Source organism: Mustela erminea, chromosome 6, assembly GCF_009829155.1.
Source record: "Mustela erminea isolate mMusErm1 chromosome 6, mMusErm1.Pri, whole genome shotgun sequence".
Classification (NCBI taxonomy): Eukaryota; Metazoa; Chordata; class Mammalia; order Carnivora; family Mustelidae; genus Mustela; species Mustela erminea.
The window spans coordinates 101,263,185-101,405,028 of NC_045619.1; the positions used below are offsets into that span (position 1 = coordinate 101,263,185).

Below are 141,844 nucleotides of genomic sequence, written 5' to 3' on the forward strand. Positions count from 1 at the left end.
ATTCTGAGATTGGGGATGGCATTTTCCCCCGATTCAATTATTTCTTTTCTTTTCCTTTCTTTGAAATATAAGTCTATCATGAATAACTGGAGTGACCAGACAACAAGGAAAGGTTTGCTTTCCCATATGAGTGCCCAAGAAAACTAAAAGATGTTGAGTAAAGAACTCAAGACGACTTCAGTATCCCAAGGAAACCCCAGCCTTTTGATTCAGAAGTAGCATGTGCTATATATTTTTACAGAAAAGAAATAAGTAAATTGAATAAAACCTGCAAGAAGAAACTTTGGAGATTCCAGGTCTAAACTCCTTTCAAAGGTATTATTAAAAACTGAAAGATAGTTTATTGAAAACCTTCTTGTTGGGATCCTAAGATCTTAAAACCCAAAAATAGAAGTTATGAGGGCAAAATAAATTTAAGAATTAAATTTTAATACAAGTTCCCTTGGATTAAAGAAACTGGTGTGTGAATTTCAGATATACAAGATTTCTATATATATTTCTCCAGGTTTTTCCACAGTATAAAATAAAACAGCAAATGTAGCATTATAGCTTGGTAAGACTTTGGATTTTTCTTTCTAAAAGGCTAGATTAAATGAAACCTACTAAATTATATACACTTGCTTTAGAGACATAGTTGCTACCTTTGTCATTATTTAACAGCATGTAAATGTATATATATGCGCAAATGGGTGTTTACATAATTTTATGTAATTAATATTTAAATTTAATAATTGAGGTAATTAGTATCTTTATAAAAGGGTTTTCTTAATCTTAGTCATGAGCACAAATTATGTAGACTGCAAAGTTACCTTACATCCACAATCTGAGTAAAATTTTAGGCTGCCACATTTCTCTGATAAATTCAGATTATTGACAGTAATTATATTGTTCATTGAAGCTAGCTTCTCTATAATTCCTAAAATCCCAAAATGACTTTAGAACTTTGGAATAATACAATATGGTAATAATTTGTTGAGTCTATATTTATGTAAAGATTTCTCAAGTCATTGAATTCAATACCTATTCATGTCTTTTAAATGTAACATTCACAATTTTTTTAAAAAATCTCTTAGCAAATGAGGAAGCTTCTGTAAACTGATAAATTTTTTACTAAAAAGATTACAGCCAATCATGCTTACTTGTGAAAAATAGGAAGCATTGAATGTACAAGCAAGAACAAACACTTTTTTTTTCAATGACACTTTTCCTCGCTTCAATATTTTTTGTCTTTTTCTGTTTTTGAAATGAGCTCTCCATGACAAAATATCAACCCACACTTAAAAAAAGCCAGCCACTGGCCCACTATGGAGAAGCTCACAAGTAAGGACAGATCACAGCAGCAGGTAGCAGGAGGAGGGAGGTGAGCCAAGCAGTGGTTACAAATATTGACACGAAGCTGAAACTATCCAAAAAGTTGTGCCTTAATGTTAGCACAGGTTAGACTCGTCACTACCTTGGTGGGCGGCCTCAGCGCTTTTGTGTTCAGATTCCACACAGCAATACAATTTCTGCCAGTTAAGAATTCTTGGCTTGCACCAATCACAGGGCGGGCAGAGGGCCATAGACTAGTCTATTGATTTTTCAAAATGCTGTCCTAGACCTTGTAAATGTACTGAGGAACCCCAGGAGCTCGACTTCTGCGACAGCGTATAATTTGGGTTTCCTGGCTGAATACTTAAGTAGCTCAGCCAAAAACCAAACACCCTTAGTGAGCTTCAGGGATTGGTTGGGCATGTCCTGCCCTTCCACATTCCTCTCAGCAATAGTATAAGCACTGATGTTTTGCAATTTGCTGGAAACAGTGCCATTATTTAAATGACATTTCTTAATCTGAAACTGAAGTTCATTTTTATCGTGAATATCCTTCCAGGTGGCAAGGAAGACCGGGCGATCCATTTTGCCATCTTCTACAAAAAGCGCATCGAATGGGATGAGGCAGCCTAAGCAGAAGATCTCAGTGTTGTTTTCACAGCCAGCCGCAGGTTATTCAGAGGTTCCATTTTCATGACTGGGCTCAAGGTGTTGAAAGGCAGGGAGACATCAGTGCTGTGGCTTGGCATCAGCAGTGGACGGATGGTCGGGGGAGAGCTGAGTGTGACACCAAAGCTATTCTTGTTAAACTGGACTAAGAGCCTGTCCTGTGCTGCAGAGCTTTGTAGGTGAAGTTTGCTTTGTTTTGTGAAGTCCATTTAGTTTGTTTTGTGAAGTTCATTTCCATCAATATGCACCCTTGGCAGTGAGTAAATGTTCGGGAAATCTCCAAGCCTTTAGCTTTTACTCAGGCAGCCAGACAGCCTTAGGAGGGCATATCCACCAGGTGCCATGCCTATTCCTGGGGAGAGTTCAAACAGGTCGTTGGGACCCCTGCTGACTACAGCAGGAACAGGTGATCCTTCACCTGATGCGGGGATGAAGGATTGTCCCACCAGACTGTCTAGGTCTCCCCCCAAGACTTTTTTTTAAGATTTTATTTTTTAAAGATTTTATATGTTTATTTGAGCGAGGGTGCATAAGCAGTGGAGGAGGGGCGGTGGAGCGGGGCAGAGGGAGAAGGAGAAGCAGACTCCCTGATGAGCAGGGAGCCAGGTAGACTCAGGTCTCAGTCCCAGGACCCTGGGATCATGACCTGAGCTGAAGGCAGACACTTAACTAACTGAATCACTCAGGTGCCTCTTTAAGATTTTATTTTTAAGTAATTGCTAACCCAATATGGGGCTTGAACTTAGAACCCCAAAATTAAGAGTCACATGTTCTACTGACTGAGCCAGCCAGATGCTCCAAGAACAAACTCTTCTTTAAAATTCTACTGTAGGGGCGCATGGGTGGCTCAGTGAGTTAAGCCTCTGCCTTCAGCTCAGGTCATGATCTCAGGGTCCTGGGATCGAGCCCCACATGGGGCTCTCTGCTCAGCAGGGAGAATGCTTCCCCCTCTCTCTCTGCCTGCCTCCCTACCTGTGATCTCTCTCTCTGTGAAATAAATAAATAATCTTTAAAAATAAAATAAATAAAAAATAAAGTTCTACTGGAGGTTCTAGGTAGTACAGTATGATAAGAAAATAATTAAAAGGAAGAGGAAGAAACAAAAAGGTCATTGATTTTATATGATTGTCTATGATCTAAAAGAATATAATGTCAGATTAAGTAAATATAATGTCAGATTCACAAGAGAATTTGGCAACTAGATATAAGTTAATTATGCAAAAAATAAAAAATTGGGGTTCCTAGGTGGCTCAGTCATTTAGCGTCTGTCTTTGGCTCCAGTTGTGATTCCAGGGTCCTGGGATCGAGCCCCACATCGAGCCCCACATCAGGCTCTTTGCTCAGCAGGAGGCCTGCTTCTCCCTCTCCCATTCCTCCTGCTTGTGTTCCCTCTCTCGCTCTCTCTGTCAAATAAATAATAAAAAAAAAAAACTGCATTTTCATACACCAGAAATAAACAATTTTAACACACAATTTAATAAAGACAATAGTAACAATAACCATAAAAATCGCAAGTACCTAGAAACAAATCTAACAATTCTAAAATGTTACATTAAAACAATAACAAAAATCAAAAAAATTAAAAATAAAAAAATTTTAAAAAAAAAAACAATAACAGGGGCGCCTGGGTGGCTCAGATGGTTAAGCCTCTGCCTTAAGCTCTGGTCATGGTCTCAGGGGTCTGGGCTCTCTGCTCAGCAGGGAACCTGCTTCTCCCTCCCTCTCTGCCTGCCTCTTTGCCTACTTGTGATCTTTCTCTCTGTATCAAATTAGTAAATAAATAAAATCCTTAAAAAAAGAAAAAACAAAGATCTAAGTAAAACTGAAAGTTTTAGTTCTGTAAGTTTCACAAAAAAATCATTGTAAAGATATCAGTTTTCCTAAAATTGACCTACAACTTACATAAAATCCTGATTAAAGTCTCAATAGGCTTTTGTGGAACTTTCTTAAACTCTTCATATATACATTATATAATAGATATACATATAACATATATGATATATAAATAAATATGTAATAAATATATACAATATATATATAAGCAAAGTCTCAAGAATTTGTGTTTAAAAACTTAAAATGAATAAACTGAGAGAAGAGACTTTCTCTGAAATAAACAAAGACTATGACAAAGTTAGATGATGAAGGCAAGCAGTCTTGGCATAGAGATAAATAAAAAATGAATGAAACCGAATAGAAAGGCAGATATAGATCCACATGTATATGGCTCTGAAGAGATGACTAGAGGAAGCATTGTAAATCACTAGAAAAAAGAAGTTCTTCAATGTATGGTTCTGGAGTGCTGGGGTAATTAATTATCCAAATAGGAAAAAATTAATTGGGTCTTTACCTCACACTATATGTGAAAAAATCAATTTGAGATGGGTTAAAGTTTCAAATGTGAAAATCAAAGCATTAGCATTTACAGAATAATATATAGGGTATTTCTAAATCTTGTTATTTACACACAGAAAACTCTACTCATTTTTCTAAAAGAGTGAGAAATTCAACGACATTAAAGTTAAAAACTTCTGTTAATCAAAAAATACTAGAATGTGAGTAAAAAGACAAGCCACAGACCATGAGAAGTTTTTTGTAATACATATGGATTAGTCTCCAAAATATATAAAGATCTTCCTTAAAATCAGAAATAAAAAGATAGCCCCATGGGAAAATGTGCAATAAAAATAAATTGTGCAATTCACAGAATGGGAAATACAAATGGCCAATAAACATGGAAGCATACTCGATCTCTCTGTTAATCAGAGAAATACAAATTAAAATCACAATGCAAGACCACTTTGAAATCACTGTAATGTAAAAATTAATGTCTAACAATACCAAGTTAGAGAACAAGGTATCCACAATCCAAGGTATGGAAATGATATAGATCAACAGGAATTCTTATACACACTGACAGGTGTATATATGGAATGGAAATTGGCACACTCACTCTTGAAATAATTCAGCATTACCTTATAAACATTCATAATTCTACTCCTTCGTATATACCCAAAATCGCTGGCATATGTGCACGAGGAGACAGTTAAAAGAATACTTCAGCAATGATTTGTTCATTATAGCCAGAAGTAGAAACAATCGAAGTGTTAATCAACAAAAGAATGAAATAATTTGTGGTATATTTGTAAACTGCAGCTGTATATTGAAATATGAATGAGTCTGATATACAATGTTAAATGAATAAAAGCAGAACCCAGGAAACTACAATAGAATGATACCATTTTTAGAAAACTCGAATATACATGCACTATTGTTTAGGGAAGCATACATGTGTGATAAGAAGTATTTTTGGAAAAGGGATAGTAGTTACTTCTGAAGAAAAGTCAAGGAGAGAAAACAGAGGAGAAGCACAGAGTTTCAACATTACTGATAACATTCTGGTTGTGACCCTTGAAGGGAATGAATTTCATTACTGTGCTTTGTAAATTACATGTTAAATGTGTTCTTTGTATCAAATGTTATATAATAAATTATTTTAAACAATGAACAAGAAAGGTTCAGTTACAACTTAGTACGGGATGGGATGTGGGAGTGAGGAGGAGTCGGGAACAAAGGTTTCCAGAAGGTTTCCAGTCTGGGGAACTGAACGGAGGTGAAAGTTTTCATAATAATAATTGTGTTGGTCAGGAAAAGCTAACTGTTGAAAATAAAATCCCATTAGATCATTTGGGTCAGGACTTTCATTCACATCCCAGTATACCAACCGAGGTCATAACAGCACTTAAATCCCCTGAAAATCTGGGTATTCTCCTTTCCCTTGTATACAATTACTCTGGTATATGGCCATCGGTCCCTTTAGAGAAGATTTGGAGTCTATTTATTGAATATACTTGTGGTGGCATTGCAAGTTTCCTTTTTAAAGGGAACTATGCTCTCTTTCAATTGATAACTGACACAGATCTGGAACCTGGGGGAAGGATCATGATTTTCCACTGTAGAGGCTAACAAGAGTCCTCCGCAATACTTTCTTTTTTTTTTTTTTTAATGGTGCAAAAAAGTTAATTAATTTATTTATTTTTAAATTTATTTTTTATTTATTTTCAGCATAACAATATTCATTATTTTTTTAATTTTTTTAAATTTATTTTTTATTTATTTTCAGCATAACAGTATTCATTGGCTACCCACCTCTTACTCTTAGGAACACTATATGCTATTAACTTTCACCATAGTTTCCTAGGGCTTAGAGTCCCCTGATTCCCACCCAACCTTACCATCTATATGGTAATTATGCCCACCTTCCTCTCTCATGCTTAAGTGCTTCCCTACAGCTTCTGCTGTTCTAGAATCCTATCATTCTACTGACTCAAGGGAACCGAGTCTCATATGGGACTCAGTATAGCTTTTCAATCAAGTCTCGAGCCCAGGGATATTTTCTATTATTCATTTATTTGATTGAATTTATTCTTCTTTTGGAAATTGTCTAAATTCCGTATATTAGATTTCCTTGATGGGTCCTAATCCTGTCTTTCCCTCATTTTCATTCCTATGGGGGTTTTTTTAATTTTTTTATTTTTATTTCTATGTTTCTATAGGTAGCTATGATTTTTATGTTTAGTTTTCAGTGGTGATCATCTTCTGTTTCTGTTTCCATATTGCATTTTTACTTAGAAAATCATGTCTAATGGTCCTAGGAAGTCCTTTTGTACTCTATTGGCATTTTCTTAAGAATTCCCGTGTGTGTGTGTTATGTGTGTGTGTGTGCTGTTTGCTGAGATTCTCTTCTGATTATCTTATCATTCGTTCAGCCACGAGCTGTGGTTGAGTTCTACCCCAATACTTTCCTCGTCCGCACCCTGTGTAAATGAAAGCAGGACTGTCACAAGCGCAGCACCCCAGGCACCAGAAAGCAGTTCATCCACATCCAGTGGCCTTTGCCATGCCACTGCTGATCAAGGCAATCACTGCTCAGTTATAGTGCGGTTCCCTGCCAGAGCCACTGTCGCGCTGGGGATGCACTCTGCTGACACAAAGCTTACTCAGAAGAGCTGTTGCCAAGCTGCAGCTTGCAACAAGCTCTTTCGCACACCACACGACTGCGGACACCGAGCCCTGGCACTGAAGGGCCTCTGTGCAGGACATAGACCCCATCCCTGCACAGGTCCCTCTCCACAAGCTGTGTTCTCCCTTCCATAACAAAATGAGCTGGACAAGGTCTCTAGCTCCCTCACTCTACGGTTTTGTTCTGAAAGACAGTATACCCTTAAGAACATCTCCTTAAGTGGCGTCTGGGTGTCTCAGTCAGCTGAGTGTCCAACTCTTGATTTCAGCTCAGGTCACGATCTCAGTCAGGGTCGTGAGATCAAACTCCACATTGGGCTCGTCATTGGGCTCCGTGCTGGGCATGGAGTCTGCTTGGGATTCTCTCTCCCTCTTTCTCTCTCTCTCTCCCCCTCTGCCCTTCCCATCCCCACTATCACTGACTGACTGACTGAATAAATAGAAAGTACATTTGTTTCAGTGATGAGGGTTTGCTAACAAATGAAAAGAAGACACACACACAAACATGAAGCTATCACAGCAATCCAAGAGACATGATATGCCCCTAAACAAAAGTAACAGTAACAATAAAAAGACCAGAGGACCCTTGGGAGCTAGATTGAGGAGGGAGATCCTGTGGGACTGGGTGACTGAAGAAGTATCACAGGACCATAAGGAGTCATCCAGATCCATTCATTGTTTTCTCTTGTGATGTTGCCAAGAGTATACAACATGAGGAGCAATTTTTAGAAGGGAATTCCTGTTCTGAATATGTTGAGTTTAAGGTAGCTGGGGGACATCCAAATGGAGGAGACAGAATGTAAGTGTGCAACATGTGTAAGGCCCAGGGTGAGATCTATGGTAAATTATCATCAACATTTAAATGGTAGGTACAGGGGCGCCTGAGTGGCTCAGTGGGTTAAAGCCTCTGCCTTCGGCTCAGGTCATGATCCCAGGGTCCTGGGATCTAGCCCCACATCAGGCTCTCTGCTCTGCAGGGAGCCTGCTTCCTCCTCTCTCTCTCTCTCTCTCTCTCTGCCTGCCTCTCTGCCTACTTGTGATCTCTGTCAAATAAATAAATAAAATCTTTTAAAATAAATAAATAAATGAATGAATGAATGAATAAATAAATAAATAAATAAATAAATAAATAAATAAATGGTAGGTACAGCCACAGGGTAGATGAAGCCAACAAAGAATCCTGGAAAGCAGGTAAAGAGAATTTAAGGAATAGATAGAGAGACACAAAAAGGAGACTAAAAAGAAGAGAAAAAAGGAAGAGAGACACGGAAGAGACTTTAAAAGAAATCATCATCAATGCAGGCCAGTGAGTACAGCCATATAGATTGCACACAGCACAGCCCTGGCTAGCATCATTCACATGGACCACGTTAATGGCGCCCCCAAGATATGCAGTGTACCCTCTGCCCAACCAGGTATGGCAGAGCTGCTTAGGATCAAATGTCAGAGTTAGGTCAAGCAAGATCAGAAATGTGCATTGGCTTTGACAATGAATGGAAGTCATTGGTAACCTGAGCAAAGCAGTTTCGGTGGTGTAATTAGGGCAGCAAAGAGTACAGAGAACAACTCCGTGAAGAAGCTTGGCTGTGAGGAAGAAGGAAGACACTGGTGGGGGTAGATTGGTGGCTAAGAAAGGATTATTTGGGGTGCGCCTGGGTGGCTCAGTGGGTTAAAGCCTCTGCCTTCGGCTCAGGTCATGATCTCAGGGTCCTGGGATTGAGCCCCACATCGGGATCTCTGCTCAGCAGGGAACCTGCTTCCCTCTTTCTCTCTGCCTGCCTCTCTGCCTACTTGTGATCTCTGTTAAATAAATAAATAAAATCTTTTAAAAAAAAAAAAAGAAATGATTATTTTGTTTGATTGATCTAATGGTGGATCAGTTAGATTTTTATTTGGTTAAGGATGGGAAATAGTTGAGCATGATTACTTAATGAAGAGAAAGGGCCAGTAGGGATGGAGGAATTAAAGGTAAAGGCTAGATGAGCAATTCTGCCAAGACTGAAACTTGAAAGCCTGAATAAGGGATTATCCTTGAAGAGGAAGATGGTAGTTGTTCCCCTGAAATGCAGCAGGGAAGGAGGAATGACCCAACGGACACAAGTGGAGATAAACTTGTAGGGGGCAGATGAGAACATTTATACAGTGTTTTCCTGATGACCTTGCAGGATCTCTGCTGCGAGAAAAAAGGGAGTTGCCAAGTAGAAACCTGGGGTTTTAAAGAAAGTATGTAGGAGAACACGGCTGGCTCAGTCAGTAGAGCGTGCAACTCTTGATTTTGGGGTTGTGAGTTCGGGTGCCACACTGGTTATCGAGATCACTTAGAAATAAAAAAGTCTAAAAAGAAAAGTGTCTCAAGATACAATCATTAGGAAGAGAGACTGTAATCAAGAAAGCAGAGAGTACACCTCATCCAAGAAGATACACAGGTGGCAAATAAGCCCTACAAAAAGGTGTTACACATCATCTGTCATTGGGGAAATGCCAGTGAAAATGATGACATACCACCACACACCTATTACAACTGCCAAAGTTCAAGACACTGACAACACCAAATGTGTGAGGGTGTGGAGCCACAGGAACTCTCACCCACTGCTAGTGGGAATGAAAAATAGTACAGTCACTCTGGAAGCCAGTCTGGAAGTTCCTTACAAAAAGGAGCCTGGAGGGCTCAGTGGGCTCAGATCATGATCCCAGGGTTCTGGGATGGAGACCCACATCAGGTTCCCTATTCATCAGGGAGCCTGCTTCTCCTTCTCCCTCTCCCTCTGCCCATCCCCGTTTGTGCTCACTGGCTCGCTCTCTGTCTTTCCATCAAATAAATAAATAAAATCTCTGAAAAAAGAGGGGTGCCTGGGTAGCTCAGTCATTAAGTGTCTACCTTCTGCTCAGGGCATGATCCCAGAGTCCTGGGGTTGAGCCCCACATTGGGCTCCCTCTTCAGCGGGAAGCCTGCTTCTCCCTCTCCCGCCCCCCCCCCCCACTTGTGTTCCCTCTCTCACTCTCTCTCTCTGTGTCAAATAATAAACAAAATCTTTAAAAGGAAGAAAGGAAAGAAACATACTCTTATCATACAATTCAGCAATCACGCTACTTGGTTTTTACCCAAAGGATACGAAAACTTTTGTCTAAACAAATATTTATAGCAGCTTTATTTGTAATTGCCAAAACCTGGGAAAAACCAAGATGCCCTTCAGTAGTGAATGTATAAACAAAGATATATCCAGACAATGGAATATTATTCAGCGCTTATTTAAAAAAAAAAAAAAAAAGCTCTATCAAGCCATGAAAAGACATGGAGGAACCTTAAATGCATATTGCTAAGTGAAATAAGCACATCTGAAAAGCTGCATATGGTAAGATTCCAACTCTATGACATTCTGGAAAAGGTAAAATCATGGAGACCACTAAACGGTCAGACTTGGGGTGGGGGAGACACAAATGAACAGAGCACAGAGGACTTTGAGGGCAGCAAAAATACGCTGTGTGATACAACAATGATGGATATAGTCATTATGTGTTTATCCAAACCTATGTGATGCATAACACCAAGAGTAAACCTTAAAATAAACTATGGACTTTGGATGATTACAGTGTATCAACAGAGGTTCATACTTGGTTAAAAAAAAAGAAAGTCCCACTCTGGTGGGTGACATTGTTAATGGGACAGGCCATGCCTGTGGGGAAGCAGAGGGCATGAGGGAAATTTTTGCACCTTTCTTTCAATTTTGTTGTAAACCTAAAACTGCTCTAATTTTTTTTAATTTAAAGTAAAAATTAGAAGAATATTTTAAATTAAAAAAAGAAAATAAAGAGGAGCTCAAGGAGGCCCTCAGGACTTTGTGCAAGCTCCAGTTAGAGAAGAGGGTGTCTGGCGTGCTTCCCTGCCTCCTTCCCGCCCCCCTTGGTTACAGGATAGTGGGGTCAGCCCATTGGCAACAAGGTGCGGAGGCCATTAACCCAAATTCCCACACTTGCCAAGAAGGCCTTTTGTCCTTCAACTCCCATCAGTTTACCTACAGAGGGAGAATGCCCAGAGGGAGAGGGTCTTACTGAAATGAACACACAGATCATCTGCTGGTTACACTTCTTCCTGGAAAAAGAAAAACTTGGATTAAAAGTTAAATTGTTTCTTTAAAGTTGCAGACCTCCAAGTCATTTTTTTAAAGATTTTATTTATTTATTTGATAGAGAGAGATCAGTAGGCAGAGAGACAGGCAGAGAGAGATGGAGAAGCAGGCTCCTTGCTTGCGGAGCAGAGAGCCCGATGCAGGGCTTGATCCCAGGACCCTGAGATCATGACCTTAGCCAAAGGCAGAGGCTTAACCCACTCAGCCACCCTGGTGCCACCTCTAAGTCATTCTTTGTTTTTGTGTTTTAACAAGGTCACCCTTAACAGATTTGTATCCTACAGAACAAACAGCTGCTTCAAGCCATTCTGCCTGCCTGGTAATCAGTGCTTCTTGGTAAGCCAACCACCACCACCACCACCACCACCCCACTCTTACTTACATTCTCCCAAACCTTCCCAGTCCCAGGGCTTTAAATGCAGTCTCTATAAACAGGACTCTCAAATTTAAGCATCTAGCCCTGACTTCTCCCCGAGATTTATATACCCACTTTATCTACTTGACATCTATTTTTGGAGAGATCTTGACCTTTGATCTAATGTGTTCAGTATAGAGCTTTATATTTGCCTTACCAAACCTGCTCCGCCCACCATTTCCCCTTCTCTGTTAAAGGCATCACCATTCTTGCAATTGCTCAGGCCAAAAATCTAGGAGTCATCCTTCATCTCTTACCCTAGCCCTCTACATCTACCCAATCCAGCGGCAAATCCTACAGTTGTACCTACAAAATTTATGCTGAATTTGTGCAACTTCCTCATCTGTGTGTCATCCATCCATTCCTCCCCTGCCCTCCATCTCCACCCTAGACTAAGCCACCAATATCTTTCAGTGGGCTGACTGCCTAACTGGTCCTCCTGCTTCAGCTCCAACCCACCACAGCCTCATGCATCCATTCTTTATCCTGTGGCCAGAATGGTCTTTTAACATGTAATCACATCACATCACATTTGTTTAACCTCTCCAGTGATTCCCTGGAACTTAGAATAAAACTCAGATTCTTCTCCATAATCATGGCTCCTGACCACTCCTTTCTACCCTCTGTCCTGCCACTGTCCTCTCCTCTACATTGCAGGCTCCTTCCTGTTAGTGTGCACAGAGAGCCCTTTTACCTTCAGATCCCAGCCTTCACATTTGCCCCCTGGGACCTGGGCCCTCCCAGACACTCAGCTCACCTCATGAGAAAGGCCTTTCCTGACCACAGTGTTGCCCGCAAGCCATCCCCTTTACTCTCTAGTGCAATGGGCCATTGTGATTTCTTCATAGTACGTAAAACAGGCATTTTCTTTTTAACTTGTATATTCTCTCAGTCAACTCATATGTAAGCCATGAGAACAGAGCCCTTGGGAATGGTATCCCTGGTGCCAGAACAGCACCTGGCACGTGATAGGGGCCCAATTACCACCAGATGGATCTGACTTGGGATCAAGAGCTGCCTCGCCCTGGCCATGCAAGAAAAGCATCCTCTTGACCACCTTCATGCCATCAAAGGCAGGCAAAGTAGGTAAACCTGGAGACTTCAGTGAAACCAGGCATTAGCTCACCTCTCACACCAGGAGTTTCTCCTTTTATCTACACATGATAGAAATTGCTGCATCAGTTTGTTGCTTTGCCTGCCTGCCATTCAGAGGCCAGGACACAGCTGTCCCAAGATCACCCAGGTAACAACAACAGATGCCTCTCCCTTCCCCCCAAAGGTGTATTGTTGGGTTTTTCTATGGAAGTATTACCCATGCACTAAGAAAAATTGAAAGTTACAGAGAAGTATGACAAAGCAGGAGAAAAATCACTCATAATCACAGTTTTAGCATAATGGAATATTTCCCTCGTCTCTTTTCAATGCATGCTTTTCTTGAGATAACCTATAGTTTGCCAACCTTTTCTTTCCCATCATGTGTTTTATGTTAGCATTTATTGTCATTGGAAATAACTAAATAGTTCACTATCTGGATAATTTACTGAACCAATTCCTTTTAGACATTTTTTTTTAAAGATTTTATTCATTTATTTGACAGACAGAAATCACAAGTAGGCAGAGAAGCAGGCAGAAAGAGAGAAGAGAGGAAGCAGGCTCCCTGCTGAGCAGAGAGCCCGATGCGGGGCTCGATCCCAGGACCCTGGAATCATGACCTGAGCCGAAGGCAGAGGCCTTAACCCACTGAGCCACCCAGGTGCCCTGGACATTTTTTTATTCAATTCTAACATGGCCATGGACGTTTATTTCCAAATATAAATATTCTTTGTTTTAAAAATTTTTCCCAGGATAGGGACAGCCAGTGGCTCAGTGGGCTAAGCATCTGACTCTTGATTTGACTCAGGTCATGATCTCAGGATTGTGAGATCGAGCCCCACATCAGGTCCTATGCTGAGCATTCAGTCTGCTTGATTCTCTCTCCCTCTGCCCCTCCCTATTGCTTGCACACTCTCTCTCTTAAAAAAAAAAAAAAAAACTTCCCTAGGATCAATACCCATCTTTATATGGCTCTTGATACAGTTTCTAATAAAACCAGGGAGAGCCAGATGAAAACCTTTAGAAAGCATAAGTATTGGCAAAACTACCATAATCCTCCCATGTAATTCAGAATGAAAATAATACCAATTATATCATATTTCCCTTTATACCATATTTCCCTTTATAGTACTATCACAAGTATGAAAAATGCATGATTGTTAACCAGTGGTCTCTCTTGCTAAACTTTAAGTTCCATGAACATAGGGACCTTGTCCATGTTATTCACAGTACTCAATATTAGGTACTCAATATTATTGGATAGATGGATGGGTAATCAATACACCAAGGAGAATTTGAGAGACAAAGAAAGAGGAAGAACACTGTTAAATACCTGTCCTTCAGACACCAACCCACCTCCACACCCCAACTTCATACCTGGCAGAACTCACACCCAGATCAGCTCCATTTATTCTTCATACAAATTTTATTCATACAGTTTTATTTTTAAATCATTTACACATATTCATACAAAGAAAAATAAATTTCAGGATGGAACTTTGGGACCATGGTAGTTTAAAAAAAAAAATCTCTCTGATCATTAGCTACTGAAGACAAGGCAAAAGGCTTAGCAGTCATTTCTGGGGGTTAGTGTATCTCCCCATACAGGGGACAGTTGAGAAGAGTCCAACCTGCTCCCTCAGTCTTCAGCTTGTGGAGGTAATAAGGGGGGAGGGGTTTTTTCACTGCTTTCCCCTAGAAACATTTCAAGAAGTACAACAAAAGGCTTATGGTAACACTGAACTGCCTCTTTGCTAGGAATTTGGCAAGACTATTTCTGAACCAACTTTCTAGAAGAGTTAGCTCAAGGCCTACTCACAGGCCTTTCTGAGAGGAGGGCTGGCTGCACTCACCACACCCCCAGGCCACCTGCTCTTCCTCCCACCAGCGCCCTTGATCTGACCCCATCTGGTCCCTCCTAGGCTCATTCCACAAATACGCCATCCTCCTACCCTACATACAAACACTCTCTGTACAACTGACCCCAGCAACTCCTATGGACCCCTCAATAATGATGCCAGCAGCACCACATGCAGCACTGTACCCAGAGAATCTGAACTACAGCCAGGAGAGGTCCAGGAGCAGGAGAACTATGAGCAGCCCTATCAAACTCAGCTCTGCTGAGCAAAAGCAACATTTCAACCCAACAGGCCAACTCCTAACATCCTGTCCCAGGTGGAGTCATCTCAGAGATGGATGGTAGAAGAACCTGCTGCACACCATTGACCAAGAAAGCTGTACTATTATCAGTTCCCAGTAAGTAGGGGAAAGGACAGACATTACGAATGTGGTAGACCCTATCAGAAATGGCAGCTGATGACAACAGTTACCCTAGATCTTCGGGTCCTACCCAAAAAGCAGCACCAAGAAAGGGCATGATGAGCAGAGAGATCTGGAGCTCAAGGTACATCCCTTGAATTACCAAGGGACTCAGAGATAACACAGCTCATTTCCTACAGTGATGTAGGAAGAACATGGACTACCCCCACCCACTACGTTGAGGCAGCTCCTGAGGGGCCACACCGCTTGTGGTCATCAGCCCACCCCCTTAGTAGCCCATTTGGGGAGAGAGAGTCACATCCAGAGCAGGGACCCCTCCAAGCTGACACTCACAGGGCAGCCCATCCCACTGTCACTGGGGCAGGCCAAACATAGCTAGGAGGGTGGGCAGATCCCGGGCATCGGCTGCCCCATAGGCATCGCTCTGGCCTAACATGGACAACGCCAAACGCAGGGTGCTCCAGATATTCTCTGACATGGCACCCCCTTCGCCCCGAGGACCCCGGCTTTTCCTCTGCATGTTCAGGGCCTCCAAAAAGTGTTCCACAGCCTCCCTGTGGGGAAGAAGAAGGAGAGCTGGTGAGCAGAACATTACTGGAAGGAGGCAGATCAGCTGGCATGGGGAGAAAGCTGGGGCTGTTTAGTCAAACAGAGGACTGGAGAATGAGGAGCTACGGCCAAAGGCAGGGAGAGAGTTCATTCACTAATTACTCCATAGATGCTCTCACCGGTGAGCTCCAAGGTTGATGCAGCTGATGCCCAAGTTATAGCGGGACCGTATATAGCCAGGCTGTAGCTCAAGGGCCCGACGGTACGCAGCTACTGCTTCCTCACTCTGGTTTCCGTTGGCCAGGGTGGCCCCTAGCTTATTCCACAGCAAATAGTCCTGGAACAGAGATGGGAAAGGAATAGCGACAACAGCTAGGCTCAGATCCAACTCTGCCCGTCCTCCCCGGGTCACTGTTCTGTTTAGCTAATACATGTTACTCCCCCTTCCTTTCTTCTCAAATGTTCCCAGCCTTCTCTGCCCAATTCTCCCAAGGCAATCAGTATATGGAACGGAAGCTCCCGTGACTTCGAAGGTCCCAACAAATGACCCTTCAGTAAGATGCAGTCATGTGCTATTTCCATTCCTCCCCTGAGGCTCACATTGGGACGAACACTGAGGGCAGCTGTGAAGCAGTCCACCGCTTTGTCATACTCCCCACTCAGGTTGAAAAGGACTCCTAAGCCACACTGCACATCCGGGTCAATGGATGTAGGGTCCAGGCGCACAGCAGCCAAGAAGAGCTCTTTCACTTCAAGAAAGAGGGAGCTAGATCAATAGGAAAGAAAAAGGAAAAAAAATGCAAAAATAGGTGGATGGATGTGTCTGGATTCTTACCCTTCCAAAATAATTCCTTAATTCGTCACTCATATCCCCAAGATTCATCAATCTATCAGTCATCCTCCTACTCTCATATTTCATTTTAGAAACGGGTTTTTCTGTTTCATCCCAGCACTGCACCACACAATGCAGACCTCCTTCAAGTGCATCCCAGGCTTCCTATCCCACTCTGAGGTCCTTGAGTATCAATCCAGGCAGGCTTCCAAAACCAAGGCCCTCCTTCTACTGGGGCTCAGGTTATCATCTGTCATCCCAGGAATCCTTCACTCACTCGGACAACAGAGACCCGAGGATGCGCTTGCTGGGGCCCTGTCCTGACCCCCCAGCCCCTTCTTCACCACGCACGACCAGATGGGCATAGGCCGGCGTGTAGCGCAGCCAGTCTCGCAGGGTTTCACAGGCCTGTCGCTGCAGGGACTCGTTGGTGAAGCTCACGGCCAGCGCCATGAGTGCTGTCCGGTTATCGGGCTTTAGCTCCAGACACCTGTTCAGACAGAGTGGGCAGAATTGGTATCCGCAGTGATGCTGGAATATAGTCCTAGAACACAGAGTCACAATGGCCTCACCTGCCAACTCCCTCAGATTAAAGACACAGAGGACTCCTCTACAGGGGTGTTATTGAAAAAAATTACAGATACAAGAAGGAGAAGGTTTTAGCAGCCAAGGAACCAGTGAGGGTCCTACATACAAAATTAAAGCTGATGAAGGAATGGAGCAAGATATCTCCAATTCACTCCAAACCTTAAGAGTCTCACCACAAGAAAACACTCTTGCTAGTGACCAAAAAAAAAAGACAAGGATCTGGGTCTGGAATCCTATCATTCCAATGGCTATTTACAGAGCCCAGGAACCACCTCACCCCACCGTTCATGTACTCACTTCCGCAGCGCACTGATGGCTAAGAGTTCCTGTTCATTCTCTGCCTGGGTGGTACCCAGATACTGCCAAGCCTAGAGAGAAGGTGTCAGATTCTATCACTGCATTCACCTTTCCAACCTCTCTTCCTCTGGCTCCCCCACTCACCCTCTCACTCCTACTACCCCATCCCAGGCCATCACCCAGGCCCTAATCCACCTGCACTACTCTGTGGGGTTTCCCTCAAAACTGATGGAAGCGGGCTCTCATATGAAGTCAGAGTAGTGCGGCACTTACTTCCATGTGCTTAGGATCGTGCTGCACGGCCGCCTCAAAAAGCAGCACAGCGTTGGGCAGGTCCCCCTCCTGAAGTCGCCGGAGCCCCTCCTCAAAAGGCTGGGGGTGGTCACGCAGGGGGTTCTCCTCCTCAAACTGGTACCCCTAGAGGGAAAGGAAGCAAGTGAAAACCTAAGAAAGAGCTATCACAGTCAAAGCACCGGGATGGCAGATGACAACCAGGACAGAGGTGGAGAACTTAAAGGCCTCCAAAAAGGTATCTGAATTAAATACGGGCAAATTTTCCCTATTAGAAAGGAGATCATCTAGGACCGCAGTAAATCCATTCAGTATCACGCTCATGCTGCTATCTCCTGAAAAGCTAATAGTCTACAAACTCTGACCCACGCTGGAAGTAAGCCAATTTTAGGAAGTCCTTATAGGCCTGTATTTCCACATCCTTGATTCTCACCCCTGGACAGAACACATTTCTTACAGGATCTGCTTAAGATAAGCAGATCTTATGAGATCTTACCTTATGAGATAAGCTCTCCTTAGCTATTCAAAGGGCACTTCCTATTTTCCTGCAACAGTATGAAAACGAATAATGGAAATACAATTTGGAATGAGAGGCTGCACCACTCAGATGACACTCTTAGCCAGCTCACAGAATCACAGCTCACAGCTCATAGCTCACTGTGCGTGTGACTGGATAACATGTGTTCAAGCACTCTGAAAATTTTAGTTGTTCACTAATTTCACTCTTAGAAGCTACTAATATTAATCTCTATCTGATAGTAAATGAAAGCTAGATCCCCAAATCCTGATGGCAGAAAATGCTTCAGAAAGACAACATTTTCTCACTGAGGATTTCTAATTTGAGGAAAGAATGATGCTACGTGCAAAGCTCTGTCTACTGGTATTTCATGTCAGGCAAAGAGTAGTAATAATAAGATAAAATGGGAGTCATGAGTAAGCCCCATGGGACAAGCAGATAAAATGTTCTTTTGGGGGAGTTCTTTTGGGGAGTTACCAACACAAACAACACACCAGAATGAAAAGAAGATGCAAACTACCAGGCAGAGCCCTTCTAAATGCAGCTAAGGACACGTAAGAATGAAACCATACATAATACAGACAAGAGCGAGGCCCCTTTTCACTATTACCATGGAACTGTTAAAAAAAATTGGCAACACTTAAACCTTATCAGCCAAGTTCTAAACCATGATAAGCGATCAGATGTAAATTATCTGTGACGAACCGAAATTACATAATTACTATGGAAGTCTAAAAAACAAGACATATTATAGGAGCTGGATTAAAAATAAACATATTTAAAGTCTATTCATGTTGAGAATAGGTAATGTGCCTGGTAAATCTCTGTACAATATGAAAACTTAGAAGGTAGATAATGACCCCAGACCAGGAATCAGCAAGTCTTTTCTGTAAAATGCCACAAAGTAAGCAAATAAATATTTTGTCCCAACTACTCAACTCCACCTTTGGAGAGAGAAAGGAGCCACAGATAGGTAAGCAAGTAAGTATGACGGTGTTGCAATAAAACCTTATTTATAGACAGCAAAACTTGTATTTTGTATAATTTGCACATGTCACAAAATAGTACTTTTCAATTTTTTTCAACCATTTAAAGCCACTATCAGCTCACAGGCCAGGCAAACACAGGTGACAGGCCAGACTTACTGCAGGCCATAGTTTGCTAACCCCTACTACAAACTACCAGTTTACCACATTCAACCTCAATTCCTATCTATCAGTGATCCACGCCTTAAGCCACCCTGTAGGAAACAGAGATCACTGTCATCTGTAACACAATTTCATAATGAAATTAATTCCTGCCTCTCAGAGCTATTGAGCACATCGAATAAGAATATTCACCCAAGTCATATTATCAAAAAGCATAAAATAGGGTGCCTGGGTGGCTCAGTGGGTTAAGACTCTGCCTCCGGCTCAGGTCATGATCCCAGGGCCCTGGGATCGAGTCCCGCATCCAGCTCTCTGCTCGGCAGAGAGTCTGTTTCCCTCTCTCTCTCTGCCTGCCTCTCTGCCTACTTGTGATCTCTCTGTGTATGTCAAATAAATAAATAAAATCTTCCAAAAAAAAAAAAAAAGGGCATAAAATACTATTTATAAAATAGGTATTATCCTGAAAAGACAATGTAACACATCAAGGCCATCAGATTGCAACCACAGGGTTCCCTAAGTGCTCCCTCATCTGTGCTGTCTAGCCTCCTTGCCATTTTATCAACTGCTGATCAGAGAGGAATTGTTCACAATTAGAATACGTGCACAATGGGAAGAAGAATATGCTGGAGGAAGCTTCAACAGCCCGCCAAAGAATGCAGCATGAGTTTATGATCACTGCTGCAACCTAAAATGTCTAACCTGAGCTAATCATTAAGTCTGATCCATTGTCTACTCTGAAATCTCAAAGGATCACACAGCTTCTGCTCTTCTACTAAGAGTCTGTCCCATCACAGAAACTTCTCTTTATGCTAAAAGAATACACTATCTGCTTGAGGTACACATGTTAAGTTGTCTTGAAAATTTAAGGACCACCCAGTAAAAAATAGTATTTTTCAGAGACCCATGAATTTATAGAACAATCAGGGTCAGAGTCACATTTAAAAGCAAAAAAAGCACTACTGACATATAATTCAGTAATAGTTAGAATAAAGCCAGATAAAATCTGAATCATTCATTATTAGTGAGTAACAAAGTAGAGCACATTTCTGTGGAACATTAATGCAAATATTTCTAGTCCTGGGGCACCTGGGTGGCTCAGTGGGTTAAAGCCTCTGCCTTCAGCTCAGGTCATGATCCCGGGGTCCAGGGATCGAGCCCCGCATCGGGCTCTCTGCTCAGCAGGGAGCCTGCTTCCTTTCCTCTCTCTCTCTGCCTCTCTGCCTCCCTGTGATTTCTGTCTGTCAAAATAAATAAAATCTTTAAAAATATATATATATATTTCTAGTCCTACATCTGCAATATCTCAAGGTATCAATAATATCAAATAGGGTTCAAAAATCTAAAAACATAAGTTCTGAATTTAAAACTCTATTAAAAAAATTATATTCCACTTAGCAAGTCATTAACATGAGAGTAAAAAATGCTGCTCATACAAAATCAGTGCTATATCTGTATTTATCAAAGCACAGAAATTTTCACCTAAAATTTATAATTTGCCATTTGTAAGCTAAGAGAACCTATGCAACTTACCAAATTGCTAATACAAATTAATAAATGTATTATCTCCAGGTATTACCAGGTATTATACTAGGTGTTACCTTGAGTTCTTCCTCCTCAGAATTCTATAGAAGAAACTCATTTTGGCAAAACACAAAGCAGGATCCAAGAAGTAAGCTGTTTTCTACTAACAGGATAGCTCATAAAAAATCAGACTGCAATAGTAAACAAAACCCCAATTTTCCCAGTACTAAGTTTTTCATTGGCTTTCAAATGCTAACCCTTTTAAAGTTATCTTGAACTTAACTCTTCTTTATCTTTGTACACACAGCTCCCTGATGTCAAGATCTACCCAGCATCCAGCTCCACATCTCAGGCCTTGGTTTTAGTGCCAGAATCCTTTCCCAACCAGATCTGAGCTGGGAAGAGGCATCGCTACTCACCTCCTCAGTTCCTGTTTTGCTTCTTTCAAAACCCAGTAATTCTCTCTCTTCCCTCTCATGCTTCAACTTAGCAGTTCGATTATTAACTACATCCCTAAATACCCTACAACCTCAAAGTACATTTTTTTCTACAGTAATACCTCTGAAATAGCATACGCTTCAAAGTCTAAGTCTATGCTGTGTACGAAACTAGATTATCTTTGACTAGCTGGGAAATTTTCCTAACATCTTATTTAATCTAATTCTTTGCAAACACCCTAAATTGGCACACATGGTCAGTACTTAGAGAAACAGATCCATTTTTTATAATAATTTTTTTTTAATTTTAACATAAATTTTTAAAATAAATTTGTGAGTTAAAAAAAGTAAATAGATACTAAGATGTAGCAACAGAGACATAGTCTACCAATTACTACTCTCTACCAAAGGAATGACACCGATCCCCCAATCAACCTCCAAAGCAGAGCTCCTTCATCTGTTTTCTGAATGCATCACATGCAAATCTCTGTCACAGGTATTACATCACTGTCTTATCATGATTTGACAAGGACAGTCTATTATTATTAATCTGTATGTTCTAAGAATAAAGCATACCTTCAATTTCTAAAGAGGAGTGGGACAAGGGAATGATTCAGATTTCCTTTCACAGAAAGGGGCTCAAGGAAGTAATTACTTGCAAGGAAGTACCCTTCATTCAGGATGAGAGGAGAAACAACATAACAAAGAAACCCTGTGATCTGAGAACGGAGTTCCTACCTTATCGTAGGAAGCAGATGTGAGGTCATCATAGTCAGAAAGCCAGGGGTGAGCCTCAGCATCCCGTTTTGCCATCTCCTCCAACTCTGCCTGCAACTTGTCCCAGAAATCGACATCAGACTGTAAGGAAGGGAAGGCAGGTAGAAAAAAGGAGATCCATCATGACCACCCCACTCCACCCTCAGCGCCTCTAGGATGGCTTCCCTACGACAGTAAATCCTAAATGTCAAAGCGTCCAAAAGCCTCTGGATCCTACCCCCAGATTCCAATCCTGCAGTGGAAGGTGATGACCTGGGACTGGCATTTTTGACAGTCACCCACCCTAGCCCCGGCAGTTCTGACACAGAGCGTCCAGGAACACTACAGCATACAACGTTCATCATTGGTGATGCTCACATGACACTGTCCAATGGAGTGTGTTCCCTTAGGCGTCTGCTCCTGTGCTACCTGCTCTCACCTCTATAGCTGACTTGGCTCGTTCAAACTCCATATCAAGGGCAGCTGTGTTTACTGGTCTTGTGAACTGGTCAACCCAGGCCTCTGATGTACCCTGTGACAAAGAAGGATGGTCATACCACCACCAACTTTCTACCCACTGAACACCAGCAACCTGGACGCTTCTGAGGACATTCTCAGACTCTCTTTCCCACCCGCTCAGGACCTGGATGCTACCAAGACACGTTGGCAATAAAATCGCTTCCCCGTCTGGGACCCCTGAACACTGAACCCGAGGCCTGGGGCACCAGCTGGCTCTGAAGTGGGACTGGGAAGTGACAATGTCCTACCTGCTGCTGTATAAACTCTGCTGCCCACTGTTCTGCCTGAGCTCGGCCCGACCCTGCACCGGACTCCAGGGACACCTGCCCCTCGCCAATCTGCCGCACGAATTTCAGGAACTGGGGCACAGAGACACACAGAGGCCACTTGGGAGAGGACTTCCAGGTGTGCACTCTCAACCATGCCCAAGAGACGCCTGCACTTCCCCCTCCCCCTGACCATCTCTAGCTGCAGATAAGACTTGCTAAAGACCCTGAAAAATGTCAAGAGCAAAAAGAAAGGGATTTCTGGCCTTAAAGATTTGAGAAGACACAGAAAAGTGAAAGGGTTAGTATGCAAGGAAATGAGAGAAAGGATGTTGGAAGGAAGAAGAAGGATCCTAAGTCTCTGTTCTCCAGAAAGAAGGAATGGACTTCAGATCTTATTTCCTTCTCTTTAAACTGGGGTAAGAGAAGCTAGACTCTTGACTTCCAAGATCAGCTCTGCTGGGCAAAGCAGCAGTGGGATGTGGCTCACCTCGGAGTTAGCCAATTTCGGGTCATCCACCTTGGCCACAAAGTCACTGGCTGTGTGCTGCAGGTCCTCCTCGGGATGATATTCATCATACCTAGAACAGGCAAGGACAAACCAGTTCCACACACTAGTCTGACACCACCTTCCCCACACTACTGCCTACTCCCAGCCCATGGCAATCACAGTTCCTGGGTCCCGGGGCAGGGGTGGGGGCTCGGGAGGGGGCGGGGGTTCTACTCTCTCATTAAGGACCTACAAATTCCAAGTTACATTAAAAAAGGACACCTGGCCAGAAGTGGCAAAGCACTAGCTACATTCTTTTATCCTTCCCTTTCCCTAATACCCATTTATAGAGAGAAGGAATACAGCAGTAGCCTCTAAAGTAAAAAGGGAACAGGGTGCATAAGCTAAAGTTATGAAATTCTAGTTAAGACACTTAGAATTCTTGACTCAACTGGATGTGAGACAAACTTCTAGGGTAATAATACAAGTGGGAACCTTAACACAGAAAATGAGGGGACTGCAAGTCGGTTTGAGAATGTGGATGGAGGAGGTGAGGGAGGCTGGGAAAACCATCTAGTACTCCTTTCACAGGGATCCATCCAGAAAGAAGTAGCTGGACTCACCAGCGATCTGTGGAAGCTGTTCCCTCAGGCTCTCCCAGCCACAGCTTCTCCTCTGACTGTTCCAGATACTCCTCAGCCCAGCGGGCAGGGGAAACAGACAAAGGATCTACAAGGAACAGACATGGAGAAATCACACAGGGCTCAGGGAGGGATAAGGGAAAGGGAGAGTACGACACGTACTCAACTGACCCTCTTACCCAAGTCAAAGCAGATGAGATCCTACTGAATACCTCAGATTCCTGGCCAAAAGAAAACACTAATGAATTCTCAATACACAACCTACTTCCAAGGGGCCTAGGGTAGAAGTTTATAAAGCTGGAAACAAGAGAACAAATTAGGAGACTCAGGAAAGGAAGACAGACCAAACCTTTTTGCTTGAACTATCAGAGACTTCAGTAAGAAATAGCGGGTGCTGAGGGCCTCCACCTTCCTCAAAGGTACTGCGGCCAGCTGGTAAGGAGCTACGGGAGAAGAGAAGAGCCCCTGCTCCTTAACCAAAGCTCTGGTGTGTTCCAATTAACAGAGTTCACGCTCTCCCAAGAAAACAAGCCTCATGTTTCATCTTATACCTAGAGACTCTGAGAAGCAGAACGCAAGGCTAGAATTTAAAGATACATTGGTCCACTCTTCCCATTTGATGTCTGTTCCATTTTTTTAGCTGAGATGGAACATGCAAGCATGAAAGTACATACAATGCCCCAAACATAAGCGTGCTGCCTGATGAACTCTGACGTGAGTGCACTCGGATCACCGCCACCCAGATCAAGATGCAGGAGGTTTACTGCTCTCTCACAGGCTCCCGCAGACCACCCCTCCCCCAGGAAAAAACACTAGTCTGACTTTTGATTCATTCTGTGGGCTATGTTTTTAAGTGTAATTCTGGAAACTGTCTCAGAAACTCTAGTGACAAAGGGCGTCACTGCAACATCATAATAAACACACCAAGGTGACAGATCAGATCAAACTAGGGCACTAAACTCTTTCTCAACCTCCAGGACTTTGTCCTGATCTATTCCAGGGCCAGAAAAAAAAAAACCCAAACTAAAACAAAATGAAAGCATTAAGACATAGTTCAAAGGTGCCCTAAAGAACAAGTAAACACCCAGAAGTCAGGAGCCTCGGTATCCTTTCCATCTGCTCTGCATCCATACCTTTCCACATCAACACTGAAGTGCTCGTCCTATCTTTGTCCCCAATTTAAAGATCTGCCATTGCTTTTAACACTGAGAAGGCAGATTCATCCCCTCAGTATTAAGTATGTTAACAGAACAGTCTATTCTATTTACCGAGACTTTGCCTGAACAATTTCAACAAAGTAAACCCAACATCTGAGAAAGTAATGTCAAAATCTGAAAAAAAAGCGGGGGGGATCCAAACCCTCAAAATACACTTAATTATAAATAATAAGTATTACTAATATAACAAAAGTTGTGGTTGGTGATTTTTTTTTTAATCAACCTCTTAACTTCAAGGACTCTCAACATTTTTATCCAGATTCCCTCACCGTTCTCTTTCCTTTGCCCCAACTAGACTGTTGGCTCAAGAGTGGAGACTTAGTAAGGAGATACCTTAACACTTAAGTAGACATTACAACGCCTCCTGGTCCCTTTGTCCCATTCTGTTGAAAACTAGTCACTCCTTCCTCTCAACTAGAGGATTTTGCGAACCTGACTCTGGCCACAAGTACTCCTCAAATTATAGAGAATACTGTTTCTGTGAAATGCTCCTTTCAAGGACAAGAAGCAATGGAAAAAATACAAACCACCTGGACTTTAAAAGGGACATGAGGCAGATTAGAAAAAAATCCCAGAGGTGAGAAAAGTCATCTTCAAACAGCCATGATCTGGTATTTTACCATATTAGCCACAAGCCTCAGAATTTCCTGGCACTGGAAACCTGCTCCAAAAAAGGAGTCAAAATGAAATGACCAAAAGAATTCTATTTGGCCTTCACACTATTATTCAATAAATTCTTACAGAAAATGAGATCCTCTTGGATACCTGAGATTGAAACAATTAAGACCTATAGACAGGAAAGGACTATACCAGGTCACATAAATTAGCAGAGTTAGAATCAACAACCTAGATACCAAATATCCAACTCAGAATGTCGTCTTAGTTTCTCATTGGGTGCTCCTTGGCACATCCAGCCCAAGCTCCAAAGTCAAAAACTCCAAACTTCCCACCCTTATCTGTAAAGGTTTCTGAGTTTACTAAAGAGCCCGATCAATGGGAAAGAATGTAGGTTCCAAATCAGCCTAATGGACACTCAAATCCCAACACCACCACTTACTCACTGTGCAAGGTACTTAACCCTTAAGTTTCCCTTTCCTTATCTATAAAATAGAGAAAATAATAGCAACTACATAGGAATTGTTGTAAAGACCAAGTGAGCTAATGCACACATCAAGCACAGAGTAACAAATGTTAGTTATTATTATCATGACTGTCTGCTCACAGCAAACCCATACCGAAAGTAGAAAACATCACAGTGAGATTGTTACTCCTTTTCATCCACGGTCTCTTCGGCTGCTGTCGGGGGAGACGGATTGCCACTCACCACCTGCTACTGCTGTCTACTGCCCTTCCTAGGAAAGTTCAAGTTTCTCTCTCATGATTACCGCAGGAACCTCACACACCATGTTAGCTGAAGCTGTCTAAATTCAAAATCCCTTAAAGACGTATTTCATCCCTACAGCTGAGTCATAAGATGGAGCATTATTTGACCCAGGAGATTTAAGGGCATGGGTGGAGGCTGGATTGCATCAAGAAATATGGCAGACTCAAAAATGAGCTTCATGTGGTGATGGATTAATTCTGTAACTTGATTGTGGTGGTAGTTACACAAATCTGCACACATGACAAAATGGCACAAAACCATAAACACACACAAAGACCTATAAAACTGGTGTGATTTAATAAACTCTATGGATCATAACAATGGCAACTGCCTGACTTTGATACTGTATATAACTAACAGTTATGCAAAATATTACCACTGGGGAAAACAGAGTAAAGGATACACAGAACTCTCCTCTACATTTTTTTGGCAACTTCCAGTGAAACTATATTTCCAAATAAAACACTAATACAAGAAAAAAAATGAACTGTCAAGCCTCCTTTTTTTTGTTTGTTTGTTTGTTTATTTGACAGACAGAGATTACAAGTAGACAGAGAGGCTCTCTGCTGAGCAGAGAGCCCGATGCGGGACTCGATCCCAGGACTCTGGGATCATGACCTGAGCCGAAGGCAGCGGCTTAACCCACTGAGCCACCCAGGCACCCCAAGCCTCCTTTTAAACTTGAGTCTAAAATCTTAACAACAGAGACTTGAAGATAAAAAGGATTTAAATATAACCTCCTTTCATCTTGAAGTCTACTTATCCATAAAGCAATTGTTAACCTATATCATCAATATAATATCAGCCACAAACGTTATGATAAAAAAAATGAATTACCAGAAAATTAATTTCCTTTAGCTTTCTCCCAGATCTCAATTCATTTGTTCAATAAATACTGAAGGTCCAGTACCTACAAAGCAATATACTGCTGCAATTGGCATTTTTATGAAGACAGGCCCCCAAAAGCTCAATTTCCCTTTCCAGCTCTCCATCGTCTTGCCTCCATGAAGCAGGCACAGTCCCAAAAGAATGTGTAAAACAGAAGAAATCTCCCAAAGAGGACTTAACAAGTTAAGAGAGGTCCAACTCATTTTTCTAAAGTTGTTTTTCACTTACAGGTTAAGGAAGCTTTCACTGATTACAAGCAATTTTGATCATAATAACAAAAATCTCATCAATCTCAATGCTCATAGTAGTACTGACTTTTTATTTTTCTGAGTTACCAAAAATGACAGATGCCCACACATTACAAAAGAAGTCCCTCTACGATAAAGAGGTCGCATTTAAGTCTAAGGTTTGTATGAAAAACTGAGTTTGTTTGGTGGAAGGTGTTTGTTACAACTCAGATTTTCACTTGAGGCAGTTCCACTGAAGAGGAGTCTCAAAGATAGAGTAATGGTTTTAAGTATGGAGTGTAGAGAATGTTCCTCAGTGACTCTGAACAAAGTAGTTAACCTTTCCAAATCTCAGTTTCCTTATCTATAAAATGGGGAAGGAATACCTACCAGCTAAGTGTAACCATGAAGACCAAATGATTATTATCAAGTGCAAAGTACCACTAATGAAACCAAGAATATCTATTGTTCTACCTTAAACTTCCAACTTAAGAGTGGGAAAGGGAGTCATTATAAAAGAAATCAATAGCTTTTACTAAAGATGAGCTTTAGTTGTTAGATTTGGGATTTTTTTCCTAGAGAGAGAAAGCCCTATTTTTAGAGAATAAAAACGATGGCGGGAAAAAAACAAAGAGCTGCCATTAATGATCTCGAGAATGTTCAAGAACTAGGACGATGAATGCCCTGAGAGTCTAGAATCTTTGTAACTTTTTCCATTTGTATCTCTTGTTATTCTTAATTTCTTAACTTGGAAAAAAAGCTAGCAAGTGCTTCTCTTTGAAAGCAATGAGGAAGAGGAAAGTTGAAGAGACAGAGTGCCTTTTCCCCATGCCCCTAATCAGACAGGCTTGGGGAAGAAGAATCAATTCCAAAGGATAGGATGAGCATGGATCCTCTCAAAGACAGAGAACGGAAATGAGGCTGGGAATCTGAAGAGCTCCAGGTGCAGGTCTGGCAGTAGAGCACCATGGTTCAGCCAACCAGGTCTGGAATTGTTCAAACCCAGAGCTAAATCCCAACTCCACCACTTACAAAACTGTATCACCTTAGGCAAATCACTTAATCTCAAAGCCTGTTTTCTTATCTATATGCTAAGAACAGAAACAGTGGCTACCTCAAGAATTCTCATAGGGATTAAACAGATAATACATTGAAAGCACTTAATACAAAGCCTAGAAGATGGTAAATACACACTGGTGATTATTATGAGTATTTATTATTATCATCAGGATATGGTCTTTGCCCTCTAAGACCTCATACTTCAAGCCTTTGAACACAATTCCATTTTCTAAGGCCCCAACTCTCTTCAAGAGGACTTTTTATTTTTTAAGATTTTATGTATTTGTCAGAGAAACAGTGCATACACACAAGCAGGGGGAGCAGCAGGCAGAGGGAGAAGCAGGCTCTCTGCTGGCAAGGAGCGATGCGGGACTTGATCCTGGGACCCTGGGATCATAACCTGAGCCTAAGGCATATGTTAAACCAACTGAGCCACCCCAGGCGTCCCTGTTCAAGATGACTTAATGCCAGAATCCCACTGGCTATGCCTAGCACTTCTTCGTGGGCCACATTGCCATCCATCCAATCTGTGGATCCACACCACCAAACTACAGTAATAACGTCCCAGATAACAAAGAAGTACCTAACTCCACATGTTTCTCTTCGTCCTCTCTCCCATTCTCTTTATATAGAGGCATATAAAGAGATACATAGATATAATTTCCAAAATCTCTTACCCAGTTCAAACCCAATCCCTTCTTTCATGTAAGTTTCAATAACTCCCTACTACCACCTAGGGGAAATCAGGTTCAGTGCCCTAGAGAAATGAGTCAAAAGTCCAGAAAAGTCACAGAAGCTGAAATCGCTCTATACCCTAAGAACTGGGGTCACAGAATCAAACTTTGTCCCATATGAGCCACTTACCCACGATAAGCCTCACCTGTAACTTCAGAGATGAATTCTTGGGACCAGTCTGTCTCATTATAATCCTGAGTTACATCCACAGCATCTCCAGCTGCAAGAAACTCCTGGGCCCAGTTCTCAGACAAGGCCAAGTCTGCCACACCAGGAGCTTAAAAAAGAGAAAATTAAGAAGAAGAAGAAGAAGAAGAAAGAAATGCGTATCATTCTATCATGCCTCAGGAACCCTAGGGACATGAAAGCACTTTCCATTTTATCTCCTTCTGCATCTCAGTTCCCTAATGCCAGCGGCATCCAAATATGGAATCCCCTTGGTCCCATCTGCACAGAAAATGGTGATGTGCCCTCTCACCAGACTCTGGACCCACCTCTCTGGGGTGCCTGGCGGAAGTTTGACTGTTCAATCTCCTGCATCTCTGCCAGCAGGTCATCCATTTTGAAGGTCTGAGGGGCACGGGACACAAGTGGTGCATTCTGGTCCTGGAGAAATTCAGCCACCAGCTGCCAGGAGAAAGACGATGACATGAACTCAGCAAGAGATAGGGCCCCATGAACGGGAGGCAGTTACATCAAATACAAGGAAAGGGAAACACAGAAACTACAGATGTCAAAATACTCAGTACACCTTTAATACCAAGCAGGAGAAGAAATAAGGCAAATCTCTTTTGGTCAGGAAGCTCCAAAGAATGAAATATAAATGAGCCATGTTTAAAGTAAAAACACAAAGGGCAAAAGAAAAATGGAGCAGAAGAGACTGGTATGTTTACCTCATCTTCAGAGGCTACTCCCAAAGGCTTAGAGACCTAAGACAGAAAAAAAAGGGAAGCAATATGATACAGTAATGAAGTCCACATACCCAACTCAGTTAACAGGAGTTAAGATTCCAGCTCTAGCATTTAGAGTGACCTTGGGCAAGTCACAAAACTTCTCTGAGCCCCAGTTTCTTCATCTACAGAATGACTGCTTTCATCTGTATAAGGATGTACAATGCTTAGTACAGTGTTAAGTAAACACTCATTAAGTGATAACTACTATTATCTGCAACACAATAGAGAAAGCAGTTATCCCAACGTGTTCATCTGGCCCCTCTATCCCAGGTCACCCTTTCTGAGTTTTCTGCCTCAAGAACACTCACCGCCTCTGTGGCCGGGGCTCCTGGGGGCCAAGGGCCAGGCCTCAACCCCTCCTGCCGAAGGGCCTTGTCCTGGGTGAAGTGCCCAGCCAGCTTCATGAGTGGGTTAGCACCCCCGCATTCGGCCTCCACCAGCTCCCGCATTGCCATGGTGACCGCCAGCCCCACTGCTGGGCAGAGAAGGTTTGGAACTGAGGTCCGGCTGCCAGATCCTTCCTCAACCCACACTCAGCCCATGTCTGGGCGGAGGCGGGCGAACGTCCGTCTCAGGTTGTTAGCCACTCACCACCCTCCACCCCTGTGCCCTTTGCTATGGCCCCCACCTCTGCCAGGAGTCCGAGAGGGGGCCGGTGCCCTCGTGCCGCCCCCCTCAAAGGCCACCGCTTTCAGCCTGGCCCTCTCCAGCGGCCTCCGCGACTGCGGTCCCAGGCAGCGACACCGGCCGGCGGTCGTCCCCCACAGAGGGGCCGAAACCCCAGGGGTCTAAGGGGACAATTCCGCAGTTGGGCTGTACCCGGGCATTGGAGAGGCAATGAAGAGGGGGAACGCCGCCAGAGCGTAAGCCCGGTCCCCCAAACCTCTCATGTCCGGCGAGCTCCGCGGGGACCCATTCCTTCCCCCTAAGTCACCTGGGCCCCTCCCCCCATTCGGTGGGTGCCGGCCCACCCCACCAGCGCTCCGGACCACCCATTACCCCCGCCCCAGTCGCAACTCCAGCTCCGCTCCCGGGACCCGCGAGGAACAGGCCCGGACAGGGGAAGACCGGGAACACGTCCCCGCGCCCCCTCCAGGCCCGGCGCTCACCGTCGCGCGCCGCGCCGCTCGACCCGCCCGGGCACCTGGTGCGGGCTAAAGGGGGTGGGGAGGGGAGGGGGCAGGAAGCAAGGGGCGGGGCTCGAGCTTAAAGGGGCCGTGGCGGCCGCGCAGCCGTCACTGCCCAGTGGAAAGCTGTTTGTAGGGGCGGGGCCTTAAGGCTGCGACGCAGCGTGACGGAGGGAGCCGTGAATCTTAAAGGGGAAGAACGCCTTAAAGGGGAAGTCTTGGAGCAGCGACGCTGAGAGCATTCAAAAGGATCCTCGGCACTAGGACAGGTTTGATGGGAAGCTCAAATAAGAATGGAGCTAGGAGGGGCACATTGCGCCCCAAGGGGATTCCCTGCCCTTTCTGGCCTCAGTTTCCCCTTCTGAAAAGGGGCTGGCTAGTCTTCCTAAGCCCCAAAGTAGGTAGGAGAAAGGCCCTCACACGGGAATTGCAAGGGTCAAATCCGAGAATTGCAAGGGTCAAATCCGAGGCGTTCTTCAGCTCTCTAAGGTTGTCCACTTCCAAACTGCCCCTAGTGGGACATCGTCACAGTCTCCTTGGAGACAGAGGCCTGCCCCCAATCCCTCTGCCACTGCGTAGTGGGGAAAATAGCACTGGATGATGACAAATTCCGGAGACTAAAATAAGGTCCAACGCATCCGCAGTCCTCAAACTGGTAACATACAGGGAAGGTGCACAGTGAATCACTCTTTTCCCCTTGTTCGTCCTTCACCCATGGTCAAGGTCACCATGGTGGCCCTATTCCCACTGCTCCAGACTGGGAAAGCCAGACATGATCCAAGAAATGATTTTTAATCACGGGATAAGCCTCAGGCCCCACCATCTGCCATAGCATTGGCTCTGATGTCAAACTTCAAGGTCTCCAGGAAAGAAACCCTTATCTCTCACCTAGCTCCTTATATCTCACCTCCCAAGGCCAAGGGAGTCCTGGTGCCCCAAAGAAGAGCAGAAGGGGCTTGGGGCTGCTGGTCATTGAGCAAGGACAGGTTAATACCAGAGGGAAAAGAAGCACCATCCCGTCCCAGGGTGCAGGAGGGGAAACAGGTATACAGCAGGTGGCGCCCTGTGCCACACTTGTTTCCTGGTTGTCCTGCAGATTTCAAAGGTTCAGTCCCTGGCTCTGTAAACTCCTCCCTGGGAAAATAAAGAAGCTGCTCTGACACCTCAGGGGAACAGAATGGCAGGGCAAACCTGGAGATTGTGCAGAATTTCTCCTTTTCCTTACCTTTTCACCATCCTTCAGAACTCCCACCCCCCCCCCCCCGCCCCTTTTCCCTGGAGAACACAAATCCCAGCCCTTGCATGTTCACTCTTCTCAGGCTGCCACTGTAAAGAAAATAACTAGTACCTAGTAAACTAAGCCATGCCAAGGAGAAAGGGACACTCTAGCATGTAAAGGATCCCTGCAGAGGGGAATATTTAACTGAAAGCACATGATATAGTAGAATTTTAGAAAATCAAGGCAACCAGAAAGGATTTCCTGGTACCACTCAAACCATACCACACACATAGGCACCTGCTCTGCTAGGAGTTTAGTAACTGATTATCAATAATTCATTAGGTGCTCACCTCCTAGGAGATGATAATAATGATAACAACTGGTGTTTATCTGATGCTTACTAAAACCCAGGCATTGCACTAAACACTTTATGGGCTGTGGTGCTTTTAATCTTCATAATACCCCCTATGAAATAGGTATTTCCGACCCCACTTTGCAGATGACACCCAAAATCACCAGCTAGGAAGTCAAAATTCAATCCAGACATAACTCCAAATACCTACCTGTATGAAACACTGCCTCCCAGTCTCAAGGAAGCCCTATTTATAAGTCCCGAAGAGCTTTGTCTCCCAGGCCATAGAATTCTGCACAGAACCTGGCTTACAAGTCCAAGAGGGACTCAAGGCCAAGAAAGGACTAATAAAACTAGTTGGGTGTTTAACATTCAATTTATTGAAGTTCTAGATTTAAAATACTAAGTTCAACTTCAAACTTTTATTCTATTCATAAAAGTAATTTTTTTAAGATTTTATCCATTTATTTGACAGAGAGAGAGAGAGACCACAAGCAAGCAGAGAGGCAGATATGGGGAGGGGGGAAGCAGATTCCCTGCTGAGCAGAGAGCCAGACCTGGGGCTCAATCCCAGGACCCTGAGATCATGACCTGAGCCGAAGGCAGAGACTCAACCCACAGAGCCACCCAGGCACCCCCTAATAAGTTTTATAAAATGAAAATTTCATTTAATATTTTAATTCTACTTATTCCTTTCTTTAAAGATCTTATTTATTTATTTGAGAGAGAGGGCGCATAAGTGAAGAGAGGAGCAGGGGGAGAGGGAGAAGCAGACTCCCCGCTGAGCAGGGAGCCAGACATGGGGCTCCATCCAAGGACTCTGAGATCATGACCTGAGCAGAAGGCAGACGCTTAACCAACTGAGCCACCCAGGTGCCCCAAATTCTTCTTATTGTTTTAACTAATGATTGATTAACTCAAGTTTAACAGGTTAAAGTTCTCCAATTTTTAGATATAGACTATATTTACTGTGTGCCAGGCATTGTTCTAAGCATTTTTCAATTATCAATTTATTTCATCCTCACAAAAACTCCATAAAGATTCTATTTATTTATTTGTCAGAGAAAGAGAGAGAGAGAGAGAGAGAGAGAGCACGCACAAGCAGGGGGAGAGCAGGCAGAGGGAGAAGCAGGCTCCCTACTGAGCAAGGAGACTGATGGGGGACTTGATCCCAGGACGCTGGGATCATGACCTGAGCTGAAAGCAGATTCTTAACCAACTGAGCCATCCAGGTGTCCCTCAAAATAACTTCATAATAGCAACTATAATTCTACCCATTTTGCAGAAGAGAAAATCAAGGCACAGAGAGGTTAAATGATTGGCCCAACCTCATACTAATAAGTAGCTAGGGTGTGTTTGGAACCTACACCAGGATCACCCAGCTTTATCTGTAAAGAGCCAAACAGTAAATACTATCTTTTCAGGTCACACAGTCTTTGTCACAACCACTTAGCTCTGCTCTTATAGCATAAAGCAGCCAAAGATAATATACAAATGAACAAGCATGGTCATAGTCCGATAACATTTTTTATGGACACTGAAATTTGAATTTTATATAATTTTCACACATCACAAAAGTATTCTTTTGATCTTTTTTAACCATTTAAAAATGTCAAAACTACCCTTAGCTGGCAGATTGTATAGAAACAGGCAACAGGCCGTAGTTTAATGACCCTTGACCTACATAATCTGGTTTCAGGGGCCATGCTCTTAAACATGACACTAGACTTCCCCTTTTTAAAAATAAAAATTAGATTTCTTTAAATATTTTTAACTACATGGCATTTAATATACATACATTTTAAGTATTTTGAATGCCAAGGCCAACAACCCTATCAGGCAGAACCTTTCTAAATTAACCCAACCCTGTACATCTAAAAAATCAAACTTATAAATATTTTTCCAATTCCCTTAGTCCTCTTAAATTCTCAAGCCTAAAATTTTACTTCCCAAATTGAAGGCTAATACATCAGATTCTCTTAAATATCAAATATTGTAATTCATAAAGTCACTTACTTATACCTCTGGAAAGTAAATTTACTGGCTTAGGTAGGTCAAGGTTACTAGGCTAAATTTGGCCATAGTAAAAGATCCTTAAAAGTCAGAGATTTGAGACCAAGGCACAAGACTTAGGCGCTACATATTTCCAAGTCAGTGCTGTCTGAATAACAAGCAAACACTCTCAGCCCAATCTTAGAGATGAGTTCTTTCTGCTGTATCATAGTCCCTAAGGCCATGTCCTTCAACTAATATGATACCTGACTCATAGGTTTCAATTTTACCCAGTTTTTATTGTCCCATTTAGGTGCAACTAATTTCTTTACTCAACTTCACTGGAGCAAACAAATTATTGTAGAAGTGTTGACTTCTATATTTCTTTTTTGGTGGGGGGTAGAGTTGGAAATAGGGAACTATCTTAACTGGTTTGGTTCTTTAATTTTTAATGACATGAGCATTATGGAACTGTCCATGCTCTGGAAATTGCATATCAAGGTACTGTCTTTCTACCCGTACATTTGGCAGGACTTGTGGATTATGATTTCCGCAGCCTTTCAGCCTCAGTACCATCACTGGCAGGGATAACTCAGTAGAGAAAGAAAGCTGTATGTGTAGTGAAACGCATCAAATCCCAAACCTGCCCCATCTAAATATACCTGGACAAAAATCTCAGTTTGCTTTAAGTGTTCAGAATCATGAGATCTACTCACCCATAGGTGGAATTTAAGAAACAAAACAGAGGATCATAGGGGAAGAGAAGGAGAAATAAAACAAGACAAATCAGAGAGGGAGACAAACCTTAAGAGACTCTCATCATTGGAAACAAACTGAGAGTTGCAGGAGGGGAGGGGTTGGGGGGTTAGGTAACTGGGTGATGGACATTAAGGAGGGCATATGATTTAACGAGCACTGGGTATGTTAAAAGACTGATGAATCACTGAACTCTACATCTGAAACTAATAATTCATTATATGTTAACTAATTGAATTTAAATTAAAAAAATAAAAAGAAGAGTGAGATCTAGATATACCTAAGTGTAGGTATATCTAGATATAGATATGTAGGTGTAGCCCACACTACCAACCTAGCTTTAGGTGCAAAGTACTCCATTTCCTGGACACAAAGCAGGGAATTTCCCCAGATAGCAATAAGGACTATGGTACACATTCCCTCTACCCCTGCTTATAGCAGAATTTTCCACCTTTAGAAATCCAGAGAAGTTTCAGAATATGTCCCTCTTACCAAATCCAGTTGGGAAAGTTTTGATCCTCTCTCCCTCAAAGAATGGAAGGAAGAAAAAAAAAGAAGCCAAGGTTTTTTATTTGGGAGTCTTTCCCGAAATGAGTTTTGCTCTTCTTCAGGATTTTTCACCAAATATCCATAGCTTCCATAGATAAGCAATGTATTTGTTTTCAGGAAACCTCCTGCTCTCGGAATAATGGAGAAGACATATTTTCTCTATTCCTCCCCCTTAAGTACAGCTAAAAATCCTGGACATTGTATGTAAAATAAATATAAGGAGATTCCAAAAGGTGGAAAAAAGAAAGCAGACTAGCTAGGGACCTCGATACCCAAGAAACAACATGGTAGTGAGTTTTATGAATTTTCTTTTTGCCTCTTATATCCCAGACTGAGCACTGGAAAGGTCAGCAACCTATTAACACCAACATTAACAGACAAAAAAAAAAAAGAGCTCCAGTAAAAGCCCTGCTCTCTCTAGCCAAAAGACAGGAAAGGGTTAGCCTGCAAAGACAGAATCTTCTAGACAACAATTCTGCTCCAGCAAAACACTAAATAAAAACCATGGCCCTACTCACACTCACACCAGCAAAGGCCAAGAGGTGGAGCCAAGATCTCCACCCTCATGAGGCTATATCAAGATACCTACAAGATACCCTAATACCTACTGTGGGATGAAATCAAAGAAGGCCAGGTAGGGAGCCCATTCCCACAGGCCAGTAATGAGGCTCTCCTCCATCTCCTACAGTGTCAGTGGACACAAAGTGGGGAGTTGGAATTAATACCCCTACCCAGCCCTTCAGTTAAGAGTGGTCTCAACCTCTCCATGTCAGTGGAGGCCAAATGGAAAACCTGGGCAGATTCCTCCTCAGAAACCAAGAAGCCCAGAAAGAGGCAGCACAATGTTTTTCAAGTGTTCAAAGAAAAGAGCTATCAACCCAGAATCCTATATTATTAGAATATATTAACCTTAGTTTTCTATTGTTGCTATAACAAATCATCACACACTTGGTGACTTTAAACAACACATATTTATTATTTTACAATTTTGAAGATCAGAAGTCTTGAAGTTGGTCTCATCAGGCTAAAACTGAGGTGGTCAACAGAACTATATTCCTTCTGGAAGCTCTAGGGGAAAAATCTGTTTCCTTGTCTTTCCAGATTCTAGAGTCTATTCATGTTCCTTGGCTCATGGCCTCCTTCCTCCATCTTTAGCCAGCAAGGTCGGGCCAAGTTCTGGTCACCCTGCCTGCCATTCCTCTGGTTCTCTCACTTCTGCCTCCTTCTTCTAAAGGTTCTCATAAGGACCTGTGATTATATTGAGCTCCCTCAGATTACCTTAAATTCAGCTGACAAGCACGCTTAATTTGTCTACAACCATTTTTCCTAAAACAATCACAGGTTCTGGGCATTATAACATGGACATCTTCTGAGGGACATTGTTCTGTACCATATCCAGTGAAAATATCCTTCGGAAATGGGAAAATTAAGACATTCTCAATGGAGGAAAATGAAGAGAATTTGTCATCAGCAGACTCACCTTAAATGAATGCTAAAGGAAGTTCTTTGAGCAGGAGGGAAACAATAAAACTTTAAAAAAAAAAACTGCAACATCATGAAAAAAGAAATAATACATTAAGCAACATTATGGACAAATATAGTGTGCTTGAGTTTTCTAAAATATGTTTGATAGCTGAAGCAATGTTATACCACTGTTTGTTTTTTGGAATAAGCATTAGGTAAAGGCATGAAACCTGGGATTTGAATCACCAGTCTCTCCCACTAGTTAGTTATATTCACCATCTATGAGTTGCAGTAACTTTGGCCCGAAACCTCATTTTCTCATTTATGACCAGGGACGGGATAGGATTCATCAGATCTCTAAAAGGCTTCCATCTCTAAAATCTGTGACTCTCATGCAGTGAGTAGTATCAAATATCCAGTAGAAGAGACAGACAATTAATTCACTAAGTCAGCAAGTATGTACTGAGCTCAAATCCCTATGCTAATTCCTTAATTCCTTATTATTGACACTGGTACTGGGCATTTACCATGATACTTACATTACTTTTAAATCCCCTCCCAGGGTTCAAACTTACCTAGCCCTCTTTCACCACCACACACAAACACTTTCTGCCCTTAGGAAATTCCATCCCACCCATCTTCCCAACCCAACTTCCACTGAGACCTCTTCTACATTTATTGATTCTAAAAAGTATTGATTCACGGAAGTTAGAAGACCAGCCACAGACTAGGAGAAAATATTTGGAAAACACATGCCTGATTTAAAAAAAAAAAAAGTGGTAGCAAAATTTTACCAAGAGCTCTTAAAACTCAATAAGAAGATAAACAGCCCCAATTAAAGAATAGGCAAAAGATCTGAAGAGACGTATTTACCAAAGAAGACATACAGATGGCAAGTGAGCACATGAAAAGATGGTCAACATTTTATGTCCTTAGGGAAATGCAAATTAAAATAACAAAGAGATACCACTATACACCTACTGGAATAGCCCAAATCCAAAACTCTGACAACACCAAATGCTGACAAGGATGTGTGGCAACAGGAACTCTCATTTATTGCTGGTGGGAATGCAAAATGGTACAGCCATTTGGAAGACAGTTTAGAAGTTCCTTACAAAACTAAACATACTCTTCCCATACAATCCAGCAATAGTGATCCTTGGTATTTGACCAAATGAATTGAAATTTTTTGTCCACACAAAACCGTTTATGTGAATGTTTACAACGGCTTTATGCATAATTGCCAAAACTTGGAAGCAACCAAGATTCCTTCTGTCGGTGAATAGATAAACTGTGATGCATTCATACAATGGAGTATTATTCAGTGACAAAAAGAAATGTGCTAAAGCTTAAAAAGAGAAAGAAATGAGGGGTGCCTGGGTGGCTCAGTCAGTTAGGCATCTGACTCTTGATTTGGGCTCAGGCCATGATCTCAGGATTGTGAGATGGATCGAGCCCCACGCTGGGCTCTGTGCTGAGTGTGGAGCCTACTTGGGATTCTCTCTTTCCCTCTCCCTCTGCCCCTCCCCCTTGCTTTCATGCACAGTCGCACTTCCTTTCTCTCTCTCTCTCTCTCTCTCTCTCTCAAAAAAAAAAAAAAAAAAAAAAGAGCTATTAAACCATAAAAAAGAAATGGAGGAACCCTAAGTGAAAGAAGTCAACTGAAAAGGCTATGTACTCTATGATTCCAACTATGTAATATTCTGAAAAAGACAAAACTACAGAGAAGGTAAAAAGATCAAAAGATCAGTGCTTTCCAGCAGGGACAGGAAGAGGAAGAGAAGGCTAGATGGAGAACAAGGTGAAACTATTCTACATGATACTATAATGGCAAGTACGTGACATTGCGCATTTGTCAAAACCCATAATATGGGGGCTCCTGGGTGGCTCGGTTGCTGGGTGTCTGCCTTTGGCTGGGGTCATGATCCCATGGTCCTGGGATCAAGCCCCCCATTAGGCTCCCCACTCGGTGGGAAGCCTGTTTCTCCTTCTCCCACATCCCTGCTTGTGTTCCCTCTATCTCTGTGTCTCTCTCTGTCAAATAAATAAATAAAATCTTTAGGAAAAAAAACATAAAATGTACAACACAAAGAGTGAACTCCGATGTAAACTATGGACTTTAGTTGATAATAATATATCAGTATTGATTCATCAACTATACCGAACATAATCGCACTAAAGCATAATAGAGGGAAGAGGGTATGAGAAGGTATATGTAAACTCTGTATTTCTTGCTCATTTTTCTGTAAAACTTGAAATTGTTTTTCTGTAAACTTAAAACTTCACTAAAAATTAAAGTCTATTAATTTTCTTAAATTAATAAATCACAAAACAAATATATAAAAAAAATATGGTTCTGGGGTCAGCTGGGTGGCTCAGTTGGTTAAGGAACTGCCTTTGGCTCAGGTCATGATCCCGGAGTCCTGGGATCAAGTCCCACATTTGGCTTCCAGCTCCATGGGGAGTCTGCTTCTCCCTCTGACCTCCCTTCTCATTCTCTCTCTCATTCTCTCTCTCTCTCAAATAAATAAAATCTTTCAAACAATATGGTTCTGGGCACCTGGTTGGGTCAGTCGATAAGCCTCTGCCTTTGGCTCAAGTCATGATCCCAGGGTCCTAGGATCGAGTCCCGCATCAGGCTCCCTGCTCAGCGGAAGCCTGCTTCTCCCTCTCCCACTCTCGCTGCTTGTGTTCTCTCTCTCGCTATGTCTCTCTGTCATATAAGTAAATATTTTAAAGATAGATAGATAGATAGATAGATGGTTCTTCAAAAAGTTAAGAAAATACATAAACTACTAGAAACCTAGTCAAGGAGGCAGAAAAGGAAATTTAAATGCACAAAACAAGAAATGACAAGGAGAAAATAATTTTTAAAAAAAACAGGATTTTTTTTTTTTTTTAAATTATGAGACTACTTCGCATATCTCTTTTGTCACAGGTTGGACTCCTTTGCAAGCTGACTTGAATGTGGAAATTTGCATGCACAAGGTTTCATGGGGAGTGCCTCTAGGATCAACATGTGTGGTGAAGCAAAGAAAGCAGGGCTGAGCAAAGAAAGAAGCTGAACTCCCTTGCAGTCCTAGCAGCGTTCAGATAACTTGTCTTTTAGCTCCCGAGTCACCAGACCCAGAGAAGTGACCTAGAGAATGCCACACACGATCCAGAAATGCCTGGTTGGAACTTGGGTGTGTCCCTTGGGAAAGGGGTGAGTGTTTTCCCTATATGGGAAGAAGGATAAGATGGATATTTTGCCAAAAATACCAGAAGAATGGACTGTCGTCAAAGACTGCCAGCTAATTACAAAGCCTCATTCCTCCTCTTAGGAGGAATGGGCATGCAGCCAAACTACATTTCCCAGCTTCCTCAGCTGTTAAGGTGGCCAGGGGACTAAACCTGAGCTCACAGAACCTGAGCAGGATGATAGGCACTACTTCCAGGTCTGGCCTGAAATCCTACCCTGTGCCAGTCTTGAACTCTTGCTCTTTCCAGCGTGGTGCAGCCATCCATGCCTAGTGACCTTGGAAATCATGTGTCTAAAATGGCAGAGGCACCAGAAGGTATTAGCTTGAGATTCTAATTCAAAACTGATTAGCCCAAGCAAGATATATCCTAGAATCTAGGACAATACATATAAAACCCAGACCCACATTTTCTCAGGTCCACAGTCCCTCATCTTAAACTCTCGGAGCTCGATGTGTCTCCATGTTCAAAACTTTGGGGATTTTAATAAGGCAAATATAGTATGTGAATCACATACCCTATTGCTCACCAGTATCAGGCTATGCCAGTGACTATGAAATTAAACTCCATTGAAAGGATTTGCCAATCAACAGGTTGGTGTCACTATTTTAATCTGCCAATCTTCAATCCTTCAATCTTCTGATTTTCAGTGGTCCCATCATGGTCTCTATTGCACTTTGAGGAGCCACCTCTCAGCTGTGCCCTGGCCGGGAGCTCTCTTGTGAGATCTCTGGTCTTCTCTGGGACACATCTCCTCCATCTTGGATTTCTTTAGGTCCCATCACTGTTTCTGATTCAACAACTGACATACACCACATTGTTGTGAAGAGCTATAATGTCCCGTGTGTGTGGAAGCGACTACTTCCGGTTACCTGGGTTTTAATAGCTAATTTATTAAAGCCGTAAGTATAAAATCTGGTTTTGCTTTAATCTTTAAATTTAACTTATGAGTCCTGAAATTCTATTTATAAATGTGCCGAATGGTACATTTTAATCACTTCCACTTGTTCTTTGATTGGTGTTTAACTCAACTTGAACAGATGCAAATTTCCTTAACAATTAGTTCCATCCACAAACTTACTAAAACTTACTAAAATTTCCATTTTAGACCGCATTCATATGCTTAAAAAACACATTTGATTTTTTACTTTTTTTTCCTCATTCGTTGTAATGGCCTGGCAAGGTAGGGTTAAAATCCTTACGTGCAAAATCTTTCTTACAAAAAAAAAAAAAAAATCTTTCTTATAATATAAGCGACTCTTACAAATCACATTACTTAATTTACCCTGTTCAGATGTTAGATTTGTCTTAAATGTTCTAATACTGTCTATAAGCTTGAGCACTATCTTATAACTTTCAACTAAAAGTCATAACTCTAAAATCAACAGATATTCCAAGTTGAAAATGCAAAGCTTAACTTAAATTCAGATTTGTAAACTTACCATAAACTTAACATCAAAATATTATTATTTACTTCACTATCTCTATACCAAATTTTATACCTTCTTAGAAGATTGGTTGGACTACGTCAGGAAGGCTGAGGTTATTAGTTCAAAAATTTAATGCCAATGAAACCGTTAGTTATCAGATTGAAGAGCAGGACAGGGACACCAGGGGAGCGAAGGGGCTGCATGTAGTCAGGATAATTCTCCCCAGTGAACTCACTGCATATCCTCCTGGCAGAGCCTCCTGCGTGGACCGTAGGGCTGGGCTTTCAGTTAGACCAGCTCACAATTCATGTGACTTCAAATCAGAGCACCTCTCACGTGCTACCTTTTCCCATCTTGGATAGATGAATGCCTCCTGCACCCCATCAATCTCTCAGCAAATTTCCCTTCACTTATTAGGTCTTCCATTCCTTCTCTGTTTTGCTTGTCTTACCCGATTCTCTAGCCCTGTCACTGGCCTCTTTTCTAATCCTCTAATTAAGGGGCATCAAATTCACATTAATCTTTTCCCATTCGCACCGCCTGGCCTGACCTCTGAGACCCCATGTTCCTTTCCTATGTGTCTAGCCTGTCTTCAAAGACTGTAAATCTTTCTTCCAGTGAAATCTATCCCTTCCTCTAGCTTAATCAGCCTTCTATTTTTCTTTCAATATCCCACCTCTCCTGTTCCAGGAGTAATGATCTTAGCCAAAAGGCCGAGAAGTGTTTGTTGTTGTTGTTCTTAAGCAGTTCTTCCCGACTTCTTGAGCAAACATGATTCTTAGAGCCAGAAAGTTCCAGACACAGACCTTTTTAATCACCTTCCTGAGCCTTTGGGTTTGCTGTAAGTTCAATTATTTATCTTAACAGGAAAGTGGTATATCCCCTATATATAATAAAGGAACCCCCCTTCTTTTGATCTCTTTATTGGAAAGAAAAAGTATGCTAACCTTGGTAGGTGAAGCTGCAGTCTGGGTCTACGAGATTCGAATTCATGACCAAGGACCATCTACTTAACCAAAGGAATATAAAGGATACAATTCCAGAGCCACCCTGAGATGACTGGAAGGAACTCCAGGCCTCCCCACACCCCATTCCCTTGTTGCATAACACAGTCCCCAGTGACAGTGAGAGGCTGACCAGGCACAGCCCACCTAGGCCTGCACAAAGTTCACACACAAACATGCTGGGGAGTGACACTTGGCTCCTTTGACATTTGAGGCCCAGCCTGGAAACCAGACTGAAAAACATAGCAGAACAAAAAGTTATTCCATCCACCAACATCTGACTGTGGAAAGACTGCATAGCTAAAACTCTGCCTATTTTGAAGTGAGATCAAAAAACCATCTCTATGTGAACTAATCTCTGTGTTTGCTTTAACAGAAGCTCCAGGTCATCTTTGCCCATCTAGCCCAAGATTAACTGCAGGAGTCAGCCCCTGTGAGCTCTTGACTACTAAGACCCTAGCAACTCCTGTTGCTGAAGCCCCCACCTATTAAAAAATAACGCTGTGCTCACTTAAAACAGCCTGGCAGCTATATAGACAGTCACTCTCCTATGAACATGAGCCAGGGTGAGAGAAAACCCAAGTGTGCCTGACTCCAAAGTATGTGCTCAAAACCACAAGCCTGGGCTTTGGGTGAGAGAAACTTCAGGGATCCTGTCATCCCCAAGACCTTGTGTTTCTGAAGACCCCATTGCCACTGGGGCCTGGGATGGCTTTGCCCATCTCCCGATAATCAATGATAATGATAACTAATGTAATATCCTGATTCTGAGTCACTACAGAAAAAGTCACCTTATTTAAGCCTCATTCAATCCTTCGAGTAAGCAATTCCCCCTTGTTAAGTGATGAAGCAAAGCTCAGAGAAATTAAAGACCAAGACTGGACCCTAAGCTGCTGGGATCCCAACACAGAAGCCTGACAGCAAAGCCCATCTCAACCCCTCCTCCTCACCCACCACCTCCCCTGGCAAGAGGTGCCCCTCTGGGCTTTAGGACTTTCTCAAAACAACAAGATGGCAGTTCAAGAGTAGAGTCCTGAGGTAGTCTCAGGACTACCAGGGGTCTGTGAGGGGCTGGCTGGATTTCCAGGGACAATGTAATGTGAACAGCCCAAGTCCACCTTGGGACTGGCACCCTGGTGCCTTGCCCAGTTGTTGGGTGGAAGTTGCATTACCCTCTCTTCATTGCCTTTTGGACTCTACTCTCTCTGTAATAACATGGAATGAAGGAAGATTAGTCCCCCTCCAGTGGCCTGAGTAAAAACCAGTGGTCTTCCCAAATGTTGCTTTGTCCAGTTAACAACCCCCTAGAGCCAGCCACATTGCAGCCCATGGAAAAAGGGCAGCATAATCCCAACCCACACACACTTGAGGAGAAAAGACTGCATGTGATTGGGAAAGTGGGAGAGGGATATAGAATTGGGGTGAGCACTTCAAAATTTGGGGTCAGGTCTTTGAGACTAGTTCCCTTATCCTTGTGGGTTAGAATCTTCACCAGGTCCCATGGGGTTCCCACTGCTTTTCTGACACAGCCAGTTCCACCACATCCCAGCGCCTCTATCCCCCCTCCTCCCACCCACCGTTGCTATATTTAAACCCTCATCTGTCCCTTTCCTGTAGGATGCGAGTATTTTAAGGGAGTGACAGCGTGGTGGTGCAGGAGAGGCAGTGACACCAGCGCTGTGAAAATAAGTATGCCAGCTCCTCCCCTCTGTCTGTCAGACGAACCCGCCCGCCTGGGACTCCCCCATCCACCTCCCATCTATCCCCCTGACCCATGCTCTGACTCTCTCCCAGGAGGGACCTCATTGGGAGCCCTCAGCAGGACACTGGGAGAGGAGAGGATCCCCAGGAGCTGAAGTCTGGGAAAACAGGACCCACAGAACCACAGAGGTCCCAGCAGTACCACAGAGGGAACTAATGCACACAAACTCCTCCTTGGTCCACACTTAGAGACACTGCCATGAAACACCCCAGTGTCCAAGGGACTCACCTGATGGATCAACACACAGTCCAGAGGAACCCTGAGGAGTCCTAAGTCTGGGGGATCCAGGGGACACGCTCTCAGGAGTGGAGATCAAAATCTAAAGGGAATATGAGATCTTCCATAGCTCCTAGAAGACCGGGAGCAATTTCGTCATTCTTGACCTCTCCCAGCAAAGCCCCAGGGGTGGGGGCTGGTAGGTGGGGAAATGGAGGCTTCCTTATTGTTGCTGATTAGTGCATCAGCCCCAAGGGTGCAGAGTGGAATCAGAGACTCCTGAAGGGTCAAGGCGCGCATGTGCTGTGTTTACACACCACCAGTGTGTCTGTGTCCACCTGCCCAGAAAGCACAGGTGAGTTTTCAGGTCTCCGGTCTGGTAACAGGAAGAAGGACACATTCTGTTCTTGAACTGGTGGTGACAGCATGGCTTTTCCCAAGGGCATAGCTTTTTCATCACACACCCTTCAGCAAGCTAATCAATTTACACTGCAGAGAATGGACCTAACCGGAAAACAGCCTCCCAATGCAGAAGGAAAGATCTGAGTTAGGCCAAGGGAGATGTGTTTGCTGCTTCTAATGAACTTGAGAACAGGCAAACTGGAAACCCTGTCCAAGGCCTGGCATCCCGAGGCTTTACCAGCTGCTGGGAGAGAGGTTAGAGAGCTTGAGCAACAAAATAAAAACCCATTTGGACTCCTGCCTGGTGCCCTTTCTCTGCATGATTGTAGTTGGCATCCTGCCTCACTCCTGATTCCTCTGTGTGTGTGTGTGTGTGTGTGTGTGTGTGTGTGTGTGAAGTGGGTGGGGCAGGTGGAGAGGAGAGAGATACAAAGAGACAGGGACAGAGAGATTGCGAGAGGTAGGACGGGCTGGTAAGCAAGAGCAACAGTTTGGGGCAGGTGGCGGCCCAAGGAGTTCAAGGTCTTCTGTAGGCCTCCAGGCTCCTATTTCTACCCTCAGACTACATGACACATCTACCTGTCCAGTTGTCATAGAGGGAGATAGTGGTCACCAAGGCCTGAGATCTCTGGTGTCAGACAACGAGGGAGGGTGAAGAGGAGAGACAGGAAAGCTCACACCTACAAGAACTAATCAGTGATCCATGGTTCTAATTACGGAGCCAGTCTCCAAGAAACAAACACAGAATGATACATTTCAGGAGAAACCCCTGTTCAGGCCCCGAGACATGATCCGGGAAGACCAAGAGTCAGGCCAAGGTTGGGCAGATGTTAAGAGAAAGACTCTATGTCAGCACTTGCTCTGCAGGCTGTAGGAGTCTGTACGTCAAGGGCAGGGATGGTGGGGGATGTGGAGTTCGCAACAAGGTTACCCTGTCCTCCACCTGCTCCCTAGCGCCATGGCTTGAGCCAGCGGTGAATAAAGATCCTAAGCCTCAGCCACACTGGGGGGGCTCCAAGGACCAACACTAGAAAAATGGGACCCACTGCATGGGAAGCAGTAGTCCCCAAGACCAGGGCCAGGGGAGGACTGGAAGGACGGCAACAAGGAGGAGAGGCAGGTAACTCACTAAAACTCTCTCTCCTACCCCTTTGAGAGCAAAGGCTCTCAGATGTCTGAAGGCTCTACCTATGGAGCCACCACCTGAGCTTCTGAGGACCTCTCGGCTGACCAGGTCCAGCTGCCTCCCACTTGAACCATCAGACCTTGAACCATCAGACCTTGAACCATGGCTTGAACAGACCTTGAACCATCAGCTTGGCATCCAGGAGGCTGCTGGAGAGCATCTGCTGGGTGCTCTGTGCACGGACACCCCAAGGCCAGAGGCCACCAGAGCCCCTCCTCCTGCTAATAAAGTCCTCTCTCAGTCTGAAAGCCACACATTATCCCTTGCTCCATATTCATGGAGCTCCTGCCCCTGTGCCAGGCACTGTGCAAGGTGCTGAGGATACAGCAGAAGCCGGCAGGGGAGGCAAACAGGTGCCACAGTGCAGGAGGGGGTGCCATGGTGAAGTCACGATCAAGGGGCACCGAGCACAGATGTCCTGGAAGGGAGCACAGACGTCCTGAAAGAGTCTGAACAGAGTCTCCAGGGATAGGTTGAAGACTGTGAGGAGCACAAAGGGGAAAGGACACGCTGGGCACCGGGAACAGAACGTGCAAAGACAGGATGGCACCGGAAGAGCAGGGCGAGCTGGGAGAAGCGCCAGTGGTTCGTGGGACCGGAGCCCAGGGGCAGGGGGTGGGGGAGACAGACAGAGGGAGGCAGGGCCGGAGCCCCAGCGTTAGAGGATCTCCCAAGGTTTTAGGACTTGACCCTGGCAGTGACAGGGTCACTCAATAGGAGGGCGGTGTAACCAGAGTTGCACTCTAGAAAGGTCACTCAGACCCAGAGTTGGGCTAGACTAGCTCAAGACACCCCGGGACCAGGAGAACAGGTAGGAGGGAGGCTCTTTCAACAGACAGGCAACCTGTATATCTTGAAGAAGTAGGATTTGAGACAGCAGCAGCAGTAGAGGAAAGAGAAAGAAAGACACATCTGAGAGATTTTAAGGGGTAAAATTGACAGGGTCTAGTCACATTTGGACAGGAGGTTAAGGGAGAGGGAGGAATAGAGATGGACTCCCAGGCTTCCCGCTTCCCTGGTACTCTGCAAAAGGGGAAAGGGATAGGCAACAGGGAGTAAAGGGAATGGAAATCGGGAAAAGAGTGGGTTTGAAGCACCAGCTGCCTGGGTGGGGACAACAATGTGTAGTTGCACAGGGAAAGGGTTTGGAAGGGAGACACACAGGTTGGAGGCGTGAACATACAGCTGGTGGAGGAAGCCATAGGTAAGGTCAGGGCACCTGGCAGGGGTCAGACCAGGCCTGGATGAAGCCCAGGCTTCTGGGGCATTCCCTGACTTGTCTATGCTTTTCTAGGGGTTGCTGGAGGAAGAAGGCAGTAGGGCCAATCGTGTCACATCCCAGTGTCCTGGATTCTGGAGATTTACCTGGGGGGTGATCTGATACCCTGTCCCCTCACCTTGGCCCTGCTCAGAAACCCGAGCGGGCCCTGGGACCGGAGAGCCTGCCACCTACGCAGCACCCACACAGGATGAGGCAGGAGGCAGCTCAAAGGGCTTTTTCTGGTTGTTTTATTTGAAAACCCTAGGGTGTATCCCCTCCCTCACCACACCCATCTCCCTACCCCCACCCCAGGACATGACGATGCCACGCACACACACACAAGGCTGTGAGCTGCACACGGAACACAGGGGCTGCGCTCACAGCAACATGAAAAAATATACATTATATATAATACCTGGGCCCCCCCACCACTCTCCCTCCGCCATCCCCACAACCTGGCCATGGCCGGGTCGCACAGGAAGGGGCAGGGGCTGTAGGACCTCAGGCAAGGGGAAGAGAGGCAAGAGGACAGAGAAGGAAGGAGAGTGGGCGAGATGAAGAAGCAGGGGTCCCCAGAGTGACGTGGAAAGACAGAGAGGGGAGGGAACAGAAGAGAAGCCATAAAGGCCCAGCTGAGGGAGCCCCAGGGGAGGAAGGCCTCCATGGACAGGAGAGTAGGGAAGGGTTCCCTTCGATCCCACCCCTGGCTGCTAATGACATCCCCAGCCTCCCATACAGAGCAGGGTTGGTAGGGGAGAGACAGAGACCTGGGCAAGCTAGGGCGTCGCTGTCTTGGGGGCAGAGAAGGCAGCCAGAGTCTTCCGGGGAACAGGAGCCCAGAGGTACAGGAGGGAGGTGGGCTGGGGGCACAAGGGGAGGCAGATCCCAGCGGGGCCACTGGGATTTGGGGATTAAAGGACGACTCATTCTGAAAAGCTCTCTCCCTCTTGGTCTCTTCTCTCAGAATGTCCTTGTTTCTTTTCTGGGGGTGTCTCCGTCTCACCGGGGCAGAATTCTCTGTTCGGGGAGGGGTGCAGCCTTAGTAGCGGTGTGGAGGGGTCTCAATGATGCGTCTCTCATTGCTGCTGGGGGAGTCCGCCGCCTCTGAGTCACTGCTGTCCTCGTCCTCCTGCTGGCCACCGGCAGCCCCCGCCACACAGGCCTGCCGATTCTGGTAGGACTGGACAAGGTGGGAGCAGAGAGCACGGAGCTCAGGGGTCTGCACATAGCCCAGAGCCTCTCCTGCAAGAATCGCACTCCCTCGGGCCCTCTACCCCACCCCCTCTACACCTTCCTCCTTCTCATCCAGGGCAGCTCAGCCTGGAGCTTTCTGCCCAGGGCCTGGCCATGCAGATGCTCCAGCCACATCCTGACTGTGGACTTGCCCACTTCCCAGTGCCACTCACCTCCATGGGGTTCACAATAATGGTGAGCGCTGAGTCATCCCAGAAGAGGTCAGGGTCCTTGGGGTCGCTGGAGACCTCTGGAGGCCCGCCCGCCCCGGAGACACGGCGGTGGAGGGAGTGGATGCGCACGAGGCCCAAGACGACCATGAGCACCAGGAAGCCCACACACACCACGATGATGAGAGTTGCCGCGCTAGGGACCACTGCAGGGAAAGCATGCGGTGAGGGCACAGTCCGGGCACACCGCAGGGACTTGGTGCAGCAGGGAGTGGGCGATGGTGGGGGGGGGGGCACCCGGGGGAAGAGGGAGTCCTAGAGTAAGAGAAGACAGGAAACCTGATGGCCCAGAAGGTGGGAATCCCCTGTGCAAGCTGGAGGAGAAATAGAGCCCTACTGACAAGAGCAGGAGATAGGGAGGAGAGGGGGTCAAAGAGCTGCTGGGGCCAGAGGGACAGAGACAGAGGGAGGGAGGTGTCCAAAGCAGGACACAGGCCAAGGGAGGAGAGCTGCCGGCCCAATGCTCTCGTGAGCAGCCCTATTCTCAGCAGACAGAGGGCAGGGATTGGAGCCTACCCAGGTCATTCTGCCTGAGCCTTCCCCAGGGGCCACTCAGACACTCAGCTTAGAGAAGAGGTACCTGGTGCCCAGTGGGGGAAGGAGAGAGGCAGCCACACATGCCCAGTGGTGCAAGAGGAGAGAAAGTCCTCCTGCATCATAAGAGGAGAAGCAGCACCCCAGGCTGAGGGACAGGTCCCAGGGGCAAAGAGCAGCCCCTTCACTTACCCACCTGGACTGAGCTCACTCCTGCTCTGTGACACCTCTCTTCTTCCTGTGGGCTGAGGGCTTCTGGGCATCTGGGGCTCCTGCTCTTCCCAAATTTCCCCCTGAGGGATACCCACCTCCCCCTGGGCCCTGTCGCGCCTCTGGCCAGGCAGCCTCCCTTTGACGCCTAGGCTCAGGGGAGCACGAACCCTGAAGGGCAGTGAGATGGGGACAGGCGCGTGCACCCGCACGCGGACCTTAGAGCTGATGGCGGCAAAGCAGATGTGGAGGCACAAGCACGCACCCAGGAAGAGCGCATGGGCACACAGCTGGACCAGAGCCGCCACACCCCGCACCTGAGCCAGGACTCTGCCGGCCCACACCCCCGTGCGCACCAGCCACCTGGCAGCCTGCGCGCACAGTGGGAGCAAAGGGATGCATCTGAGGGTCTCCAGCAGGACAGAGCAAAGCCATAGGTGCAGCGCCACCGAGCCCCCCACCAGCCGGGCAATCCAGGCCACCCCCTGAAGGCAGGTGTAAACAGTACAGACACGGGCTGTGAGCGCTACAGAGCTAGCAGCCGAGAGCACGGCCCTGACCCCTTCCCGCACACACACGAGCAGCACCCGGAGCGGCAGGACGAGGCCCGGCAGGAGAGCCCACAGCCCCTCAGTCAGCCTGTGAAGGTGGCGAGCCCCCACACGTGTCCCCAGGCGAAGGGCCCGCATGGGCTGCTGAGTCACTGCACCCCACATGGCGCACACCCCCTGCTCACCGTCCGTGTGCCCAGAAGCCCAGCCCACCGCAGAGGGCTCCGTGAGGCCCAGAATCTGGACGGTCCCGTGGCTACGGGATGATTACATGTAAGCGTCCCATACACACACGCAGCCAGCAGATAGATCTCCCGGTCCCAAATTTACCCACAGCCTTTAAGACTCACATGTTGAGAGACAAAGCAGAACGCAAAGCACAGGGTAGAGGAGCCGCGCACACCGGCTGTTGCAAAACCCCTCCTTCCCAGCCACCAGCACTTGCGGACTGCCACGAGCTCCAGGGCCAGCCAGGAGTGTGGAGAATGTCCTGCCTGGGCAGGCACACCAGCCTCACACCTCCGGGAGGCCACCCTGATGGCCCTCTGCCAAGCTGGTCCCCATTCTGACCCGACCCATAATTCACTTGGGGCCACTTGCCAATGAGAGCTGATCCTGCTAAACAGGGCAGGCAGGCTCCCTGGGTACTGGCTGTAGGGCAGAGATGGCCAGCTCAGCGTTTCTCTACTGCCTAGGGATGGGGTAAGAGGGAAGAAGTGGACAGGGGTGCTTTTTCTGGCCATCTGCAGGAAACGGGAGACTTGGGAGGCCAGGTCTCCACATCAATGGGCAAGATCCAGGAGCAGTAATCCTGCCAAGAGATGGCCCCTGTGGCTAAGCCCAGGCTCCAGAAGGAGCAGAGAATGCTCCGCCAACTCAGAGAGAAGGCCATCGCAGGCAAAGTTGCTCTAGGCGCCCAAGATGACAAGCCAAAGTTTCTGGTTTGTGCCTTAATCAAATGCATTTGTTCTTCTGAGCCCAAAGCCTGGTGAAGAAAACACAAGCTGATTGCCAGGAATAAGAAATTGCCCCGTGAAAGACAAAATGCAGACCCTGTGTCTGCGGGCAAACAAGTAGAGCTAATTAATTTTAAATGAGCCTGGAAGCCAGCGAGATGGCAGGATTTTTAAATTAGCGACAGACAAAAATCAAGAGTTTATAAAAAGTGCAATCAACCTTCCTTGCTGCCTTAGATCCAAGCAGTTAATTCTGGCCTTGAATGACCCACACAGCCAGCAGGAAGAGCTATTTTATCAAACAGCCCTTGCGAAATTTCTGGTTTCAGTTGGTTGTTAGGACACTGTTGAAAGCCCTGTCCACAGCCCCGCTTGGTGCCCTCTTTCTGATGATCCTTGGTAGAAACTTCTCTCTGCTCTCAGTCCCAGAACTTCCCTTGAGATACTGGTCAGCTTATATCATATGACTTTTATAACTGCTCGGGCTTCCTTTTGCTTAAGCTCAGAGACCAAATCCTGGCCCACTCTAGCAACCACATACATCTCAGGGTATGTATTTTGTGAATGGACTGCACTCCCCCCGGCACCTTATTCTTCTTTCAGAACTGTCCTTAGTTCACTCCCTAGTTCATTTTGTATGCTTCCCTTATTTCCTTCTTTTTTTTTTTTTTTTTTTTAATGTAGGCCCCATGTCCAGCGTGGAGCCCGATGTGGGGTTTGAACTCACAACCCTGAGATCAAGACCTGAACTGAGATCAAGAGTCGGACACTTAACTGACTGAGCCACCCAAGTGTCCCTACACTTACCCTACTTCGTTGCATGTCTTCCTGCAAAGCTTCAGATACTTGTAGGAAACAAAGCAGGGAAACAGTTCCCAAACTTGCTGCACATTGGAATCACCTGGGGATTTTTAAAACCCACTGATGCCTCGCTCCCACCTCCATTCTGATTTAACTAGTATGGGGCGTAAAGTAACCTAGGCACCAAGCACTTTTACAGCTTCCCAGCCGATCTGATGTGTATCAAAATCCGGGAAAAATAGATAAATATTGTCTTCATCATCTGGCCTCACCCTTCGGAGACAACCTTATTCTCCCTAACCATGAACACCCCAAGCCTGCTGCCTGCCCCCAGTTCTCAAATTCTCATTCTCTCTCCTGCCCAGCCAAAATCCCTTCTACCCTTCAGGGTCCAAACTTAAACTCTACCTACCCCCCAAAACCTTCCCAGACTGGCCCAATTCACGCCGATTTTAGGAGCTTCAGAGAAATGAACCCCCATGCCACTGGAAGGCACTACTATGTCTCCTTTGGTTTCTCCCTGGCTAGTGCAACTGGAAATGGCAAAGCCATGACTCCGTAACCCCACACTTGCAGCTGGAAGGGTTCAGGGACAGTCAGGAGGTGAGGGGAAGGAACACCGTGAAGAGTCAGAGAAGGTGTATGGAACGGGTACACTCAGATGTCTGTCACCAATGCTTTAGGTGAGCTATGAACTGGGCATCCTACTCAGGCCAAAATAAGGGGAAAAGCAAAAGCAAGCTGCCTCTCTCAATTGAAATCTCAGAAGGAAGTGTGGTTGGCCTAGACATCGGCTCCGAAGAGCGGAGAGGGAAGCTGGTTTTCACTCACACCCTGGAGCACCCCCAGGCAGCTTCAGGGGATGAGGGGTGAGAAACACGGCCTGCCAGGCCAGCCAGTGTGGGGCAGCTGGTCGCTCAGGGCACAAAGTTCTGCGGTGGTTACGAAAGGATTCCCTCCTCGCAGAAAACGAGGATTGAGAATCTCAGCCAGTCAGCAGCCATGCCAGTCCTTATCTACTCTGAGCCTAAACTGAGTAGCAGGACCCAACCCAGACGAGGCTGAGTGGGAAAATTCCCAAGGAAAAGAACTGGAGAAAGAGCTAGGGGATCATAATGGGGGAGAGGGGTGGAGAAGCTGGCCCCAAGGGTCTTTTTAACCAAAATGGGTTTAGCTTGCTCACAGGTCTCTAAAGATTGTGTGAAGTTTCTAGGAACCTTTGCAACTTGGTCATGCATCAAGCTTCCTCTTCAACCCTGTTTCCCTTCTCCCTCCACCCCTACCTCCGATTGTTTTGCTATAGTGAGTAAGAACACTTAGAGAGGCCCCTGCAGTTGTTTTCAGAAAGAGAAAGGAAGAAGGGAGCCAGTCCCAGGGAAAGAAAACACAAGAGACTCTAGTGGTGGCCATCACTTAAGGGAGAAACAAGACAGAATCCCTGGGGGTACAAGGGAGTTAGTCTCAGTCAAAAAAAGCCCTTGGAGCTCCTCCAAATTAGATTAAACTATAAAGTAATGAGAAAAGAAGGGAAGAAGGGAAGGAAGGAAGGAAGGAAGGAAGGAAGGAAGGAAGGAAAAAAGGAGGAAGGAGGGAAGGGAAGGAAAGGGAAAAGTAAGGAGAAGAGAAGAGAAAAAAAAGAAAAGGAAAAAGCAAGAAAGCATCAAACATAACCGGAAAAAATATGGAAGTCAATGGTTGCTACCCAGGCTCAGGATTCCTCCTGCCTGGATCTGAATCCTGGCTCTTACCACTCTCTAGTTGTGTGATCTTGGATAAAGTGCTTAACCTCTCTGGGCTTCCATTCCATTGCCTTTTTATTATTATTATTATTATTATTTATTTATTTGATAGAGAAGAAGATCACAAGCAGAAAGACAAGCAGAGAAAGAGAGGGAAGCAGGCTCCCTGCTGCGCAGAGAGCCAGATGCAGGGCTTGATCCCAGGACCCAGAGATCATGACCTGAGCCAAAAGCAGAGGCTTAACCCATTGAGCCATCCAGGTGCCCCTCCCTTGCCTTTTTTAAAGCGGATATCTCTAGTACTTATTTCATTTGTTGTTTGTGAGGACTAAAGTTAATGTGTGTAAAAGTCCATGATCATGGCACCTAGTACACATCAATGTGTTCACTATTCTTACTAAATGTATTGCTATGAGCTCTGTAACTTTCAAAGTCATGTTTGGTGGTCATGGACTTCTTCCAAGGAAATATTTTCAGAATTCCTTAGGGAATTGCCTTCAGAGTCCATGATACACCTTTTGACTTTCTTCAGAAGTGACAAATCTGGGCCCTCTGAGAGTAGGTTTTATGCTTAAAAACTTCAAATGACATCCAGAGCAACTCTGACAAAAGTGTCTGATGAAACTGGGTAAAACGGAAATGGGTCAAAAGCAAAGTGTATCTAAGAAGAAATAAAAATAAATGCAGCGGCACCTGGGTGGCTCAGTAGGTTAAGCCACTGCCTTCGGCTCAGGTCATGATCTCAGGGTCCTGGGATCGAGCCCCACATTGGGCTCTCTGCTCAGTGGGGAGCCTGCTTCCTCCTCTCTCTCCATCTACCTCTCTGCCTACTTGTGATCTCTCTCTCTGTGTCAAATAAATAAATAAAATCTTTAAAAAATAAATAAATAAAATAAATGCATCACATAAATTGGCTTTGAAAACAATTCTAATAGGGATTCCAAAAACATTTTCAACATCATCAGAATCATTTTGCAGCTTTTAATAATGTGGAAGAAAATCATTTTATATTAGGTGTAGGTACCAGGTTATAAAATAGTTGGATCTCACCTTTGTAAAAAGAAAAAAAAAATAGGCAGGGAAAAAAACTGGAACATTAATAATGAATTCTTCTCTGCAATGGAATTATGGCTGATTTTTCATCTTTATCCTTGTAGTTTCCAGTTTGTCTACAATTAAGCAACTCTTAAATTGGTAATTAAACTTTGCCTCACTGGTAAAGGATGACAGCCAGGAAACAAGATTGTTTGGAAGGGCAGCTGTCCATATAGATTTAGTGCTTTGCTGAGCCGCACACTTTGGTTTAGAAAGACTCATGACTTTCCAGATAGCACATAATAATACATGTAATAGCACCAACCTTCTCCTTGAGGATAAAAACTGTATCCAGCATATAATTCTTTTATGTTCCTAATAGCACTTTAAGACCATGCTAGTACACAGTAGGTGCTTCATAAATACTTGATAGCTTCACTACAGAAGGTCCCTAGGTGCAAGGCTACTTTGACATTGCTGGGGGGAGGCAGCAGGAACAACAAAGGCACCTAAACCGCACACCGACTTTATGGTTCTGGGCATGAGAGGACCCCCCTCCGAACCCTGCCATGAATAACGCAGGCTCATTGTCTCCCTGGTGGAAAGATAGCTGACCACGGAGTGGTCAGTAAAGTCAGGCAGCACAGGGAACAGAACCGTAGCTCCGCTAGCTTCCTCCCCTCCCAGTGGTGGAGAAGATGCCTGAGCCCAGTCCATTCCCCACCACCACCCCACCCTGCCTGGCCAGGCTCGGGCTTACATACTGGAGTTTCGATGGGAGCTGGCCAAGCTATGTCCGGCCATCTCAGGGGGAGGCTGGTGACCACGGTGCAGGAACTGCTGGGAGCTGAGCATGTGGCTGGGGTGTGCCACTCGGTTCATGCTGTGCAGGACGTTGACCTGGGGAGGGAGAGCTCAGTGGGCACCGGCTTCTCTGCTCGCCCCACTCCACTTTCTGGATCCCATTGCTAAGCCTTCCCCACAACATCTCCTTCTCCGCCACTGTCGGGGGGCTTCTTCATGCTTCGAGGCCCACTCCCATCCCACCGCCTCTGGGCCTCAGTCCACGACACCCAGGCTCCTCCTCGACAGCAGAGCAGGGAGCTGCGGAGGGAAGGAGACTCTCTCAATACCTCCACGATGAATTCGTTGCTGGAGTAACGACCGTTCATTTCTGAGCAAGACAGCCGGAATTTCCTGGAGTAGAGGGCAGCTCCGTGTCTTAGCCGGTAATGAGCCTGCCTCAGGATCTCTTCGTACACTGTGATGCTCTCCACCCCTGCGGAAGGAGGAAGCAGCTCAGGGCAGGACCCACTCCCTCAGACCAGCTGACAGCACACACAGCCACAGCATGGGTCCATCCTAGCTCCTCCGCAAGGGTATGACTTGAGTTCTCCCAAGAGATGTCCCGCTCTGTCCCCACCCCCGCTCTGCCTGACTAGGATAGAGTGACTGGGGTCCATTTCCTGCCCTGTTCTTCTCCAAAAGCTCTGAGGCTTCTGGGTAGGGCAGAAAAGACGGCAATAAGGACTCCCTGCAAGACAGAGGGAAGAGGCAAGCAGGAGGGAAACAGAGAGAGTAGAAAATACAGAAGTCCTCAGCAAGGCTCTGGAAGGGGATGGAAATGGGAGGGAACCAGTTATGACCATCTTCTCCCATCCTCCCTTAGGGGGAGTCCTGCAGAGAGGAACAGGCTTCCTTTCGAAGCTACCAAGTCATTGCTACTACTCACGAAGATGTGAGCACATGAGTTAAAGCTCTGGTGTGCACAAGAGATCAGAGAGGTGGAAGGCATAAAAAAGGTAGCTAGGACTGAACAGCTGAAGGATCGGAAGCTCATCAGGGAAGACTGAGCCACAGGAGAGGGAAACCAGGAAAAGAGGGGATCCAAGGTGTGGAGCAGGGAAAGAGAATCACGTGGGAGCCCAAACCCCAGCATACCAGTACCTCCAGGGGCAGTCTGGAAGCCAGAGGAGCTTCCAAGCTGGAAAGGTGCAAGATAGCACTTGGCCATGTCCCTAGGCCTGGAAGAAGGACCCTCTGGACTTGATCATGGGGAAAGGCACCCACAGACAAAGAAGACCAGCTCTCAGTCCCCACTGACCAGCAATGGTGAGGTAGGCGGACGTGTTGGTGAGCTCCAGCCCTCGCTGCTGCAAGGATGCCATGTCCAGGAGCAGGCTTTCCCGCTCAGGGTCTAGGTCATCCCCCACCAGGGAAATCTCACAGCCATCCAGGTTGTGCACGATCTCATCTGACATGCGTGTGTCTGTCACTGGATGGGAGAGAGTCAGCATATAAGTCACAGCCAAAAGGCCCACCTCGTGGCCATTATTCCTCCCCTTCCGGGCTCAGCCCCCGAGAGCAGTCAGCGTCATGTTCAAAAATGCCATTACCCCCTCTTCCTCACACCCACAGGTCTCTTCCTGGCTCCCTGTCCTCGAGTAAATGGTTCTCGGCAAGCAAAATGCAGGATGAAGTCATTCACATTTTCTAGCCCCAGATTTTTTCCCTCCCTCTGGTTCCAGACATGGGCTACTTCTCGGGATGACATCATTCCCTGGAGTCATCCTTACCTGTGCCCTGCCAACTCTCATCCTTTTTGGCCTCCACCTGGTGAGAAATGGAGCAAGTGATTTGAAGATCGGGGAACAGAGGGATCCCCTCAGGTCCCTCAAAGTCCACAGCCGGGCGGGCAAAATGAGCAGTGCCACTGAGCAAGATCTGGGGGGCGTCAGGCTGAAGAACCACCACATAGCCCTCCACTTCGGGGATGGAGACACAGGATTCCTCACTGAAGCACCTGTATGACAAGAGGGGAGAGAGGCAGCTTGTGACCCCAACACCTCATCCCCTGTGATCCATATTCTGTTTCAATCCTTCTGGGCCTCCATCTCTACAACAGAGTCCCCCATGTCAGGGAGAGTGAGGGAAGAGAGAGAGACAGTGTCTATGCAACAGCATCACTAGCCCTCCATAGCAGAGCGGGAGGGAGGATAGCCTTCCTGGGAGGATGCCACTGTGGGGAAGGGTCAGGGACAGATCCGGCAACCCCGACCTGCAGGGAAGAGCCCATCATCAATGCCCTCACCCAAGATTACGGAACATCTACCAAACTTCATTCTACAAGCTGAACCTACAAAAATGTTTACACATACACAGTGCTTTACTCAGGAGATTTAAATTAAAACCTGTGTTCAGTAAAATATGTGGCAGATACATGTCCAGAAATATTCAACAGGGGCACCTGGGTGGCTCAGTAGTTTACGCATCTGCCTTCAGCTCAAGTCATGGTCCCAGAGTCCTGGGATCGAGCCCCACGCTGGGCTCCTTGCTTGGCGGGGAGTCTGCTTCTCCCTCTGCCCCTCACCCCACTCGTGATCGTGCGTGCTCTCGCTCTCTCTCTCAAATAAAATAAATAAAATTTTTTAAAGAAATACTCAGTAACAAAAGTGGAGGGGGGGGATATGGTGAGGGAGCATCTCCAAGGACGTCCTCCGCCCTTGGTGCGCCTTCCATCCATTCCCTTCAATATCAGAGAAACCTACTCTGGTAGGTGAGCTAATGTGACAATCTTAGACCAGCATCCATGGCCCCATGAAGAAGCCTCACTGACCTCGGTGCCAGGAGAGACTTCCTAAAGTACTCGGCCAGGCCAACCAACCCACAGGACAGCTCCTCGGGAAGGTGTTCCCAGGGTCACCTCTAGCCCCATGCTTTGCCAATCAGTAAGAATAACACCACACATTCTCATCACACTCACTGGTTTCTGAAGCATTTCTACACATTATTTCATTCACCTTATTACAACACAGTGGACTCAGGGTAAGAAACCAGAGAAGATCGAACATCTTGGCCACACGAGAAATACGTGTCAGAGCCAAGGCTTAAACCTACTCTTCTTATTCCAAGGTCACACTCCTTTCACTGAACCACAGCCCACTATTTGGGGTCTGGGTTTTCACCAAATTTGTTTATAAAGAAGCACCCCTTGAACAAGCAGCCTTCACAAGGGAGCTGGTAACTCGAAGTAGGACCAATGGTCCATATGCTTATGCGAAGTGAGGGAGCGCTACTGAGTGTGCCTGGCTCGACAGCGGGAGCCAACAGGGGAAGGGAAAAGGGCAACCCCAGCAGACAGATGAACTCAGAGCCCATGATGTCACCAGTGTCCACAGCCTGCTGAATTCCTGCGCCACAAGGAGTGGGGCCTAAGAATCTGCATGGTCATTCCAAGGGGCCCAGATCAGAGCCTCTTGGAAAACATCAGCTGACCCTGAAAGCTCGGACTCCAACAGACATGCCCACCTCGTAGTGAGCAATCCAAAGGAGACCCAAAGGGCAACAGGGGGCCGGCCCTGACCTGAAGGCACTAAAGATCTGGTCAAGAGCTCAGCCATGGCACACAACCTCAAAGCAATGGCAAACGTCGTCACCATCATGGAAGTGGAACAAACAAAAACCCCTGAGTTTAGAGAAGCAGACGAGATTTCTGGCTAGGACGGCACTGGGGCATTTGGCAAGGGAACGGAGGAAGAGTCAAAAGAAGTAGCAGCTGAGCTGCCTTGGAGGGAGGGTAGGACTTCACCAGGAAGAGGGTAGACCCTCGAGTGGATGGTGAGGAGTGTACCAAGGGGAATAGAGGAACATGTGGCAGGAAAGCTGGGGTCAGATGGTTGAGGGCTTTGAGTGTAGTTTCTGAGCACTGGCTGACAGGAGGCCGTAGATATCTTCTATATCAGGGAAATAGGAGGATGAAAATTCTCATGTGTGACCACTACTAACCCAGCCTCCAGGGGAGGGTGACCTGAAGTTAGAATACTAGCTAGAGATGGGTCAACTCTTGAGGAGATTATGGCAATAGGGCAGGTGAGAGACAATCAGAGCCGGGGCTGGGGTCTTAACAGCAGGAATGGGAAAAAAGGAGAAAGATTCCCCAACACCCAGCACAGGCAGCATCAGGGTGACCTGGCCAGCTGATGGGGCGTGGAGGACAGACAGGGAGAAGTCCGAGATGACTCAGAGGTCTGCAGCCTGAGTGATTGCAAAGGCGGAGACACCATCACAGAAATAGAGAATTCAGGGAGAGGGCCTAGTTTGGGTATCAGAGGTCATTATTCCACCTTCAAGCTCATCTGCTGGAGGGGCTGGCAGAACTTGTAGATAGAGGTTATAGCATGATATAGGCAGAGAGTCAAGGGCTAAGGGAAAAGGACAAAGTTAGACGAAAAGATGTGGTAGCCATTTATTCAGGGGTTAATGTCTCAAACTAGATGGGTTTTCCAAGAAAGAGAGGAGAAAAAACCTTAGGGAAAATCTGCATTGAACAAACAGTTGCAAATATCCAGCTCTAAATGGACAGAGATCTAAGAACTGAACTCTAGAACCCAGGGAAGCCACACGGACTAGGGGGAGGCTATGTATCAGAGAAAGGGAGGTAGTGTTAGGCCCCTGCCTCTCCCTCTTTCACAGGAGCACGAACACACACACACAGACACATAGACACACACACACACACACATCCCTCTATTTTCTCCAATGACCTCAAAGAAGTATTAGGCTAGCACTAACCCCATGGTAGCCTCATAAATGCAAAAATGTGAACTCTCTTTCTCGACCTCCTACAGAAAACAAGGCCCCTTCCCTCTACTAAAAGACCAAAGTCAGGTTCCCAGCCCTTGGATAAGCCTCTCCCCGAGTACGGCACACACAAAAGAGGTAGGAGGAATTCAGATGAGTCCACAAACACAAGAGGATGTCAACCCCTCCCACTACAGGACCCTCCCCTTGCAGAGCCCCACCCTGAGCCAAACGACAGTGCCCTGCCTTCCAACAGGGCTCCTGAGTCTAGCAAAGAGCATGAGCCAAATGCTTGATCTCGGGTGAGTTAAACCTTATATAAGCACAGGACTGCCCTTGAACAACTAGAGTTCCAGCTGGAGCATGGAGGGGTGGGGGGCGGTGGGGAGAGAACACTCAGCTCTGGTCTATGCCCTCGTGACTCCACCTACCTGCTGCCTTCAGCTTCACACTGTGACCACACCACAGGCCTGCAGCACAATTCCCAAAAGCTGCTGCCCCCTGCCTTCCAAGAGCTCTAATTGTGAGACTTGATAAGCATGCCCAGTCACTCTGCAGGGCTCGGAGCTCTCTCCTCTCTCCTCTCTTCAACCGACCCTTCCCAGCACAGGGACAAGCCAGAGTGTTTATCTTCATATCGCTTATGGAGAAACTGAGGCAGAGCCGGGGGGGGGGGGGGGGGGGGTGGACTGCTTGTTCAGGAATCCTGACTCCTGCACTGTGTAATCCACCTACTAGATGGCAGTATGTCCTAAAAACTGCCCCAGAGGGGCGTGTGGGTGGCTCAGTGGGTTAAAGTCTCTGCCTTGGGCTCAGCTCATGATCCCAGGCTCCTGGGATCAGGCCCACCATCAGGACTCTCTGCTCAGCGGGGAGCCTGCTTCCCCCCGCCCCCCCGCCCCGCCTGCCTCTTTGCCTACTTGTGATCTCTGTCGAATAAATAAATAATATCTTTTTTTTAAAAAAACTGCCCCACAAACATTCAGGGTTGTGGGGGGATGAAAATGCTTGCATATAATCACCCCCATTGGTGGAATAGGCACTCTGCCAGGTGTTTGATCTGGATTGTATCGTTTAGCTCTGGTAACAATTCTGTGACTTAGATTCTATTGCCATCCCTGCTTTACAGCATTTGCTCAATGTGAATAGACTATGTCCATAACTATTATGCCTTCATTATCTCTCAATCTGTATTTTAAACACCTACTATACTTAAACTGGAAATAATGTACAATTTTTATTTTAAAGAATTAAAATTATTTACTTAGATTTCAAAGGTCGGCAGGGCCAGGCAGTAAATATTTTTTGGCATTTTGGGCTGTACGGACTTTGTCCCAATTACTCAGCTCTGCCAAGTTAGTGTGAAATAATATGCAAATGAATGAGGATGGCTGTATTCTAATAAAACTTTATTTACAAAATCAGGCCGTAGGCCAGATTTGGCCCCAGGGCCATAGGTTGCCAACAACCAGATTTAGATCATCTTATTTGACCTTGCAAGAACTTGATGAATCAAGACTAAAATAGGTGAAACAGCCCTACCTATTTGCTCAAGGTTCATCCAGGCGATTAGTATTGAGTCAGAATTAATGTCAGATCTCCCAGCTCCCAATCCAGAACCCTGTCTGTCCCACTTTATATATCAGCACAGAGGCATAGGGAAAATTAAAACCCCAAAGTCCTGGAAGGGTGGTTGGCGGAAGGAGTAATGAATCCGTTGTTTAACTCTGAGTGTAGTCCAGGCTCTTCCACAAATATTGCTATGTCAACTGAGCAGGTAGGTACGTTGAACCTGGGGGCCCCATTCTCCCCATCCATACAGTGAGGGAGGGGTGTCTAGCCCTGGGGGACCCCGAAGGCCAAGGAGTTCGGACACTGTCTGACTCTGCTCTGAGATTTGCCCTCCCCACCCAACACTCACTTGACAGCAGTGGTGAGGCGCAGGGGCCTGACGCCGGGCGTGGCAAAGCGCAGAGTGTTCATGTAAGCCACGTGCTGCAGGGCATGGTTGAAGGTCTCCACATCATCCCCCTCCAGGGTGAGCAGGGACTGCGAGGGGTTCACGTGGACCTGGGCCCCAGACACAGACAGCTGAGATCAGGATCGGGCGGGCCGTGGGAGAGTAAGGGCACAGAGGAGTAGAGGTGGGCAGGGCTCGGGGGCTGGGGGCAAGCCTGGAAGGGCAGGGCTAGAGGAAGGGGCTATACCTTCATGCCTTTGCCCAGGCTCTCGAAATCCCTATAGTCCAGCCCCTCCCGGCATGCATAGAGGCACTCGATGACCTCGCGGCTCTCCAGGCGGCCTGAGCGCACGCTGAAACCAGCCAGGTAGCCGTGGAAGTAGTGGTGGATCGGCAAGGGGTCTCCTAGGGCAGGAACACAGGGGCGGATGGGAGGTGAGAGTGGGTGAGGGGAGAGGTGGCTGGAGCAGGAAAGGGGGCAGAGAGGAAGGGCAGAAGGCTGGAGGAAGAGCATGAGAAGAAGAAATATGGAAATGAAAATTAGAGACCAGGAAGTGAGGCTGGGAAACCAGAGAAAGGAAGACCGAGAGGAGAGGAGAAGGTGAAGGGTGAAAAACAGAAGCCACAGACATGAGAAAAGCTCCCAGGAGAGGCAGAAAGGGAAGGACAGGAGTGGAGCCAAAAGGAGGAAAGAGGAGCCAGTGGAGGAAAAGGCAGAGAAGGTGAGAGAGTATGGTCATAGAGCATGCAAGAGGACCCCGGGGGACGTGTGGAGCTTCACAGTTGCCCAGATCTCCCTGCCTGGGACCTCCTCCTGCCTCCCACAGTCTGATACACTATGTGGAAAGCCAGCAAGAGAACTCCTCCACTTCCTTCTGTGGGCAGGAAGGGACACCCAGGATGCCACCAAGCTCCATCTGGCCTTACCTCACCAAGGGAGCCCTGCCTTGCAGTAGTTGGTGCAGGCCCTGCCCCCTGGAGGCCTGGGCAGTAGTAACTATGAGGCTGACTGGGATTTAGGGTTGGGATGGAATTAGAAGCACAGCACAGAAAGTTAAAGTGAGAACTCTCTGGTCTCCAGTTCTTAATCACAGAGTACCTTGTGTGGTGTCTGTACTGTTGTCTCCTCCCTTTTCCTTCTCTTTGTTCTTTTCCTCTGGAGGAAAAACAAAGTGGCAATGAGTTTAGGGTTGTGGAGACAGATTGGCAGTGAGGAAGAAGAGGTCTTCCCTGCTCTGTCCCCGTCTGCATAGGACTGGCAACCTGTCCACCGATGTTACATCTAATCTCTCCCGCCTCCACTAGAGACCAATCCCCAAGTATGTTGCTGAGAAAACACGAGGTCTCTGGTAAGACACACACACACACACACACACACACACACACACACACACATGCTCCTATAAGGAAAAAAAAAATGAATGAAAGAAATATTTTCAGGAAAACTCGTGACTCTCTTAATTATTACTGACCTCCAGCAAGGGAATGTACCGCAGAAGTCATCCCTTTGATGAAACAACATGGGCACTGCCCAAAGTTACACAAACAGAGATTCCAGTGCTGCCTGAGGTGATGACTAGTTGAATAGGTTACAGATTGGGGAGAGGGGATTCAGGGGGTTCGTGGCCTCCTCCCCTGGAGATCTCTCTGAATCATCCTGCCCAACTGCAAGTCAAGCTGCCCTTGCTCCTTCACCAATAATTCTAAGCCATTAGAGGCTCCAAACGTCAGTGTCTTCACTGAGAAGGTCGAGGGGACTTACCAGTCCAGCAGGCCCCAATCATGAGAGCGGGTTCTCTTCGGGGTGGGTGGATGAGACCATTGTCATGGATGAGGGCAGGGTCAAATGAGATGCCATCGGCATAAAGTGTGACTGTGGGGAACTCCAGATTCAAAGCATAGTGGTGCCACTCATCATCACAGACCTAGGGGGAAGGCAGCATAAGGGCAAGAACCCTCAGTTACTTTATCTTCAGGGAACCAATACAAGGTACTGCCCCTTCTCCTGGGAGACAGGGTAGAGTCCCTCACATTCCCCGCTCTATCAGCAAGGCTTACTAGTGAATTGCTGCCTAGCCAGTTCCAGAAATAACATCCCTACCCAAAATCTATCAGCACCAACCAAGTAAGTATCTAAAATTCCATTCTTCAGGCAAATCTCTAACGTTATAAACATTCCTAAGAGGAGGACCACACTATTTTGTGAATAAATTTTTCCCCAAAAATGTATGTATGTATGCATGCATGCACTGGAAGGTCTAGGGAAGCTTGTAACCCAACAGTAAAACAAAGAGGCTCCCCTTGGAAGTTTCTCCTAAGGTCAGTCAAGATGAAGGAATCAGGGGTAGAGAGTTCTCTGCCTTATCAGCCTCTAAGTGCTGGAATGTCTTAAGATTCAACCTTAGACTCTTCTCCCTTTTCTTTCTACATGCTCTTCCTAGGAGTTACTAGGAAGTAACTGTTTCCCATGGGCTCAGATACCATAGTTATACCGATCACTCCAGAATCTACATCTCCAGCCCAGAGCTCTCCTGTGAATGCCGGGCTTTCCACTTGATGTCTCACAGGTCTCTCAGATTTAACACGTGCAAGATGGAAGTCCACACCCTTCCCCAGTCCCCTCACTCCTCCCTGAGACAGCATAAACACTCCACAGTCCATCTAGTTTCTCAAATGGATGACCTGCAGGATAGCTTTGGTCCTTCTCTTTCCCTTGCTTCCACACCCAATCCATCAGCGGCGCTGTTGATCCTAGGTCCAAACAGAGCTAAAAGCTCTAAATTTCTGTGCAGTTCTCTACACTGCCACACATCAGTCAAGTCCTCAACCTTTACTGTGGCCACAGCCTTATCTGGATCCTTCCACTTTTATGCGTCTTCAATACATTCCTCCCATAGTTGCCAAGGGTACCATCTTAAAACGTAAATCTGATCAGATCACCTCCCTGCTTCAGACCCTTCAAAAGGCTTCCTGCCTCTCATAGGACAATATCTAAACAAACCCCAGCTGTCAAAGTCCACTGTACAATCTGATCACTGCTCATCTCTCCAACCTCATGTCCAGTCTTTCCCCCTTGTTCACTGTATTCTAACCCCAGTGGCCTTCTTGCCATGCGCGGAACATGCTGAGTGCTTTCCTGCCTCAGGGCCTTTGCATCAGTTCTTCTGCCTGCCTAAAGCACTTTCTTCTCACCCATTTCTCATCCTTTAGAGCAAAACTTAAATTTCACCTCAATCAGGTCTTCCCTGAACATCTGATCTAAAGTAAATTCCCCTCTCTTTGCCTTTCCCCCATTCTCTACTTCAGTCCCCTGCTTTCAGAAAGTCCCTTTCTTTCAGAAAGTGTATTACAATTTACCATTTGTATATGACTTCTTACTTTTCAAAAATCTACCTCTCCAACTAAAATGTAAGCTCAAAGAAGGCAAAGATTTTGTTCTATCTCATACTCCATTGTATCCCCAGAACGAAGCAGAATGATAGAGCCTTAATCGATATTTAACAAATATTTGTTGAATAAATAAGGAAAGAGAAAAGAGAAGCAGAGTCATGGTACTAGTATTAGCAACAAGGGGGAAAGATCAAGGAGCAGCAAATGGCGGACTGTCTCTTTCAAAGAGTGCCACAGAAAGCGAAAGCCTTTGTAGACAGCCCTCAATTATCCAATTTGTGGATTTTCTAGACCCTTCCTTTCCTCTTCTCTTTCTCCCACTTCCTGCCTTCTTTCAGCTATTTGCTTACTCGGTGCTCCACTGGGGCTTACAAGAAAAAAAGGAGATGGGAACTCAAATTAGTTCCACTGTTTCTCATGGTCAGCCTAGAGAATGAATAAAGTACAGATGGCAACTGTCAGCTGAAGAGAGGATTTTACACATTTTTTTGCCTGTTTTTATTTATCCTTCATAATCGCAGAGAATAGTAATGAAGATTAACATTCCTTCTGACTTATAAAGTCTATCACATCTTTAATCCTGCAACAACAATTCCTATTATTCCCATTTCATAGGCCAAGAAACTGAGATGTAGACATACCAAGGAAGATTTCATGGCTAGTGAGCTGCCCTGGCCAGACTCAAACCCAATCTGCATACCCCAGAATTACTTACTTTCTGGCTTACAACATGCTAACTGCTTGAGAGTCAGGGATATGTATTGTGAAGGTTCTAGGTAAGAAAAGGATGAAATAAAACAAGGGAGAAAAGATGTTTGGTTGGGTATGATGTTAGTAGTAATGTGTTCCCAATTTCCTTTTAATCCCGAGTGCTTTCTGCAGGAGACAAGCCTTGGAAAAAGAGAACAAGAGAACCTGGGGGTAGAATGGTCAGGAACTGAAAATGCAGCATGAAGAGAGCACAGGGCAACCCAGAAAATGCCAACCCCTGCCCCAGGACCCTCCTTCCCTGGAAGTAAGATACACCCACCCAACTCTCCCAGGAACCTGGCACTGGCCTCACCTGCTCCAGCTTCCAGAGGAACTTGACTGGGCGGGCACTCTCAAGCAGAGGCCAATAGAGGAAGGCAATTCTACAGCCATGGACGGTCAGTGAGTAGTGAGAGAAGCCATCCTCTGAGGGGAGAGGATGGAGACAGGGTCAAACACAGGGCCTGAGGCAAGAACAGTTTCAAAGCCCCAGAGGGAGAGGACACAGGATTCTCATCACTCTCTCAGGCGCTCTCCCTCCTGTATTCCCTGAAGTCTTCTCTCTTTCTCCCCCTCTGACACACACACACAGAGTCCAATCCAATGGATCACTAAGGCTTCTCAAGCATTCTGACTGGCCAAGGTGGAACACTGGCCAGCCTGCTCCCACCCAGATTTCTATAGGTCCTTTGGTTGATGCAAACTCCGTGTGTGACAACCCTTTTCAGGTCAAGAGAAGTGAGCTTAGAGAAGTAGCAGAAATAAAAGGTCAGGACAAGATGGAGCCGAGAGGGACTGACTGTGCCACTGCAGCTGAGGGAAGAGGGAAACGTGGAGATGGAGCCAGCTAGCCCTTCTAAGAGGAGGACAGGATGGTGGTGGGAGCAAAAGAATGGGGTACACCACTATCCAAGCTTTTCCATTGCAGTGGACAGGCTCAATGGGAGTAGACTAGGGGACAGCCTACCACATGGTGGGATGCAGGGAGACTCAGTGATTGCAGGTGAGAAGGGCAGCGAGTAGTTCTAGGGTACTTGGAGAGCAGTAGGGTCTCAACTAGTTACGCTGGCAGTAAGCCACCCAATATCAGGGATCGTCAAACCTAGCACTGCCAAGTTGCAGAGGAAGAGAGAGGAAGTGACCTGTCCACAGCCACAAACTGGGCAGTGACAGAGGCAGGATAAGAAGCCAGTTTCCTCACTCTCAGACCAGTGCCCTGGGGAAGGCTCACCATTCTGGACAGTGTTACACACGATGGTTTCCTCTTCCTTCTTGCCCTTATTGGGAGTGACACCATGTTTCATCCAAAAGGACAGAGTAAAATGGTCACTGAGGCTGTCCTGGGGTCCAGAGCCTAGCCCAGCCGTGCCACCCAGGGGCACCTGCACAGCTTGGGTGCCATTGAACCAGTAGATAAGACTGCTGTCCTGGCTGTAGTGTACCGAGAGTCCCGCCGTCCAGTTCGCATTGGGGCCAGGCATGGGCAGCAGATCTACCTCCCCAGGGGCAGCACCTGCAGAAGCCCCAGAAGGCACAAGTGTCAGAGCTGAAAGGCAGCAAATGGGGAGACAGAAAGCAGCCAGGGCAACAGGGACAGAAGGAGAGAGAGAGCTCCCAGCAAGTTCCATGGCCTCTTCTGGCCTTTCAAAGACCCCAGAGGGTGGACCCCTCTTCTAGGAATGGCTCTCCAATTCATTCTGCACCTCTTCCTCTCTCCCTCCCATTGCTCCACAAGGGACCTGGTCATGGCCTTGTGCTAGAATCACACGTCTTTGCAAACGACATATTGGTTTGCTTTGGAGGCCACAGAGTTAACCATATGCTATAACCTCTGCCGATAGCTACCCCTGCGGGTGGGCAAGGGAAGGAGTAAGGCAAGAGTCTTAGGAAGGAGGCAGAGGAGGGTCGGGGAGAGGTCTTGAAAGGGGGAGGGCACACCCACCACAGAGTTTCCGCAGGGCCCGCTCTGAGTAGTTGTCTCGGTCACAGCCCTTGGCCACGTGGCTGGTCTGTAGCTCTATGGTCGCCTGAATATTCCAGAGAGGTTCATCACAGGTCTCCAGGCGGATGCCAGGGAACAAAGCCAAGCTCCCTGCCCCTGGTGCATATTCAATCCTTTTGTTCCAGCCTGCATAGGGGAAAGGGAGAGGGAAGTGGAGAGAGAGGCGAGGAAGGCAGCCCCTCTTATCCATTCTGCCCTTGTCGTGTCCCCTGACGCTCTTGGATAGACAGCTGCAAGCCTGCCCTAAATATCTCTCCCCTGGCTCCTAAGCTAGCCCTCTGACTGTCGAAAGGACAAGAAGGGAGACCGAGGGGAAGAGGATTCACAAGGAGAGCCACAGAGCGGAGCTCCTCACCTTGCCAGCTTGGTTTACAGGTAGGCTTCACCTGAATCTCCACCTCGGCATCATCTGCTGCCCGCTTCTTCCCACAGTCATAAGCCGTCACCGTGAACTTGTAGAGCCTCTCGCCACTGTACTGCAGCTTCTCCGTGTTCTCAATGTTTCCTGGGATGGGTGTGAGGGGAAGACAAAGAGGGTAAGGAACCCTAGAGGAAAGCCTAGGGAGGCAAGGTGAGGGTTCACGAGTCAACTGGGCAGCGGGTGAATTAGGCAGCAGGAAGCTGGGAAGGGGGTGTCTGGGGGGAAAAGGACTCTACACTGGGAAAGAGGTTCTGGAATGAGGATCTGAGGGGCACAAGTGGAGAGCTCAGTGCCAGGGCGTGCTGATGGATGTGGGGTGTACCGGGCAGGGCAGCTGGGGCGGCAGGGGATGGACTCACCATCATTGTCGATGAGGAAGGGGGTGTTGGGGGTGAGGATCTCATAGTAGCAGATCTGGCTGTACTGAGGGGAGCAGTCACCATCGATGGCTTCCACCCTCAGGATGCGGTCATAAAGCTTCCCCTCGGTTACGGCAGCCCGGTACAGCCGCTCCACAAACACGGGGGCAAACTCATTGACGTCGTTGACCCGCACATGCACCGTCGCCCTGCGGGTACCAGAGCAGGCGGAGGGACAGGGAAGAGTCAGCCAGCCTCGAAATGCGAAGAGAGGCACAAGTAGGAATGCAGACTGGAGTCAGAGCTGGCAGGAACCAGTGTGCCCTGAGCCTAGGGCCACGGGCATGCCCATCCCACCCCCCAGGACTACAGGCCCCATGAGGGAAGGGGTGATTGATGTAAGGGGTAAGGAAGGGGACACCAGGGAACACCAGCAGCTGACTTGGAGGACTCCTGTACAGAATGCCATAGGTTGGATGCCAAGACACAGGGTAAAACAGAATTTTATATCCAGTTGGTTTTTCCTCCACATAATCAAATCCAATGGGATGATCAAGGAAGACACAGAATAAAAGCCAAGTTAAGACCAACCAGGGTATGGGGTGCCTGGCTGGCTCAGTCAGGGGAGTACCCACTCTTGGCCTCAGGGTTGTGAGTTCAAGCCCCCATTGGGAGTAGAAATTCCTTAAAAATAAAAATCCTTATGCGGCACCTAGATGGCGCCATCAATTGAGTGGCTGACTCTTGGTTTTGGCTCAGGTCCTGATCTCAGGGTCCTGAGATCGAGCCCCACACTGGGTGTCCCACTCAGCATGGAGTCTGCCTGAGTTTCTCTCTCCCTCTCCCTCTGTCCCTCCCAGCCGCCTGCTGTGTGCGCCCATGCTCTCTCTCTCTCTCTAAATAAATAAATAAATAAATCCTTAAAAATAGTAATTAATTAAAATAAAATAAAATCTTTAAGACCAACCAGGAAAAGGGAAGTGGTATTTACATAAAAACCATACATCATCTGATATGAGCGCAAGAGGAATGCTGCCTTCTGTGTCTCCGCATGCAATGTGCATGTCCAGTGTGCCTCCCCGCAACCTGGGCCCTATGGGGCGAGCAGCCCTCTGCCTTTCATGCTGAGCCCTGCCCCTTGCCGAGATCTAGGTGCCCAGGTCTCAGAGGCAGGGTCCTTATCTCCAAATGGGAAACTGAATGCCAAGAAGCCCTTTATCACCAATGCCTCTTAGCGGCCCAGGAACCCTGACTACTGATCTTTTCCCCATTCTCAGACGAGAAGTTAGCCGGGCACAGTCATAGGATTCTCAGGCCCCAGCTTCATTCATGCCGGAGCCCTCTCCTGCCCACCCTCGCCTAGCACTATGCATGAGTTTCCCATGTGTGTGAGTATATGGTGGGGCAGGTGGAAGGAATCAGGATGTGGGCCGAGGTGCTTATGGTCCTTCTCCTTACCCTCCTCATCATCATACTTCCCATGTGCTGAGCCTTTCTCATGTATCAGCGCTGTTACATGCTTTTTACATAAACCATCTCCTTTACCCTTCACAGCAACTAGGGAAATAGGAATCATCATGTTCCCCATTTTACAGAGAAGTAAAAGCAGATCCAGAAGAGCTAAGTAAGTCGCCCAAGGTCTTAAGAGGCAGAAGCAGAATTAGATCCCATGAGTCTACTACATGTTTCTGTCACCTTGAGTGAGGGCTCCTGGAGGACATGGCCCCTGTCCCCGGCCCGATGAACAGACAGGGGTATCAATGCGAGCATGGGCAGAGGACAGTGAGGGGCTTGGGAGAAGAGAGGGGGGCCCAGCAGCAGGGAGCAGGAGACAGGGCTTCCTCACTTGTGGGACTTCTTGGTGTTGGCCCCGTCTGGGCCCTCGCCGCAGTCATAGGCCTGGATGGTGAAGGTGTGCTCCTTCTGGGCCTCACAGTCCACTGGCTCCTTGGCCCGGATCAGCCCTTCTCCAGTTGCTTTGTCCAGAATCACGGCCTCAAAGGGCACCCCGGACCCATGGAGCCGGAAGCCACAGATCTCACCTGGCCCAGGGTAGGGAGGGAAGATGAGGCTCTTTCTCCTTCGCCACTTCCAGAATCTTCTTCCCAGCCTCAACCTCCCTGCACTGGGTTTGGCTTCACCTCTCCCTCCAAACCCCAGCCCTTCTCTTGTACATGTGAAAGTGTTAATCATCAGACATACAGCTCCAACACCAGCTTCCCCTGAGCTGCAACCTCTCAGAGCTACTGGGTCTGATATCTGACAAAATCTTAGTGTGCTTAACCCCTGCCTTCCCACCTCCTTCTCTCTGGCTCCCTTTACTCAGCCACCTGCTACCACTTTGCCAAGGCCTCTTCCCCGCTTCCACTGCTCTCCCTCCAGGGACTTCCTTCCCTCTCCTACCTTGCCCTCTGCCTTCCCAACCATTTTTCTCTGCCCTACCCGCCTTGCCATCCCCCAACCCCAATCACCTGCATAGCGCAAGGGGGCATCCTTGTCCAAGGCAAAGAGTGGTGGGTTCAGCAGGACCGTGTTGTCATTCTCCATGACGATGCCTTGGTATTCTGCCTCGATCCATGGCTTGTGCTTGTTGGCTGACTCCCACCCAGGATGAGGACAGAAAGCACCTGTGAGCTGACCCTCCACTCCCACGCAAGCCAGACACACTTACACCTGTGAGCTGAGCCCTCCACCCCCACGCAACTCAGACACACTCCAGCATTATCACCCTTTCCACCCGCTGCAGAAGCACCTGCAGAAGGAAGGGCTGAGGACAAGAAATCAGCATTAAAGGAGTCAGAGTGTCTGTGAGAGACAGGTATGTGTCTGTTGCAGGATAGGTAGTTTCCGTGGCAACGGCCTGCCCTGGGGGAGGTGGGGGACCACTATCTCCCCTGGGAAACGTGGTCAGAGGGTGGAAATTTTTCTTTAGGGATTTCAAGTGCTACAGAGTGGAGACTGGAGATTCAGGGAGAGGTGGTGAGCCATCAGAATGCCCCAGGAACAGGAAGGCAGAGATTAAGGGCAGAGTTGTGATTAGAAAAAGATCTAGATGTTTCCTGAGATCGTGAGTGTTTACGCTCTCCGTGGCCTCCATCATCCCATTTCAGTCCTGATTCCTCCACTCTGCACTTCTCCCAGCCCAGCCCCAACCTAAGTCCATTCAACCTAAGAGAAGGGAAAATATAGGACAGAAGGAGGGGGACAGAGAGGGGCAGGGATGGAGCAGGGGAATCGATGCCAAATGACTGGACCCAGCACAGCCGACATCCTAAGGGATTATTGAGCTGGCCTAGAAACAGGACAGATCCCCTCCCCGCTTTTCATCCCTACACACAAGGGAGCACACTCATAGCCAGCACAACTCTGTGTCCCCCCCCAACCCCACACTCCCTGAACCCCACTTCCTATACAGACTCATGGCTTCATTTTACTTCTTGCCTACCCCACCCCTGTTCCCTTCAACCACCAGCCAACCAGGAGGGATGTGGGACCCACTCAGCCTCTAGATTTCCCCATCTTCTGCCACTCTCAACTTGCTCAATCGTGTCTCCTCCTCCCCAGGACCCAATTCCCACTAGCCTGGTGAGGGGCTACGGGGAAGGCACAGTGTGTTCCCTTCCCCTCTAACCCCCGCCAACCCCACTGCCACTGCTTGCTCTATCTAATCCCACCATGCCAACCACCAGGCTCCCAAAGCACATTCATGACGGTCTATCCGTGGAACATGGGTGGAGGAAGACATATCATCAGAGGGAAACTGAGTCACGAAAAGGAAAGGTGCCCAGTATGTGGCGGTGAATAAAAAAGGTTGATTTCCACTCTTTCCTCCAACCACACCACAGAAAAGCCTTCTGGTACCGGAATGCCTGCCCCTTTCTTACAGATGACCACCAAAACCCCCTTGTCTAATGGCAGAGGAGAAAGCCACAAGATGGTGCTCAGAAAGCAAGCACAGGAAGTGGCAGGAGGCTAAGAAGCTAGGCTGAGGTCAGAGACTGAGGCGAGGAACCTCAAGATGAAAGGCCTGCAGAGCAGCAAGGCCCGTGCTGGGCACCCTTCCCCAGGTCTCGCCCCCAGGTCTCCCTGCTCCTCTTGTCTGGGCCACAGACTCTCCGGTGTTCATTTCCTTCGCTCACTCCTGGCTCCCTGCCCTTCGTTCTTTGGCTTTCCCCTCCCCCTCTCCTCACCTGTTCTTCTTGCCTCCCCTTTCAGTCTTCTCTTTTTTGCCTCCACCTTTACTCCCTTTACCCTTCGTCTCACCGCCTCCCACGCCCCATCTCCCTCTTCCTTCTCAGCTTTCCCTCTCACCACTCATTAAGCGCCCCCCCACACACCCACTTCTGCCCTTACCTGCCTTTCTCCACCTACCTGAGCCCTCTTCTCCCAACCCCTCTCTCCCTGCCCTCCTCCGCCTTCGTCCCTCTGATGGCCTCACCCAGCTGAATTTCTCTGCTGTCTGCCAGAGAGGGCAGCTCTGGTAACCCTCAGCCCAGCTGTATGCAGGGTACGGATCCGGAGCAACACGCCAAAACATACATGCTCCAAATCGCTGAGCTGCAAGGAACTGTTTCTCCCCAGGATGGGATGAAGATGAACCAGATGGCTCTGTCACACACCCTGAGTGCGGGCACACCCCAGTGAACACGGAGAACCATCCAGAGATGAGTCTCACCCTTCGGGGCAAGTCCTTCTGACCTGAGATATCTCCCACAGGCAGAAATTGGAGGATGGGGAGACAGAGACCCCAGGATGGAAATGACCAAATGGGAGCCAGAGAAGCACATGGGGAGAAACAGCCCAGAGAGGAGGATGTGGAGAAGCGGATGTGAGGGAGAGAAGGGGCAGCTCTCAGAAAACGGATGGGAAGGGGAATGTTCCGAAGAACCCACACCTGTCATTTGCCAGAGAGCTCTACAGCCCCTGCTCACCCCTACCCCCACATGGCTCTGCCGGATAACCCTCTTTCAGTGCCCCCTTCCCCCACCTCACTCACCTTTGTTACAGGAGCTGGAGGGGAGCAGGGAGGCCAGCAAGAGGGGCAACAGCAAGAGGGTCATGGTGTGGTGTGGGCAGGGCAGGGCAGGGCCAGGCGATCGCTCGCCCCCAGGAGCCTGCAGCCGGCTGATTCCACCTTGGGGGAGGGATGCAGAGGCTCTCCAAGGAGGGGAGGGAAGACAGCGGGCCGCAAGGCAGGGACAGAAAAGAGCCTGCCGCCCACACTAGTCCATAGAGCAGACCTAGACAGACCCCAACCTGTGTGGCTGAGATGGGGGACTTGCAGAGGCTTCCCGTTCGCTCTCGAGCCGGGCGTCCTCACTCTCTCCCTCATTCCCACCCCATCCCCGCTACTGCAGGATGACGTCAGCACGGCCAGGCGAGGACTGATGGGGCCGCTGGCCAATCGGGTGGCTGGGGGGGGCCAGGTGCTGCAGGGGGGGAGGCAACCAATGGGACTGGGGAGCAGGGGCGGGAGACTGTGGTAGGGCTTTTTCCCTAGACTGCAGTTTGGGGGAGCAAGGAAACTGCGGGGGCAGGGGCGGAAGCTGGAAAACCGTAGAGGGGGTGGGAAATAAAGGGGGCATCAGGAAAATAGAGAAGCTCTATAAGCCCCGGGGGTGGGAAATGGAGACGTCAACGGAGACCTGACGGAGGCGAGGAGGGGCAGTATCACGTCACCTCCCCACCACCACCACTACCACCACCACAACCAACTCTGCGTTAACCTCTTTTCACAGCTCAGCCCATCAGCAGGTCCCTGCTGCGTGCCTCCTGGGAGCCTAGAAGCAACACCCACAGCCTGAACCCAAGAGATCCTAGCATTTCCGTTCCCAGCCCCAGAAAGCCATGGGATGGTCAACAGGGAGGTGGAAAGTGTTCTGGGACTGGAGGAAGAGTGAGAGATTTGTGTGTGTACACACACACACACACACACACACACACACCTGTCCAGACGATTCACTCCTAGATGGGATTTTTTCCACTGCCTAGGCTCCCTGCCTCCCTCTCCTGGAATTTCCCATCTTATACTATGATGAACCAACCCAGCTGATTCTGAAGCCAGGGAAGTTGGTATGTTTGAGAGAGAGAGAGAGAGAGAGAGAAGGGGCTTGGGGTGGGGGATGAAGGGAAGGTACACAAGAATTTAGGCAGCCCCCACCGTGGTAATGCATCTGGTAAGCATGGGCTGTCCAAAGACTGGGGACTGGAGGTGATGGTACCATCGTTAACTTCAGAGGGAGAGGGAAATCCCTGGGTCCAAGCCAAAATTTTCCAGAATAGCCAACAAAACTCTCTCACTTTCTCACTTTCTACTCCAGACTTTGAACTCAACACCTTGTCATGCTGGCAAGCCCTTCTGTGCTTGGGAAAAGCAGTTGCTCTGCCTCCTTCCTAATGGTCCTACAGGACAAAGAGTTTGGAATGCCAGAGCTGCAGCCCCAGCTCAGGAAAGCTGTCTGAAGGAGTTGTGTGAGGCAGCCCTCTAGCATTTCCTTCACCGTGGCTCCTGGCCAGCTGACTATCCCCCATCTTTTTCCACTTCTTCCCCCTGATACCTTTCGGGATCCTGACTCAGTCTTGGGATCTCAGGATATTGTTAGAACTCATCCCTGGAGGAGCCCGGAAGCCCTTGCTCCACACAGCAAGACCAGACCTCAGAGCTCAGGGACATTGCCCAAGCCTGCTGAAAATGGGCTGGAAGCCAAAACCGACCTTCAAAAAGGGTCAGGTCTTGGATGACTGACAGCCTCAGATTCTGCTCCAGGTTCCTTCCTCAGGAAAAGTCAAGGTCAGCACCAAGTGGCCAAGTTCCTACCCCTCCCTCAGGCTCCAGGCACGAGCCCCAAACTCAATATGGGAGGAGGGAGGAAGTCTGGTAGGAACTCTTATTGCAGCAGGATCCAGCCCTATAAAAACCCTGGTAAGCATAGACCTTCACTCTCACTCTCTCTCTCTCTCTCTCTCTCTCTCTCTCTGTGTGTGTGTGTGTGTGTGTGTTTAGGCTAGCCTGGACTCTCTCAGCCTCACCTGCCAGACAACACCCATTCCCTCCGCGCCCTGCTGGCTCTAGTCTCTGGAAAGCTCCATCTCCAACTTGGGCAGCCCAGACAATGCCTCCTAACCTCACTGGCTACTACCGCTTTGTCTCCCAGAAGAACATGGAGGACTACCTCCAAGCCCTAAGTAATGGCCTCACCCTCCCAGACCCCTTTCCCTCCCCTTTTCCCCTTTCCCTCCCTGCCTCTCTGTCCCATGGAGAAGAGGGGGTGCTGGGGTTGGATGCTATGGAAGGATTCAGGTGGTAGCACCAGACTTGGGATCCATTTCTAGCCAGGACATTGGTAAGAGTCAGTCTACGGTCCCAGATCCAGCTCAGGGGTGGCCTACAGCCCCACGGTGCTGCTGCCGTTGGGGGAGCCCCCCGGGAAGCTTGTGGAGCCCACTAAAAGACAGCCCCCACAGACATCGGCATGGCTCTGCGGAAGATAGCCCTGCTGCTCAAGCCAGACAAGGAAATTGACCACCAGGGCAACCACATGATAGTGAAGACCCTCAGCACATTCCACAACTACATTCTGGAATTCGAGGTGGGCGTTGAGTTTGAGGAGGATCTAAGGATCGTGGATGGACGAAAATGCCAGGTACTTCTCCTCAGGCTTGGGGGAGGGCACGTGGGTGGCTCTTAACAATCCGGGGCAAAACAAAATGCCTTTTCCCCCCACCCGAGCCAGAGAGAGGGACCGCTACAGCAGCCTGCAGAGTCCCCAAGGTAACAGTCCCCCACGCGCTCATTGCCAGCCAAAAGGACGAAGAGGTCAAGTCACCCCAACCCAAAGAAGAAATAGCTCACCCTCTAGCCTGTGACCCTGTTGGTCACTGCAGAGTCTCTATTTTCTTAGCTTCTATGAGTCCCCTTTCCTCTATTTCTTTCTGCTTCTTATGCCTTCCTTTTGGTCTCCTTTGCAGACCCTAGCTCTCCTATGAATCCCTTTAACTGGGGTTCCCCCCGTGTTTTGTTCTTGACTTTCTCTCTTTTGTCTGTGCACCAAAGCATGGGCTAAATCATCTATACCCATGCTTCCTGCCACCAGCTATAAACTGTCCTTGACATGGATTCTCCAGCCAGAGCTGCCTCCTGAGCTCCACGGTGAAGTTTTCATCTGCCTATATGTTTCCATCTGCATGCCCCAAGCTCAAAACCAAATATATTATCTTCCTACCGAAACTGTTCCTGCTTGTATATTTACTGTCTTCATTAATGGCAATAACCAGCCAGACCATAGACCTGGGAGTCACAGGACTGTCCCCTTACCCCTCCACCCCAACAACCACACACACACACACACACACACCATCTAGTTGGTCAGGAAGTCTTTATAACTTCTCTTCACTGTCCAGTATAGTTGCTACTAGCTATATACGGCCTTTGAACACTTGAAATGCAACTAATACAAACTTAGATAGTGTGTTATAAGCGTAAAATACATAATGGGTTTTTGAGACAATATCAAAAAATGTAAAACATCTCAGTAATTTTTATTTTAATCTCATGCTGGAAAGATAATATTTTAGATATTCCATATTAAATAAAATGTATTATTAAAATTAATTTCACTTGTTTCTTCTTCCTTTTCTAACACAGCCACTAGGGATCTTGCATTTTCTAATGGACCTTGTGTTCATGGCCCATTGTATTTCCACTAAACATTGTTGATTCTTCCTAGTCTTTCTCTAGTGCCACCTTTAGGCAAGCCCTCATTTCTCGTCTGGTGCCTGAATCTGACCCCTCAGACTTAATCTTTCTCTAACCCACTCTGCATACTGTAGCCACAAGGATTTACCGAAGATGTAAAAGTGATCATGAATGAAACCCTCTCAGAGACAATCCTTTACATTCCAAATGAGGTCCGTGGCATACAAGGGTCTTTCCCACAAACACTCTAGTTCAGAGCCGCTTACAACCATGTGCCCTTCTTTCTTACCTCTGTGCTACTCCTTCCCTTGCTAGGAATTGCCCAGTATCTCCAATCTAACTAACTCCTCACTTCCGTGAAGACTCAGCTCTTGCCTCCCCACTCCCATCCCCAACCCTTGCATGGCATCACAGGCACCTGTTTCCTGCTCTGTCTGACCAAGATTCAGAGCTCCTTGGTTAGCAGGGCATATCCTATGGGAGGGTTTGATAAATACTGGTTGGAATGCCCAGGCTTACCCCACTCTGATTCGGGGGTGGGTGGGTGATGATCTTTTACTCTCAGGGACACTTCAACTATCCTTGAAATTGAGAAAGAAGGGGCACCTGGGTGGCTCAGGGGTTAAGCCTCTGCCTTCGGCTCAGGTCATGATCTCAGGGTCCTGGGATCGAGCCCCGCATTGGGCTCTCTGCTTAGCGGGGACCCTGCTTCCCTCTCTCTCTCTGCCTGCCTCTCTGCCTACTTGTGATCTCTGTCTGTCAAATAAATAAATAAATAAAATCTTAAAAAAAAAAAAAAGAAAGAAAGAAAGAAAGAAATTGACAAAGAGGAGAGATTCCCTGGTGGGACTCCCAACCAATCCTCTTCTTTCCTGAAAGACCCTCTAGTCCAGCTGGAAGTATCCAAAGGACAGGTCTTTGTTCTTCATCACCCTCCATGCCCCTGCCCCCAAGTTTTACCCCTGGTTATCCTGCTCCAGGATACTTAGCAGTAGCTGCCCTAACAGTCACTGTAGACAAACTGTGGGCCCCCTTCTGTGCCCTTTGGGGAATCTGAATCTGAACTGTTGAATCAGAGCAGCCATCTTATTCAGAATGAAGGGGCTGGAGCTAGACAGCATCAGCTGTGGTGTGAAGAGGGCAGCCCAGCCAGAGTGAATTGGATGCATTTGGGTGTTCAGCCCCCAAATCTTCCCTTATTCCTGCTTTCCCTATAGACCATTGTAACCTGGGAGGAGGAGCAGTTGGTATGTGTGCAGAAAGGGGAGGTCCCCAACCGAGGCTGGAGACACTGGCTGGAGGGAGAGAAGTTGTATCTGGTAAGCTGGGTAAGGGCCGGGAAGGGGGTTCCACCTAGGACACATCCCCTTGCCCAAATCAAATCAGTCCCTCACTCTACTCCCTGCCCCTCTTCAAGGAGGGCAACCAAGAAAGAAAAAACAAAGCCCTGGGAAGAGTAGAGAGAGGAGGAAATCCAGGGGCCAGGTGGGCCTTGGCTGCAAGTCAGATGACTGTCCATAAATTGTGACTAGAGATGGAGACTAGCCGTTTCACATTCCATGACCCAGCTCCCTTCCTTCCTCTAGGGTGAAAAGTTGAAGGAGTGGGACAATGATACAATTCCCCATATATCAAATGCTCTAGCTGTTGTATCCTGAAGGACTAAGCAGAGCTCAAGGACCTTGAGAAAGGAACTCCGGCTGGGAAGAACCTTCTTTCTCTCTCTCATTATTCCCACTCTGTCCCCAGGAGCTGACTGCAAGGGATGCAGTGTGCGAGCAGGTCTTCAAGAAGGTCAAGTAGCCAGAGAGGCACTGAGGTGCCCCTCCAGACTGCACTGGTCCCCAGACTCCTCTTGCTCATACCCCTTGAAGCCCAAAGTATCCCAGGTCAGCAGTCCCTTCCTTGGGTCCCTCCTCCCCCCTCCCCATGTTAATCTATAACTTGCAGCCCCCGGGCCAAAGTCCTTTTCCTCACACTCCATTGCCCAACTACGGCCTCAGATCCAATTCCTGGTGTGGCCTCCTGGATGAAAGAACCAGGCAAAGGGGAAAGACAACTCGAGAACAAGGATCTCAACTGTCTTTAGTTCATGTGGTCCCTTATCTTCCATCTAAGAAAGAACTGAGCTTGGAGCATTTGGGGACAAGTGAGAATTCAGTCCTGGTAGAACTTTTGGAAAACTGACCGGGGTTCAAGATTTTAAACAGGAACTACTGGTAGAATCTCTTGTGTGTTTCCTGTCCTTATTTTCCAGAAAGCCGCATGTGCTCAGCAGAACCAGGCCCAAGGCAAGCCCTCACCCACACAGAGTTCAACAGACCTGGCTATCTCGTATTTCCATGCTACATTTTGAGGAAGTGGGATGGGACAGGGCGAGACCTTTGTCTAGTGCTGGAGGAGGTTATGAAGCTTCAGAACAGTGACCGGGCTTCCGTATCTGCCTTGGGGAGGATAGGCAGCAAGAAGGCTAGAAAAGATTGAAAGGAGAGACAGATGGAAAACACATGGCCAAGGCTAGGAAGGTGAGGGACATGGGGGTATAAAGGCAAAAGCAGGGAGAAGAAGGACATGCCTGGTTATAGGGACCCTATGCTTGAAGGGCAGCAAGGCTGGAACAGAGGATAAGAGGGAGAAGGGAGAAGAGCAAGGCCCCTCCCTAAGGGTCCCAGAATACCCTGGAAAAGAGCCCAAAGGGCAGGGCCAGTTCTGGGTCAGAGCCTTTGGACACCTCCCCACCTCCAGGGGCATTGGTCCTTTCAGAATAAAAGTCCTGTGGGGCAAGAGTCAGGGAGAAGAGGGCTCAGTGCGGGATGGGGTCAGAGCCTGACTGTGTGGGAGGTAGGGATTGCTGGAAAGTCCCTGGCCTGTGCTTATTACATGATCACCCCCCCCCTTCCTGCAATGGTTAAACCCCTACATGTTCAAGAAAATCACTAGTTTGGAAAACACTGATCTTACTAGACGTCCTAAAATGAGTTTGGAAAAGGAAAAGAAAAGAAATCAGAGTGGAGCTGAATAGCTCATTCCCTGCCAGTCTCTCAGCATATGTTCCCAGTGGAGTGGGGAGTAGAGAGCCCTCCTCTGGACAGAGCCACCCAGCAGGAGCTCTGGAGACTGCTGGATCCTACCTTGTCCCTTTTCCAAGGCACAGTGAAGCCAAAGGAAGATGCTCCATGTATAGTTACCCATTGCCTAAGTCACGAGGGCAATGCTTTGTCCTCGCCCCTCTGAGTTCAGGGTGCGGGTTCAAGCCTCTCCCCACAGGACTGTGCTCTGTGCCCTTCATGTTGGCCCAGCGCTCCTTGCTGCAGTCTTGCCAGAGGACCTGACCCGGAAGCTTGGAGGCCCTCATGGTGACTGTCAGGTCCGATCTAAACCCTTTCAAATCTCCCGTGACATAAGCATCAAGCCATCCACACTGCAAATCCACATCCTTCACTTGACCTTACCTCCTCAGGAGCCAGGGTCCAACAAGAAGCCTGGAGATCCCCCAAAGGAGGACAAGCAATTAGAGGAGAATTGGCAGCTTCAGAAACATCACCAAGGGGGTGGGTGGGAGCAAGGACCTGCAGGGCCCGGTAAGCCTGCGCTGCTGTTTCCCCTGTGGGCCGCAGCGGGGCGCTGATCACCGCAGTGGGAGTCAAAGAAACCCCAAGAATTGGTGGTTTTTTTTTTTCTGCTCATCTTTTTTTATTATTATTATTAATTTATTTATTTTCAGCATAACAGTATTCATTATTTTTTCACCACACCCAGTGCTCCATGCAATCCGTGCCCTCTATAATACCCACCACCTGGTACCCCGACCTCGCACCCCCAGCCCCTTCAAAACCCTCAGATTGTTTTTCAGAGTCCATAGTCTCTCATGATTCACCTCCCCTTCCAATTTCCCCCAACTCCCTTCTCTCCATCTCCCCTTGTCCTCCATGCTATTTGCTATGCTCCACAAATAAGTGAAACCATATGATAATTGACTCTCTCTGCTTGACTTATTTCACTCAGCATCATCTCTTCCAGTCCCGTCCATGTTGCTACAAAAGTTGGGTATTCATCCTTTCTGATGGAGGCATAATACTCCATAGTGTATATGGACCACATAGAAACCCCAAGTTTAATCCTCCCTCTGGCCACCTTCTTGAATATTCCATTTCCCACCAACACACACACACACACACACACACACACATACACACACACCCCATACCACCACCACCAATTCCCAACCCACGTACTCACCCTGACAAAACCCCAACCCCTCATTCCAATCAGCCTTCTCCATCTGTCCTCAGGTGGAAGAGATAATTACTAGGGCACCAGCCGGGGAAGAAGGGAGGGAAATAGCCCTCCCCAGCACCAACCTGTCCTGGAGCACCCCACACTACAGATCCAGGACCAACTATGACTACTTTGTTGACCAGTGTCCTAGCCCCCAGGGAGATGGTCAGCGATCCAAAATGTTTATTTCCACGTGAGAGGGAATAATGGCACCCTTCTAAGCCAGCCCCGCACCAGGCACCTACCCCACTCCCTCTTCCTCAGGCCCAGATAGCACCATATGCTCACAGACTTCTGGCCTGAACTTCAGATGATCCTTTGGTCTCGATTCCTTACGTCGCTACAGATCCCTCTTCCCAGAAGAAAGTGACCAACGGTGGAAGCACCAAGAGCAGGTGTATGCCTGCTGAAGCAGAGAACCACATGCTTCCCAAGGCCTCGGGCTCCACATTCTGGTAGGAGACCAGAAAGTAGGCAGGAGCAGCAAAGTCTAGCCAAGTACCCCTCCCCACTGCTCCTCCCCCCTTGAGCCACGATCTCCCATGTGACCCCCCACCCCACATGCTCAGACCTGCATGTTGAAAAGAAAACTCGGGCAAAAGAGGACATTCCTCAACTCTAAAGCACAAAGGCCATCCCAGCCAGGAGCTCCAACCTATAACAACCTATAACACGGTTGGACCCCTTACTGGCAGCAGGAGATCCTCAGAAGCCACTGCAAATCTTGGGATCCCAAAGAAGAGCAGAGGCCTGGCCATATTGACCCCTTTCCCCAACACAAATGTTATCCCCTACAAGGCAGGAACAACATCTGGTCTAGATTCACATACCCAAAGGCTACTATGAGGCCAGAAGTTCCCAATATAGCTAAGGATGGTCTGCTCCTTCCCTCCTGCCTCTCCCTGCCACGGGCTCTTCCTCTTCTGGAGCGTGCTGCTCCTACCCAGTCTGGGAACCACCTCTAACACCACCACGCAGCTCTCTGGGATGTCTCCCCTGACTTTCCTGGGCGATAAGCCCCTCAACCACAGGAGGACCCATGCCATCAGGGCCCCCAGAGACTGATCTGGAGTCGTCCTAGTGCTAGACCCATGATTATGGACAGGTGAGGATGGGGAAGACCTTGCAGGTATAGCAGGGTGTGAAAGGGACTCGGTGGTCAAATCAGGGAGCTCTGTGAAGGACTCTGAAAGGCTGACCTGGGTTTGCGTCAAGGGAAGGAAGGGAGGGAGGGAGGAGGAGAGGAAGGAAAGAAGGAAAGAGAGAGAGGTGGAGGGATGAGAGAGGGAGAAAGGGATGAAGGAAGGAAGGAAGGAAGGAAGGAGCAAGCCGAAGCCACTGAGGCCAAACATGCAAGCAGTGACCCTGCCCGACCAGGGGCCAGAAACAGTACGCATCAGGCCCTCCCCCTCCTCCTCTAGACCTCAGCCAACAGGATGGCTCTGGGCCAGCTCTGTGGGTACCTACACTCCACACTATGCACCCACCCTCACCAGAGGCCATTCAGATTCCAAAGGCATCTGAATTCTAATTGGCCTCTGCATGAGATGGAGCTGACCTTCCAGGAAGAACAAGGAGACCACTGTTCTCTCCAGGACTTCCTGCCTACCACCTAACTGGGGGTAGACCTCCTGCCTTCCTCCACCTATCCAGTCCCACATTTCACTTCCCTCTGCCCTCCCTTTTGTTCTGGCCCCTGCAGAAAGGGGCAGCCCTGGGAGCCTCCTTTCTGTCCCCTATGGCCAGTGCCCAAACAGAGAGGGTCAGCAGCCTAGCCAGGCCATTGAGTTTGTGGGTAAATCACTTGCCTCAGAAGTTCTAGGTCAACCTCAAATCACACCCAAAAACTGGGGAGGAGTATTACGCAGTGGCCAGGGGAGTAGGCTCTGGTGTCAAACTGCCCCATCTTACTAGCTGTGTGAGCGTATCCAAGCACCAAATAAGCCACTGCAGTAAAAAGGACACCTTTGCTGGTCACACAAAGCAATTCCAGGAGCATTTCCTTCCTCCGAGGAATTTTGTGATGATTCCATGTAAAATCAATCAGCATAATGCCTGGAATAGAGAAAGAACTGATGAATCTTGGCTATTATTAGTTTTGTTATCTCTTACCTCTTCTCTTGCTGATTGAAATTCTCTTTAACTGGAAGCAAAGGAAAAGGCGTCACCGCTAGTGCCTCTGAGTTCACAGAGTGGCTTATATTTATACCGAAGTGTTCAGTGATACCAAAGATTTAGAGATAGTATCACCTTCCCCTTGGCTATTCGGGCAGATAAAACATAGGTCTACTCCAGGGTTCCAGAACCAGAACCTCTCCCTCTGTCCTGTGTCCCCCTCCTCCCCATGAGGACAAATGGGCCATCCCAGACTGGGCCATTCCAGTGCTGGAATCTGGACGGCTACTTCTCCTTCTGGCAATAGGCTTCCAGAAGCCTCCGGTGGCCAGCAGCAGGTGCGGCCGCTTTCCCTTGAGCCCCCCCACCCCAGTCTTCACTCTTCTTGCCTATGGATGCTAAAACCAGCCAGCACCTTGACCCCTGCCCTGGGGCTTTTTCTCATGGCCTGAGAGGCCTCCATCCACCTGCCCCAGGTCCCCTGCAGAACATCTCAGGCCCTCCTGGAGCACTGCTGAAGCCCCAGCAACCGCACCATTCAAGCCTCAGTAGGACTTCCGCAGCCCTACTGACCGTCAGATGAGCCAGGAGGAGGAGGGTCCTGGCAGCATTAATGGCAGTCTTCCTTCCACCGAATGTGCACATCCCTCCTGAATCTGTTTCACAATGTCTCTCCCGCGGAGGACAGTGTGTGGGGAGAGGTGTGTGTATTGCCCGTGTGGGCCTTTTCATCCCCTGTTCTACAAGACTGCTGAGAGCCAGCCCCTGCTCTTCTCTTTCCTTCATGCACTTAACAATAGCCGTGGGTATTCATTGACCTAAGCAGACAGGCGAGGCAGAGCTAAAAGCCCTACTTGAGGAGTCATTTATTGCCACCTCGCTGTGTGATCTCTGGCAAATTATTTCATTTCTCTGTGCCACAGAACTCGTTCTGTTCAGCCTCGATGTTCTATGACTGATCTACTATCTTGACTTCCACACCCACAGCCTCCCCTTGGCTTCCTTTCTCTTTCCCCACTGTTTTTAGAAAAGCTTTGCTCCCTGCCCTTGACCCAGCAGTCGGGAAATTGTCATCCTTCATGTAACTGAAGTCTATCCTGCAAGGCCCCCACGGGAGAAAGAATCCCAACATGGGAAGGAACAGCTAGATCACAGAGCACTCTCTTCGAGGTGCCCCCCAACCCACCTCGGCTGCCACTCACCACCCTGTTCTGCTTCCCCACCACTCAGTTCTTACTGAGTAGCACAGATGGGACAAAAGTGAACCATGTAAAATAAGAGTTTAGGAAAGTCTTGGAGAAAACAAAAAAGAAATAGAACAGAGAGTAATATAGGAGTTAATTATCTGAGGTACAAATTCAGCCTCACCCATCAACTCATTGTGGATGGAAGGGATGGTGCAGAAGATAGCAGAACGCCCTTGCTATTAACAAGCAAAGCACACACACAGTATGCTTAAAGAGTTCTTTACTAAAGGACTTTATTTCAGGCTTGAAAGTCCACAAAAAGTCCATGGGACATGGGAGATTTGGAACTGGAATCTCTAGTCTCTGAACTTGTCCCTTTAGACAATGTTTTGATGTGGGACCATTGTCCTAGATTCTTAAGACTCATGCTACGGTTACTGTCCCTTAGGTTGGAAAAAGCATTCTATTCAGGGCTTCTCCTTGCTTCTCTTCCTTTCTCCTTCTCAACAGCTTCTTGGTCCTTTTTAACTCTTTGCTATCTTCCCAAAGCCTCACCTCGTTGGTGTTTGGTCTTCTGTAGGTCGTACTTTGATCTGTTTGGTCCTGCTACTTGGTGGGGATGAGTGAAGGAGCCCTTCAGGTCTTAAGGTGAAGGAGAGGGTCAGAGCCCCCAACGGCACTCTGGCTTCAGGTTAAGGCATCTGAAAATAACCATATGTAGCAAAAATAACATCCTACTAACTGGTCTTCGGCATTTATTGTACTAAAATAATATGTCTATTTCTATGATACCCGACCAATCTCCAAGATGGCCCCCAATGATCCCTGCTTCCTGGCATTCCCATTCTTGTGGATTCTCCTCCTACACTGCATCGGGGCATGGGAGTGACCTGCTCACGATCATGGGAGGGAACCATTGTGGAAGCAGAACCTCCAGCCCCAGTCATGCCTTCAGATGAGTGCAGCCCTGGCCAGCACCTCAACTAAAGCCTTGTGAGAGACTCAGCCAACGTTACTCATCGAAGCTGCTTCTGGATTTCTGACCTTCAGAAACTATGTAAAATAATACATGTTTGCTGTTCTAACTTGCTAAATGTATGAGTGATTGATTATACAGCAACAGGTAACTAACACATCTCCTCTCAGCTTTGAATTTCATCACAAATGACCCTCTTTCCAGCACCATATTCTCAATATCTGCCAGGTTGGCTAAAGGACATGGGCAAGTAAGTTAGGGCAGTAAAAACCTGTCCAGCCACAAAAAGGTCTGACTCTACACTCAGTGTCCTAGGCCCTTCCATCCCAGCCCTAGGCCCACACACCATCTGAGTCTCCAGTGCCAGGAACCCACATTTCAGTGTCTGCCCCCCAGAACTCTAAAGAAAATGAAGTTCAGAGGTAGGCAGGTGCCTCCTTTCTTTCCTCTCTTAGGTCCACCTGCCGGAATACTTTCTGAGAATCCACCTTTTCCCTAGGTAATTGTTAAAAAGAACGTCCAACATCTTTAGATAATGCCCCCCACTTTCACATATATGTAAACTTACCTTGTGGCTTTAATAGGACAAATGCAGCAGAATACAACTCAATAAGCCTCACAGCATTAGAGAGACTCTTCATCCAGGGGCAGGGAGAATATCTCAGATAGCATCAGATCTTTGCTGATGGGAAGCTAATTGACAAATTCTGCATTGACAGAGCATCAGGGTCCTGAGGACCAGCAGCAATGAGCAGAAGGTGGTGTCCAGACATACAAGGCAGAGAGACACACCCGGGTGGCCAGCCATCCTTTGCAGAGTAAGGAATCTTTGGGGTCCTCCCTAGCCCTCCAAGGCCAGCCTGGTGATACCGGAACCAAAGATTTCTTTGTTGAAAAGAGGGAGGGTGAAATGGAGAAACACAGATGGGAAAGGGCTATTGCAGAGGCCAGCAGGTTTAGCCAAATCTGATGGCTGGAAAGAGGGGGACACCAGAGAAGGTTTTTTTTTTAAAAAAAAAAAGATTTTATGTATTTATTTGACAGAGAGAAATCACAAGTAGATGGAGAGGCAGGCAGAGAAAGAGAGGGAAGCAGGCTCCCTGCTGAGCAGAGAGCCCGATGCAGGACTCGATCCCAGAACTCCGAGATCACGACCCGAGCCTAAGGCAGCGGCTTAACCCACTGAGCCACCCAGGCGCCCCCAGAGAAGGTGTTTTAATGGCTCTCTGTTCTGCCATGCTCTCCCCAACAATCTTGGCTTATGGGCAGCCATTGAGCCTGCTGTACAGTAATCTCTTCTGCCACCGAAGAGAAACAGAATGCACATCAGGTCCAGATCTACTACCAGGGTCCAAAACCCTATTACTTAATGAAGACCAGAGAGAGTAGTAGGCTCCCAGGGAGGACCAGCTGAGCCCTCTCAAGGACTCCTTGTATTCATAGGCCTCCTTTCTCTACCCAACAATGAGGAGCAGAGTCACCTAACAATGGCCAGAACGCTCACCACGGAACAGTAAATGGGGCAGGGCTATCCTCCGGTAAACTTCACTCCCCCTCCCTCCAGATCAGGAAAACAGGAAAGGGGCTCAGACATTCTCTCTTGGAGCATCTGCCCCCACCGCCAACCTCAGCTCCTAGACCTGTCTCTCTACCCCTGCTCTCTTCCTCCCTGGGCACCTTCTTTGGAAACTCCAATGCCTGGCCCATCTTCTTCTTCTCTACCTCATCCATGAGCTTATCCTATAGACACAGGCGCCAGGCATCATGCTCAGTCCTGGGGATATTGAAACCAATAGAGCAGTCCCTCCCTCAAGGAGCTCACGATCTTGTAAGAAAGATAGTCACGTGCACAGGCAGTTATGGTACATCAAGATGAGTGAGAATGTGTGATAAGCCCAGGGAAGTCATCTAACCCTGACTCCAGGAGGACTTCCCAGAAGAGGGAACCCTCGAGGGGGAAGTAATAATAACGGATGGCCCTTCAACTCATTTACTCCTCTCAAGAATCCTATGACATAATGTTATCCTTACTTTACCTAAGGAAATTGTATTGTCAGGATTCTCCAGAGATTTAGGATAAGGTATTGGCTCAAACAATTATGGAGGCCGAGGCAGGTCTCAGGATCTGCTGGCTGCAAGATAGAAACCCAGGAATGTGGACAGTGTACTTGTAGTCTGAGTCTGAAAACCTGAGGACAAGGGGAGCTGATGGCGTAAATCCCAGTCCAAGGGCACAAGACCAACATCCCAGCTAATCCTCCCTTCTTCTGCTTTTTGTTCTTTCCAGGCAGGTTCTCCATGGGTTGAATGATGCTCTCCCATAGTGGGAGGCCCACCTGCTTTACTCAGTCTACCAAATGAAATGCTAACCTCTTCTGGAAACACCCTCACGTATACACCAAGAAACAATGTTTAATTAGCTTTCCGGGCATCGCTTGACCTGGGCAAGTTGACACACAAAATTAACCATCACAAAAATTAAGGAACACAGAGTCCCTTGCTAATTTGCCAAAGGTCGCCTATCAAAGGCAGAGTCAGGATTCGAACCCAAACAGATTGGTTCTAGAGGAGCCTGACCACTTAACCCACAACTTCTCAACATCAGCACTATGAAATTTGGGGCCAGATAGTTTTTTGCCGTGGAGGTGCTGTCTTGCGCATTGTAGAGTGCTCAGCAGCGTCTTTGGCCTCTGTCCACTAGCTGCCAGGAGCACCCCCACAGCTGTGAAAGCCAAAAACTTCTAGATATTTTCAAGTGTTCCCTGGGGAGCAAAATTTCTCCTGGTTGAAAACCACTGACCCAGCGATTTTGCTACTATCCTGCCTTTCTAAGTAAGATATTTTTCGAGTGTTTACCAAATACCAGACACTGTCCAAAGACATTTTGGTTATTAGCTCATGTAATCCTCACAACCCCCCAATGGGTACAATTGTCTTCATCTTTCTTCTACATGTGAGGACTTTTCAAGGCACAGAGAAACTGCATAAGCTGGGCATGGTCACAAAGCTTCTAAGAGGCAGGGCCTGGATTTGAACCAGGTGGATCTGACTTAGAAACTGACTACTTTAGCCTCTGTGTTATTCTATCTTTTGGTCTCTGGGACCTGGAAAACTCTCAGAACTGGCGAAGGAGTCATGGGTGCAAATACAAGGCAATGTTTAGCAAGAGAAAGATCACCAGTGAGGCTGGAACACATATGACAGGAGGGAACCGCAGGGCATAAGGCAAGCAGAGCCCAATTACGAATGAAGAATGGGCCGCGACGATCAAGTAGCTTGGGCTTCACCTTGTGGATCAGAGGGTGCATTCGTTGAAAGGTTTTAAGCTGGGGAAGAGCATGATCCCTTGATGCTGTAGACAGATGGCTGACAGAGGAGGGAAGGTAGACTGGAGGGCCAGCACAAGTGGCTGACACTCCTTCGGGACTGATTTATCCTCTTCCCAAATATCCCTAACCTATGGGCATCGAGGCCCTAACTTGCATACTTGAAAAGACTTGGGGAGAGTGGAGCTTGCAGGCATACTCAACTCTTGTTCGAGTCACTCCCATCCCCTAAATATCGTCCACAACACTATTTGTTGTTGTTGTTTAAGATAGTATTTATTCATTTGTCAGAGAGAGAGCGAGCACAAGCAGGGGGAGTATCAGGCAGAGGGAGAAGCAGGGAGCTAAGCAGGGAGCTAAGCAGGGAGCTAAGCAGGGAGCCCGACGTGGGACTCAATCCCACGACCCCAGGATCATGACCTGAGCTGAAGGCAGACGTTTAACCAACTGAGCCACCCTGGCGTCCCTACCCACAGCTCTGGTGTCCATTAGGAACGGGAGCCCAGGATCTCAGTCCAGCTGACCCTGGCCTCCTCAGCCCCTCCGATCTCCACACGTTTCCTGTACCTCTCTCCTTACCTGATAGGGGGCATGAAAGCCCCAATGTGTCCTGGCCCAGGGCAAGGTGTCTAAAGACAGGAAACTGACTCCTCCCCCTGCCCCGCTGCCAACCCAGGGTCTGCCATGGCCATTTGGATTCCAAGAAAGAGCAAACTCCTCTCCAAATGCTGGAGTCTAATGGAGGCTGCAGGAAAACCATCCTGGTTGGAAAAGCCCGCCCTGTTCCTCCTAGGCCCATCCCAATGCAGGACAGCAGGTGGCAGCACCAACAGGAATTTCAAAATTTAAAACTAAAACTAAAAATCCAAACTGAAAATGTTCTCCTACATTCCTGCACTCATAACATGTACTCCCTCTGCTTCCTTTCAGCCCTTTCATGACTTCAGAGACTATGCCCCTCTCTGCTTCCGCCCTCTGCCTCTCCTTGGTTAGTGAGAGACAAAATACAAAGGACCCAGAAGCACGTGCAGAAGGTGTGAGAATCAGAGACACAGCAGGGAGACGGGACAGCGGGACAGCAGGCTCTCAGCTTGTCTTTAGGTAGAAGCCCCTCAAGGCTGAAAGGATCTGTGCCTGGCCTGAGTTTTTATCGAAGGACACAAAGTCCTTCTTCATTAATCATGCAGATTAAACGTGCACCCAGAGCCAGGGTCCAGCACCATCTTCAGGATCCACGGCCTCACCCTTCTGATCTTGTCTGGCTTAGAAAGAGCTGCCTGGACACACTTATGACTCTAAACACATTTATTTTATAATTATTAAACTAATTTAATAACATTAAACAAATTTCACTAAACAGAGAAACCATTTTGGTGGGGTTTTTTTAAAGATTTTATTTATTTATTTGTCAGAGAGAGAGGCACAGCGAGAGAGGGAACACAAGCAGGGGGAGTGAGAGAGGGAGAAGCAGGCCCCCCGCTGAGCAAGCAGTCCGATGTGGGGCCTCGATTCCAGCACCCTGGGATCATGACCTGAGCTGAAGGCAGATGCTTAAAAGACTGAGCCACCCAGGCGCCCCCAGAGAAACCGTTTTTAAATCACCCACCTCCCTCTGCTCTAAGACGGTCACCTTCATTTCCAATTGTTCTCATGGATGTTTTCTATTTCTGTGAACGTGGTGTACTTATAATTCACAGCTTGCTTCCTTTCCCCCCTCCATCCGGTCCTCTCATCTGTCGGGGGCCCCCACACAGCCCACACACAGCACAGATGAGGGTTTTGCTCTTCAGGGGCTCATGTTTGGCCAAGGGAAAGGGGGACAAAGTAGTTGCTTGAAGGACTAGAAATAACTAATTGTCCCAGTTTGCGTGGGGCTGAACCAGTTTTAGTCGTGAAAGTCCTGTGTCCCAGGAAACGGCTCAGTCCCAGGCCAACCAGGACGATTTCTATAGGTCACCCTGTTCGAAACAGTCCTGCAAATTAAGCCAGTTCAGAATTCCATTTCAATTTAATTGATAGATTGGCTTTGTAGTTCTACTTCTTTGCTTTTCTTTTTTTTTTTTAATTACTATATTGTGTTTTATCATATTGTATTCAGTGTATTATATTTATTGTGTAGTATTTCTAGTGGTTGCTTTAAGACAGCTTTTCTCAAACTTATTCCCCTTACAAACGGAGACCCTCAAAGAGCTTTTGTTTATCTGGTTATATCTATTCATAGTCACCGTATTAAAAATTAAAGCAGTGAACATCTTAAAATATAAGAATTCACAAATACACGTCAGGGGATGATCTTACCACACCACATGTGGCCTCTGCTAACTCCGTGGTTCTGTCATGAGAGAAAGAGAAAAAAGCAAATAATACCTGGGTATTATTGTAAAATTAATTTTGACCTCACTACCCCTCCCCAACCCCCCACTGAAAGGATCTCAGGGACCCCCAGGGCTTGCCAGGACACACGCTTCGAGCCACCACCCTGGAGAGAATTTCTTCTCCCCATCCTTAGTTTTCCCATCTCCTTAGAGGAAATACTGAAGAACCCCAGAACTGTAGGGGTCCACCGCTCTCCACCATGCTGTGGTTTTCATGTATGTACATCTACCTACGTTATAAGCCCTAGTTACAATGTTTGCTTAGAACAGGTATGCCTTTTTTATGTAAAATGAAAAGCCAGATTTTCTATTTAGCTACAAACTTACCATATAAGTCTCTTCACTGCTCCCTGCAGCTCTGTCGTCCACCCCGGGCTCCTTGCCTCCCAGCCCGGACACTCCCTTTAGCATTTCTCATTGTGCAGGTCAGCAAAGTCTCCCGGTTTTCTCTGATCTGAGAATAGTTTTATTTCATCTTCATTCTGGAAGAATATTTTCACTGGAAAAACAATTCTGAGTTGACAATTTTGTTTCCTCCAGAATTTTTAAAGACGTTGCACTGTCTTCCAGTCTGCCCTGTTTGGGATTAGAAAACAGTGACATCGAGAATGTTTTCTCTGTGTGCAGTGTGCCCTTTTCCTCTGGGCGCTTTCAAGATTTTCTCTTTACTTTTGGTTTGTAGCACTTTGACTGTGATTGGCTGGGATGTGCTTTTGTTGTTGTGACTGTGGCTGTTGTAGTTGTGGTTGTGGCTGTTTTTCCATTCTGCTTTGAGTTTACCGAGCTTCCTGAACATAAAAATGTTTGTTTTTCACCAAAGGTGGGAAATTTCCAGCATATTTCTTTGAATATTTTTTCTGCCTCATTCTCTCTCTCCTCTCCTTCTGAAAATCAAGAACACATGTATTAGAGGGTTTGGGTTTAGAGTGTGTGTGTGTGTGTGTGTGTGTGTGTGTGTGTGTTGTCCCACAGATCCCTGAGTTTCTGCTCATCTTTAAAATTTTTTCCTTCTGGGGGCACCTGGGTGGCTCAGTGGGTTAAAGTCTCTGCCTTCAGCTTAGGCCATGATCCCCCAGGGTCCTGGGATGGAGCCCCGAATAGGGCTCTCTGCTCAGCGGGAAGCCTGCTTCCCTTCCTCTCTCTGCCTGCCTCTCTGCCTATTTGTGATCTCTGTCTATCAAATAAATAAATAATCTTTAAAAAATAATAATAATAAAATAAAACAGGAATGCCTGGGTGGCTCAGTTGGTTAAGCGGCTGCCTTCAGCTCAGGTCATGATCCCAGCGTCCTAGGTTGGAGTCCTACATCCGCCTCCTTGCTCGCAAGGAGCCTGCTTCTCCCTCTGCATCTGCCTGCTACTCTCTCTGCCTGTGCTTGCTCTCACTCTCTCTGTCTCTCTCTCTCTCTCATTCTGACAAGTAAATAAAATATTTTTTAAAAAAAACTAGGAATAATAAAATAAAATAATTTTTGTTTCCTTCTGATCTTCAGATTCGATAATTTCTATTTACCTATCTGCAAGTTCATGGACTCTTTCTTCCGCCATCTCCATGCTTCTATTAAGCACCTCCAGAGATCTTTTTTAAATTTCATGTAGTGCATCTTTGAATTCTAAAATTTACATTTGGTTCTTTTTAAACGTTTTTATTTCTCTGCTTATGTTTCCTTTTTCCTTTAACATGGGCATATTCTTCCTTGCGTCTTTGCATGCCAAATCCTTGTGCACAGATTCCAACATCCAGGTCATCTCGGGGGACATCTCTGTTGTCTTTTCTCTTGAGTGTGGTTTGCATTTCCTGTTTCTTCATATCTGGAGTAATTTTGGACTGTATCCTGGACACAACTGGAGGTACATTATAAAGATGATGGACTCTGTGTTCTTCCTCCAAAAAGTATTGATTTTTTTTTTCAAGTAGGTAGTTAGCTTGGCTTAACTCAAACTGCAGACTAGCTTGAGAAAGCAGTAGTTCAAAAACTTTTTAAAGATTTTATTTTTTTATTATTTGGAAGCGAGAGACCACACAAGCTGGGGGGAGGAGCAGAGGGAGAGGGAAAAGTAGACCCCCTGCTGAGCAGGGAGCCCAGACCAGGATGGGGGCTCCATTCCAGGACCTTGAGATCATGACCTGAGCTGAAGGCAGATGCTTAACAACTGAGCCACCCAGGCAGACCTCGTGATAATAATATTAAGAAGAGTGTTAGCTCTTTGCAGACACGCTCCTCTCCCCAAGGCTCCAGAGCCCAGGTCATCAACTCCTGGCATTCTTCCTATGTCCCCACTCCCAGATGTGGACAAGGGTACCATTCAACACAGTGCCAGCCCTGAGGAGCCCTGTATCTGCGTTGATGTCATAATTGCGTGGGTAGCCACTTCTGCTTTTCCTACCAGGCGACAAACTACAGAGGCCACCCAGCTACTCAGCCCCAGCCCCACACAGGCCTGTGACAACCAGCTGCACAGAGAGCCACCAGCCTCCTGCTCTACCCCCAAGTCCCTGGAGTCTTTGTCCCCTGACCCCCAACACTCACTGCAGCCATGTCACCTATGTGGGACGAGGGCAGGCCTTCATATTCGAAGTGTTAGATTCTTCTGAACAGTGTCCATGTCCAGGCTCCAGGCTGCTCAAGACACCAGAAGCTGTATGGCCATGCCTCTTCCCACCCAGCCTCCACCCAGCTCTTGAACTCCACTAGGAGAGATTGTCCAGGTGCCCCCAGAACTTGCCTAGTTTTAAAACTGAAGGGTCCACATCCCAGGCAAGCCCTCAGTCTCAGGCAAGTCAGAACAGTTGGTCACCTGGTCTGCCTTGGAGTTCTCTTTTAAGACCTTTCTCCTCCTGTCCTCCAGAGCATCTCTATGAAAGTCTTCTCAGAAGTGCTAACCTCCAGAATGGGCCCGTCTTAGAAGGGAGAACAAGCTGAGGAGCAGAGTCCGATGCTGCCCATTATAGACTATCATGGAGGAGGGAAGGAGGCTCTAAAGGGAAGCGAGGGATGAAGCCCCAGCTCCTACTGGAGCCTTACCTGGTTTCTTCCCACCAGATGGCTCACAGACGGGGACCGTTGTTCAGCCCTGTGGATGTGTCTCCCGTCTCCCAGATGCTCCATGTGACCCTAAGAGTTATTACATAAGAGGGCAAGTTTCAGTGCTCCCAGGAAAGGGGAGAAACCCCGGCCGGGGCGGGGGGCGGGGGGCTGGTTCTCAAAAGATGGATGAGGCAGATCATTCCCAGGTGTGGTAGGTGTAGGTGTATGAAGGCGGGCAGACTTGATAACAGGCCTGCACCTGGGAAATTGTGTCTGTTTTGACCCTCTCTCTCTTGCCATCCCCTGACAGCCATGAAGCATAGCTCTCCCAAACCTTTTCAGCCTGGAAAAAACAAAGTTCCAGAACATACCCGGTTTGCGTCTGTACGTGGCACATTTGTGAGGAGTCATAGTACAAGATGCAAAATGGAAGAAACAATGGAATCTTCTGTGAAAGATGTCTGTGTGTGAGCGCGCGTGTGTGTGTGTGTGTGTGTGTGTGTGTGTGTGTCTAGAATGTAGGACCAAATGCAGCATAAGAATTTCCATACAGCCCACATACATGGAACACCTGGTACATAGTAACATTCAAGAACTATTGGTTGAATAAATGAATGTGTCTACATGTGCATGTTTCGGGGTCTGAATGGTAAGTTCTTCTTAGGCCTGGGACAAAAAGGAGTTGAGACAGTTTCCAACCCATATGAGGAATTCCCTCTAGAACAATCCAACTTCCAAATGAATGCTTTCACTGAGCAATCTGTGGGGGAAAGTTCTCAGCTTCAAAACCCCCACTCTCTGATGATGACAGTTTTCGACAAGACGGTCTACACTGCTGCAGAGAGGCAGAGTGAAGCACAATACTACTCCACCACAGTGGTTTTCCTCACACCAAACATACTGAAAATCTCTTGCACAATCATTATTTTTTTTTTCCTGTTTTGAGGACTCCTCCTGCCCTTCTTCCAGCCTCTCTGGCAGGGTAAAAGCAGGAGGGTTCTTTGGGGGATATTCCCAGTCTCTTTCTCGTGATGAGTTCTTAGGGGTTGGTAGACAGATGGGTGGCTGGGTGGCTGAGTTGGTTAAGTGACTGCCTTTGGCTTAGATCATGATCTTGGAGTCCCGGAATCAAGTCCCCATCAGCTCCCTCTGCTTCTCACTCTGACCTCCTCCCTCTCGTACTCTCTCAAATAAGTAAATAAAATCTTTAAAAATAAGGAGAGAGGATTTAGTAGTCAGACCTGAGAACTTTGGGACAAAGCTATCCCCTCCCATATATCAGACCTGAATACCTGAAGATGATATTTTTTTTAAGTATTAAAGCGAAGGGAGGCTCTGATTTCGGTGGAGAGGTGGGGAGCAGAGGTATGTTGGTGAGCACGTATCCTCCGTGTGATTTCAGAGGGGTATCGTGTTGCCCACGAAAGCATGTTAACTGATGTAGCGGGCACAGAGTTGCCAGAAAGGGCTCTGGGCACTCAGGACTCAGACTGGGATAGTGGTCACAGTGACAAGGGACAGTGAGTGGGGCTGGGTTCAGGCAGGTCTCATGCAGCAGGGTCACCATCTTGAAGAAGTTGCAAAGCATCTTGCCCACTGATGACCAGACAGCTTATTGTCTAAACCAGGACTCTTGTGAAAGGGAAGGAGGACATTAATAATTACACCAGGACAACCAGCGTGAACTGGGACTCTTCCAACCAAACTAAGACACATGCTCTTCCAATAGATGACCCTATAGAGTGTTCTGGAGGTTTGGGTACAGTTAGGCCACCAAAGCTACAAAGAGAGGAGGGGTTAGTGTCCTCGTGGGTAAAGCACTAGCAACCTTATTAGGGCCATCAGACCTCCTCAGGGAGAATTTCTTTGACTAGAGTGAATCAGGGTGGGTGAAAATAAATGCAAAAGTAGCCAGTGTTTTCAGGGCTGATGGGTGGTCAGGTGGGCGTGTGATGGAGAAGCCATAGTGAAGCATGATCAAAAGAATATGACAAAGAACATCGGAGACAAAGAACACAATACTCAGCCCCTAAGACTTGTGATCCAGTGTCTGGTTCAGTGCCGCTTCCTCCGAGGGCAGATCCCTGGGGGCTCGCGCCAGGGTCTCTCTTGTTCCTGGGCAGGCCCTGTAGGTCCTAGCTTTTCGCCTGCAGGGGGCAGTAGAAGACTGCCTCTTCTGGGGCTCCTCTTGCTCCTCCCTCTGCTACCATCCGCACCAAGTGGCCCAACCTGGACTCCTAGGGGCCCTCATGCTTTCCTCCACATGCCAGGCCGACCACAGTCAGCCATCTCACAGGCTCTGACATCCAATGAGCAGGCAGGACCTGAGACAGCAGCTGTACCTCAAGATCGCCAAGTCAAGGCAGGGTGGAGGAGGGCAGGCCAGGAACCAAGGAGGGGTCCACGGAGGTGAATTCTACTCCCTCTCACCAGAGCCTTCCTCTCACCACTATGAGGCAGTGAGTGTCCTGGGGCTTCCACGTGCCATCACTCCTCACCCCAGAGCACCCGGTCTGGAAAGGAAGGGCATGGATAGAGACAACCACAGTCTGGAGAGTGATTAATAGAAAACTGGGAGTATAAAGAAATAGAGTCTTTGAAATAGAGAACTTTTTAAAAAATGAGCAAGTGGAAGGACCCCCACCGAACTTTCCTTCAGCTTCTTCAAGTTGAGTCTGGGTGTAGGTGGGTAAGAGGCATCTTTCTTTCTTTCTTTCTTTCTTTCTTTCTTTCTTTCTTATTCTTAAGATTTTATTTATTTATTTGACAGAGAGATACCACAAGTAGGCAGAGTGGCAGGCAGAAGGATAGGAGAAGCAGGCTCCCCGCTGAGCAGAAGCCTGATGCGGGACTCGATCCCAAGACCTTGAGATCACAACCTGAGCTGAAAGCAGCTGCTTAACCAACTGATCCACCCAGGCACCCCTGAGGTCTTCTTGATCTCAAAGATATCCACCCTCAACTGGGGTAAAAAACTGTCTCCAATATTTTAGCTATTCCTGAGCCAGATGGCAAGGCTGTCTATCCTAGAGATTTTGTAAACGTCATGCTGGGAATTACTATATTCTTCTGCCTCGTTCCAGAGCCTTCCCCAGCCACAGCCCCGTTGCCTGGCCCTTGCCCTGGAATAAATGCACCTGTCTCCCAATTATAGATGAAAACCAGAATGTGTCTCATTTTCCATTTGTTAACTTTCTCTTTTGCACATTTTAAGCTTCTCAGTCCTGCCTTCCCCCCCCCCACCCCAAATGCCCTAAAGTGAAATTCTGGTGCTCGGTTTTAAAAAGCAAGCCCCCTAAATGCTCACCAGATAAATCTTAGCAAGACGAGAACATATTCCCTCTTCTCCTAGAGTTGCAGAAAATCAGACACGATTCTGCTTCATAGAGTTGATGCTGATAAAGTGGTAAATCAAGAACATTCAGTCCCACTGGTGTGAAAATATGTAATCCTGTTCTGCGTTATATTTATATCATCTTTAGAAGTGTAATTTGCACAAAGGAATCTTCTAAGCCACGCAGACATCCGAGAAGGTGGCTATATGACCGATACAATGTAATTTATAAACCTTGAAAGTCTGCAACCCCAGCTGGCCATTGATAACTTATTTGTCTGAAAACAGTATTTCATTTATTTATTTTTTCTATAGAGAGAGTGCAAAAGCAGGGGGAGGGGCAGAGGGAGAGAGAGACTCCCAAGCAGTCTCCATGCCCAGCATGGAGGTGGAGATGGGGCTCCATTTTACGACCATGAGATCATGATCTGAGCTGAAACCCAAGAGCCGGATACTTAACTGACTGAGCCACCCAGGCACCCCTGAAAATGATATTTAAATTAACCTCTTTGATTTGGAAGAGGCATAAAGAGTTAGGAGATTCTTGTTTGTTTGTTAGACCAGAAGAATTCCTTTGGGACTGTCTTGTCCTTTCAAGCATAAAAGTAAAATCTCATTCTTCTGTTTGTCTTTTTCAAAGAGTTTAAGAGTGTGGTAATTTGAATGAACAGGGGGAGTCCTTGCCCTGTGATCTACCAGGAAAGCTGGGAATCAGCCCAGTGGGAAGAGCTAGAAAAGGAAGAGGGGAAGCAGCATAACTCCAAGTAAAGTGAACTTGAGGGGACTTGGAATGTGTGGCCCATAACAGCCCTACCCTAAGGGTGATGGAGGACAGATGTCCTGATCATGATATTTGGGGTCACCATCTCTACTGTACCCCTATTACTCGAGAGCCAATAAAAATTCTCAATTTCAGGGGTGCCTGAGTGGCTCAGTCAGTTTAGCATGTGTCTTGGGCTCAAGTCATGATCTCAGGGTCCTGGGATCCAGTCCTGCATCCGGCTCCCTGCTCAGAGGAGAGCCCGCTTCTCCCTCTCCCTCTGCGGCTCCCCCACTTGTGTCCTTTCACTCCTTCTTCCTCTCTTCGTCAAATAAATAAATAAAATCTTTTTTAAAAAAACATTCTCAAGTCAGTAGGAAGCTGCCTTCTCAAGCCAGAGGGTCTCCAGGAAGATGGGATGACACGAGGCTCAGAGGAGAGGAAGCTGTCGGAGCTAAAGCTTCAATCCAGGAGGAGGAGGAAAGCAGCGGGGGTGAGGGACAAATAAAGGAAGAAGCAACAGAAGGAGGAGAACATATGACCAGGGACCTGAGCAGTGTGGGGGCCCAGAGGAGAGGTTACTTCTGGAATGTGGGTGAGAGGGATTGCCCACCAAGCTCTCTCTGGGACTAAGGATGGAGGCAGGATGCTCTGGGACTGAATGGAACCCAGAGATATGCTTCAGAAGGAGCCTGGTCACGTGGGTGACCCAGGGAGAGCGTGGAAGGAGCTGTTTATTGCCATTACAGGATTATACAATATTATGGGAGTATACCATTTTTAGTAGTTTGTATCTTTAGATTTTTCTCGTTCTGTTACTAGATAGCTGTGCTACAAGCCTACGTGTTTTGTTGCCTGTGTGGGGTAGAGGAGGTATCCTGCAGAAGAAGGGGAAGCAGGAAAAGTTGGGTCCCAGAGAAGGGTAGCAGAGGAGTACTTAGCAAAGTGATAGAGGCACCAGAAGAAGGGGTGTTTGAGGGTCAGTGTGAGAGGGCAAGGGAAGAAGCCAACTAAGAGACTTTATACCCATATGGTCAAGACTCAACCATGCGTGTTTCGAGGTCACGTCCATGGACTAGGCACCGTGTTAGGCATCCATGGTGGCGAGCCAAGGAGCCATAGTCCCGGTCTTAATGGAGCCTGCTAGCTGGCCTGGAGTGTCTCTAAGGGTTTCCGGAGAGCCTCTTAAACGAAGAGTAGACCAAGAGCTCTGGAGTGGCTGAGGAGCCCTTCTCAGCACACGGCAGCCTTTGCAATGAGCAGAACCGGGAGACAGCCATTCCACAAAGACATCTCGTGCTATAACTCTGAGCCCCGGACGTGCGCAAAACTTCTAGATGGAGCTGGAGTCCACGACAGGACGTGACCCTGGGCCAGCTAACAAGGATTCACCCTGCATCTGCCTGCTTTCCCCCCCACCCCCTTCCATTTCACATTGCTGCCCGGGGTTGGGGGTGCTGCTCAGAGCTGGTGTCCCAGGTCAGAGGGAGTGCGCGTCCTCAGGGAGCAGGCTGTTGCTCACTTTCCACATACCTGCCTCCTTTGAGGACAGAACCCTGTGCCTCCACAAGGGCTTTGCAACCCTTAGCAAGCTATGGGTGAGTGTCTCTCCTGGGGGAACAATGAGAGCGGGCTCTGTCCCCTGCCATGGCCTCTAGTATTTGTCTAAAGAAGTTTGAGTCTGGAACTGACAGGGGCTGTGGGCAGGATTCAAAGACTACCTAAGCAAATGCCCTCACCCATGCTGAGAGAGGAAGACGGAGCAGCTCAAGGTCACAGATCACAAACTTCAATTTCTACAAGACGCAGTCCGCTAACATCAATGAATGGAAAGGTCATGGAGGGAAAGGTATGGCCCATTAAGGTGAAAGCCTTTACGCAGAAGGACCCACCCCTACCATGTGATACATGCATGAGGGAAAAATCAGCTGTGAACTGTACAAAACAGTCATGACTTGGTGCCTTCCCTTCCCCCTGGTATTTTCTGAGGGCAAATGGGGTTGGGGAGGTGTTTTTCCTCTAAATTATGGCGGGCAAACTATTCCTGAATCAGACAGCAGGTGGCGCTCAACCCAGAGAATTAGGAAAAGGGAACTGGACAATTACTTAACTCATTTCCAGTAACTTCTCCCTCCTCCCCCAGCAGGTCCTTCCCCAGCCCCACCTCCTGTTCCCTGGCGCGGGCCACGTCCTCTTGCTGGTCCCAGATGTCCAATTCCAGATGCCTGGTCTCGGAGTGGGGAAATGACCACTGGAGAAGCCCCCACTCCACAAGCTGCCCGGGCAAGATGTGAGTGTGCCCACGGAACGCCCTGGAGGAGAGGACAATGGTGGGAGAGGGGAAGGTGGGACCCAGGAACCTGCGTACCCGCGCACTCACCCGCACCACATGCGTGCGGACACACACACACACACACACACACACACACACGGAACCAGTCCCTGCAAGGGGAACTGGAAAGTTGCCTGTAGCCACCAGCAGCCTTCCCTGCAGTTGGTCAGACTCCCTGGTCCAAGCCAGGAGAACGACCGTATTTAAATTCCCCTCCCTCCCACCACCACGGCTCCCCCAGGTCCCAGGGTGGGAATGGGACTTGCCCAAGCAGAAAGCAGCCCCCTGCTTTGATCAAGACTGTCCAGGGACATGAGCAATGGTGGGAAACTCACAGTCCACGCTCCAGCTGGCTAGGAGGCTGCAGGAATTGGGGTGAGGGACCTTAAGGGAGGAGCCTGGAGGTGCCCAGGCCTCAAGGGCAGAGGCCACAGCTGTGAATGCCTTTGCAGGGCCTCTCTATTTCCCAGCTTCACCTGCCTCTGCCCCTCATATTTCCACAGGCCTCAGGCCATATGCGTGTGGCCATAGTTCACTCTCGCCCCCTCACAGGTGGTGGCTACTCCTCTGGGGAGTCCTCCAGGCTTGCCCCACGCAGGGCTCCGTGCTCTTGGCCCAGCAGCTACCCCAGCAGCTGACATCGCCCGGGTATCCAGAGCCCTATCCCAGAGGCCAAGAGAGCACCACTGACATCGAGGCTCCAGAGGGCTTTGCCGTGAGGCTTGTGTTCCAGGACTTCGACCTGGAGCCATCCCAGGACTGTGAGCAGGACTCTGTCACAGTGAGCTTCAGTGGGGGTTCTGAAGGGACTGGGGAGGGAGCCTCCTGGCCTGGAGCCCGGAGGCAGGGGGATGTGGCTATGCCCTGAATGGCAAAGGATGGATGAAAAGCCTAAATCAGGGCCACAGGCGGCTTAGCTGGGAGGCTGGCGTCTCAGCCAGGCCGCTGCCTTACACCAGCAGCACTGCCTGCGCCCAGGCAGCCATCTGGGTTCCACAGAGCAAGACAGAGGGCGGCGGGGCAGTCTCTGCCTTTGGAAGTCATTCGGAGGGACACACACACATACTGCAAAACCCTGGTGTCAAAGAGCAAGGACTCATACATCAGTCAGTAAAGATCCACCAAGTGTCTGTGGAGTGCAGGCTCTGTCTGATCAGGAAGCTGGGCCTAAGTAATAGCGAAAGCTTAGGTGACCGTTCAAGTTGCAGGATAGGGACCCTTTAAAAACAGCACTTTGCATTCACTTTTGTGTTAAATTTCCTTCATAGCAAAATAAACCATGCACAGAGTTCTTGGGGAAAAATGAGTATACAACAAGGCTTATGATGAAAACAGCAGTCTCCAGCCTTCTCTCCAGCCCCAGTGCCTTTACCAGTGGCAGCGCCTGCGAAGCCCGGAGCTGCTCCATCTGGCACTTGCTTCTATGTATATAAATAACTGCTTATTGTGTTACTTTTTGCATCTGATCACTTAATTTCCAACTCTAGAAGATGAGGACTCTTTACCTCTCTTAGACCTTCAGTGCACTTCCCCACCCCATCCCCCTAAGCTAGCCTTATTAGCATTTTTAGTTATTTATATTTTCATGACTTTAAAGTACTCCCTTCTTTTTTTTTAAGATTTTTTTAATTGTTTATTTATTTGACAGACAGAGATCACAAGTAGACAGGCAGGCAGAGAGAGGGGGTGAAGCAGGCTCCCTGCTGAGCAGAGACCCTGATGCGGGGCTCGATTCCAGGACCCCGAGATCATGACCAGAGCTGAAGGCAGAGGCTTAACTCACTGAGCCACCCAAGCGCCCCGAAAATACTCCCTTCTGAGCACATGGTGTACAGTAATTATATGTCCTTCTTTCTCTGGCTTTTGGGTCTCCCGGGAGTCAGTAATCACATGGAGTTTTTTGGATTTTCTGTTTTTTGTTTTGATTTTTAGTTTGCTTAGTTCTGTCTGTAACTAAGCTCCCCAGACTCTTAGCCAGAGAGTAAATCTCCTCTCGATGGAATCAACAACAGATCTCAATCGCTTGGTCCTGCTTTGTATTGGTGACATCCCACCTGAAGATCTTGTGATGATTTATCTCCTCAGTCTGAGTTCCTTGCTTTCCAGAGCCTCATGCGTTCTGGAAGTCCCCTTCTCCCTCCTTCTGGGCATTTCCTTTACCTGTCCTGTGCTGGAACCGAACCCCGTACCATTCTCTTTCCCAGTTTAGGCCCTCATTTTGGAGGAATACATTCCCCTCCAGAAAGAGCGTGAGGGAGTAAATTGTAAAGGATCTCACAGTCCCTGAGTGCCTTGGTTCGACCACAGTTGGTAGATAGTGAATTTGGGACGCAGTCTGGGTTACAAGCCATTTTCTCTCAGAATTTTGATGAGATGGTCTGCTTGCTCTAGTGTTGTTAAGCCTGGTACACATATGATTCCTGGTCCTTTGTTTTTTCTCTTTAGAACTTTTGGGACGTTTTTCTTATTGTCAGTATTCTAAGTTCCCATTGTGATGTGCCTTGACATGAGTCTTTTTGTCCTCATTGTATACAGGGTTTTTTTTTTTTTTAATCTAGAGACTTTTTTAAAGATTTTATTTATTATTTGAGAGAGAGAGAGAGAAAGCATGAGGGCGGGGGTGGAATCAGAGGGAGAAGGAGACTCCTTGCTGAGCAGGGAGACCCACGAGGGACTCGAACCTGGGACTCTGGGATCATGACCTGAGCTGAAGGCAGTTAATTCACCCACTGAGCCACCCAGGCACCCTAGAGACTTTTTAAATCTAGTCTTCAACTCTGGGAATGTACTTTTAGTTATTTATTTATTTTTAGGCTTCTGAGCCTATGTCTATTTATTTTTATCTTAATTTTTTATTTTATTTTACTGAAGTGTAGTTGACATACTATGTTCTCTTAGTTTCAGTTGTGCAACATATTGAAAACACAATTCTATACGTTGCTCAGTGCTTACCCCGATGAGTGTAGTCACCATCTGTCACCATACAATGTTATTATAATATTATTGATTATATTACTTATGCTGTTCTTTTCTTCCCCTCACTTACTCATTTTTTTAAGTTTTTATTTAAATTTAGGTTAGGGGCGCCTGGGTGGCTCAGTGGGTTAAGCCTCTGCCTTCGGCTCAGGTCATGATCTCAGGGTCCTGGGATGGAGCCCCACATTGGGCTCTCTGCTCAGTAGGGAGCCTGCTTCCTCCTCTCTCTCTGCCTGCTATTCTGCCTACTTGTGATCTCTGTCAAATAAATAAATAAAATCTTTAAAATAAATAAATAAACTCAGGTTAGCTAAGAGACAGTGGTATTAGTTTCAGGTGTGATTCAACACTTCCATACAACCCCTCTTTCACGCATTTCCCCCACCCACCGCTCTTATATTATTTTCTAAACAAGTTCCAGATGTCTGCTTTATTTTTTCTTTCTATAGAAAGAGAAAGTAAATTTAGCTGTTGTAAATTCCGACTGATTCTCCAGTTTTATTACTCCATTCTGTTCTGTTTGCCATCTCTTTTTGTTCCACTTTCTGGGAGGTTTCCTCATTTTAAATACCAACTTTTTTTTTTTAAGATTTTATTTATTTATTTGACAGAGAGAGCACGAGTAGGCAGAGAGGCAGGCAGAGAGAGAGGAGGAAGCAGGCTCCCTGCCCAGCAGAGAGCCCGATGCGGGGCTGGATCCCAGGACCCTGAGATCATGACCCGAGCCGAAGGCAGAGGCTTTAACCCACTGAGCCACCCAGGCGCCCCTAAATACCAACTTTTTTAAAGATTTTATTCATTTATTTGAGAGAGAGCACAAACAGGGGTGGAGGGGAGGGACAGAGGCAGAGGGAGAAGCAGGCTCCCCACTGAGCAGGGAGCCCATCATGGGGCTCCATCCCAGGATCCCAGGATCATGACCTAAGCTGGAGGTAGCCTCTTAACTGAGCCACCCATGCACCCCTTAAATATGAACTTTTTATTAAATTTTTTCTGCTCGGGGCGCCTGGGTGGCTCAGTGGGTTAAAGCCTCTGTCTCCGGCTCAGGTCATGGTCCCAGGGTCCTGGGATCCAGCCCCGCATCGGCTCTCTCTGCTCGGCGGGGAGCCTGCTTCCTCCACTCTCTGCCTGCTTGTGATCTCTGTCTGTCAAGTAAATAAATAAAATCTTAAAAAAAAAATTTTTTTTTTCTGCTAATGTATTTTTCATGTCTAAAAGCTCATTCTTATCTTCTCAAGGTACCTTCATATAGAATAGAGTTCTTGTTTCGTGAAGCCAATAGCCTTCCCTCTACAGGGATTATTTTTAAATGTATCTTTTGTTCCTTGTATTATCTCTTCTTCATCCAGGTTCCCTTTTATTGTTCACTTGTTTCGATCTCTGCTTATCGTGTTAGAAACTTCCCTACAATGTCTGAGAATCCTTGGTTGTCCATTGTCATATTTAAGAGTGAAACACCGGGGTGCCTGGGTGGCTCAGTAGGTTAAGCCTCTGCCTTTGGCTCTGCTCATGATCCCAGGGTCCTGGGATCGAGCCCCACATCAGGCTCTCTGCTCAGTGGGGAGCCTGCTTCCTCCTCTCTTTCTCTCTGCCTGCCTCTCTGCCTACTGGTGATTCTGTCTGTCAAATAAATAAAATCTTTAAAAAAAAAAAAAAAAGTGGAACACTCAGCTGGCCCTGAATGCTGTGTGTGAGTATCTAAAATTTGTGAAGAGACAGGTTTGACAACAGAATTCTCAACAAGGTAACCTATTATTTGTGCTGTAGGGGGACCTCCCAAACACTAGCTTGCTGAAGTATTTTCTTCACCAACAGCCCATCTCTGATCAGAATCCTCTGGGCTCCCGCTCAGGGTGGCCAACATTCTGGCCAGCAAGCAGAGGAAGGAATCCCATTATTTGATACGTAGACTTTTACCGAAGCCCTCTGTTTTCCACACTGGTCTTCATCTCCCCTGTCGAGTGTGCTGGGGGACCCCAAGTCCCGTGTGTCTGGCTCACACTCGGGTCTTATGCCGGGATGAGTGGGATGCACAGGGTGGGCAAAGGGACCTAGAGTTCTGAGGCCCCCCGCATCGGCATTCCATCAGTCCTTCTTTCATCCTCATCCTTGGGGCTGCCTCGTTACCCCAGCTTCTGAAACTTTCCCAGGTTCTGTGGTGAGAGCCTGCTCGCTTTATGTTGGCTTCCACCTTCAAAGACCCGTTGCTGTTTGTGCATCTCCGTCCCGTCTCAGAAACATTGACATCCCTCCTCTGCTGCCACGCACTCTCACTTTCTTGCCCTGGGTCACGTCCCTTTGCTGTCGTGTTGGTGGGATTTGAGGTGGGAAAGGAGATAAATGCATGTGTTTACTGCTTCAGATTTTACTGGAAGTTGGGACTGTATTTAATTCAGCCTGTGTCTGTTGAGCACCTGCCGTGACCCCTGCTCTTCTCAGTCGTGGACAGTTTCCATCTTAGCCCTACACTGCCCAGTCACGGAGGGAGTTCAAGCTCAGGAAGAGGATTCTTCCCTCCTCTCCGCTTCCAGAGCAAATCGCCCAGACTGCGAATGCAGAACTTAATAACCTGGAGCCCAATTCAGTTCTTGCTTGCCCGTGTGCTCCGCCGGCCTGCGGGCCACTCAGTAGCAGATCTGTGTGTTCTTCATGTCTGTACCGCCAGCACCGAGCACAGTGTCTCACACATAGAACATAATCAATACCCGGTGAATGAACGAACGAATGAAATCCAAGCTTCTGTACTACTTTGCTACTTAGACTACCAAGTCGTTTTAGTCAACAACTCACAGGGAAGGGTATGAAGAAAACTGGAGCATTTAACAACCAAGTCTGTCCATGAAGGACAGTTTCCCAGGGGAACATGCTTCTCCCCCAAGAGGTGGGTCTCTTAAATAGGGACATTAGATGCGGGGATGTCCTAAGGAAAGAAAAGTATTGGGACGTGCCTAAGCCAGACATTCCAGGTAATGGAAAACTTTTCTTTGTGCCAACTTCCCCCCGGTTACTATGATCACGGAGACAGACATGAGCTGGAGGGACCCTTAAAGGAATTTGAGATCTGGGGAGAACGAGAGAACAAAGAGGGTATGTAGGTCAATATGAAGGTCAGAAATCAGGTGCACTGACCAGTGAGCTGTGTGCCCAGAGAAGAGATGCGGTGTGAAGCATGGGCCATGGAACTCCTTCCAAGGAGCCCTTGCCCGGGTTGGGGAATCCACATAAAAGGATTTGAGCAGGGGTGAGGCAATCAGAAGGAACAGAAGTGGAGACAACCAGCTTCAAGGATATACTGAAGCAACATAGCCAGGGAACACACACTGTGTACATTTTGTCTATAGATTTCACAGCGTGGGGGACTTCCCTTACAGTTTCTGGGGTAAGAGGAGGAACATTCCAAAAGAAGAAGAACTGGAAAGGCTAGGAACCCAAGGGGGCTCAGTCTTGGGGTAGTCTTACTGTTTCACGGACATTGGCCACTGGACATTATTCGGACAAGTGGAAGGCGATGGGGGTGGCGGAGGTGAGAAGGGAAGGACTTAGGTCTGCCTATTTGTCAGTTCAAGGCTGTGATCCTCTAGATCCCATTCGGAGCATCAGAGGGTCAGCGGTAAGCAAAATAGATGTGGTTCATGCCTTCTTAGAGTCTATAATCCAGCAGACTGCTTGGAGAAACCCTGGAGTTCCCAAGGAGCTTCTTGAAAGTAGGTAACCAGGGTGAGCTTTATGAGATACTTATGGTAGGCTAAAGAAATAGGCTAGGTATCTGGTCATGGATAAAAGAAATCTGGGGACCAGTAAGGGGACAAGATGCAACTTGAGGAAAGCTCCCCAAGGAACAGCTTCTGAACCCCAGAGGTGTGCAGACCTTCTAGAACATGTGACCCTGTGGTACACGTTCACCCCCACACCTGCCTGCCCACTCTCCCTTTTCAGATCACAGCCAGCGGGATGGATCCAAGCCGGTTCTGTGGGCAGCAGGGTTCCCCACTGGGCAGCCCTCCTGGTCAGATGGAGTTTGTATCCCCAGGAAACCGATTACGGCTGACTTTCCGGGCCCCCGCCTCCTCTCAGGACAGGACCACTGACCTCCACAAGGGCTTCCTAGCCCTCTACCAAGCTGTGAGTGAGTGTCCCTCATGGGTGTGTAGCCTCTGCCGGGGGCCATGGCCCCTGGGGTCCTAAAGGGACACATGGAAGTTTGAGTGGCCCCTCCCCACTCAGCTGTGCCCCCGCTGCTGAGCAGCCCAATTAAAGGGGTAACTGTGGCTCAGCAGTTGTTTCCATGCGGATTCTAGGCCGAATGCTTTCAGATCATCCCCTCTTTCAAGAGAAGCCAAAAGTCCAGATTTTTTTTTAATAATTTTTATTTTTTATAAACATATAATATATTTTTATCCCCAGGGGTACAGGTCTGTGAATCACCAGGTTTACACACTTCACAGCACTCACCATAGCACATACCCTCCTATGTGCTTCCCCCCTTCCCCCAACCCCCCTCCCCCCAGCAACCCTCAGTTTGTTTTGTGAGATTAAGAGTCACTTATGGTTTGTCTCCCTCCCAATCCCATCTTGTTTCATTTATTCTTTTCCTACCCCCTTAAGCCCCCCTGTTGCATCACCACTTCCTCATATCAGGGAGATCATATGATAGTTGTCTTTCTCTGATTGACTTATTTCGCTAAGCATGATACCCTCTAGTTCCATCCACGTCATCGCAAATGGCAAGATTTCATTTCTTTTGATGGCTGCATAGTATTCCATTCGTGATCCATTCATCTGTTGATGGTTCTTTCCATAATTTGGCTATTGTGGACATTGCTGCTATAAACATTCGGGTGCATGTGCCCCTTTGGATCACTATGTTTGTATCTTTAGGGTAAATACCCAATAGTGCAATTGCTGGGTCATAGGGCAGTTCTATTTTCAACATTTTGAGGAACCTCCATGCTGTTTTCCAGAGTGGTTGCACCAGCTTGCATTCCCACCAACAGTGTAGGAGGGTTCCCCTTTCTCCACATCCTCGCCAGCATCTGTCATTTCCTGACTTGTTAATTTTAGCCATTCTGCCAAAAGTCCAGATTTTTAAGTGAAGTTCTGGATTTTCAAATGGGAACTCAGATTTTTTTTTTTTTTACAAAATAATGCATGTACATGATAAATTTTAAAAAATAATAATATCATATGGTAATAGAGTAAGAAGAAAGTCTTCTTCTCATCTCTGGCCCTTAGTCCCTGGCTACCCTGTCCAGAAACAACTCTGTTGCCCATTTCCTGGGTACATTTCCAAAGACACTCTGTGCCATTCAAATAGACACACTGTTGAGCGGTGGGGAAGGAGGGGCATGCATAATATTCACAATGTCTTAAATCTAGCATTTTTCATTCAATGATATGTCTTTCTTTTAAAGATTTTATTTATTTGAGAGAAAGTGAGAGCAAGTGAGAGAGAGAGAGAGAGCACAAGCAGGGAGAGAGGATAGAGAGAGAGGGAGAGGAAGAAGCAAATTCCGGGCTGAGCAGGGAGCCCGAGTCAGGACTCCAGCCCAGGACTGTGGGATCAGGACCTGAGCCGAAGACAACACTTAAATGACTGAGCCACTCAGGCGTCCCTCAGTAATATGTCTTAATGAGCATCCCATATTTATGTGGTTAGGAGTGCCCAATTCTTTTTAAGGACCCTATAGTATTCTTTTGATTGATGCGCATACTGTATTTAACCAGTCCTCCATTGATACTGGGCTGCCACAAGCCAGTCCTGCCATGGGTAGCCCTGCATATACATCTTTGAGCCTGTGTATGAGGCTAAATTCTTAGAAATGGGGGTGCCTGGGTGGCTCAGTCATTAAGCTTCTGCCTTCGGCTCAGGTCATGATCCCAGGGTCCTGCTAGGTGGGAAGCCTGCTTCTCCCTCTCCACTCCCCCTGCTTGTATTCCCTCTCTTGCTGTCCCTCTCTCTGTCAAATAAATAAAAATCTTTAAAAAATGAATAAATAAATTCTTAGAAATGGAAATGTTAGGTGAAAAATCATTTGCAATTTAAGTTTTGGCATGGCTACATTTCCTCCCAAAGAGGTTTCACTAACATGTACTGGCTAGCCATGTATGAAAATGCCCGTTTCCCCATTTTCCCCATACCCTATTTATCACAATTGTTCTCCTTTTTTTTTTAAATCATTTTTTATCATTGATGATCTGATCAGTGAAAACTAATTCACGTGTTCTAAATGAAAAACTGTGCAAGTCTCTAAATATGGCCCCCCGCCAGAATCAGTCCCTGGGCTGCCAGTTCGGGGTCCTCCTGACAACTGGTTTCCTACAGGAGTGAACCACAGTCTGCCCATCAGCGCACGGGAGGACAACCCCTCCCAAATCCAGAACCACTGCCGGGAGCCCTATTATCAGGCAGTGCCAGCAGGTGAGTCCCTGCCAGCTTAGGAAACTGGCTCGTAGTTGCCTCACTCCCACCAAGAAGCCAAAGGCGCTCTGGGCACCTAGCACCCCCACCTCCCAATTCTGAACCTGTTTCTCTGCCTCCCCTCATTTCACTCCTCAGGAACACTTACCTGCACACCCCAGTTCCCCTGGAAGAAGACACAAGATAGAGAGGAGCTTCCTCACTGTGTACCTGGTGAGTAATGACCTCCAGCGCCAACCCTGTGGCCCCTTTCTACAGAAACCTCAGCTGTACCTGGGGCCCGTGGGAGAGGGACACAGAGGGTTAAAGGAAAGTCTTAAGGTAGAGAGGGAGAGATGAAGGCAGAAGGTGGAGAAGAAAAAGGGGACCAAGAAGGCCCAGAAAAGGAGAGGCAAAAGTCTTGTCCCTTATTCAGAATCAAGAGATAACAGAGAGTACAAACATAGATGAAGTCCGTTAGAGGGGACCGTAAAGGAGAAGAGGGTCAGAACAGTAGAAAGAAGAGAAACCCGTCTCTTGGGACGGTCTGCTTTAAGGATACGCAGACAAGCTCTCTGTCCCCAAAATACCTCCCTACTTACATGCCACAGTGCCAGGAAATTCGCCATGCTCTTAAGACTTTTTATGAAGATAGAAGTTATGTAATGTAAAATTCACCATCTTAACCACCTTGAAGTGTACCCTGTGGTGATTTTTAGTATATTCACAAGGTTGTGCCAAATTACCGCTAATTCCAGAACAGTCCCATCACCCCATAAAGAAGCCCAGCACCTCCGACTCTCCCCTCCCCCACCCCCCTCAACCCCCCCCCCCCCCCCCCCCCCCCGGCAACCACTAACCTACTTTCTGTCTCTGTGGATTTGCCTCTTCTGATCATTTTCTATAAAGGGAATCAGGCAGCACGTGGCCTTTTGTGTCTGGCTTCTTTCGTTCAGCCTGTTTTCAAGGCTCACCCATGTTGTAGCAAGTGTCAGTGTTCCATTCCTTTCCACAGATGTACCTTAATCCATCCTCTTGTTCATCCATTCATCCATTAAAGGACATTCGGGCTGCTTCTACTTTTTGCCTTTTAGGGATAAGGCCGCTATGACCATTCATGTACGAGTTTCCATGTGGACATGTTTTCTGTTCTCCTGGGTGTGTCCCCGCAAGTGGAATTGCTAGGTCTCCTTATACCTGCTGGCTTAACTTTTTGGGGACTTGCCAGGCTGTTTTCTGCTGGTGCTTCATCCTTTTACATTCCCCCCAGCAAGATACAAGTGTTCAAGTTAACTGTTTTTGAAATCTTTTTTTTTTTTTTGTCAAAGATCACCTTTCTAACTTGATCTGAATGAACTTCTCAGATCTCGCTCCTGACCGTCAGAAAGCTCTCGGGCCAGGCTGGTGCAGTTTCGGGGAGTGGGCTGGGGAGCAGGTGATGGTGGGAGAGGTCCACGATGGAGGAAGGACACAGACAAACTGCTTGCTGCATGATTTTGCTGGGGATGGCCCCACCGGAGTCTGAAGAAGTGGCCTTCAAATGTCTGAGGGATGGGGGACACAGGGGAAGGGGACCAAGAGCACACTTCTCAGTGATGTGTTGGCCTGTCTGATCACTGTATTGTGTACTTAAAACTAACATAAGGTGTGTGTTAATGACGCTGGAATTAATTTTTTTTAATCCTATTGCTAAGGTAAAATAAGAGAGATTCTTTTTTAAAAAAGAAAGTGTCCAGGAAGCAGGGAGGAGAGTGCTTCTCGGAAGCAGGTCTGTAACAAGTGCTCCTTGATGCAGCTGCTGATGTCACCTATACGGGTCTCTTCTCTCCCAGTCTGTGGCCGGCCCGTCACCCCCATCGCCAAGAACCAGGAGGCCCTGGGTTCCTCCAAAGCCAAGCCAGGCAACTTCCCCTGGCAAGCTTTCACCAACATCTACGGCCGCGGGGGCGGGGCCCTACTGGGCGACAGGTGGATCCTCACTGCGGCCCACACCATCTATCCCAAGGACGGCGTCTTCGTCGGGAGGAACCGGAGCGTGGACGTGTTCCTGGGCCACACGAGCATCGACGAGATGCTGCGGCTGGGGAGCCACCCCGTGCGCCGCGTGGTGGTGCACCCGGACTACCAGCCGCAGGAGTCCCACAACTTTGACGGCGACATTGCGCTCCTGGAGCTGCAACGGAGCGTGCCGCTGGGCCCCGGCCTGCTCCCGGTCTGCCTGCCAGAGCGCGAGGCCCTCTACCGCAGTGGCGTGTGGGGCTTGGTCAGCGGGTTCGGTGTGGACAGGGGCTGGTTAACCACCGAGCTGAAATACACAAGCCTGCCCGTGGCCCCACGGGCCGCCTGCAGGGCCTGGCTCCGAGAGAGGCAGAGGTCTGAGCTGTTTTCAGCCAACATGTTCTGTGCAGGGGACGAGACGAGGCAGCAGAGTGTCTGCCAGGGGGACAGCGGTGGCGTCTTTGTGGTGTGGGATGAGCGTGCCCATCGCTGGGTGGCCACGGGCATCGTCTCCTGGGGCGTGGGCTGTGGCAAGGGCTATGGCTTCTACACCAAAGTGCTCAACTACCTGGACTGGATCAAGGCAGTGATGGACGGGAAGGACTGAGCCAGGGGCGCTTGAGCAGGGACACTCAGCTGGGGACTGGGAGGACCCAGCTCAGAGATGGGGATGGGAGCAGGGAATCCCTATTCTAGTGACTGCTGCCCTGTGCCGGCTGGGAGAGAACTCCTCCTCCTTCCCAGTGCCTCCTCCTTCTCCTCCTCTACCTTCCTTCCAGGGAAGCACTGGACACCTCAGCCAGTTTCCCTTTAAACTTCATCTCCCGCAGATATGGCTGCTTCTGTGCTCTCCTGGGAGACTGTCACCTTCCCATTCCCCAGTTCAAATGGGGTATGGGTGCTGTGGTTTTAACTGCTTTCAGTTCTGAGACATTCCCAAGCCCCTCTAGTTGGCCTCCACACTTTCAAGCTATTGGTTTCACCACCACCAAATCTCCTAGCTGCAATTCTAGTAAATAGCCCATTTTGCCTTCCGTGTTCTCCGTACCAGACGCTTCCCGGATTATTTCATTGAATCCTCACAGCAAGTTTGCCATGGAGGTGTTATTACCCACATTTCACAAATGAGGAAACTGAAGCCCAGGGACATAAAGTGTCTTTCCCAAAACCCACCGCTGGGACAGAACTGCCAAGGCCTTGTGCTTACCAGGACACTGCAGTACCTTGCAGTTGTCCTCAAGACCTACTGTGCTTCCCCTTCCTAATCCCCACATCCTCACAGGTCCTCCCGGGGAATTCCTGCTTCAGTGAAGATGGCAACACCTGGCTCACACTTTCCTGGCCCCATCCCCTAGACCCCAAGCTGAGCCCAGCACTGGGCTGGATGGTGGGGCTGACACCCCCCAGCACTGCCGGACACCCGGGTCTGGGCTCCACCTGAGAAGACCAGCTCTATAACACTTAATAAGGTCTTGAGGTGATTTACCGTGAAAGACATAAGTCAAATACGACTGTTCAAATGGAAATAGAAAACTAATACCATAAAACAGAAGAAAGCAAATTTGGTAGCATTGAAGGTCCAGTCAGCTACCTGGTTAACGGTTAAGTTGATCTTTGAAAAACAGCAGGATTTAAAATTATACATACATGCATTTTACTTTGATTTTTCTAAACCATTTTTAAACCTAAGTATAAAAGACTATTAAAAACACCCAAAGGGCCGCCTGGGTGGCTCAGTCAGTTAAGTGTCTGACTTTTGGTTTTGGCTTAGGTCGTGATCTCAGGGATGTGGGATCTGCGATCAGTGTGGAGTCGGCCTGGGATTCTCTCTCCCTCTGCTCCTCCACTTGTGTTTGCTCTCTCTTTTTCTCTCTCTCTCTAAAATAAAATAAATAAATCTTGGGGGACCTGGATGTTTTGGTAGGTTAAGCATCTGCCTTCAGCTCTGGTCATGATTCTGGCATCCTGGGATTGAGCCCTGAGTCGAGCTCCCTCCTTGTTGGGGAACCTGCTTCTCCTCCTCCCTCTGCCTGCTGCTCCCCCTGCTTGTACTCTCTCTCTCTCTCTCTCTCTGTCAAATAAATAAATAATGAATAAATAAAATCTTTTAAATGAAGTTGTTTTAGGTGGTATAATTTTGGCTGTTTTTTTCCCCTATTCTTCTGTAGTTGCTAAAGTTTGCTAAATTTTATTTAATGAGCATGTGTTCATTTTATTTTGTTTTTATTATCGAAAAAATGATGTTTCTCCCTGCCAAGGCAAAAAGTGTATACCAAATGGCTCTATATGGATCTAGATGTCTAGATCTATCCACATAAGGTTACCTACCATTACTTTAAGAGAGAAACATTTTTCCCCAGAACCAAAACCTGAGAGGAATAAATGGTAAAATAGAAAATGTCTTTGATACTGGTCTTTAAACCAGTGCAGGAGTAATCTTCATATGGCTCTTTCTTCTTTCTGTCCTTGGTGTAAGTCAAGGGTATATACAACAAATGTGCAAGTAAATGTTCCTTTGAGTGGCCAAGCAGAGGGGAGGCAGGGCTGGGACCGAGCTGACGAAGCCCAGGTTTGTCACTTGCAGCCGTGTCGTATCGTACGAGGACAGAACTCAGAATGCCTGTGATTGACAGGAGAACTCCAGCTAAGAGTTACCTTGTTGGACCACCTGCTCCTTACCTGTGATCTCTGCCATTCTGCCCCCACTATGAGCCCAAGACACGCATGCACACATACAGTGCTGTCAAAATGCTAATATGCAATTTTCTAGACAAGATTCCCCTTCTTGGGATGCCTGGGTGACTCAGTTGGTTAATCATCTGCCTTCATTCAGCTCAAGTCATGACCCCGGGGTTCTGGGATCAAGTCCCATATCAGGCTCCTTGCTCAGCGGGGAGCCTGCTTCTCCCTCTACCTGCCACTCCCCAGGCTTGTGAGCTCTCTCTCTCTCTCTCTCTGACAAATAAACAGAACCTTTAAAAAAAAAAAAAAAATCCTTTTCTCTCATCTCCTCAACAAGTTCTTATCCTTCTCCATCGTTTTTTCTTTTCTGACCTGCCAAGGTCATGGGTCATGTCGGGAATTATGTCCTGGATCAGCCCTGCCATCAGATTCCTTCCTCAGCTCGGACATACAGGCCTGCTGGAGGGACGCCCCACACCTTGGTTGACGTGGTATCTTACTGCACCTGCTCTCTCCCCACATTCAGAGCAGACTTGGTCACTGCCTCATGGTGAACCGCCCCACCTTTGTGAGTCCTTGCAATCCATTGCTTGGGTAGGGCCTGGCCTATTAAACAGGTAGGCCATACACGGAGGGATGAAGGGGTGGGTGGGTGGAGGGAAGGAGGAATTAATCTATTTGGAGGAACAAGCAGGACAGACCACAAAGGCCTACAACGCGGAGGCCAGCTCTGCCTAAGCCTCCCTCTGGAATCCATCGCCACACGGTAATTGAGCCATGAGGAATTAAGGAAGAAAGTCTTCCACAAAGAGCAGACTTTATGAACTGGGAGACTCTGGCCTGGGGCACAGAAGGCACCCTCCCAGAGCCCTGGCTTTCTCTCAGAAAAGACCAAGTCACTGTGGGTACACAGCCACACTGTCTGCCTAGCCCTGGGCAGCCATGACACTCAAGGGCTGAAACACTTGACCAGATGTGGAGAAGAAGAGGATGTCTCTACCCTCACTCAGCTTCCTTTGCCTCTCTAAGAGCCAAGTTCACTGGCAGGTCTGAGTTCACTGAAGTGAGAAGGAAGGGTCTTAAAACAGACCCAAGTCCTGCTGTAGGTTTCACCCTGACATAGGAATCCATGTTCCATGTCTAGGGTCATTCACGGGGAAAGTAGGCTGGGGCCCCAGTGCAACCAGACTCCGTTCTCTTCTGTCTGCTCCTGCCATGCCCTCTTTGACCTTGGTTCCTGTCACACTACCCTGGGCATTAAAACCCATTCCTGGGTGACTAAGGGCAGGAAGAACCAGGTTAGTGGAACAGGACACTGCAGAAAAGAGAGTCCCCTCCTCAACTGCGATTTCCATTGCCTTTGGCATCAGAACCCGGTAAAGACAGCAGCAGTCCCCAAAGAAAGGGAGAATACAGATCAGATTTAGAAGCCGGTAAGTCTGGGCTTCCTACCAAAGTCTCCTCCATTCTGAAAATTCGGGCCATCTCCTAAGCCCTTCCCCAGACAGGCCAGCAGGTGGCCCCACCATCGGGGATTTCAAAACCAAAACTACAATAAACTTGAAACAGAAGGGTTCTCTTTTTTTTTTTTTTCTATTTTGTTTATGCAAATAATTCATTCCCTACAACATTCCTCCCGGAATGGTCCCCTCCTTCCCCTCCACAGTCATTCCCTCCCCCTTGCCTCCCCTGCATGACCGCTCTCTCCTCAACACAGAGTGGATGAAGACGCTGCCTGGAGAGTCCAGGATCCAAAAACAGGCCTTGAGAAATGTGAGTAAGGCTGATGGGGCCCTGGGAGGGAGGGAGAAGCCAGAGGAGAGAATCCTGGGCAAGGGAGGCAACTCTGCTCCCAAATTTCATTCAGGGAGATGGAAAAACCCCTCCCTCCCCACATACCTTACCTATTCCCGCAGCCACACGCTTGCACGCGCAAACGCAAACCGCCCCCATCCCTCCTCCTGAGGAGGAAAACTTAGACCTGCGAGGCAATGGCCATGTTCCCTTCCTCCTCCCCGCTCATGGCAGGGGAGCAACAAGATGAAGGGATCCACTGTGCCCCGGAGGGGTGTGCTCTGTGCATGACCCCATATTCCATAGGCCGTTTCTCCCAGAGGCCTTTGCTGAGCCTTTGGGAGCCCCATCAGAGAGCCATGACTGGAAACCCTCGCCCTCCATTAACTGGCCCCAAGCCAGCCCTATTCCGAGAAGAGGAGGGGAGTGGGGGGAGAGGGCAGGGAAGGAGGATGGGAAGGGAGGTACAGGGAGGATGATGACCTCTAGACTGGACATTGCCCCAGGGGGAGGAACCACCCAATGCAGTGGTAGCGGGAGACCAGCCTCTCCTCTTCCCCACCCCCACCTAGAACATCCCTACGAGGCCTGGAATGGCCAGAGAGGAAAATGCCGAACAGTATGCCCATCCCAACCCCCAGCCCAGTCACTGCCCAAATGGCAGGAGTGCCACACCCTGCCACTGGACACCCACTTTCTTGTCAGCAGGTGGCTCTTATATCTCCTGGGGCCCGTCCTGTTCTGCTGTATGGGAGGCTCCATCCCTGTTTCACAGAAGCTCTTTGGGGAGGTGACTTCGCCTCTGTACCCCAAGCCTTACCCCAGCAACTTTGAGAGAACCACTGTGATCACAGTGCCCACAGGATTCAGGGTGAAGCTCGTCTTCTGGCAGTTTGACCTGGAACCTTCTGAAGGCTGTTTGTATGACTATGTCAAGGTAGGGGATCAGGTTGGGAGGGCAGAGGGAGAGCTGGGTGTCTCTGGAAACCGAGGATTTGTGCTCTTATCACTCCGAATAGCATTCCCCACCCACGGACACAGCCACAGCCCCAGCCCCACAAGGGCTAATGGACAAGTAGAGTTCGGACAGTCTGATGACACTGCGGATAGTGCGTCCCCTGGATTTAGAGGTCCTCAGGGAGCACTGAAGGGAGAAGCACAGAGTGGGGAACGCACAGGCCCCACTTCCAGGAAATTTACTGTCTATAGGAGTCAGGAAAACCTTCCCCAATGGCTGACTTGCGGGGAGTCTTTGGAAAACTATTGTGCCTCAGTTTCCCTGTTTCCATGTAGAATGTCACCATGGCTGCCTTCCTAAACAGGAACACAGCAAAGAGAACCATGAGGGGTGTTAGCTCAAGCATAAGCCTCAGCAAGGTCATGGGAAAAGTCCCCCGCTGTGTAACAGTCAAGTGTGCCTTCCCGGCCTCAACTTTCTGTATCAGTGAAAATGAGATTCGAGATTCAGGATTTAAGTAGAGTCCACACACACATGCAGTAAATACCATCCCCCAGAGACCCTCTGGACGTTGTGACAGAATAACATGAAAGCAATCTGTCTTCTAGCCCAAGGAACGGAGAAGTTTGCAGGGTTGGGTAGGGGGGGTCTTGGTGGCGGGGATGGTGAGGGATGGGGTGGGGACAGGACATCTGCCACTTCTGAGGGGTTGAAGAACCTGTGAAGAAAGAGGTAAGGGAAGCTTGGTGATGCTGGCCTATGTGGAAGCTGGAGAGGATGGCAGGACGTGCATGGTTTGCATAAGGAGAGGGGGGATAAGTGGACAGAAAATAAAGCAAACCGTTCCGGGCTCCAGGGAAGAAGGGAGGCTAAAGGCCTTTGGAGACAGCCAGGATTCCAGCGGAAGATGAGCCCAGTAGCTGGCGGAGAGACGAAAGTTCTGAAACATGCCAGGGGACAGAGAACAGGGAAGGGGCAATGTACAGGGCACAGGATAACATGCCAGGAATTAGCCTGAAGACTCAGAGGAGCAGATGAAAGTCACCAGGGGAACAAAAAGAAAGCGAATCATGGAGGGAAAGTTTACAAGAGCCAGAGCCCCATGCGTGGAGACCCGATGGCGGCCGGTCCAGCAGTGGGGGGCACCACTCACTCTTTGAGACAAAAGAAGGACTTTCACTGACCTTCCACACAGGATGTGTCTCCTCAACCGCTCTTCTTCCCACCTCTCGTCCTTTCTCCACCAGATCTCTGCTGACAAGAAAACACTGGGGAGGTTCTGTGGGCAGCTGGGTTCTCCACTGGGCAACCTCCCAGAAGGAAAAGAATTTGTGTCTCAAGGGAACAAAATGCTGCTGACCTTCCACACGGACTTCTCCAATGAGGAGAATGGCACCATTATGTTCTATAAGGGTTTCCTGGCCTACTACCAAGCTGTGGGTGAGTGTCCCCTGGGTCCCTTTTTTTCTGGCCTTCGGCACATTGTGTGGGGACTAGAAAAGGGGAATCTTGAATCTATTGAAGCAGGAAGCCCATCCTTCCTTATTCTTCCCCTCAAGAGAGCTTTTTCCAGGAGAGGCCTGCCACCTGGGTTCTGACACCATGGGGCAGTTCCCAGAAAGCCTTAGAGTGGCCAGAAAGTGGGGCGCCTGCATGGTTCAGTCAGCTAAGCATCTGACTCTTGGTTTTACTTCAGGTCATGATCTCAGGGTCATAAGACTGACCCCCATGTCAAGCTCTGCACTGGAGCCCGCTTAAGATTCTCTCTCTCTCTCTCTCTCTCCCTCTACCTCTCCCCCTTCCCATGCCTTCTCCTGCCAAAAAAGAGAGAGAGCAAGGCCTGGAGTTCCAGGTGGCCAGGAGATGATTTGGTCTTGAGGCCACTGGGGATTAACCTCTCTGAGAGCAGAGCCATGATAGAAGTCCCCAAAGGCAAGAATTTAACTCTTCCTTCTGGAATGTCTTCCAGACCTCGATGAATGTGCTTCCCAGAGCAACTCGGCTGAGGAGACTCTCCAGCCCCAGTGCCAGCACCTATGTCACAACTATGTCGGTGGCTACTTCTGTTCCTGCCGCCCGGGCTACGAGCTACAGGAGGACAGGCATTCCTGCCAGGGTGAGCTTGGGGCACCGCGGGAGTGAGGCAGGGAGCAAGCAAGGGTGTGCGGGGCCGGCCAGAGAGACCCCGTGACCCCCGCCTGGCTCTGTTCCTCCAGCTGAGTGCAGCAGCGAGCTGTACACAGAGCCATCGGGCTACGTGGCCAGCCTGGAGTACCCCCAGCCCTACCCCCCCGACCTACGCTGTAACTACAGCATCCGCGTGGAGCGCGGCCTCACCCTCCACCTCAAGTTCCTGGAACCTTTCGAAATCGATGACCACCAGCAAGTACACTGCCCCTACGACCAGCTACAGGTACAGCCATCCCGCTCCCTGAGAGCCTCCCTGCCTCCCCTCCCCCTCCCCTCATCCTCACTTCCTACTAGATCCTCTGGCCAATTGGGACAGGAATGGCCGAGCTCCCTCATGGGCAGGAACGGCAAGCAGGTCCTGGGGATTCCTCTTCTCCTCCAGCTGAGAACATGCACACAAAGCAGAATTACCACCACCACCACCAGCCCTGCCCAGTGGGGAAATGTCTGAGTTGAAGAGATGTCCCCCACCCCTTCCCCTTTCCCCACCAGATCTATGCCAACGGGAGGAACATTGGCGAGTTCTGTGGGAACCAAAGACCCGCTGACTTTGACAGCAACAGCAATGCAGTGGACCTGCTATTCTTCACCGATGACTCAGGGGACAGCCGAGGCTGGAAGCTGCATTACACCACCGAAAGTAGGGTTGCCTGATGGCCATTCTCACTGGCCAGCCACGGGGCCAAATCAGGAGGGTCGAAAGGAGGACAGCGGCTCTAAAATAAACATGTGCTCTGGTCTCCCCAACAGTCATCAAGTGCCCCCAACCCCAGACCCTAGATGAGTTTACCATCATCCAGGACCTACAGCCTCAATACCAGTTCCGGGATTACTTCATTGCCACCTGCCAGCAAGGCTACCAGCTCGTGGAGGTAAGAGCCCAAGGCCGATGCGGGAGAGTGAACCCAGCCCTCCAGGAGCATTTCAGGTGGGTAGGTCCATCATCAGACTTAGGCTCAGTCCCAGCTGGATTCACACATGTTTGAGCTGGAGGACCGGTCACCTGGTCTACCTGCTCTCAAACTTGATCTCACATTGAAAACACTTCGAATTTTTTTAAAAACCCTGATGCCTGGGTCCTCTCCAAGAGACTGATTCTGTTGGTCTAGAGTGCCCCTAGGATTACTTACAGCTACCCAGGTGATTCTTTTTTTTTTTTTTTTTAAGATTTTATTTATTTATTTGACAGAGAGAGAGAGATCACAAGTAGGGAGAGCAGCAGGCAGAGAGAGAGGGGGAACCAGGCTCCCCACTGAGCAGAGACCCCGATTCGGGGCTTGATCCCAGGACCCTGAGATCATGACCTGAGCCGAAGGCAGAGGCTTAACCCACTGAGCCACCCAGGCACCCCTACCCAGGTGATTCTGATGTGCAGCCAAGTTTATAAACTACTGGCCTAACCGAGTAACAGTCGGATGTGGGAAATGAAAGGCAAGGTGGAGTACAAAGAGTGACTCCCTCAACATCATGGTGCTTTTGTACAGAAGGGACTAGAACCACCTCTCCTACTTCGTGCTCTGAGGACTTCTTCAGGCACCATGGTGTTGGTCACCTTGGGCCCACCGCCCTGTCCTCAGCTTTGCAGGCTCAGGAAGCACCATGGTTTCGTTGGTTAATCTCACAAAAGCTGGTAAACTTAAAAGAAAAAAAATTATACACACACACACACACACACACACACACACACACAACTGGAGTGACCCAAGATTTTTTTTTTTTTTTAATTTAAAACTGTGGGGTTGGGGCGCCTGGGTGGCTCAGTAGGTTAAGCCGCTGCCTTCGGCTCAGGTCATGATCTCAGGGTCCTGGGATTGAGTCCCGCATCGGGCTCTCTGCTCAGCAGGGAGCCTGCTTCCTTCTCTCTCTCTCTCTCTGCCTGCCTCTCAGTGTACTTGTAATTTCTCTCTGTCAAATAAATAAATAAAATCTTTTTAAAAAATAAATAAATAAATAAAAATAAAACTGTGGGGTTCAGGGGCACCTGACTGTCTCAGTCTGCAGAGCATGCGAGTCTACATCTTAGAGTCATGAGTTCGAACCCCACGTAGGGTGTAGAGCCTATGTAAAATACAGTAAAACAAAATAAAATTGTGGGCATCCACTGAACAATAGTGGAAGCAGCCAAGAGTCTAGAGAGAGGATGATCAGGTCTGACAATCAGCCCTTGCTCTGAATTTCCGCTGCATGACTCAGTGCTCCCATCTGCAACTGTGGTCTGAGAAGAACAAAGGAGCCATGTCCACAGGGGTGCTGAGGTCTGAAAGCCTGAGAGATAGCCTTGCATTCTCGGCCTCTCCAGGGTGCGAAAGGCAGGAAGGGAACCACAGGGCCTCCTTGCGCTAATGGCACCTCTGTCTCCGTCTACCTCTTTTCAAACAGGGAGACCAAGTGCTGCTCTCCTTCACAGCTGTCTGTCAGGATGATGGCACCTGGCATCGTGCCATGCCCAGGTGCAAGAGTAAGTCACAACTCAGCAAGTGTCTGCCCCTCGGGAGCCCCCACCCCACCCCCAGCCATGGAGACCTAGGCTGTGAAAGGGAGAGCCTCCTCAAAACACCCTCCCCCTCACTTGTCCCTTGAAGCCTATGGCCCACCTCGGGAACCAGTCAGCCCTCATCTCTGCAGTGTTGGTGGGCTCTACCCAGAACTGAATTTCACTCCATCTATTCCAATCCTTCACAAGCACTGCACCACCCCCTGCCAACTGACAACATTTCCCTAAAGTTCTCAGCCTGTTCCTTGGGCAGAAAACTCAAGTTCTTCCCACTGATGTTCCTGTACCGTCACTCTCAGATCTCATACGGCCCTGTGTTCTCTCCAAGTCAAGGACTGTGGGCCACCCCGAAGCCTGACTAACGGGGCCTTCAGTTATACCACCACAAAGGGGGTGAACACCTACCAGGCCCGCATCCAGTACTCCTGCCAGGAGCCGTATTACAAGATGCATACCAGAGGCGGAATCAGCGAGATTGCTCGAGGTAGGGGCCACACAAATGGCAGCCTTTTCTCCCTTCCATCTTCTCAGGGCATCTGAGATTTTCCCAACATAATGCCTAGGGGATGTATATTGAGGTATCTGCCCAGGACACCGGATTCAGGAACTTGAAGTATAGGGAGTACAGGGCCAGGAGGCATCTAGTAGGGTGAGGAAGGCGCCTGATTCAAAGAAAGTCTTAAATCTCACAGTCAGCTCCCCCTCACCACGGCCATGGCCATTACTACTGCTACACCTGCGAGCACCATCATATTCCCCACCTCCACCCACTCCCAACAGCGCCGCCACCATTACCACCCCCCACCACCCCTGCTGTCACCACCATCACCATCATCATTACTACCACAACTGCCACAACCACACTACTGCTGTCAGTGGGACTCACCCCGACGCTCTCCCCAGAGAGCCCCCAAGCTACTTATGTTGTGATTTTTTGCCTTCAGGTTTACTAAATGACTCTCAAATGCATCTTCAAAATTTTTCTTTAAAATGAGATAAATCACATGCTTTGTAGGTTTGAAACATCCAGAAGAAAAAAGAAAAAAATCGTACATATAGATTATATGGTATTCTTTATGGCTTTGAAGACAGACCATCTTCAGTTTGCATCTTGGTTCTGGAACTTAGAAGTTACATGACCCTGTGCAAATTATTTAAGCTCAGTTTTTCATCCAAAAAAATCCCTGAAAGTGTCACCGAGGCACTTCAATGAGATAATGTAGATAAAGTGCTTAGCGACAAGCATGGCGCATCGTCAGCAATCAGAACAGGTAGTGGCCATTATCCCTACCATCCCACTACCAAGATGCAATCACTGATAAGATCTTCATAGCTTCCTTCCAGTTCTTATGTCTATTTTCACAAACAGGAATGACATCAAACATGGAGTTAAGTATTCTGATTTTTTTCACTGAACATTAAAACAAAAATATATGTAGGGAGCCTCTCAACACTTCCCATATTCCATCCTTGCATTATTTGAACCTTTCCGTCTGATCCTCATCCATGTTGGTTCCGAATCTCCTGTCTCCCCGTCCTGCTCATTCAGTGCTCGTTGGCCTCTGAGACCTGGTTTCCCTGTCTGCCACCTCCCAGCCTGATCATAGCCCCCTTCTCCCTCAGGGACCTATACCTGCACCGCGGAGGGCATTTGGAAGAATGAATGGGAAGGATCGAAGATTCCTCGGTGTTTGCCAGGTGAGTGGAAGCCCTCTGGGGCCATCCCCAGTGCCTTTTGCAGCCCTGCAGGACCTCAGGAAAAGCATGCACAGAGAATGGAGACAAAGTAAATGGAGAGGCACTCCAGCCTGAGGTCGAAAAAATAGACAAAAGGAGTGAGGGGAAGAGGGAAGGAGATATTCCGGGAGAAAGGGAGAAAGGAACCCAGAGAATCAGACTGGGTCCTGACATTCCTGCTTTCTCACTGAGCAGATGGGAAGTGAGGGAATTAAAAGAGCAAGAAAACCCCCAGGAAGAAATAAACAAGAACAAGAAGAGGTTGACTAGAGGCCAAAGGCAGGGATTTGTAAGAGTGGGAGGAGAAAGAGGAAAGAGCCCAGAGCCAAAAGACAGGCTATAGGGGGAACTAACTGACCACAGAAGGGAAGAAGGTGGGCCTGGCCTGACTCATCCTTGCCTTCCCCGTCTCTCTCTCCAGTGTGTGGGAAACCCGTCCACCCTGTGGAACAGAAGCAGCGCATCATTGGAGGGCAAAAAGCCAAGCTGGGCAACTTCCCCTGGCAGGCCTTCACCAACATCTACGGGCGAGGGGGTGGAGCTCTGCTGGGTGACCGCTGGATCCTTACAGCTGCCCATACCCTCTACCCCAAGGACCATGACAAGGAAGGCAATGCCACTGTGGACGTGTTCCTGGGCCACGTGGACGTGGAAGAGATCACAAAGCTAGGAAACCACCCTGTCCGCAGAGTCAGTATCCATCCCGACTACCGCCAGGACGAGTCTAACAATTTTGAGGGGGATATCGCCCTCTTGGAGCTGGAAAATAGTGTCACCCTGGGCCCCAACCTCCTCCCCATCTGCCTCCCCGACAACGAGACCTTCTATGACAGGGGCCTCATGGGCTACGTCAGTGGCTTTGGGATAATGGAGGAGAGGCTTTCCTATGACCTCAAGTTTATCCGTCTGCCCGTAGCCAAGCGGGAGTCGTGTGAGAACTGGCTCCGGAAAAATAAGAGGAAGGATGTGTTTTCTCAGAACATGTTCTGTGCTGGAGACCCGTCTCTAAAGCAGGACGCCTGTCAGGGGGATAGTGGAGGGGTCTTTGCGGTGAAGGATGAGAACAGTGATCGCTGGGTGGCCACGGGCATCGTCTCCTGGGGCATTGGCTGTAGCAGGGGCTACGGCTTCTACACCAAGTTACTCAACTATGTGGACTGGATCAAGAAGGAGATGGAGGGGGAGGGCTGAGCCCGGAATTCCCTGGGTCGGAGGGGGAGGGCTGAGCCCGGAATTCCCTGGGTCGGAGGGGGAGGGCTGAGCCCGGAATTCACTGGGTCGGAATCCAAAGAGCAGTGCATAAAAAAATCATCTGGCCCGTCGTTGATAACCACTCAGAATCCGTATTAAAATCACTGATGCAGAAAGACACCGTGTGAAATAAATGCTCTTTTCTATAACCCTGTCCCTGTTCTTCACCTAAAACGACCCAAAAGTCACCTTCCTTTCCTACAAGATTGACAGAAGATATATTCCACAATCTCTACTTATCATCGTTCTCTTCCATTTTTGTACCATTGGATAATTGAAGCCCTTTCCAAATAAAATTTTATGAGACGTTCCAGTGTGCAAAATGAGTTAAAAGTAGCATTTAATCAATATAAAAATATTTAATAAGATCATATTCAAAATACTTAGGAAGGCAGGGGCACATGGGTAGCCCAGTCAGTTAAGCATCTGATTGTTGATCTCAGCACTGGTCTTTGACCACAGGGTTGTGAGTTCAAGCCCTGCATTGGGCTCCACATTGGGTGTGGAGCCTACCTAAAAAAAATAAAACACTTAGAAAGGAAATGAGAACAAAAAAGCTTATGCACACATTTACAATTAAGATTTTTAAAAAAGATTTTATTTATTTATTTGAGAGAGACCACGAGAGTGGGGTAAGTGTCAGAGAGATCATGACCTGAGCCAAAGGCAGATGCCCAACTGACTGAGCCACCCAGGTGCCCCAATAACAATTTATTTCTAATTTTGTTTTGATTGTATGATATGAAGAAAATCCTGATTTTCCCATGAAAGTAGTTCCAAATATAACAGATTTTTTTAAAACTCACTTTCCAATCTCTAAATATTTCTCTCTCTTTTTAAAGGACTTTATTTAAGTAATCGCTCCCCCAGGGTGGGGCTCAAACTCACAACCCTGAGATCAAGAGCCACACGTTCCACTGACTGAACTAGTCAGGGGCCCCTCTAAATATTTCATAAGAGAGGCGTGGTATGAAATTTTTGTTTCTCAGTTGAAAGATTAACAATATTTTCAAATAATTTGTATTACTTAAGACACATTTAAAGGTCAGAGAAGGACCCGAAACTTGGGATAAGCATTGTAAGTGTTTATAATAGAATATTACCATGATGTTATTGCACAACTGACTCTTCTCTTCTAGACTTATTTGAACAACTTCACCTGAACTGACATACACAGGCCTGAATTTAAAAAAGACCAATGCAGGGGCACCTGGTGGCTCAGTCGGTTGACCACCAGACTCTTGGTTTCAGCTCAGGTCATAATCTCAGGGTCTTGAGATTGAGTCCCAATCAAGCTTTGTGCTCAGCCCGGAGTCTGCTAGGGACTCTGTCTCTCCCTCTGCCCCTCCCCCTGCTCATGCTCTTTCTCTAAACAAACAAACAAATAAATAAATAAAATCTTTTTTAAATAATAAAAAATAGGGGTGCCTGCATGGCTCAGTGGTTTAAGCCTCTGCCTTCAGCTCAGGTCATGATCTCAGGGTACTGGGATGGAACCCCACATTGGGCTCTCTGCTCAGTGGGGAGCCTGCTTTACCCTCTCTCTCTGCCTGCCTCTCTGCCTACTTGTGATCTCCCTCTCTCTCTCTCTCTCTCTCTGTCAAATAAATAAATAAAATCTACTAAAAAATTAAAATTAAAAAATAAAAACAAAGAAAAAATTCAAAAGATCATGCAGAGTTAAAGCCTTCCCAAGTACTGAGAATTTTTAAGTCCAAATACAGGTCCACAATCCCTTATCTGACACCCTCCATGCCAAGTGCCATTCAGAATCAAGATCTTACAGGTTTCAGAAATGTAACATACCATCTATTACCTACTCTCCGCCGGCGAGGTCTAGGGCAGCACTCTAGGGCAACAAAGCAGAGGGATAATTCTTCTGAAAAACATTTGAATATTCACAGTGTATGAGATAGATGAAGATTCTAAATAGCTAGCCGTCGTTTCAGGTTTTGCCACGAAGCAACTTTTGGTGCCTGATTAGAACACTCTGAGCACTTTAGATGTCAGGATTGCGGACTTCAGGATTGCGGCCATGGCAAAAACAACCAGAAAACGACTTCTGGTATAATCTACACAAAGACATCCACTAGTGGTATGCAGCGTGTTTGAGGAGCACACACTGATTTCAGGAATTCAGTATTTTTCAGAAGGGAAGCCCCTCCAGGATTCCAGTGGAGACTGGAATGGAGTGGGTGGAGGAGCCAGACGTGGTGAGAACAAAACCGGAAACGAAAATGAAAATACTGAACTATTTCTAAGGTTCCTGGCAAAGTTAAGATTCTGAGTACTTTGTCCCTTATTGTAGTCATTAAAGGGACTGCTCTGATCCTCCTGGTTCCGGCTCCCCCCCTCCAAAGTCCTGTGCGGCTTATCCTTCAAGTGTGCCAGAATAAAAAATAATAATAATAATAAGGCTGAGGGGAGCCTGGGGGCTCAGTCATTAAGCATCTGCCTTCGGCTCAGGTCATGATCCCAGTGTCCTGGGATCGAGACCCACTTTCAGCAGGAAGCCTGTTTCTCCCTCTCCTACTCCCCCTGCTTGTATTCCCTCTCTCGCTGTGTCTCTCTCTCAAATAAATCAATAAAATCTTAAATAATAATAATAATAAGGCTGAAACCAATGTCTTGTGAATAGACATCAGAAAAGAAAATACAAATTAAAGTTAAGCTCTGGGGTTTAATCTAACGCATAGAAAAAAAAAAAAAAATTAAGACACCATCTTGCGGTGCCTGGGTGGCTCAATGGATTAAGCCTCTGCCTTGGGCTCAGGTCATGATCTCAGAGTCCTGGAATAGAGCCCCGCATCGGGCTCTCTGCTCAGTAGGGAGCCTGGTTCCCCCTCTCTCTCTGCCTGCCTCTCTGCCTACTTATGATCTCTGTCTATCAAATAAATAAATAAAATCTTTAAAAAAAAAAAAGAAGACCAACTTTTTAGCTGTAAGATTGACAATGACAATATACTGAAGATGTAGAGAAGACAGTCATGAGTTACTTGTTGGAAAGTGAATGGTACAAACTCTATAAGGACCAATTTGGCAACATGAAAATCAAAACCACAAATACACATGCCTCTGACCCAGCAATTCCATTTCTAGAAATCTTTCTCACAGACAGTCTCACCTATGAGATAAATGACACAGGTACAAGGTTAGTTACTGAAGCATTGCTTATCATAGCGAAGTATTAGAATCCTAAATTCTGAAAGGTCTAGTACCAAAGTTGCAAGTATATTATAGAATACAATGTAGCCATTCAATCTCTAATTGAAAAACATAAAGAGCAGGACACTGTGTATAAAATACTACTATTTGTATAAAAAGGAGAAGAGGGTATTCATTGCTCTTATAGGCATAAAATATTGCTGGAAAGATATAAAAGAAACAATGATGGCTTCTAGGGGAGGGCAGGAGAAAAAAGAAAAGTTATCACTCTATGCTCTTTTTGATGAGGGAGCAGGAGGCTGGCTGAGGATGGAGCAGGGGCTGGTGCCTTGCACCCCCTCTCCACCCACTCCCCTTGGTAATATGTGTGACATTTCACAGGCACCCCTGATTGCCCTAAAAGAAGAGCAAATGGTTATCTTGCAGAGATCACAGTCCTGCAAGGCAGGAGTCTCTCTTGGTTTACAAATGTCCTTGAGATTTACAACAAAGAAGTTGCCTTATCAATAGCCCAATTTCCAAAGATACATAACTCAGTTCCTCAAGCCCTAACGTCACCCTCCCCTCCATAAAAAACCGAAGGAGACGGAGGTAGAAGGAAAAGTAAATAAAGTTAAATTTCTTTTAAAACCTAAATCTCACTAACAAGGACGTTTGATAGCAGGAATGTAACATTCCACCAGGAGACTCCCAATTGTCTTTATGTTAGTGCCTCATTAGAGGGAAAGTGGCCTTGGCTTGATAGTAACCAGGCCTTCAATATCCTGACAGTCTTCTTTATCCCAATAGCCCTTCTGAACACCCCTTTGTCCTCACCTACCCAACTCCTGTGTATATAACCAGACACTCCTCACAGGCCCTGGGCAGCAGCATCTCCGTCTGCCCACGGGTCCTGTCCCCGTGCTTTAATAAACCACCATTTTGCACCAAAGATGTCTTAAGAATTCTTTCTTTAGTCGTCAGCTCCAAACCTCACCCCACCGAACCTGACTTAGGTTCTGGAACTTCATCATTTTTGGTGAGCCAGCCAGGAGATTTATGAGTCTTTACATTTGGACTCTGAGCTTCGGTGCAAAATTGGTGAGTACTTTCCCTTTTCCTTTACTCTCATTCCAGGGCTTTTCAAGGAGTATGGTCTTATTGGAACACTTGCATGTCAATTGCTCAGGCTGTAATCCTCTAGCCCGTGGCTACTCTACGGGGAGGAGAACGTCTGCCTTTTGGCTGTAAGCTAGTACCCTGGCCGGAATGGCAATAAGACCCAGAAACTTGATGGCCTCTCTTTATTCCTGTTCTTATAGAAAGTTGTCTCTCTTGGGCACGGGACAGCCACCTAAGTCACCAGGACGGCTGCCAATCTTAAGACTCCCGTGTGAGGTTTCCTCCTGATTGATCTAATGTGATCCCCTCCACATCCCTGGTCTAGCCACTTCTGGCCGCGAGACCTCCACTGGGAGCCGGCCGAAACCAGTACCCGATTGAATTAAAACGCAACCAGGGACCGTTTCCTAGGGAAGTTGGCTTGTAAGGACCACATGTGCTGGAATGTCACTTAGACCATGATGGATTTCAGTCTTTACTGTTTCTCGTCAATGTCGTCTGCAAACCGCTTAAAGCTATGAAATTGGGTAATTTCCCCTTGCCAAACTTTTCTAGTATTTCCATGGGTTAATATGGCAAAACAGTATGCAGTCTTCAGGACAGACAATGGCATGGCACAGCATTTTGGTCCATTCACCAGGCACCGATCAGCAGCCTAGGATGCGATGGGGAAGTGGAGGGATGCCGGCACCCCTCCAGGGCCTTTTATGGCAGGAATGTCTTCCCAGGGAAGGCAGGATGGTGATCAATAGCGTATCTTGAGGGACGCCTCTGGTCGCTTTTGACACACAGGAACCTCTGACATATCCTGCGTGGGACGCTACCCAGGAGTCAGGGGGGATTTGGTAATGGACCTTCATTACTTTTCTGGAAGCATGGCCTCAGTAGGCTTCTTCAGTTCCCAAGGAGTCTACCTTGGGGTGCCTTTTAACCCACTGGAAATAATTTGGATTGCAAAACTTAGGAAAGGACTGAGCTCCTGTAACACTGCATGGCCTCAGTGTGATCTATCAGTTAGGTCTCCTCTGCAGGAAACAGGGCAAATGGACCTAGGATACCTTCACTCATACCTAGGCCTTTATTGCTCTGCACCAGGACCCTGGACTAAGGGGCTTTTGCGGAATGTGTTTGCCCAAATGAGTCAGCTAGTAAACTTTCTCCTGACATATTCGATGATAATTACATAAATAAGCCTTCTTCTAGTAAACCCAGGTTTCTGGGCCATCCCTAGCAAAGGGGACTCTGGCTTTATTTCTCTCTGTTACTCCTAATAGATATGAGGGCTTCTCCCTCACTCACTTCCCATGTTAATGGCTATAACTGGAGCCAACTGGGGTTAGTCTAACTCGAGACAGAGACCATAAGGAATATTCCCAAGCAGCTGCCGAAACTCTCTTTGTTTCGGGGAAGTTTCCCTGTGTTCTCTGGCCGACTTGGACTGCTTAACCCCTCCCCCCTTGCTGGTGGGAAAGCATGGTGTCTGCTCCTCTGTTGGGCCTTATGAGCTCTAAAACCGGGAATCCTTTCTCTGCCTCCTGGAAGCACTTTGTTTCCTCTGTTTTCCCCTTCTGTTTCTGTGCACCAACGTGCGTGCAGCCTGCATGACTAGCCTCTAGATCATGCACCACGGCTCCTCTCTTCACTGTCAAGGAGCAAGAAGAACACCCCCTGGACCTAACACCTCCCATCCAGATCTTCCCACGCATGTCTCAGGTAAACATTCAAAGTGGAGTGGGTCCAGGTGGAACATAAATCAGAGTTGGAACTAAGTTAAGTTTGTTGGTTTAATTAAGATAAGACGTGTCTTTGAAGTTACAGCAGTAAATGTGAAACTTTTATTCTATCAAAGTTTACTGAAGGTCAGATAAGCTTGTGTTATTTGTTAAAATTTGTTAGTAAAGAAATGACTAAACTGATGGTTAATTGTCTGTCTCAAAGTTCTAATGGGTAATTGCTGAAGTAACTTTCAAAGTCTTTGGTAACCTGAAAGTTTTAAAGTTTTGCTTAGATGACAAATGGAATTAAATTGTGGACATCTAGGTCTTAACCAAACAGGATAAAATGCTAAGTCGTTAATTACTGGATGTAGGTTTGTGCTTTTGACTTCTTACTGCAAAGAAACTAAGAGTATTTAAATCTGTTGGTAAATTTGTTTTCCACTTAACTGATTCATAAATTGCCACCTGAAGAATTCTGTTGTAACAGTTCACAATCGGTTAATAACTAAAGGTGTTTCTAAGAATACAAAGTTCTGCTTAGTGTAACTAAGACTGATGGAAATAAGAGAAACTCTGCAGGAAAGTAGATGATATGTAAGAAAGATTTAAAGAAGGGAAATGCATTTTATTAAAGATAAAAGGTAATTTTGTCCTAAATGAGATGGTTGTTTGGAAGGAAATGGCTTGGGACAAAACCTGAATGCAAAGGAAAGTTGTAGAAGGTTTGTGAAGGGAAATCTTCAGAAAAGGAATTTTAGCTATGGTCCAGAATGGACTAAGATCGAAATGAATGGGTTTTAAAGGTACATTGGTACAACACTGAAATTGTCTCTGTTCAAAAGGACAATGTTTTCTTAGATCAATTGATCTGCTGTTAAGAAAATGTAAATGGTTTTCTCTTTGCCTGCCCAGAAAAACCAGTTTTGTTTTATCAGGTGTTTAACATCCCTAATTATATTTAGGCATGTGCTTTAAAACTTCATAAGATTTTAGCAAATGTTGACAAGATTTAAATTGTAAATCTCTTTAACTCAGGCTTTTCCTTGATACGTGAAGTTGCTCATGAAGTACTACTGAACCAGTGATAAACCTTGGGTTACATTTGGGAAAATGCTATAACTATTCTAGAGATTCTATGCACTTCCTAAAGTTTTAATGTTTTGAGAGATCATCGCTTGATATTGTAATTATGGGAATGTTATGTGTCACAGAAATTGTAACCTGATTTTCTTGCAGCTAAATTGTAAACTCCCGTGTCTCTTTAGCTCTAACCATATCCATTCTGAGTTTTTGTCATTTATAATTGTTTTAATTTTCTTGTAAAATGAGTTTTATCCTCAAGGAGATTCCTATAAAGGACTTTCAGGACAAATACAGATATTTGATGTACTTGAAAATCCTAAAACTGAAATGGGTAAGAATTTCCAAAACTGACTAAAGCCGCATTCACCAGATTTAGTAACATGGGACTAAATGAACTAAGAGATTATAGTGTTGTGTCTCTTAATGTTTTGTCTTGTTTTAGACATTGCTGGTTCTCTAATGTTTGCTCTTCCAGACTAGGGATACTTTTTCTTAAGTTATCTGTAACTTACAGAGATGTAAAAGTGCTCAAGGCATTCAAATTTTCTCTCTATATGAACCCTCTGAAACCAAAGGTCTCAGCAAGCATTCTTCCATGGCAATCAGTCATTTGCATAAGTTCAATAAGAATCTGTTCTCCTTGTAACAGGACACCATTGGAAACTGGTTATTTTACCAAGGCTTTGACTGGGATGTCATATTTGAAAAGACACAGATATGACCAGACAGTTTAAAGGAACTAAGGTTGACTTTATGAAACCTGGAGCCATAAAGCCCCTTGGGACTGTTGGCCTGATACCTTGCTTACAGAGTTCCCAGCAGCCTCACCAGGTGAGTAAAGAATGTCACTCCTTGGTAGGTGCAATCTCAGGAAGAGGAATTCCCCCAAAGGTATTGCAGGCATGCCTGATGGCAAGTACAGGGCTTGGCTTCTGGCCCGGAAAGGCTACTAAAAGTTCAACCTAGAGATTCCTTATACAAAGTTCCAGCAAAGCAGATTCTAAAAGATCTATTGATCACACTCACTGCTCTTGCTGAGCTTATGTAAATAATAGGCCAAGTTTGTTAAAACTGGACCTGTTTCACAAGTGAATTAGTCCTGATTTGGCTATCTCTGTAAATGAGGGTTATTTTAGAGAGAAAAATTATGTTTTGGTAACACACCTTTATGGATGTTGAATTCTAGATTTGATTGTCTTTAAATGTTTGTTTACCTAAGCTAAACAATTTGAGGTAAACTTCAGAGAAGTTACACAATAGCTCATTTAGATGATCTTCTTGCTTTTTTATTTTGTGGGGATATTAGTAGAACCCCCTCACACATGATTAAACAACTGGAAAATGTGATTGATTCCCCTACGATTGTATAACTTAACTAACACCTTATGTGTGGCTGGGATAATGAAATTGCCTAAAAGCCAGCTTATGCACTCCATAGGATTAACTATGGACTTGTGGAGACAATGGATGACCCCACTTTCTTTATGAGTGGATTGTATGATGCATGGGGGACTCCCCTTATCTCTTGACAAGTTTTCTCCCACTTGACAATGATCCTCTGTAATCAGGATATTGTTAAGGCTGGACCACTCAAAGGTCATCTTATTGGTTTCATCCCTTAGTCATATTTATCCTAGAGGCCACCTCTGTTGAGGTGCGATTGCAAACAGATGCTTTAGCTAAGCATAGAACAGCCCTCATAAAAAGAGCCTCAAAGCTCACTATGGGACAGTCCCTGACTGTAATGATGTCACATCAGGTCCAGATTTGTCTTAGAAGCCAAAGGCCACCAATGGATGATGGAGGCCGACTTATTAAATACTGGGCTACACTAACAGATATGCCAGAAATAATACTTAAAACTTGTCAAACTTTAAACCTAGTTACCTGTATGCCTGAACCTGACCACTGTACTTCTTTCTCTATAGAGGATTTGCCTAGATTCATGGGTGCATTACTAAAACTTATCACCACTCCAGCTAATCTCCCTACTTAATACCGAAGTGTCACAGATACGCAAGGCAGTCCTACAAAATAGGATGGCCTTAGATGTCCTGACAGCAGCCCAGGGTGGCACATGTGCAATTATCAAGACAGAATGTTGTGTGTACATCCCAGACTATCACAAAAATGTCACAGGACTAATAAAATATATGAATAACCAAATTAAGGCCCTACGAGATCCTTCTCTCTCTCTCTCAGTGAATGGTTAAGTTCCTGGTTTGAAGGAGGACTATGGCCAAATCTCCTTCTCGGGCTTCTCATTCTCATCGCCTTATTAACCTTAATATGTTGCTTTGTTCCATGTTTCTCTACTTGGTGCCGAGACTCCATTGCTGCAAAGACTTCACCACGGCAGATGATCCTTACCACGCACAAAGTCACTTCTTCACTGTCGGCGCTGGATTCAGCTGCCTCCGCCTTTCGTAACTCCCCTATACATTCCTCCACTGATCAATGTTGACCCAAGTAGGTAGGGACAGCTCTACACCCCTATTCAGCAGGAAGAAGTTACAGAAGATGAGACCTTCCACCTTCAACCACCTTAAAGATTTAAGGGTCAAAATTGTTCAGGGGGGAATGATGAGGGAACAGGAGGCTGGCTGAGGATGGAGCAGGGGCTGGTGCCTTGCACCCCCTCTCCACCCACTCCCCTTGGTAATATGTGTGACATTTCACAGGCACCCCTGATTGCCCTAAAAGAAGAGCAAATGGTTATCTTGCAGAGATCACAGTCCTGCAAGGCAGGAGTCTCTCTTGGTTTACAAATGTCCTTGAGATTTACAACAAAGAAGTTGCCTTATCAATAGCCCAATTTCCAAAGATACATAACTCAGTTCCTCAAGCCCTAACGTCACCCTCCCCTCCATAAAAAACCGAAGGAGACGGAGGTAGAAGGAAAAGTAAATAAAGTTAAATTTCTTTTAAAACCTAAATCTCACTAACAAGGACGTTTGATAGCAGGAATGTAACATTCCACCAGGAGACTCCCAATTGTCTTTATGTTAGTGCCTCATTAGAGGGAAAGTGGCCTTGGCTTGATAGTAACCAGGCCTTCAATATCCTGACAGTCTTCTTTATCCCAATAGCCCTTCTGAACACCCCTTTGTCCTCACCTACCCAACTCCTGTGTATATAACCAGACACTCCTCACAGGCCCTGGGCAGCAGCATCTCCGTCTGCCCACGGGTCCTGTCCCCGTGCTTTAATAAACCACCATTTTGCACCAAAGATGTCTTAAGAATTCTTTCTTTAGTCGTCAGCTCCAAACCTCACCCCACCGAACCTGACTTAGGTTCTGGAACTTCATCATTTTGATCTTTCAAATTTTGAGTCATATAGATGTTTTATCTAGTCAAAAAATAGAGAGATGAAGCTCTATTAAAATATTCTTTAATTTCAAAAAAATTTTCAAAGGGGTAACTTCATTGAGTAGGTGGACATTGAGCAAAGATGGAAGGAAGTTAGATATTCAGAGCTCTAGGAAAAGGTGTCCCTGGAAGAGGAAACAGCCAGTGCAAAGGTCCTGAGGCAAGAATATGCTTGGTTCATTAGAAAATTGCAGAGGGAGCCAACACAGAAAAATGTGACCTTCTATTTTCAAAGGCTCACTCTGGCTGCTGAATTGAGATTAGATTGCAAGTGGGAAAGGGCATAAAGAGGACCAGTTAGGAAGCAATTACGGCAATCCAGGCAAGAACTGATGGTAGCTCAGACCAAGTGGTAGCAGGGGAAGGGATGTAAAGTAGTCATATTATGGATAAAATTTGCAGGTGGAGCCAGTAGGTTTCCTGATGGAATAAATATTAGAGATAGCTGAATAAGAAAAAAGAGAGAAGTCAGGACTACAAGAGGAGCTGATCTGATGAAAAACCTAAGGAGGTCCCTTTTGCACATGTTGAATTTTAATCTATTATATTAGGGCCAGGATGGAGTAACAGAGATTAGATTTACCTGCCTTCTTGAAACAAACAACAGCAACAACAACAAAAACATCCAATATATGAAACAATAGTTCTCGAGACATTAAATTTCAAGTAACAAAGGACAGTGATTGCCCTATGACTGCCCCAGGTTACTGCCTCGAGAGAGTTTCCATGTGGAGGTACTGGAAGGAGAAACCTAGGTAGCACTTAGCTGACTCCCTAAGCTGAGCCAAGCGTGCAGGGAGACCAAGGCTCCTGAAGTTCATAGAACTGAGGATCAGAGACAAGAAGGCCACAAAGAGAGAACTCCAGAGATCTGCAGGAGAGCCCTACGATTTTCTCACCCATATGTGAGAAAACTATTCAAGGATAGATATATGACACGATTATATGGAAGGGCAGCAGGCAATCAGCAAGGGAGGGGGAGAGGGTGGGGGGAGTGCCTGATCCCACCAGCTAGACTGAATTCATGGGCATTAGGTAGTGGATACTACCTAAGGGTATTGCCACAGGGGTAGGAGACAATTAGCCCCTAGATTACATGCTGCTCTGGTCCTATCTAACAAATGTTAAAAGCAAGACCCAAAAGGACCAAACTGTTTCCAAGTAATGTAACGGAATCCCAGAACAACGCTCTAGAATATTTATAGAATTACAAAAATATCCAGCACCCAACAAGATAAAATTCACAAAGTCTGGCAACCAATCAAAGAATATGAAGCATACAAAGAACCAGGAAAAAATGATACGTAATGAGAAGAAAAATACATCAAAACCAAGCAAAACCCGACAGATATAAGAATTAGAAGACTGACTGGAGATTAAAACAATTGCTCTAACTTCACCGTGTGTGCTCAGAAAATAAATGTCCATTACACACCCAAAAAGAGATGCTGAAAACACTATTTGATGTATAAATTTGGAGTTAAGGGGACCGGTCTAAGCTAAAAATGCAAAGTTTGGTGTCCTTGGTCATTGGAATAGACGGGTGTTTAAAGCCACAGGGGTCCAATAAAGGCACCAAGGGAGTGAAGATAGATAGAGAAAAGAACCAAGGCCTATGCCCTGAGGCATACCATTATAAAAGTCTGAGAGAACAGGAAAAATCAGCCTAAGGAGGCTCAGAAAGTGTGACTATTACGGAATAAATATGAATCTCAAAATTCATACGTGTTATGCCCCAATAATGGGTCAATGATTAAAGGAGTGAGACTGATACAAAGCGAAGGTCAAGCAAAGCTTTATTTTGCACAGAATGTTTTTTTTTTTATTAGTTAGAGAAGTAAGAACGTGCCTATAGGCTGATGGGAATTACATAATAGGGAGGGGAAATGACGATGGAGGGTGGAAGTGGGGGAGAGACAGAATCCAGTTGGAAGCATGGGTGTGTTACCCACGCCAACAGACAGGCAAGCAGAGTCTAAGAAGTTGGCATTTCACCAGGGGTTTTTCTCTAATTTTTCGTTTGTCCTGGTGAAGTAGAAAATAAGGTTATTGGCTGAGAGTGTGCATGAAGGATTTGGGGATTTGAGGAGAAAGAAGAAGGAATGAAATCATCACCAAGGAGAGTGGGAGAGAGGACAGATTAGGGAATTTTGCTTCCTGGGAGCATTAAGGATCCACTTGAGACTCATGGTCATGAATTAAATGAGATGGTTCTTCTCACCCTTGTGAGACAGTTGTAGGAGGTGGGCTGTGTGTTCTCACCCTATCAGATGCACCAATAAAGGCATAGAGGGTGCAGGTTTCATTTTGCCATGCGAATATATTGAAGCCATAGAAGGGCACAGGAGACCAGGTTGTATGCAAGAGAGCTATTCTATTGAATTTAAGCTGGGTAAAGAGGAGATCAAGTATAGAGAAGGTAATGGACAGTAAATATGCAGTAGGGTTGATGTATTGAGGGTTCCGGTATTCTAGGATATAAGAAGTGTAGACCTATAGGAATTGACTTGGCCAAATAAGAGGTGGTGGCAAAAGAATGGGGTATGCAAAGTTGGGGTAATAGAAGAGGTTGCAGTTACTGGTAACGAAAAGGTCTATCGAGGCATTAGTATGGGGGGTTGTGGCTGGGGTAAAGTGGAAGATGAAAGCGTTGAAGAAGATTTGTGGAACTATAAAGCCAAAGCTTTAGAAGGCTCACGTCTCTGTATTTTGAAATAGCCAAAAACCATGACAGGGATAGTGCTAGAAAGACAGTGAGTCATGAGCCAGGTTCCAGGAGAGGACAACAGCCATGAGTAGATGTAAATGATACAGTCTGGTGCCATGAGCTTCAGCACTCAGAGGCTAGGAAAAGACGAGAATGGTCTGTATATGGTAATGAGGCTGAAGGGGTCACACTGCCAGGCCCTACAGAAAGGAGGCTTTGGGGGAAAGACAGTCACCAACTGAGTAAGTTGCTAAAGGGTATGGTAGCTCAGGGAATTCACTCTTGTGTCAAAGGGCCCAGTGTCTTTCTACCCATGGTCACTTAGCAAGCTGCTTAACCTCTCTGAGCCTGTTTGTCTCTAATAGTACCTCACACCAGTTTCATTCGATAGTATCTCATACAAATACTGAAGAGTTAAATGAATAAGTACATGAAACAGACTTTGCAAAGTGCCAGGCATTACTGTAAGCTATGCTGGAAGATGTCCTCCTGGTACCTTGCCGCTTTAACTTCCATAACCAGAGGGCAAATTCTTTCTCTGTGACTGTGATCTGAGAATCACGCTTTTTACCCCTTTACCCTCTCAACAAACCTTTCACTCAGTCTTATGTAATGCAATAAAAATTACTACTATCATTAAAGGTGTAGGAACAAGGAAGTAGTATGATTTCCAGGGTCTCAAGAAAATTTTGAGCTCCCCACACTCAAGAAATTCCTCCCCATTTCTGGCTGGCAGTTGAAATGTCATTAACAAGGAGCAGAAGTCCTTCAAACCTTTCAATAGAGGTCAACCTGATGAGTTGATTTCTATCTATTTGCTCTGAAGGATAAAAGATGGTAGTGAGGACAGTACAGGATGCCCAAAGGGGATCCAGCTGCCGAGGACCAGCAAAGGAGGTTAGGGTCACCTAAGACAAACAATTTCATAAATTGCTGGGGGAGGAGGGAATGTTTTTCCTTCACAAGTAGAATGACTCCCCATCACACACTCCCAAAGTGGAAGTAGAGTTCACCTAGGCCCAACTGACATGATTATTGTTTTCTGAAATCTCTCTCAGAGTTCCTCTGGCCAGTCTCTAAGGTTCACTCTTCCCCACACTCATACCTGCGCTTGGTTCCATGAGAAGATTAGAGACTCTCCTTTGGGAGTTCTTTGGGACATTGGCCTCTAATGATTGCAGGATTTTTTGGTTTTTTTGTCCTGGGTCTTTCAACCATGTACTCAAGAACTATTTGCTTTTTTTTTTTTTCCTGGCCTCTCTAAATTTTTATTCTAGACATTCTCTTTCTCTCTCTCTTCCTGTTGGAAAGCTTAGATTCCTCTTGTTTTTTATCTAAAAGATAAAAAAAATCCTCTTGTTTTTGATCTAAAAGAGATCAAGAAACATTTTTATTTTACTCATGAATAAATGGATACTGAGAAAAACCTGAGCATATTATGCCAAAAATATTTTGCAGTCAGTTCCAAGGAGCGAGGACAAAAAATAATAATAATTTGCTTACACGCTAAACATAAAGGGAGACAGAGATTGCAAACAGTCTGTTTAGAGTTCAGACTGAATAAAGTGACTAAAATTAGAACTAGTGCCTTACTGGCATTGTTGGTATTGATGAGGGAGCAGGAGGCTGGCTGAGGACAAAGCAAAAGCTGGCGCCTTGCACCCCCTCTCCACCTGCTCCCCTCCATATGTGTAGCATCCCTCAGGCAGCCCTGACTGCCATGAACAATAAGCAAATAGTTAACTTGCAGAGCTCACAATCCTGCTAGACAGGAGTCTCCCTTGGCTTACAAATGTCCTAAATCTCACTAACAAAGATGATTGATAGCAGGATTGTGACACCCCACCAAAAAGTCTCCCAACTATCTTAATGTTAAT

The 141,844-nt window shown here is 47.3% G+C and overlaps 5 protein-coding genes and 1 pseudogene across 13 annotated transcripts; 3 read left to right on the forward strand and 3 right to left on the reverse strand.

Moving 5' to 3' along the window:
* Window positions 1-1,570: 1,570 nt before the first annotated feature.
* On the reverse strand, window positions 1,571-7,089 carry LOC116593613 (annotated as a pseudogene).
* Window positions 7,090-13,702: 6,613 nt separating this feature from the next.
* PEX5 (peroxisomal biogenesis factor 5) lies at window positions 13,703-43,325 on the reverse strand. 9 transcript variants are annotated; one of them, XM_032348907.1, is made up of 16 exons: window positions 43,305-43,325; window positions 30,537-30,703; window positions 30,169-30,204; window positions 29,770-29,902; window positions 29,421-29,552; window positions 23,748-23,853; window positions 23,125-23,215; window positions 22,617-22,727; window positions 22,289-22,381; window positions 21,832-21,927; window positions 17,453-17,596; window positions 17,180-17,250; window positions 16,572-16,784; window positions 16,063-16,228; window positions 15,642-15,799; window positions 13,703-15,467 (listed from the first exon to the last, which is right to left on the reverse strand). In XM_032348907.1, the coding sequence occupies exons 2-16, from the start codon at window positions 30,681-30,683 to the stop codon at window positions 15,266-15,268; spliced, it is 1,899 nt and encodes a 632-aa protein (XP_032204798.1). In that variant the 5' UTR covers window positions 30,684-30,703; window positions 43,305-43,325; the 3' UTR covers window positions 13,703-15,265. The 9 variants fall into 9 exon arrangements, with proteins under 9 accessions (XP_032204798.1, XP_032204800.1, XP_032204801.1 ...); XM_032348912.1 differs by lacking the exon at window positions 43,305-43,325 and adding an exon at window positions 31,338-31,485 and having other exon boundaries at window positions 13,992-15,467; window positions 21,832-21,951; window positions 30,537-30,700; XM_032348915.1 differs by lacking the exon at window positions 43,305-43,325 and adding an exon at window positions 31,228-31,331 and having other exon boundaries at window positions 13,992-15,467; window positions 21,832-21,951.
* Window positions 43,326-48,390: 5,065 nt separating this feature from the next.
* CLSTN3 (calsyntenin 3) lies at window positions 48,391-75,315 on the reverse strand. Its single transcript, XM_032348905.1, has 18 exons — window positions 74,936-75,315; window positions 72,411-72,533; window positions 71,786-71,981; window positions 69,940-70,148; window positions 69,515-69,664; window positions 69,100-69,285; window positions 68,389-68,670; window positions 67,471-67,583; window positions 64,780-64,942; window positions 64,117-64,173; window positions 63,265-63,422; window positions 62,979-63,127; window positions 58,054-58,280; window positions 57,582-57,752; window positions 56,611-56,756; window positions 56,242-56,377; window positions 49,595-49,797; window positions 48,391-49,368 (listed from the first exon to the last, which is right to left on the reverse strand). Exons 1-18 carry the CDS (start codon window positions 74,997-74,999, stop codon window positions 49,228-49,230), a joined length of 2,874 nt encoding a protein of 957 aa, XP_032204796.1. The 5' UTR covers window positions 75,000-75,315; the 3' UTR covers window positions 48,391-49,227.
* A 1,567-nt stretch (window positions 75,316-76,882) lies between these two features.
* On the forward strand, window positions 76,883-82,035 carry RBP5 (retinol binding protein 5). The gene is made up of 4 exons (XM_032348916.1): window positions 76,883-77,124; window positions 77,404-77,582; window positions 79,852-79,953; window positions 80,384-82,035. The coding sequence occupies exons 1-4, from the start codon at window positions 77,052-77,054 to the stop codon at window positions 80,435-80,437; spliced, it is 408 nt and encodes a 135-aa protein (XP_032204807.1). The 5' UTR covers window positions 76,883-77,051; the 3' UTR covers window positions 80,438-82,035.
* A 19,264-nt stretch (window positions 82,036-101,299) lies between these two features.
* C1RL (complement C1r subcomponent like) lies at window positions 101,300-114,368 on the forward strand. The gene is given in 8 exon segments (XM_032348918.1): window positions 101,300-101,842; window positions 102,157-102,242; window positions 102,244-102,303; window positions 102,898-103,126; window positions 109,258-109,447; window positions 111,644-111,739; window positions 111,878-111,952; window positions 113,551-114,368. Coding segments are annotated over 8 exon segments (1,512 nt in total). The 5' UTR covers window positions 101,300-101,839; the 3' UTR covers window positions 114,324-114,368.
* A 3,635-nt stretch (window positions 114,369-118,003) lies between these two features.
* On the forward strand, window positions 118,004-126,971 carry C1R (complement C1r). The gene is made up of 12 exons (XM_032348919.1): window positions 118,004-118,171; window positions 118,901-119,129; window positions 120,398-120,590; window positions 121,120-121,266; window positions 121,367-121,563; window positions 121,833-121,980; window positions 122,091-122,212; window positions 123,720-123,798; window positions 124,163-124,318; window positions 125,458-125,532; window positions 125,993-126,750; window positions 126,821-126,971. Coding segments are annotated over exons 1-12 (2,118 nt in total). The 5' UTR covers window positions 118,004-118,169; the 3' UTR covers window positions 126,833-126,971.
* The last annotated feature ends 14,873 nt before the right edge of the window (window positions 126,972-141,844 follow it).

Excerpts from the sequence above, each read along its gene's own strand:
- RBP5 (XM_032348916.1), top strand. The coding sequence starts at position 77,052 with ATGCCTCCTAACCTCACTGGCTACTACCGCTTTGTCTCCCAGAAGAAC. Across the intron at positions 77,583-79,851 it reads TGGATGGACGAAAATGCCAG|ACCATTGTAACCTGGGAGGA; the intron begins GTACTTCTCCTC and ends CTTTCCCTATAG. Across the intron at positions 79,954-80,383 it reads AGGGAGAGAAGTTGTATCTG|GAGCTGACTGCAAGGGATGC; the intron begins GTAAGCTGGGTA and ends CTCTGTCCCCAG.
- CLSTN3 (XM_032348905.1), bottom strand. The coding sequence starts at position 74,999 with ATGACCCTCTTGCTGTTGCCCCTCTTGCTGGCCTCCCTGCTCCCCTCC. Across the intron at positions 70,149-71,785 it reads AACACCAAGAAGTCCCACAA|GGCGACGGTGCATGTGCGGG; the intron begins GTGAGGAAGCCC and ends TGGTACCCGCAG. Across the intron at positions 69,286-69,514 it reads CTGTAAACCAAGCTGGCAAG|GCTGGAACAAAAGGATTGAA; the intron begins GTGAGGAGCTCC and ends TCCCCTATGCAG.
- C1R (XM_032348919.1), top strand. Across the intron at positions 122,213-123,719 it reads AAGGCTACCAGCTCGTGGAG|GGAGACCAAGTGCTGCTCTC; the intron begins GTAAGAGCCCAA and ends CTTTTCAAACAG. Across the intron at positions 123,799-124,162 it reads TGCCATGCCCAGGTGCAAGA|TCAAGGACTGTGGGCCACCC; the intron begins GTAAGTCACAAC and ends GTTCTCTCCAAG.
- PEX5 (XM_032348912.1), bottom strand. The coding sequence starts at position 30,683 with ATGGCAATGCGGGAGCTGGTGGAGGCCGAATGCGGGGGTGCTAACCCA. Across the intron at positions 30,205-30,536 it reads GAGCCCCGGCCACAGAGGCG|GTCTCTAAGCCTTTGGGAGT; the intron begins GTGAGTGTTCTT and ends TTTCTGTCTTAG. Across the intron at positions 29,903-30,168 it reads GAGTAGCCTCTGAAGATGAG|CTGGTGGCTGAATTTCTCCA; the intron begins GTAAACATACCA and ends TTCTCCTGGCAG.